The 142,460-nt window shown below is 51.8% G+C and overlaps 3 protein-coding genes, 1 long non-coding RNA gene and 1 pseudogene across 6 annotated transcripts in view; 3 read left to right on the forward strand and 2 right to left on the reverse strand.

Moving 5' to 3' along the window:
* ZMIZ1 (zinc finger MIZ-type containing 1) overlaps positions 1 to 626 on the forward strand; it is a gene marked incomplete at its 3' end in the record, with an annotated part of 103,763 nt that extends 103,137 nt beyond the window's left edge. The window contains exon 21 of the mRNA XM_079710791.1: positions 519 to 626. Coding sequence (XP_079566917.1) covers positions 519 to 626 — 108 coding nt within the window. The remainder of the gene's footprint in view (positions 1 to 518) is intronic.
* A 28,489-nt stretch (positions 627 to 29,115) lies between these two features.
* On the reverse strand, positions 29,116 to 31,460 carry LOC307060046. Its single transcript, XR_013811143.1, has 3 exons — positions 31,266 to 31,460; positions 30,553 to 30,819; positions 29,116 to 29,241 (listed from the first exon to the last, which is right to left on the reverse strand). It is a non-coding gene; the product is annotated as an uncharacterized lncRNA (long non-coding RNA).
* PPIF (peptidylprolyl isomerase F) lies at positions 30,412 to 37,280 on the forward strand (the record flags this gene model as incomplete). 2 transcript variants are annotated; one of them, XM_079714188.1, is made up of 6 exons in its annotated part: positions 30,412 to 30,600; positions 31,808 to 31,838; positions 32,367 to 32,474; positions 34,196 to 34,312; positions 34,852 to 34,927; positions 36,262 to 37,280. In XM_079714188.1, the coding sequence occupies 6 exons, from the start codon at positions 30,412 to 30,414 to the stop codon at positions 36,395 to 36,397; spliced, it is 657 nt and encodes a 218-aa protein (XP_079570314.1). In that variant the 3' UTR covers positions 36,398 to 37,280. The 2 variants fall into 2 exon arrangements, with proteins under 2 accessions (XP_079570314.1, XP_079570315.1); XM_079714189.1 differs by having other exon boundaries at positions 32,367 to 32,455; positions 34,216 to 34,312.
* A 15,387-nt stretch (positions 37,281 to 52,667) lies between these two features.
* On the reverse strand, positions 52,668 to 111,443 carry ZCCHC24 (zinc finger CCHC-type containing 24; the record flags this gene model as incomplete). The annotated part of the gene is made up of 4 exons (XM_079705889.1): positions 111,067 to 111,443; positions 98,310 to 98,510; positions 60,849 to 61,013; positions 52,668 to 52,781 (listed from the first exon to the last, which is right to left on the reverse strand). The coding sequence occupies exons 1-4, from the start codon at positions 111,310 to 111,312 to the stop codon at positions 52,668 to 52,670; spliced, it is 726 nt and encodes a 241-aa protein (XP_079562015.1). The 5' UTR covers positions 111,313 to 111,443.
* A 24,460-nt stretch (positions 111,444 to 135,903) lies between these two features.
* LOC307048189 (RNA-binding protein 3-like) lies at positions 135,904 to 136,369 on the forward strand (annotated as a pseudogene). Its single transcript has one exon. The product of its transcript is annotated as an RNA-binding protein 3-like (transcript).
* Positions 136,370 to 142,460: the final 6,091 nt, after the last annotated feature.

Here is a 142,460-nt window from a genome sequence, read left to right on the forward strand (position 1 = left end):
TCCCCTGTGTGACCGAAAGAGTCCAAGGACCTCACAGGAGAGGGTAGGGATGGTCTGTAGCCTCTTCCCGGAGTCTACAGGGAAGAGCAGTGCTGCCAGCTAGCCGCGGGCTCAGCAAGGAGCCGGGAGCTCTTGGGGGAGGTGTGGGGTGCTGGGAGCCACAGAGACCTGCCAGCCTTACATGCAAAGCCACATGGCTTCTCCTGGGAGGCATGAGTGACCCCCAGCCCCTTGTGGCAGGGTCTAAGGAACACTGTGCATGGAGGAGCCTCCCCAGTTGGTGGGCTGAGGGCTCCACCCTTCCAGACTTGAAATAAGCACGGGTGTGCCCCAGACTAGCACGGTGGCCTGGATGCATCTGGGGACCACCGGCACTGTTAGTTTCCCCTGTTTGGACCAGGACCCCAGGAGGCACGTAGAGGGCAAGCGAACAGGCCCGAGGGTGCCCTGCTTCCTCGCCCTGGGCTGGCCTGGCCTTCGGCCGACACCTCATCTGAGCTTCTGTACTTCTTTTCCAGCTCCTTCCAGAACTCACAAACCCTGATGAGCTCCTCTCGTACCTGGATCCCCCCGACCTGCCGAGCAATAGTAATGATGACCTCCTGTCTCTCTTTGAGAACAACTGAAGCCCACCCCTCTGTCGGGGCCACCCCTCCCCACGCGGCCTCCTTCCCCATCTGCCCCACACACTTTCCCGCCGGGAGCCAGTGCCCTCGGACCGCCCCTGCTGCGGCCTTCAGAGCCTAGGGGCGGGAGGGCGCACTGTGAAGGCGGTGCAGGTCTGGAGCCCACGCCCAGAGCAGGCCCCAAAGATGACCCTCGAGACAGGGCGCTGGCCCGGGGAGGGGGCACACACTGACGGCGGCTTCCAGATGACCCTCCAGTGCCCCCCAGGTTCTTCCAGTTTCTAAACTGTAACCCGGCCTCCCTGCTTCCTGGCCCAGAGCCGCCTCCACGTGACTGTGAACCTGAGGGAGGGGCCCCCGTATCCCAGCGGCCCCGAGCCTTGGAGGAGCAGCAGCGGTTGGTGGCAGTGAGAACGGCCTGCCCACCACCACTACCACCCACCACAGAAAAGCACAAACCTCTGGGAAAGAGAACTCTCAGGGGCCAAGGCTATCGCTTTGACCCCAGACCTCTAAGCCAGGATACCCTGTAAACACGCTCAGAGAGCAGAGAAAGAAAAGACAAGAGTCTGTGTTTGGGAGAGGGTGAGCCATTCCTACTTGGGGACCGGTGGAAAAGGGAGTCAAGGCCTCCTCAGAGCCAGGATGGCTCCACAACCTCTGACTCAGGCCAGGGCCCAGCCTTAGGGGGGCCAGAGAGAGAAAGAATCCAGCTGAAATTATTGTGCCCTTAATTGGGGAAGGGGGGAGCGCTGCCAGCCGGATTTGGAGTCCAACGGAAATGGCCAACTTACAACTTTGCTCCAAGCCACCCCCTGTTCTTAAATGACAGCCTCTTAAAGCTGTGAAGTCATCTGGGGGAAAGGAACACTGGCCTTGGACAGCAAGCGACCCATTTCTCTCCATGCGTCCTGTTTCCTTCCTCTGCTCCCCCCTCGTCCACCTCTCCAAGACTGTTACATGGGACACCCACTTCCCTCTGTCCCAGTGCCCCTATGTCTACTCAGATGGCAAGGTGAGTGGTGGAAAGGCAGGGGATGCAGGGGCTCAGCAGCAGGAACCCCAGGCATCACTCTCTCTCCGGCTCTGTCTGGTCTGGCCTGTCCCTGCGCTCGAGGCTGCCCCCGGCTCCAGCCCAGTCTGTCGCCGCCTGTGCCAGGATGTGCCCTCGAGCGTCGCGTGGTATTTCTGTGGCTGTCTCAGACCCCGCGCTTGGCTGCCAGCCTCTCCTTCCCTCCATGTCCCTCTGGCCTCGAAAGCTCACCCCACACTCCTGCTCCAGCAGAAGCAGCCTCTGGTTTTCCCTCCACGCTTCGCTCCATCCAGCTAACTGCTCGCTCTCGGAGTCTCCCAGGTAGCTTCTTGTGAGTCCGTTTTGTTCCAGGCTCCCTTGTGCTCCCCGAGCCGCATGGCCGGTGATGCTGGGCCGTTGGGTCACTTGCGTCCCCTCTGTAAACTCATCGCGCCCCTCCCCTGCTGCTGCCCGAGGCCCTCACCTGCTCCCCCGTCCACTGTCTGTGTTCTCAGTCTCCGTCTCCCTCTCTGTTGGGGGTTGGGGGAACACCCCCAGCACTCCTCTGGATGTGACCGGCACGTTGGCCCCAGCTGTTGACTTCCAGTCGCTGTACCAGACGGCCCAGCACAAGGTTTTCTGTAGGAAAGCTGCCATCGTCCCGTCCCCACCCCTTTTCCTTTGTCCCGTTGTCAGAGGTTTTTTCAAACAGCGTGGTGTTCCGTATACAAATCAATTATTTTAAGAATTGCTTTTGTAAATATCTTTGTGAATATTTTAGTATTGTCTTTGATAATATTCAACATTTTCATGACCTGGTTATAGCCTTTGCTGGTGTTTTTAAAATACTTTGACTCAACGACAAAGACCGAGTCCCTTTTTTAAGAAAAACAACAAACAAAAACAAAAAATCAACCAGGGCCATTTGTACAGAAGAAGGGACTAAGCATGGGTGGCTGTACAGTGAGTTAGAAGACCAGGCCACCCGCCGTTTGGAGCCATCCCCAGTTGGCTGGTGGGGACAAGACGACGCCAGGTAGCATGTGGCCGTCTCTGCCCAGTGGCCAGTAGCCCCAGCTGTGTCAGGCCATCTGGGAATGTTCTGCCCCAGACAGATGTACAGATGCCTTCCTTAGAAGTTCCCACTTCCTGCCGTGCAACTTTTTCTCAGAAAGGCCTGGGGTCTGTTCTGGTTGTTACCGGGGTGTCCCCCCTCTGCTCACTGACCTATCCACAGCTTTCTAGCACAGAGGGTCGATCTGTTCCCCACAGCCCAGGCTCCAGGCACCTGCCTCAGCCATCTCTGAGGAAGCCATGGGCTCGGCACCTGAGGCAGGTTTCCTGGGTCCCCTCCCAAGCGAGCCTCCACCAGCAAGTTCAGCAAAGAGCTTTCCAGAACCGTGGTGCCTGCAGCCCGCGCTCTGAGCGTGTACTCTTCCAGAGCGGTTTTGGAGCCAGGTCGGGGGGGAGGCATCAAGGCGTCCGGGGCTGTAGCGAGCCCCAGTTGGTGACACATTCAGGTGATGACAGCCTCCCCAAGCAGGGGCGGTTCTGAACTCTGGGGAGATGCTTCCCTGATCCTTTCGGATGACTACTTGGAGCCATAAGTAACCTCAGCAAAAACAATGCCTCAGCAAAGCCACTTCTCCATGACAAGCATCCACCCAGCCCATAGGCATGTTTCTGTCTCCACTCCACAGAATGGACAGGGCGCTGGCGGGCAGGTGGGAAGGCCCAAGTACAAGCAATCACCCCCATCTTCTTGGTTTGAAGCTTTACCCATGTATCATGTTCCTGTAGCCATTTTTATTTTTTAAGAAACTTCTAATACTTTCTCCGTAACGGAAGCCCTGAACCCCCAGAGAGCTACACGTCTGCTCCCTCGGCCTGACCCATCCAGACAGGGCGACGTGGGCAGCAGCCACTCAAGGGACGTGTGTACATATGTAAATGAGAAATAGAGACATGTTAACAGATGCATTCATTTCCCTCGGAATGTGTATTGTTTTTATTTTCCGGAACAAAACAAACAGAAAAAGGCTTGGAACTCCATCTTCACGTGGAAAAACTAGATCCTGTCTGTTAGCGTCTGTGAGGTCTCTCTCCGCATCTGTCTCACTCATGTAATATACTCTGACTCTGTGTAGAAAGGAGTTTTTTTTGTTCCGTTTTGTTTTTATTCTACCTACATGTACTATTTAGCTTCAGTGTACTAGTCCTGCCACCTGTGTATTTTTAGGGTGCTATGGAAATAATGAAAAGAAACGGGGATTTCAGAAGAAAATTGTAACCAAATTCATACTTTGTATAATTTTTGATATCATGATCGCAGGTGATTTCACACGTACACACACATGAACACACCCACCGTGCAGCCTGAAGTAACTCCCACTGCGACCGTCATCGTCTCTGTACATCTCTGTACAATGCAATCATTTCATACTTTAAACTGGTCAGAAAACTAATTGTGATTTCTAGTCTTGCAAAGCTGTATGTAGTTAGATGATGTGACAACCTCTAATATTTATCTAATAAATATGTATTCAGATGAAACCTGTATATTAGGTGTTCATGTGGTTCTTTTGTATTTAAAGATCAAATTATTTGACTATTGCTAGACATTTCTATACTCTGTTGTAACACTGAGGTATCTCATTTGCCCATGTTAATTTTTTTCTAAATAAATGGACGAAAACGAAGGTTCGGCCAACTAGCGATTTTGTGAATGTTAAGGGGCGGTTTGGGTGTTTTCTGGTTTTGCTTTTCAGCACCACCCCCTGCCCGATCACCCTGCAAAACAAAACAAAACAAAAACCATGCAGTCAGGTGCTTCGGGTGCTAAGATGGAGGAGCCCCTGACACAGGGGTCCCGGAAGTGGCCCTGGAACCTGGCTCAGGTGAATGTTCAGAGCCCAGTGTCCTCACCTCCTGGTGGACCCCATCTCCAGCAGGCCCTGGTCCTGGGGAGGGGGCCCTGAACGGCGCCAGGCCCTATATGGGGTGCTGGAGACTCAGGCTCAGTGTGACTCGGGGCAGGTATACGATGCTGGCCGGGCTCAGATGGCGAGCCCTTGTGCATTCTCTGGGCTTAGGAACAGGTACCTTGTCAAGTTAATACAGACACTTTCCTGTTGGCCACCTCTCTCTGGCCACCCCACTTCTCAGCACCCCTGCCCCCCTCCCCTTGAAGGGGACCTTGGGTCTCCTCTTGCCCATGACTGCAATTTACATAGGTTACTTTGCTACAGCCCCTGCCCAGGCTCTGGTTCTAACAACTGTCCTTACAGCCTCAGGCACACAAACGACTGCCCTTCGTTGTCCCCTCCTGAACTTTGGGGAAGTGAATATGATTCTCAGGGCCCAGCGGCCAACCACCGTCCCCTCCTTTACTCAGCTCTGGCCTCGGGCCATAGGACAGAAGCAAATGTGGCTGTCGTAGCCTTCCCTCCACAGAGACTGGGTGAGGACAAGTCCAAAGAAAGAAGTGGGGTCTGGCAGGCACCCCAAAATATATCCCCTGGAATATGTGCATGTGGCGGGGAGAGCAGGGTGTCATCAGCCACGGGACAGCCCATGGAGAATAGGGGGCCTTCTCTGGGGTGGCCAGTTTCTCTTCTTGGGGGGAGATGGAAGGGGAGGGGAGAAGGAGAATTTACATTAAAAATGGAATCTCGTGCTTCCCTGGTGGCGCAGTGGTTGAGAGTCCGCCTGCCGATGCAGGGGACACGGGTTCGTGCCCCGGTCCGGGAAGATCCCACGTGCCGCGGAGCGGCTGGGCCCGTGAGCCATGGCTGCTGAGCCTGCGCATCCGGAGCCTGTGCTCCGCAGCGAGAGAGGCCACAGCAGTGAGAGGCCCGCGTACTGGGAAAAAAAAAAAAGGAATCTCACGGCCACTGCCTTCTGCCGGCAAGAGGTGTTTTCTCTGAGAACAGACACTCCCAGAAGAGGGGTGAGTAGCGTCAATGACAGCTTCCCAAAGGGGCCCCCAGGTCCCCACTGCCTTGGATCAATGCTTCCCTGTGGCCTCACTGAGTGGCCCATGAAATCAGTTTGGTGGGTTGTGACCAGCACTTTTTAAAGAAACAGATGAGAATAAAGTAGAAAACATCAAGAGCACCCTACAAAGTAAGGATGAGGATTGTATCGTGAAACTTTTGTTGCAGTTGTGTGTGTGTGTCTGCTGAATCATGATGTAAAATTAATTCCTACTTGTGGGTTGTGGTTAAAAACAAAAAGCTTGAATGCCATTGCCTTAAAGGCAGGAAGTGAGCAGGGCGTGGGGTGGGAGAGTCAGGGCCGTATCTCCCCTAAATTCACAATAAAACGCAAACCTTCCTGCTATTCTAGCTTCAGAACCTGAAACCAGGGATACAGCAGAATAAAGGCTGCCTAGCAAGGCTGCGTGGAGACCCGCCCACCCCATCCCACTAACTCCTCCTGAGACCAGCTACTTCCTTCTGTGGGCCTAGAATGAGAAAAGCCCGTGGGAAAAGCCCAGCAAGGGCCTAGCTCAAGGCGGCTTGGAGCTCAGCCTCCTGCCACTGCCCCCTCCGCCCTCCGCTGCCCGCCCTCCCTCCCTCCCTCCCTCCCCTCACTCGGACCACGCAGCACATGCTCCAGCCCATGGGTCATGGGTTTCCATTCTTCCCAACCCACCCTGCAAAGCCCTCACCCTGATTCCAATGACTGTCCCGCCACAAAAGGCCATAGGATGCTGGCAGGGAAAGTTATTCAGCCTGCAGGTGGCTGCCAGGGCACATTAAGGTCTCCAGCCTCACTGAGACCTCAGGGCAGGGTGTCTCCGCCTGTCCACCTATTTCCCTCTTCCTCTGTTCCAGCGCCCTGCTCCACCACGCCCACCTTGCTCTAAGCAGGCTACCCCCCATCACACAGACCCCCACTAACTTTCCCCCACCCACAAACCTACCTCCATCCTGCCCCAGCCTTATCTTCTTCCGCCCAGGCCCAGAGGATGTGGTGTCCCTTCCCCAGTCAGGGACAGCCCCTTCCCAGTCCCTGACACCATCACCTCCTTCTCTTCTGGGAGGGATTTCAGCCCCTTCCCTCTACCCTCCCCCACCCCCTTCCGCAGGCCTGGAGCTTTGGGCCTCGGGTCTAAGAGCCGCATCCACACCCTTTGCTGTCCAACCTCTCTCTGCTCCTTCTCATGGAGACTGCTCCGTCTTTCCTTGATCGCCCATCATCCTTGACACCCTGCAGCCCACGTCTCTGAGGTTCTCTGAAACTTCTCTTGCAAGCTCACCTACGACCCCTTGGTTTTTCAAGTCCGTGCCGCTTTTGGAGACTGGACCTCACAGCTGCCTTTGACCGTTGCCAGTTCTGCCTTGAAACCTCCTTCTCTTGGGTTCCATGACAAGCCCCTCTTCTGGGTGGTCAGTGCTCCTGAAGTCCCCCTGACCGTGCCTTCTTAATCGTCTTCATGGGTTCCACAGTCACTAGGTACAGTGGAGGTCCGTCAGGCTCTCCTTCTCTGGCTGGCGCCCATCCCTCCGCTGCTGAGGGTGTTGGCTGCCAGCAGCTCACTTCTCTTCACCAGACAATTGTCCTCAGCAGACAGGGACCTCCTTGCCTGGGATGTCACCCACTCCTGCCCCCACACATGTACCCCTGTCGAGGGTTCCGCAGCCAAAGACTGATTGTTAAAAGCCACCAGATGACAGCCTCTTTGCTGCAGTGTGGGTAGCGTTCCCTGTGGATCAGGTCAGGGCTGGACTTCACCTGAGGCCACATGCTTACCCTACCCTTTCCCCTTCTCTTCACCCTCACTGACTCCTTTGAAGGTTTCTCCTGAGAGCACTCCCTCAGTAAATCACAGGAATCTGAAGGTCCATCTCAAACTCTGCTCCTAGGGAACCAGACTAAGATAGTGGGTGCCAGTGGGGGCGCCTGGGAGGCAGCCTCTGAGAATAAGCTGCTGGAGGCGGGTCACTGACCAGATGTGAATGAGGTGCCATCACCGGTGACAGTCGCGGGCATGGGGTAGCCGTGCATCTGCTATGATCTTCACCTGCAGTGACCTGGGATGGCACACGGGTCAGGGGGCTGTGCCAGCTGATGCCATGTCTCTGGCATTTGAGAGGTGGGAGGAAAGAATAACTGTTAGGACTGTGCAACTGAGTGACAATTGCCAAGTGTCACTGATTCATTGAAAAAAGGAAATGACAGTCCCAGATCTCTTCATCAGCCACTCAAAACAAAGTGTGAGTGGGAATTCCCTGATGGTACAGTGGTCAGGACTCTGGACTTCCACTGCAGGGGGCACAGGTTCGATCCCTGGTTGGGGAACTAAGATCCCACAAGTCACGTGGCAAGGGGAAAAAAAAAAAAAAAAAAAACGAAGTGTGGGCTTCCCTGGTGGCGCAGTGGTTGAGAATCCACCTGCTGATGCAGGGGACAGGGGTTCGTGCCCTGATCCGGGAAGATCCCACATGCCGTGGAGCAGCTGGGCCTGTGAGCCATGGCCACTGAGCCTGCGCGTCCGGAGCCTGTGCTCCGCAACGGGAGAGGCCACAACAGTGAGAGGCCCGCGTACCGCAAAAAAAAAAAGTTTACTACATAGGACCCTTTCTGTCATGGGGAGGGCAGTGATTCGCCTTGACCCGAATTGATACATCTTCTGGGTATGGGTTTGCCTCTCCATCCTATGGAACCTGAGGCCAGCACCCTGACCTGAGGGCTCACAGAGTGTCTGATTCACTGGCATGGGCTCTCATGCAATATCGTTGCAGAACAGAGGTCCAAATTGCAGAAAAGGTTGTGTGGCCATGGGTCCATAATCCTAGGTTCCACACCACGCAAAGGCTGCAGACCTGAGAGATGGTAGAATGGCCTCGTAAAGATGCAGCTGAGGTACCAGCTTGGAGGTGACACCCTGTGAGGATTGGATGCTATCCTTCGGGTTGCACTATATATCCCAAACCAATGACAACTCTTGTTTGTCAATAGGCAGGTGAGATCAACTTAACCTGAGAGGCAGGTGGGTCTGAGCAGTGCAGGGACTGTAGGAAACACTGTGGTGTTCTGCCCACATCCCTCTTCAGGGTCGAGGCGCCCACCCCCAGCTGCCATGAATGTGGGCTCTCAGCCTACATCCCCCCTTTCCCTAGAAAAGAGGTGGTCCTGAGGTGACAAGAACTGCCTCATCTAGGAACTTACACCCCTTAGGGACAGCCTACAAACAATGGCTAGTACACAGTATAAAATGCTGGCCCTCTGCCTTAAGGGAAGACGTCACTGTGGCATAGTTTATGCTCCAAAGCCCTTGATCTGTGACCAGGCCAACGCTAGCCTCTCCCTGCTTCACCCCTCCCTGTCTTGCAGGTTGTTCTGAATAGCAGTCCCTCAATAAATCAACTTCACAAGGATCCCAATCTCAGGCTCCGCTTCTGGAGAACCCCACCTAGCACAGCAACACTTGGTTCTCTGGATGTTGCTCTTGTGCCCTTTCTCCATCTGCAATTTCTTCATCCCACCCATGACCTTAACAACCGAGTCTTGATGACTTGACTTCCTAAATATCTCTTTAATCTGACATCTTCTCTCCATCCCTGATGCTTTACGGTAATTCAAGACCAGAATATAAGTACCCACATCATAGCCTCAGTTTTGCCTCTTGGCCCATAAAACATAAAGAATGTATTATCTGGCCCTTTAAGAAAAAGTTTGCAGGGACTTCCCCAACGGTCCAGTGGTTAAGACTTCGCCTTCCAAGGCAGGGGCGGCAGGTTCGATCCCTGTCAGGGAGCTAAGATCCCACATGCCTCGCAGCCAAAAAAACCAAAACATAAAACAGAAGCAATATTGTAACAAATTCAATAAAGAGTTTAAAAATGGTCCACATCAAAAAAAATCTTAAAAAAGGAAAAAAAGTTTTGCAGACCCCTGGCTTACACGGTAGGGCTCAGGCACCTAGATACATTGATTTACAAACTCAGAAGCTGTAGTAGGAGAAAGATTTCCTCCAAAGGCAGTCAGAGTGTTGTTAGGAAGGGGAAGAATTGTGGGAGGCCAGACATGACAACAGTGTGTATGTGTGTGTGTGTGTGCCTGTCTTCAAACTGAGATGTCTCCCCATCAGTTCTGTGGTCTAGGAAGAAACTGAGGAAGTAAAGTGAAGTGTTTTGGACAGGATGCCCTTCATTGTCTTTGTCAAGTTAACAGAAGACATGTGTTGCAATGCAATTCATAGTAGGAAGGAGTGGGAGCTCTCTAAACATCAAAGAACATCAAGGTTACTGTCAGGAACAAGGTCAAGTTATATAAGATGGAGAAACATGATGTTTCTTATGGATCTGGGAGCCCTCAGCCACCATGAGGAAGTGTAGCTATCTGAAGCCACAATGTGGAAAGACCACAGGAAGGTACCACATAGAGAGTGAGGGATGCCTGCAGAGCTGTCTCCAACCCCACCTGTCTGAGTCTTTTCAGCCTGAGCACCAGACATGGGAGTGAGGATGGCTCCCATGCCCAGCCACCATCTGGCCGCAGAACACCCTGTGGGAGGACTGTCAGCTGATGGCTGGGTCCAGTCGGCCCCCAGGTCTGAGAGTCGAATCAGTGATTGTTATGGATTGAAGCTGCTGTTCCAGGCTAATTTGTCATGCAGCCATAGGTCACCAAACCATCAGCATGAAGCAAATTCATGTTTGCCATGCAAGATGCGCCAGATGTGTAATTATTTTAGGAGAGTGCCAGCTCCGGGAATGGAAGGTCGGAGGTAAACGCTTGCCATCTTCCCCATGCATCACTCCCAGGACCAGTCCAAAGAGGACCCCCGGGCTTCACTGTATTGTGAGGACTAGGGCCCAGGTTTTGTCATGGCTTTGGGGAAAGATGGGGTGTCTCAGGAGAAGGGGGAAAAGAGAGAGAAGATATGGAGAAAGTGGCAGAGGGTGCCTGTGGGCAGCTCTTCAGAGGCCTGGGATGATCACCCTTCCTGTCCATGAGAACACCACTAGTGCTACGTAAGGCACAGAACCTGATTCTTACCCCCAAGGTCCTGAGACTTTGAGGCAATCACTCAACTGCCTTTAGCACCTTCACAACAGCTCCACACTTAGGGGACAGGTGAGAGGCTGCAGGTATGGCCGAGGAGTGCCATCCTCTGGGTCCAGAGAGGCGGCAGCTTCTCCCTCACTATGGCCTCCGAGCTGCACCGGGCACCTGCCCCCAGCGGTGTGCAGTGGAGAAACAGGAGCATGTCCTGCGAGCCTCTTTCCTCCAAGAGCAGGAGGAGGTTAGAAGGAGATCCCTGGTCCCAGGGTTCAATCGGAGGGCGCAGAGCTTGGTGCCCACCAGAGGAGGGAAGAGCCCCAGGAAGCACTGGGTAATTGGTGTAACGGGAGCTCCCTCCCTTCCTGGTGCAGCAGGAGAAACGGACAGGGACACAAGCCCAGGCAGTGGATCTCACTAGTCATCGGGGCCCAGACCCCACCAATCAATGAGCTGAAAAGGCCCGAGGATGCAGGTTCCAAGGAGGCCTCCGATACCCCAAACTGCCTGTTGAAGACCCAGCTCCGCCCCTGCTGCTGCCAGAGCAGACCAGAAGGAACAAGTACAAGAGGAGCCAAGTGTCTGTGGGGCCTCGGAGGCGATGTCACCATGTAGGGGGCACCTGAGCATTAACCTCACCATGAATGAGGGATGCTTGCAGCCCCTCTCCTGTGGTTTTCCTTGTAAACTGCACACCTCCTGGGAGAGGATGTCTAGAGGATGACTTCATGCTCAGGTGTTTGTGACTCACCTGAGCCAGGCTGAGGGTGAAGAAGGAGACTCAGGAGACACAGAGCTGCTCTGTGACAATCCTGCCACGTGAAGCCCCAGCCTGAGAGATGCCCACAAACAGTGACCTACTGCACCAGCCCCTGGGCTGTAGTACTGGCTGAGCCTGGAATCACTTTCTGGTGTCGGGGACACCCATCCTCAGCCTTCACAGCTGGCAGGGCCACAAGGAACCTGCCCAGGGAAGAGAGAGAGAGAGAAGCCGGCTTCCTGTCAAAGTCCCACAGCTGTGTGACCTCAAACATTCATCCATTCTCCTCTCAGGGCCTCAGTGACCCCATCCAGGCAGTGGGCACCCTGCCTTCTTATCCCCTCATCACAGCTTCCTCCCTGATGAACAGGGGAGGTGAGCAGGCAGATGGGACCAGAGCTGTGCGAGGGCTCTATAAGGTGTGGGGGGAGGTACCCGTGGAGGAAGCATCATTCTTAGTCTGATGTCAGTCCTGGGTCTCAACCCCACAGAGTCCCCAACTTTGTGGGGATGGCAGTCCCACCGTCGACTTCTGAAACTCCAGAGGGGTTAGTGTTGAAACAGAATGTAGAGGAAGCTGGCAGGGCAGTGGCTGGGGTACGAGGCTTCATGTTTACTAAGTGCTCAATTGATATTGTTCACGAGACGGTCACACAACCTCCATGAGGGATGTAGTCTGTTCTGTTTGCTGCTGTGTACACAGTGTCTAGACTAGAGCCTGGTATACAGCAGGTGCCTAATAATTACTTGATGAATAAATGAATGGGTGAATGAGCAAATGAATGAGCAATCAGAAGAGGGGTGAGAGAAGGCTGTCAGGTGAGCTGGACCATAAAGAATGAGCCAGAATGAGGAGGAACAAGGATTAAGAAGAAGACACAGTCTGTGCACAGGCTCAGAGGTGTGACTGTATATAGCACATCTGGAAATGGCAGAATTTCCACTGCGCCTGTAGAAGAGGAAGAGGATGTTGATGAATCTGGGTCTGAGAATCTGGGTCTTTACCTTGAGGACACTGGGGCACTGCAGGGGGTAGCTGGCTAGTTAAATGTGGTGGGTTTTGTAAACAGCTTTATGGAGATACAATTCACAGACCATACAATTCACCCATTTAAAGTGTGCGATTCAATGGTTTTTAGTATATTCACAGAGTTGTGAATCATCACAATCGACTTTAGAACATTTTCATTACCCCGGAAAGAAATCCTATGCCCATTAGCTACCATCCCTCAGCCCTCCCATCCCCTCAGCCCTAGGTAAGCAGTCCACTTTTTGTCTCTATAGATTTGCCAGTTCTGGACATTTCATGTAATTGGACTCATACAATATGTGGTCATTTGTGACTGGCTTCTTTTTTTGTTTTCTTTTAAATTTATTTATTTTATTTATTTATTTTTGGCTGTGTTGAGTCTTCATTGCTGCGCGCGGGCTTTCTCTAGTTGCGTCAAGAGGGAGCTACTCTTCTTTGCGGTGCATGGGCTTCTCATTGCGGTGGCCTCTCTTGTTGCAGAGCACGGGCTCTAGGCACGTGGGCTTCAGCAGTTGTGGCACGTGGGCTCACTAGTTGTGGCTCATGGGCTCTAGAGCACAGGCTCAGTAGTTGTGGTGCACGGGCTTAGTTGCTCTGCGGCATGTGGAACCTTCCTGGGCCAGGGACTGAACCCATGTCCCCTGCACTGGCAGGCGGATTCTCAACCACTGCACCACCAGGGAAGCCCCCGTGACTGGCTTCTTTCAGTTAGTATAATGTTTTTAAGGTTCATCTGTGTTGTAGCATGTATTGGTGCTTGATTTCTTTTTGTTGACAAATAATATTCCATTGTATGGATTTACCACATTTTTTTATCCATTCATCAGTTGACGTTGTTGAGATGAGGTTTTAAAAAAGATCCTCTGATGGCTAAAATTAACAAGACTGACATCAAATGTGGTGTGAATATGGAGTGAGCCGAACACTCATCCATTACAGGTGGGAGTTTATAATGGTACAACCACTTCAGAAAAGTTTGGCAATGTCTTACAAAGATAAATATATGTCTACTATATATCCCAGCAATTCAACTTGTAGACATTTCCTCAAGAGAAATGAGTATATATGTCCACACAAAAACTTATAGAATTTTTCATAATAGTGAAAAAATTGCAAGCAGCCTAGCTGTCCATCAACAGGAGAATGGATAAACAGGTGGAGTTATGTTCATAAAATGGAACCTTATCCAACTAGTCCAAAAGACGGATGAGGGTAAAACATTACGCTGGATAAAAGAAGCCTGACATATAGGAATAAGTTGTGCATAATTACTATGAAATTCCATTGTATGTGGAATTCAAGAACTCACAAAACTCATCAGAACAGAGATTGTTTTGGGTGTGGGATGGCTGGTTGAAAGGGAGTACAAGGGAACTTTCCAGGTGGATGGAAATGTTCTATACCTTGATTGGGGCTTTGGTTGCATAGGGATATACATTTGTCAAAGTTCTTCAAACTCTACTCTTCAGATCCGTGCATCTCACTGAATGTAAATCATACTTGAATAAAGTTGGGGGTGGGATGGGGAGCACCTCCTGGAAGCACTGAGGAGGTTTGACTGAGGCGCTCAGGCTGGAGCACGAAGAGAGGCCTCCTCCAGTCTCTAAGGTGAGGGGCTGTGGCCTGGACCTGGGGCAGGGGTCGTAGAATGAGGAGGGAGGGTGGGCAAGAGGGATGCTAAGGAGGTGGATAGAGCAGGATGGATAGGACACTCCTGACTGACAGGAGGGGGGCAGTGGGGAGAGGAAGGAGACGAGTGTGACTCTTGGGTTCCTTTCTCTGTACCTGTGATGCTTTAGCTATCAGCCTATTCCCGCTCCATCCCTAGGGCTTCTAGCTGCCACCTGTGTCACCATGCTCCCTGACTCATGGGAGAAGAAGCACAGATGACTTCAGCTCTGTGAGGTCAACAGAGGGGGGCCCTTGGGGCTTTCCAGATGTGCTTGCTGCACCGTGGAGAGGAGGGTGCAGGCTTGGCAGGCCACCTCAGCTCATGAGTGGTTTGGGGCTCCCAGGGAACCATCAGAACTTCCAGTGTAAACCACCTGGGAGGTGTAGCCCAACCTCCCCATGTAACCAAGGAGACAACCAAGGTCCCAGAGGGCAGAGGAGTAGCTCAAGGCCTGCCTTTCTCCCACCTCCTCCTGAAATGAAGCAGGACCCTATTGTCCATGCCCCCCATGTCCTCAGGCTGCCTTTTGTCTGTGGAAAAGCTTTAGCCAAAGAATAAGTTTAATCCGAGAAGTGAGAAAATGCAGAAACAAAGGAAAACACTCAAAAGAGACCAAATAATAACAGTTTAGTCAGTAAGCACAGTCAAGGACCTTTAGTTCCTGCTCAAGGGCTATGGATAATATTCTGAGCCGTATCCTGTGAGCTGTCTTATAGATACTGAAACCCCCGCCAGGTGGAAGAAGTTAACTATGTGATGAACAGACTGTAGCCACGACATAAGCTGCCACAATTCTGAGAACGGGCCTCAAAGAAATGGGAAAAAAACGACCCTGGAACTGAAGACTAAATATACTTAAAGCAATCAAGATGATGCTGGTCAGACCACCGATGACCAATTTCAAGATGACTGTCAGAGCTGACTGTGCTATTTCTGCATGTAACCCCTTCCCTCCACCTATAAAAGCTCTTGCCCACTGATTGTCAGTGGGGGGGAATTGGCCTTTAGATAGGCGTCTGCCTCCCCCGCCAACCCCCCCGGGTTGCCAGCATCCAAAATAAAGCAAACTTTCCTTTCCACTAACCTTGCCTCTTTACTGGCTTTCGAGTGGTGAGCAGCCGGACCCCACTTTCGGTTACACTCTCATGCACCTCTGATTTCAGCTGGGTAGGAAGCTGCTGGTGCAGTAGCCAACACAGACCCTTCCCTCCCAGAGACCGTGGATGGGAAGCTGGTGAGGAGTTGCCCTACCCCTCAGAATACAGTACAGGAGGGTGGGGAGGCACAGAAACCCAGCCCACTCCCTCTGTGGGCCTCAGCAGGTGAGGTGTGTGATGGCATGGGGCAGAGCTGGCAGGAAAGTCCCAGTTGTGTGTCACTCTGTCATCATCTACCCCACCCCTTGGACTTCCCTTAAGAGTATCCTCTCCTTATCATCTGATCCAGCCCCTGCATCACCAAGGACTCAGTCTCTTCTCAAAAAATTCCTCTGAGATGATTTACTGAGTCCCAAGAACTGTGCATATTTGAAGGGCCATGAAAGGGTTCCCTCTGGGTTTCTCCCTTTACCCCACATCCAGGCAGGTGCACTGAATTCTTCCAGAACCAAGGAAATTTGGATGTTTTAAAATGTTTTATTGAGGTGTACCATAATAATATAATGACTATAATATAAACACACATCATCAGGGTAGAGTTCGATGAATTTTACACACACATCCACCACCCAGATCAAGATATAGAGCATTTCCAGAATACCAGAAGGCTCCTTACACCCCTTTCCTGCTAACCTGACCCCAAAAGTAACCGCTATCTGATTTCTCTCACTTTAGTTTTATCTACTCTTGCACTTCCTATGGATGGAATCATACAGTAGACACTGGCTTTTTTTTACTCAATATAATGTCTGTGAGATTCACCCATGTAGTTGTATGTATCAGTAGTTGGCTCTTTTTTGTTGCTGGGTGGTACTCCATTGTATGGATGTATTCCAACATGTGTATCTATTTTACTGTTAATGGACATTTGGGTTGTTTCTGGTTCGGGGCTCTTATGAACGTTCAAATATAGTATTTGTGCAGATGTACATACTCATTTCTCTTAGATATATGCCCAGGAGTGGAATTTCTCCTAGGTCATAGGGAAGCATGTTTTTATCTTTAGTAGATATGTACCAAACAGTTTTCTGAAGTGATAGTACCAATTATACACTCCCACTAACAATGTATGAAATTTCCAGCTATGGCACATCCTCACCAACCTTCTAATTCTAGCCATCCAAGTGGCTGTGTAATGCTATCTCACTGGGGCTTTAATTTGCTTTCCCTTAATGACTAATGATACTGTGTGTCTTTTCATATGCTTATGGGTTATTTGGATACCTTTTTTTTTGTGAAATGCCCATTCAAGTCTTTGGACCACTGTATACCAGGCTGTTTGCCTTTTTGTGTTGATTTATAAGAGTTCTTTATATTACTGGATATGAACTTTTGTCAGTTGTATGCATTGTGAATATCTTCTCCCAGTCTGTGGCTTCACTTCTTTAGTTTATTTAGTTTTGAATTTTGTGTTTTTTTTCTTCCAGTTTTATTGAGATATAAGTGACATACACTGTATAGGTTTAAGGTGTACAGAGTAATGACTTGACTTATGTACATCATGAAATGATTATCACAATAATTCTAGTGCACATCCATCATCACATATAGATATGGCTTCACTTCCTTATTGCATTTTCTCATTGATGTCTTTTGCTGAACAGAAGTTATTAATGCTAATGAAGGCTAAGTTATCCATCTCTTATGTTTTAGTGCCTTTTGCATCCTCTGTAAGAAATCGCTGAGAAGCCTAGGTTTTGTGCTGATAAGGGTTATGCAGCTTCTGTTCTGGCCTCCTCCCAGGGCAGGATTCAGTTATTACTCAACCAGCCCTGTCTGTGAAGTTGGCTCTTTATCAGTTCACCCACCCACCTATCCATCCACCCACCCACTCATCCCCCATCCATCTATCCACCAACTGGTCTATCCTGTGTTTCTTGCCATCACCGTGAGCTGAGTGATGACAGGGAGTGAGAGACTGAGGTGGTGGTGGAATTACTGAGATGAACAAGACCCCCGAGGAGCTTATAATCTGGTGGGAAAAACCCAACCTACATGAAATCCTTGACAGATTTCTATTTATCCTCACGCTGTCCTAAAATGTGTAGCTTTCATTCATTACTCTCTGAAACGTCCATTTATTTGTCTTTGTTCTGTGACACTTCTAATATCTGTAAATAGTCCTGTTCCCACAAGTGTGAGCTGCAAATAGCAAAGGTGATTCTCACCTCCCTCATTTTAGGTACTTGGCCTTTATTGATATGGCCTGAGATAGTCAGCAGCCCTGGCACACCATTGGCTTAAATCCTGTTTGTGACCAGCCTATACACAGAGAACCGCCCCCCTGTCGGTGGATGGGGACCCCTTCCTCAGGGCTGACTGGCCAGCTATGGATATTTGAAATCTGGCCCTGTGGGACCAGCAGGTGGCCCAACCTAGCAGCAGAGAAGTGGGCAGCAGGCCCAAGCAGGAGTTTCAATTGTCTGCTGTGCAGACGGGTGGTCTCCTTCCTGGCTGAAGGGAGTGGACTCCAGCTCTCTGCTGCTGGTCTCGGGTTGAGCTGGGGCCTGGGGCCAATAGTGGGGAGGGTAGAGAATTTGCACCCGTCGTGGGAGGCCCTCATCTAACCTGTAGCCACCGACTTGGCAAATATACCTCATCTCCCCAGCCCAAGCCTATGCCTGCCTCCCTCCCCGAACTCTTTCTGGGGCAGTGGCTCAAAACCAACAAAAACAATGAAGAGCCTGCCAGCCCTGGCTCCGACTAGCCAGACCCTGGTCAAACTCCTCTGTGATCTGACTGCCCAGAATCCTGCAGGCCTGGCTGCCATCCTGCCTGCATAGCACCTGCCCTCCCGACGACACTGGCCCTTTGTTGGAGGAGATGGCTTGTGGGGAAAGCCCTGGGGAGGGGCACAGCTGAGAGGGCCATGCTGGCGCCAGGCGGGACTCGGGGGGCCTCAGCAAACAAGGCCTCCTAGAGAGTGGCCTGCGGGCCGGGGGCGGAACTGGGCAGTAAGCAGCAGTCCAACCGCAGCGCCTGATGGGGCTGGAACAGGGATTGAGGATGGGAGTGCGAGCAGCCCCCGAGCCCCAGCCACACGACCCTCCCCAGACACACACCCGCAGACACACAGACCCCCTCCCTCCACCTCTCTGCCAGCGCTCAGCCCTCAAGGTGACTCTGCCAAGTCTGGCTCAGGGTACCATGTCCACTCCTGCCAGGGGTGACTGGACCCGCCTCTCTGATCCCTCAACAGGCAGGGAGAGCCTGAGGGTGGCCCTTCTGTTCATTCTTCACTCAGAGCTTAGGGGTGACACAGACCCCCTGACCTGAAGTCAGTCCTTCATGGGCTCTGTGGCCGTGCTGACTGAGAGGCAGATCTGAGCTGAAAAGATCATTTCCACCCTCTCTCTGTGCCAGGCAGGGCGCTAAGTGCTTGACCTGCAGCATCTCATCAGACCCCACAACAACCTGCAGAGGATGTACAGATCGTCCTCAACTTACGATGGGGTTATGTTCCCATAAACACATCTTAAGTTGAAAATATCGTTAAGTCGAAAAGGTATTTAAAAACACCTAACCTACCAAGCATCGTGGCTTAGCCTAGCCAGCCTTAAATGTGCTCAGAAGGCTTACATTAGCTTACAGTTGGGGAAAATCATCTAACACAAAGCCTATTTCATAATAAAGTGTTGAATCTCATGTACTTTATTGAATACCGTACTGACAGTGAAAAGCAGAGTTGGTTGTATGGATACAGCATGGCTGTCAATGTATTGATTGTTTACCCTTGTGATCGCGTGGATGACTGGGATCTGTGGCTGCCCAGCATCACAAGAGAGGATCACAACACATATAAATAGCTAGATTAAAATTCAAATTAGAAGTATGGTCTCTCCCAAATGTGTATCAATTTCACACCGTTGTAAAGTCGAAAAATCATAAGCGGAACCATCGTTAACCTCCTGTTCTAATAAGAACCATGCCAATTGAGCCCCCTGAGACCACCCAGATAGTCAGCAGGGAGCCCTGGTGTGAGCTCAGGCTGCCTGATTCCCGAGCCCATGTCCCTAAATAGTGGGTGCAGCCGTGGATGGTGTCAAGTGGGAGGGCAGAGACCTTGACGATCAACTCAGAAATCTGCTCATTATCCTGGAGGAGATGGAAACTATCAGTGGATTTCACAAGGGAGAGAAGTGTGTTTTAGAACGATTGCCCCAGACACAGTTTGGGCAGAGGGACCAGAAAGCAGTGTGTCTTAATGATCCAGCAGCCATGGAGGGTGGCTCTGGGCTCTCCCTTCAGGAAAGAGTTCTCGGTTCAGTGACAAGGAATGGGGTGAGCTGGGAGGCCACACTCCTCTAGGCAGCCGCAGCAACAACTGTGCACAGTGGGATACGCCGGCCTGGCCACTTGAGCCCGATGGGGCTCCTGCTGGGGGGGCCCAGGCTTGGGCAGAACTACATGGGTTGTTGGAGACATCAACAGGAAACCAGGAGACACGGCCCAAGGACAGCCTACCGTCAGAGAGAGCAGCCTTCCAGGAGGCTGTGTCAAAGGGTGCCCGTGGCTGCAAGGATGGCCAGGGGAGCAGCCACCGTGGGGAGCCCGCAGCAGGGAAGAGTATGGAGCTCCGTGGTGGAGCGGTATTTTGTTAGAGTATCTATGGCAGCTCAGGTAAACTAATATGAGACCCCAAAGGAGTGAATGGGAGGTCTGCCCAGACACTTACATGGGGTTCTGGTGCATTGCTGGGGGCACTAGGCAGAGCAGAGACAGCCCTCAGCAGGAGCACACCGGCTCGGGGGTACACGTGATACCTCCCAGCTGGCAAGGGGCAGGGGAGCTTGAGGGGAACATGGCTGCCGAAGGTCGCAGGACTTGATCAGCAGGTAGAGCGGAATCTGAGATATCATTGCTACTGTAATCCCCTTTGGCCGTCCTGGTGAGGTCGACATTCTACTGTAAGAACACAGCAACACTGTCACTGTTCAGGGAGGGAAGAGGCTACATCTGCGGCTGTGGACCCACGAGGTAAGAGCCCAGTCTGTGTAGGGGGTGTTAGTCAGGGGCCTCTAAGAAGCAGATGCCAAGCCAGGATTAGATGGGAAGGAAATGTATTAAGGGAAATACCTGTGAAAGGCAATGGGACAGGAGAAGGGGGAGGATGGGAAAGCTGTCAGACTGTCAGTCAAGTCTGATCTTGAGTGAAGGACAGAGGGAGGGAGGGAAGCAGGCAGGGGGGAGGGAGGAGGGTTGGTGGGATGGAATCCTCTAGCCAAAATCGGCCATCAGAGGGGTCCGCGTCTCACAGGAGAGGGGCTGCCGTAGCACCCCTTCCACACTTAATCAGTCTTTCGCAGGGATTGTGGCTCAGGGGTGGATGTGAGAATGGATTCAGAGGTCAGCAGCCTGGGCCAACCCCACGCCTTGCAGACAGAGATCTGAGCAACGCCTTCTCGTGGCTGCCACATGAGGCAGTCAGGAAGGGAGGCTGGGCCACAGTGGAGAACCACAAAAAAGCACAAGGCATTAGGGGTAAATGATGGACCGATGCACAAGACTGATGGTGCTAAAATGATATCCCATAGCTCTCGTGGACATTTCTTCCACAACTTCCAGTGAGTTCAAACATCCTTTTTCTTATGATTACTGGCCATTTCTATTTTGCAGCTTGTGACCAGCCTAATCATTTCCTCTATGTGTTTTCTGTTGAGATGCTAACGTATTTCTCGTTAATTTTCATGAGCAATTTTTCTCTTAAAGTTACACATACCACATTGATATTTTCCCTGGTTGTTTGAAAGCTCTTTAATCATGTCATGGATAGGAATTCTGGTCCACAAGCCCACGTATGCAAGATACACAACTAAATTTACTTGTCTATAAGTTAATTTCTTTTTTCAAGCTCCTATTTTGGCCCAAATGTTGGAAGCAATCAGGAATTTGGGGAAGACCCTTCCCCCATCCTTTCTCTCAGCATTGCCTCTAAGTTCCTGGAGGTTACAGAGTGTCAAAATAGGGGTCAGGGCATCTGTCAGAGCTGTCTTTGCTGATCCCTTGGTGTCTACTGACACCCTTATTTCCATCTGACTCTTGTCCATGCCCTACCACGATCTCCTCATTCAACTACAAGACCTCCAGGTCTTCAGGCTTACTGCATCACTCTGTGCTCTCTTGGGTCTCCCCAGGAAATATCTTCATTGCTCCTCATGCCACACCACGGCTGGAGGAGGGCTGGGGGACTCACTTGCTTGGACACACCCAGTCCTAGACCCACCAGGGAAAGGGGAGCCTGGGTTCTCATTCCTTTCTTGGACTCAAGAAACATGGCTCAAAATATCCCTGCTTCCGGATTCTCCAAGCTCATCTGCAGGTTCTCATGTCCCTCCACGGGTCTAACTTACTTGCTTCCCCTCCATAGCCTTCCTCCTCCAGCCCCTAGAGTCCCTTGTTGGTTGGGGGTGGATCAAAGTCTTGTGGAAAGACTGGATGAGCAATCATGCACATTTTCTAAAACAACAGGCTGTGTCCTGAGGGTTTTTGGAAACCTCAAAGCCAAGTATTGATTTTTTTTGTCATTATTTCTGAAGACTGTCTGCCCCAAAGCATGGAGGGAAAGGACAGCTAGAGATACCTGGGAAAGAAATAGAAGTCACTTTGCCCCAGCTGTGCCCATGGTGCCTTTGGCAGGGCAGATGTTTAAAGTATGCATGCCTCAAAAGAGTTCTGTATCTTTCTTTATGGTTCCTCCCATCTGCTTCTTTGCTTCAAAACTTTTGACCATTTTGAAACCAGTAACCATACGCCAGGATTCTCTTCTGCTTGTTATGGTTTCATGTTACATGTTACTCACCAACATGCCAATCAATGAATTGGAGGTTGCGCCCTGCTCTTTCTGCTCCCCCTAGCTGCTCCACTTTTGGGGTCTAAATCGCAGAGTCTCAGAATGGAACAGAGCCTCATGGGTTATACCTGGTCCACCAACCACCCTGAGTAGGACTGCTCTCTGTGGCATCTCTCCAGTCACGGGGAGTTTACTACTTCAAAGGATCATTATGTGATATCACTGATTGATAGAAAGCTTTCTTGTCCCCAGTCTGGCTCCCGCTGGTCCAGCTTCAGGCCAAGGGAGCCCCACTGTGTTCTCTGTCTGTGACAGTCCTCATCACTCTGGAGATGGCATCGGACCCACCCCATCCTCTAGTGAACAGCCTTGCCAGGGCTGTCCCCTTGATTCCCCAGGTCCCCTGCTCTACTTCCTGGCTGCGTCTTCTGCTGAATTTGTGGGGCCTGTCCACGTGCAACTGAGGCCGACACTGTGATCTCCTGATGTGCTCGGGCCAGCCCAGTACCAGGGCATGTGATACTGACACACTGTCTTAGGAACACAGCCTGCCAGTTTATCAATTTTCCAAGCCCCTGCTCATCTAATATCTGAGATCTTTGTTACATAAATTGAGGCCTCTCCCAACCTGACCTGCACCTGCTGACCTTTTGTACTAAAATTCAGTGACGATGGAGATTAGTTCTGGAATTAGGCTGAGTTGGGCCAAATACAGGCTGCTCAGCCACTTAATGCAAGAGAAGGTCCTGTAACCTTGGACAGCTTTCATAACCTCTGCCAGCTTTGGAGACCTGATTTTTTTTTTTTTTTTTTTTTTTTTGCGGTACGTGGGCCTCTCACTGTTGTGGCCTCTCCGTTGCGGAGCACAGGCTCCGGACGCACAGGCTCAGCGGCCATGGCTCACGGGCCCATCCGCTCTGCGGCATGTGGGATCTTCCCAGACGAGGGCACGAACCCGTGTTCCCTGCATCGGCAGTCAGACTCTCAACCACTGTGCCACCAGGGAAGCCCTGGAGACCTGATTTTTAAAAAGCAGTTACACTAGTACCTGTTCTTAAGGGCCATGGGAGGATTAAGAAATAATGTAGAGAATTCCCTGGCATTCCAGTGGTTAGGACTCTGAGCTCTCACTGCCAAGGGCCCGGGTTCAATCCCTGGTCAGGGACCTAAGATCCCACAACTGAAAAAAAAAGAAAAGAAGAAAGAAAGAAAAAAGAAATAATGTAAATTCTTACCATGTGCAGTTTATTGAGTGTGCAGTAAATGATGGCTATTCTTACTGTTATCAAGCATCTAAGACTATAGTGCTCATCTTAATTGGAAGAAAAAACCAACACTTGGCATCAATGGTGGGCAATCTTGATTGCACAGAGGGTAAGAGATGTTGATTCAAAGGGATTCATTGAAATGGAGGAGGAAGAGGTATCAATGTTAGTAAGTAGAGACTGAGGGTCAAGCCAATAGATTCAAGAAAATTAAACAGGTCAACAGGAGAAACAAACAGACCAGAAAAAGGAAAAGGGACTACAGAATTGCAGGCCTCTTTGTCTCCTTGCAGCCATAGAGCAGAGATCAGAGCTCAGACAAGGTCTGCCCAAGCAGCATCATAGTCCTGGCAAGGGCTCAAGTCCCATCTTTGGGGAACCTGGCAGTGAGGGCCCCTCCTTAGGATAATGATGCCAACCTGGGCTGGTCAACACAGGTGGGGGTGGGTTGTGCATGATGGCTAACCTGGACTTCCTTGGCAAGCTCTTGAGTCCTGCCGATGGCTCCTTTTCCTGCTGACTCTGGGCAGGGACTGCGTGAATAAACTCTGTGCCCGTGTTTATACATTGCTCACCTGTGCTAGTGGACGCCAGCCCTGCAGGACTGAAAGCCAATGGTAGATACTCTAGGGCAAGAAGGCCCAGCCAGTGGGGGGACAGCATAAGCTTTGAAGTCGGCGAGACCTGGGGTCAGATCCTGCTCAGCCACCTGTTATCCGTGTGGCCTTGAGTAAGTCATTGGCTCCCGCTCAGGCTTGGAGCTGTCACCACCACATGGGGACAGAAGCCTCTCCCTTGCGGAGTTATCACAAGGTCTAGATGAGATTTCAGGTCTAAATCACCAAGCACAGTGTCAGGCTAGCTAGAAGAAAGGCTGCATGGAAGGGATGGTATCTGGCATAATTCACCTAAGAGGTGCCACTTGCAGCCCACCAACTCCTGAAGGAAGACACACAGCCAAGAGGAACTGGGAAGAATTCCAGTCTCCACTTCACACTAGTGTGACCTTGGAGAAATCGTTTACCCTCTCTGGACGCCTATTCCTTCATTTGTAAGACAGGGATAATCCCGGATTTGCAGGTTCCTCCTGAGGATTGGGGCGGTGTCTAGGAAGTGCTTAGTTCAGAGCCCAGCACGGAGTCATCAAGTGAGGTACCGTTCCTTCCCCGAGGCCACCGGGATGCCCTGGCCAAACCGCAGCTCACGCCCTCTCACCGAGGGCTTCCTCCCAGCTCCCTCTCTCTCTCTCAGGCTTCAGGCATTCTCCTTCAGAGGAATGAGACAGAAACAGCAGCCCAGGGAATTCCCTGGTGGTCCAGTGTTAGGACTCCATGCTCTCACTGCCAAGGGCCCAGGTTCGATCCCTGGTTGGGGAATGAAGACCCTACAAGCCGTGCAGTGTGGCCCCCAAATTTTTTTAATTAAAAAAAACCCACGGCTTCCCTGGTGGCGCAGTGGTTGAGAGTCCGCCTGCCGATGCAGGGGACACGGGTTTGTGCCCCTGTCCGGGAAGATCCCACATGCCGCGGAGCGGCTGGGCCTGTGAGCCATGGCCACTGAGCCTGCGCGTCCGGAGCCTGTGCTCCGCAACGGGAGAGGCCACAACAGTGAGAGGCCCACGTACCACAAAATAAACAAACAAACAAATAAACAAACCCCAAAAAACAAAACAGCAGCCTGGTCCACATCCTCACCAAGACCTGTCAGGCCTGTCTCTCAGGGCCGATTGTCCCTAACTGTGCCCGTTAGGTCTTTGCCAAGAGCTGCTGGTGACACAAGCCTGCTGAGATGGCAGGTCAGTGCCGGGCTCTGTGTGGAGCAATGGGGTCGGAGCTGGGCTTTAAAGGGCCCTGGCTGGGTGCAAGGTGCTACAGGTATTATCTGTCTATTAGTTATCTGTGCTGCACAGCACATGACCCAACACCGAGGGGCTTAAAGCAACAAGCATCTATTATGTCAGGCTTTCTGTGGGTCAGGTGTTTGGGCGTGGTTTAGCTGGGTCACCTGGCTCAAGGTCTCTCGGGAGGTTGTAGTCAAGGCGCCAGCTGGGCGGCAGTCACCCCAGGGCTGCCCAGATCACAATGGACAGTAGGTACACTCAGAAGTGTGTTTCCTCAGCTCCACTCTGTGACCAGGTGGCTGGGGGGTGAGCCCTGTCTTGCCCTACTGGTTGCTCCCCAGGGGCCCACAGCAGCCTGGATTGCACAGGTGAACTTTATTATTATTTTTTAAATTAATTAATTAATTAATTAATTTAGTTTTGGCTGCGTTGGGTCTTCGTTGCTGCGCGCGGGCTTCTCACTGCGGTGGCTTCTCCTGTTGCAGAGCGTGGGCTCTAGGCGCGTGGGCTACAGCAGTTGTGGCGTGTGGGCTTCAGCAGTTTTGGCACGTGGGCTCACTAGTTGTGGCTTAGTTGCTCCGCGGCACATGGGAATCTTCCTGGACCAGGGCTTGAACCTGTGTCCCCTACATCGGCAGGTGGATTCTTAACCACTGCGCCCACCAGGGAAGCCCTGCACAGGTGACCTATAACGCCCAGCTCGACTCTGAAGAGGAGTTTCTCCAGACCTCCCTCTTGAGGCCTCTCTCTGCTCACTGTGCCCACCACCACCCTGGGCGTTGAGAGAAACCTCCCCTGCCCACCTCTTCCTGACTCCCACAATGCTCTGCTTCAGACCATGCTCGGGACCAGACACACCCATATTTCCTGGAAGCAGCAGAGGGAGGCTGATGCATTGAGAATGACTTCGAGAAGCCTGGGAATGCCTCGGGGGAATTCTCCCAGAGAGTGACGTGATCACGGTGGCCTGTTAGCAGGCTCTGGTTCACTTTTTGGGTTCTCACCCAAGAACCTCTCTTCTGGGCTCCCTGTTAGCTCCCCATGACAAATGCTCTCCTGGACCCCAGTTCCCCAGATGGAACCAAGAGAAATGAAGTCCAAGGCCTCCTACCTAAGGCACATTGTCCCAGGGACAGACACTGGCATTGATCGTTCATGAAAACCCCACCCCATGACCACAGCAGGGCCTCCTTCACTCCCAGCCCCTCCTGGAAGCCTCTTCAGGACCCCTGTAACTTCATACCCTATGACAACCACCACATTCACCCCTGCCCAGCACACGGGCAGCCTGGGAGAGGCAGGAGGTATTCTGTATCTGAGGGCAAAGCTCAGGCCCGGCATTTAGCAGGTGCTCTGAAAACATGTCTGCTGAGTGAATCTTGTAGAAAGGGCCCTGGCAAGTGTGAAGAGAGGGGTTTGACCACAGTTCCAGTACTTTGAGGCTGTGTGACCATGGGCAAGCTCCTGTCCCTCTCTGAGCTTCAGTTCTCTCATTTACACAGTGGAGATCAGAGCTTATAAACTATTGGCTCAGAGGCCCTAGCTAGGTTGTAAATATGTTGTTTAGGGCTCATTCAGGGTTTCATTTTATTTTAAAATGAGTTCCCAACATTTAAATGTTGGGAGATTTCCACTAAACATAATGTTTTTAGTTTTTATTGAAAAATGAAAAGATTTGGCTACACTGGACCCATTGTCCACATACAAAAATTGACTGGCCTGGGCAGGAGCTGCCCCTTTAATTGTGGTGTTTGGACACAGTACCACGTCCACTTATTCCCTACAGTCTTGCCCAGCATGCTTCACCCCAGTGTATCTCTGCCTGGCCCCGACAGGTATCTGAGTTTGCAACCCTGGATGTCAGCATGACCTGACTGTTCTTTGGCTCTGTGAGGCCTAAAGATGGCATTACAGGGTCCCTGAGTGATGAAATCCATTAACACCCTGGATGAGAAGCCACTTGGGCTGAGTGGAGAGAAACTGCTGTTTCTGAGGATGACAAAGAGTCTATAAATAGCCATAGAGGCTGAGTGGTGACACTTACCCCATCTCACCTGGGGATGGGCATGTTTCAGTTCATGGCTCAGCCCAGAGACAGTCCTTGCTCCTGATGCCACTGAGGTCAGCACAGGTAGAAATGATTTCACAGCTGAGCCTGTGGGGGAGGTGGAATTTTCTCTGGCTCAGGCAAGAGGGAGTGATGATGTTTGATTTTTCAAAGAGGGTAGAAGGTGTAACATGGTGGTGATGAAGGATTGTACCATCCATGGCTCCCCAGTACTATCCAACAATGTTAGACCTCAGCCTGGCCTTCAGGATTCTCTGTGATTGCCATGCCCCTTCCCCTGCCAAGCTGTCAGCTCATGGTCAATACTGTAGCCTTTCTTTGAAGATGGCCTGACCTCTCCTAGCTCTGGGCTGGCTTTGGCTTATTCCCCCTCTGGAATCTCCTCTCTGCATCTTTTTGTCTCTGCCCCTCAAATGCAGTTGTCTCCAGGCTGACCCCCTAGGCAGAAACAATTTCCCCTGTCCCCTGAGTTCCACAGTCCCCCAGCTAACTCAGTTTCTATCTTGTGTCATCTGTCCAAAGGTTTGTCTCTCTTGCCCTCCCCACCCTGTCCCAATTACCAGCTCCTCAACGATATGACATATGCAAACCCTGATGCTGGAGTCAGACAGATTCCTCCCAGCTCCAACGCTCTGCCCTTGGGCAACTCACTCTCCAGCTCTTGGGGCCTTGCTTCCCTATCTGTACAATGGAACTGCTTCTCAGGCTGCAGTGGAGAACAGCCAAGCTAAGGGCTAGGCAAGGGCTTTGGGAACTAAAGTGGTTACATGAATGAAAGCAGCTCTTCCCTGGGTTAGGGCTGCTCATACTCCACTGGGTGGGAGATAAACTGAGGCCCTCCAGGAGCCAGCTTGAGAGACAATAGGGGACCACTCATATATTTGGCATAGCTAAGGGCTATGTGAGCCGAGGGCCTGGAACTGATATGTGGGGTGATTCCTCTCTTCCTCTTTTGAATCTGCAGTAGGCACTGATACAGGGGAGTATCTGCGAGATGTGCTGAGGGCCCAGATGGGGCAGGGAGCAAGCCAGCTTCCAACTCAGGCCTGTTCTACTTCAGGGCACAATCACGAAAAAGGAGAAGTCATTCCCCATAACAGAGTGAGGCCCTGTCCTGGGTTGGGACCTGGGGAGCATCTGGGCTCCAGGATGCAGCTGGAGTATCAATGAGTGCAGGCCCCTCCTGGGCCAGGAATAGAGAAGGGGACTGCGGAATTCCAGAAAAGGGTCAAGCCAGCATTCTCATGAGGTTAAGAGACTTTGACCCCTTGAATTGGCTTGGGTCAGCGTTTTGCTTCCTGACCCCTTCCCAGGAGTCAATTCAGAGTCTGGGGCACATCAGTTTAGAGCTGGTCCCAGCTGAAGCCCACCTGATTCCAAGGCCCAGACCCTACCCTCTTCTCTGGCCCCTCAGAACTCTGAGCCCCTGCAGCTGAGGCCCATTACTGTCTGAGCTCCAAACCCTGAGCAAAGACCATCTAGACGGGACTTCCCCGGTGGCACAGTGGTTAAGAATCCGCCTGCCAATGAAGGGGACACGGGTTCGAGCCTTGGTCTGGGAAGATCCCACATGCCATGGAGCAACTAAGCTCGTGGGCCACAACTACTGAGCCTGTGCTCTAGAGCCCGTAAGCCACAATTACTGAGCCCACGAGCCACAATTACCGAGCCCACGTGCCACAACTACCGAAGCCCTCGTGCCTAGAGCCCATGCTCCACAACAAGAGAAGCCACCGCAATGAGAAGCCCACGCACCACGACAGAGTAGCTCCCGCTCACTGCAACTAGAGAAAGCCAGCATGCATCAACAAAGACCTAATGCAGCCAAAAATTAAAAAAAAACGACACATACACACACAAAAAATGACACACACACACACACATAAAAGAATCAGAGGTTTAAAAAAAAAAAAAGACCATCTAGACTCTGTCCATCACTGATGCTCATGGCACAGTACTTAACAGCTGACAAAGTCCTCTCTCTTGTTCATTTTATCCTTGGAACAGACCTGGAAAACAAGCAAGGTAGGGATTCGCATCACCCCCTATTCTGCAGAGGGGAAACTGAGGTCCAGAATGTCTGGAGGACTGGCAGAGGCTGGCTGCGGAGACTCCAGGGTTCCCCTACCTCTAGGCAGTGCCTTCCTCTCTCTGGGCCTCGTTTGCACATATGGAGAGTGCAGGCGTTGGCTCGGATGCTCTCTCAAGTCCCCTGCCTGTCATTCATTTCCTGTGGGCCTCCCATGCCCCCAGGCCTCTGGGAAGCCCGCCTCAGCATGTAGGGTAAATCCCCCTCACTGTGGTTTCTCCCGCTCAGTTCTCCTTCTCTTCCTGTCTTGCCTTCTTGCTTTTCCTTGGACTGGTCCCTGTGCTATGTTATCTGCAGGTGCAGTTTTGGGGTGAGTGGGGGTGGGAGGGGAGCTAGCAGCTATCTGTCCTGGTTGCTGGGGATCAGGGCTGTCAGTCTATGGGGTCGGGGAGGAAGAGCCAGACCCAGTCCTGGTGGAGGACTGGAGGCCTGGTAAGAGCACGACAGGCCCAGGCTGAGTCTGGAAGAGGGACTGGTTTCTAGAAGCATCTGGAGACAAGCCCAGGATAGGACAAGGAGGCCTGTGGTCACCATGGGAGGTGCCTGCCTGCCACCTCTCGTTCTAATCCCGCTTCTCATCTCCACCTTTCTTTGACTGACTCTCAGTGCCACAGTCTCTCCTTGTCCGCCTGTCTGTCTACAGGGCCTATGGGGCGAGGAGCAGTTGTACAAAAGTCTCAAATGTAGACTTTTGTTATATTCAATGAAAACATATGGATGCTCGTATTTTGGAGTTAACCACGTTTTAGCATTTTCCCTTTTTTCATCTATTGGGACCCTCGTAAAATGAAGCCGGCCTCCTTTTGCGAAGTCTTGTCTGCCCCTCAGGTCTCTGGCCCTGGTTGGGGGGTGTTCAGAAGACTTCACGCCCCACCACCCCACCGGCCGGGCTGAGCTGCCCGCTGGGGCCAGCAGGGGGAGCCCGCGGTCAGGCCGGAGGGGGCGGGATGGAGGCGGGGCCACGAGGCCGGCTGGGCCAATAAAGGAGGCGGCACGCCGCCGCGGTTAACTCGGCCCTTTGGGCGCCCGTGACCCTCGCTCCTGGAATCTCTGCTGGCCCGTGGCTCTCCCGCCCGGACCCGCACCCACGATGCTGGCGCTTCGCTGCGGCCCCCGTCTGCTCGGCCCCCTCTCCGGCCCGCGCTCCGCGCACCTGCGCCTACCCGCGGCCCGCGCTTGCAGCAGCGGCTCCCGAGACCCGTCCTCTTCCTCCCGGAACCCGCTCGTGTACCTGGACGTGGGCGCCGACGGGCAGCCGCTCGGGCGCGTGGTGCTGGAGGTGAGACCACCGGACAGGACCGTGCTGGACTGGGCGTGGGGGACGGTCGCGGAAGAGCTCTGGACCCCGGGCCGGCGGTGTGCCTGCCTCGCTGAGTGACCTTGCTTCCTGCTCCTGGGCTCTGGGCCTCAGTTTCCCCATCTCTAAGGAGGGGCATCAGATTGGTCTCTCCAGGCCTCCCCTCAGAACTTTGGACTAGTGGAGGCGGGAGGGAGGCCCCTGTGGAGGAGAAAGCTCAAGGTCAGATCGTAGGCTAGGAGGGCCCGTCCCGCTGGCCGGGGTCCTGGAGGGGCTCTGAGACTTAACGGGGCGGGATCCTAGGCCTGGAGCTTCGAGGTGGGTTTCGGGGGCCTCCGGGGTCCGGGCGGCGGGCCCGGCTGGGCGCTCACACTGTGACCCTTGCAGAAGGCGGAGCGGGCCCCAGCCCCGCCCTCGCCATCAGGCTCTCGGTGTAGCAAAGGTGGTTTCAGGCCGCCTCCTCTCCCAGCAGGGCGGCTGGCCCAGCCTTGGGCTCCAGCCACCAGAACCGGCCTAGAGCTCCTGGAGTCGGGCAGTGTGCTCGGAGCTCATCGCCGCAACTCCATCCCCAGCCACCCTTCCGAGGTGACACTCTGCGTCTGCCCTGGCTCTTTGGGCCTTTTTGAAAAACAAAGCAAGAAACATACCTAGTAGTCCGGAAGGTAACAGAAGAGAAGCTTCGGTGTAGCCTTCAAGCCCATTTTGAACAAACGGGCCTCAGTTAAGCCTCAGTTCACTCTTTATTTTAAAGGTTCGGTGCCAGTGTGGCTCTTGCAGCTGGGAGTCGAGGCAGGCTTAGATGGGACTGCAGCCTCCCCTTTCCCCCACCCCTCCTGCCTCTCTCTGAGCCTCGGTTTCCCATCTGCCCATTGAGGAGCTTGGACTGGCTCCTCCGCAGGGCCCTCTCTCCAGGCCTTGAGCCTCTGATGCTTTGGGCCCAGCTGAAGTGGCTCTGCCAGTTCTGCCAGTGTTGTCATCTCTTCTGACAAATTAGGAAATCGAGGCTGCCTCCTCCCAGCCTGGAGTTCAGGAAGCAGCTGGCAGAAATGATAGCTGCTTAGATGGCCTCCCACGGAGGGCTGGGAGTGACAGGAATGTGCTTTCCCCATCTCTTGGGCCACCGTGCGGGTTGGGTCCCTCTTTCACCTGCCTCTGGACTGACCGTCTTGTCCCTCTTCTCTCTCCACAGTTGAAGGCAGATGTCGTCCCAAAGACAGCAGGTAAGACAGGGCCCAGGGCCTTCTGAGTCCAGTCTGGATGGAAGAGAGAGGGGCAAGGCAAGGTGGGTGGGTGGTGAGAGGAGTCGGGGCATGAGAACCGTGTCCAGATGGGAGTTCCACGTGTGGCCCAGCTGCTGAGTACCCTGGGGCAGCCGCTGGTCCTCTCTGAGCCTTAGGGTTGGCCCCGCCCACGTGTCCAGTAGCAGCCTCAGAATCAGGAGAAGATACACATACATTTCCTCTGGGACAACTTCCTCCCTCCTGGTGCCCGACGGGGCAGGCTGGTGGGTTCGCAGCCCTTGCTTGGACTCCCTGCCCTGCTGACCCGGTGCTGGAACAGGCAGGAGCATGTGTTCTTGCCACAGTGCTCGGACACTGAAGTCAGGGCACCAGATGACTTGTCCCAGGTCACACAGCCAGCGCAGACCCAGGGGCGGGGGGTCGGTAGAGAGGGCACTACCTGGAACAAGTTGTGGCCCCTGGGTTGAGGCCTGGCCCTGCTGACCTGCCTCTTCCTTCAACCCTCAGAGAACTTCAGAGCCCTGTGCACCGGGGAGAAGGGCTTCGGCTACAAAGGCTCCACCTTTCACAGAGTGATTCCATCCTTCATGTGCCAGGTAGCGGGGGCCTCTCCCTGTCTTGGGTTTCTCTTCTCTAAGTGGGGATAGTGACGGGAACGCCTCGAAGGATTCTCATGAGGGTTAACCAGTGTGCATGTGCCTGGAAAGTACTGAATGGAGGGCAACTGCGGTCACTCGCTCGGCCTGTCCTCTTACTCCGAGAGGCTGGAGCTTTTCCTGGCTGCCACAGAGCCTTCCCTGCCCCAGGAGTTAAGCAACAGGGCAATCGTTAGGACGGCCCTGCCTGGCGGGGTTGGGAGAGTGAAGCAGTGGAAGGAGAACGGGCATCGGAGTGTGGATGTGCTCAGGGTTAGATCTGAAGGCTTTGGAGGACCAGCATATTCAGACAGTCTCTGCCCATGCCCCACAGTGTGTCCCACTGAGCACTTGGCATGGGAGATAAGGATAGAGAGGAGGAGGAGGGAGGAGACTGGGCATAGGCAAGAACACACAGGTCTGGACTTGGAGCCTCTTTCCAGCGAAGGGCATCTTTCTCGGTTAAATGAGGCTGTTCTTTAGTCACGTGTTCTGCCTCTTTTCAAAAGCATTAGTTTTGCTGTGTCAGATGTTTTGCAGGTAGATGTTGAAAGCAAGAACTTCCCCCGGGGCCAGGACCCGATCTATGCTGGGGGTTGTCCTGTGTGAGGTCAGACCCTGCTAAGACAGGGGCTAGTGTCTGAGGCCAGCAGACCTAGAGGCAGGGGCATAGATGTCATGACCTCTTTGAAGTCCTTTCAGCCTGGAATTCTCCTCCCCCCTTCCCTCCACCCCGATCTGGTGGCTGTCATCACATTGTGGTGAGTGGCAGTGGGTTGAATGTGACAAATTCAGGGAGGGGTGAGGGCTGTGGCTGTGACAGGCCTGGCCCCGCCCCGTGGCTCTCAGCTGCAGCAGCTCCCGGTTCTGCCCGAGGCTGTGGGTGAAGCAGGAGCTGAAGTGGATGTCCCAGCCGGGCTAGGGTCTTCCTGGGAACCGCAGCAGGCAAGGGCAGAGACTCCAAAGCTGGAGGGCTCTCGGAGGCATGGGATGGTAGCACCGGGACGCCCAGGCCAGGGATTTGAATCATCCCTCTCTGGGGACACATTGGCATTTGGGGATGCTTCAGCCGGGCAGGTCAGGTCACCCGTGTCGCCTGAGGATCCCATCTCAGGAAATCAGCAACATGACCATAGCAGGGGGCCGGGGCTCTGCTGCAGCTGGCAGCCCCTGGGCTCTTCTGGCCGTGGCTCCCATGGAAGCCTCAGACGAGCTGTGAGGAATGACGCCAGCCCTGGGTGGGCTCTGTCCTGGGCCTGGTGAAGGGGAGATGCTGGGGCGAGGAGGGGGACTCAGTGTAGGGAACTGGCTCTGCTGGCTGCTGCCGCTCCCCACAGACCACATTTGGGAAGGAGGGTTCCTGGTTTTCTCCCTATTTACCCTCCAAGAGTTGTGGGTAGAAAATTCTAGGTCACTAAGAAGCATCTCGGAATGGCCGAGATTTTTTTAAGGATCATTTAAAAACTCGCTCAGACAAAAATGAATCATTCGGAAACCAGGGTAGTTATTGTGGCAGAAAATATCTAAGCTTTGTCTTATTGTTGCTTATTTTCCTTAGTATTGTATTAGTCCTTCTATCATTGGATGTTTTTTGACCTCTTTGCCTGAAGGCTTCCGGCTGGGTGGGCCGTGGGTGGGCTAGGGGCTGCATCCTAGCGCTGGAGTAACACCCCTCTGCCAGCTCTGATGGCGACGTCTCAGCCAATGCTCTGTGCTCGCAGGCCGGCGACTTCACCAACCACAACGGCACAGGGGGGAGGTCCATCTACGGGAGCCGCTTTCCTGATGAGAACTTCAAACTGAAGCACAAGGGGCCAGGTGAGTGCAGGTCGCCAGTCCCGGGGCCATGTGCCCTGAGCTATGACCCTGCCTCTGCCATCCCAGCAGGCCTGGAGGCTGCAACCTGATTGCCCCATATGATTGCTCCATATCTGATGTTGCTCCTTCCTTCAATGCTCTGGGTGGGCTTGTTGGGTTTTCCTAGAGCTTTTTCATTCTGAGCTCTCCGTTTCAAAACCAAACCTTCCTTTGAGAACCTGGGGGAGAGAGCCTTTAAGCAAAACCCCAGCATTGTGTCAGACCCAAGGCGCAATGTGGGAAAGTCTAGAGTTCAGGGCTGGGGGTCCCGCTCCAGCTCTACTGCTGAGAGCTTCCACGAGGCCCTTTTCTCCTGTGGCGGCAGAGGCGGACAGGCCCTGGGTGGGGAGCTGCGTCCTCTGGGCCCTGGTTCCCTCTTCTGAGCCCCAGGATCTTCTGGCTCAAGCATCCTTGATGTGGTTTTCCCCATCTGCTCATCTGAGTGACTCCCGTGTGAGATGCCTCCTGGGGCAGCCTGGTCATCCTGATTGTGTTTGCAGGTGTCCTGTCCATGGCAAATGCAGGCCCCAACACTAACGGCTCCCAGTTCTTCATTTGCACCATAAAGACAGACTGGTGAGTTGCTTGCTCCTGGCTCCAGGCCCTCTGGGAAGATGGGGTGGCCTTGCAGCTGGAGGGGGAAGCTAGTTTGAGGCTGGACTCTGCTGTGGGACAGTAGCCCTCACCCAGGCTGTGTGTCTGTATGAGAGAAGGAGAAAGTTTGTGAAAGGACTGAGGGAGAATTTGGGTTATTCTTGTAACTCTCTTTATTAAGCTTCCCATTGTTGCTGTCAGCTGGAGTTTTCTCAGCGTGTTTTGTGCGCATGTGCGCGCACACACACACACACACACACACACACACACACACGAAAGGATTCTTTTACCAAATATATTTGTGAAATGCTGCGGAACATACTAGGCCTCAAGATGGCCTGTGGCAGAAACCTGTTTTCTTGCTTTAACCTGCTATTTCCCTGGCTTACTTGACCTTGGAATGCACCTTGGAAAATGCTGCAGGAGACGTTTGGATATCACACCGGATTTCTCATCAGGCATTAGCATGGGCCTGCAAATAGCTACCAGCCCCTTAGAGCCCTCTTTCCCAATGCCCTTGTATTTTAGGGATGTTTCCCAGGTAAATTTTCCACTACCTAGTAAGTTTCTCTGCCCAAAGTCCCCTGTGTCCTAGCCCTGAGACATCTCAGGGAGATGAGGGGACAGCAGCTGGCCTGGAGCTAAGACTAAATAAAGCACATTTCCAAGGACTTCAGGGAGACCTGGGTAGTGGGGGATGCTAGTGGTCTCTACCCTCCAAGCCAGAGGGACATGGATGTCAGGGTGGGCAGGTTGTTGCTGGCTCTGCCTGCCCTCCTTCCGTGGAACCCCTGGTGGATCCTGAGGTATAACCAGTTTTGGCCTTGCTGGCCCTAAACTAAGCTGCCTTTTAGATTCTTGGGACTGTCTCAGATAGAGCTGCTTGGGACTCGCATAGGTTCACCACACGTATTATCTTGGCTCTCACCTCAGAACTTATGACTGTTAAGATAGTTCCATTTACACAGACCTCTTATTTCTTCAAAGTAGTTCAATATCCCTTTATCTCCCTGTGCAGAAAGAGAATAATTCACTTTTTGTAGGTGAGGTTCCCAGGATTCAGGTTAAGTGGCCTGGGGTGAGGTCACACAGCAGGTGAGGCAGAACATAGCCTGGGAGGGAGCCGTCATCTGATGTGTTCTGGGGGGCTCAGCAAGGCTCGATACCTGAGCTGTGAGAGGTGGGGCCAGCTTTTCAGTGTGGGCTCCTTTCAGAACTGCTGTTTTTGGTAAATAGTCCCATGACCAAAGGGCTGTGACCCTGGGTGACACTGCACCACCCTCGTTTCTGCGTACCTGGCTCACCTCTCCTCGCAGGCTGGATGGCAAACATGTTGTGTTTGGCCATGTCAAAGAGGGCATGGATGTCGTGAAGAAAATAGAATCTCTCGGCTCCAAGAGTGGGAAGACATCCAAGAAGATTGTCATCACGGACTGTGGCCAGGTGAGATAACCTGCCATGGCCAGGGCTCTAGGCCAGTGGCAGCTGCTGGCAACAGTGAGTTGACTCACCCAGGCGGCCGCCTCGGGCTCCCAGCGCAGGGGCCCCTTGGAGTTGCCTGTGCTCGCTCCACCTTCTCTGTGCTTCCGGAAGGCCTCTCAGGAATGTCAGACCTCACAGGACCCACCAGGCTGCTTCCCCAGTGCCTGATCTTCCCCAGCGCCCTGTTTCTGGACACCCATCATGGACACTGTGTCACTGCTCCTCGTCTGGCATCTCCTGTGATCGCCTGGCCCAAGTTCACCTGTGCCTTGGACGTTGAGGGTGGTGATGGGTTAGCTTTGAAGGCAGTTTCTGCCTTTTCCTTGACCAAGGGGGAAAGCCGGTTGCTGTAAAGGGCTGTAATAGCTGTTTAATGTCGTCTTCCTAATCGGAATAATTTAGCAAGACTCCCTGGAGCTGGAGCTGTGGCACTAACTACTCCAGGCTGTGGTGTGACCTGAAATTGGTGGCACAGGCCACGAGCTTGGCCTTTGGAGCACAGTCTGAGCGTTTGTGAAGGTCCCACGGCTGAGGCCTTTTATCCCAGTCACTGTGAATCCCATTGGTTTGCTGTTCTTGTGTTTGGGGAGAGTCCATGGGGGTAGAATCAGCTGAACCCGGGGACAGACCCACTGCGAGCTGTGCCTAGTCAATGTGAATTCCCACATTGAAAACAGAAATGACTTGTAAGTGCCTTGTGCTCTGGAAGGAAGTCAGTGGGTATTCCCTGGTGGGCTTTGATTTCTTCTGTGTGTCTTTTAAATTATATCTACTGATTATATACACAATATACTTCTGGAACATTTCTTTGTGTTCACCTTGAATGTGAAAATAAATCCTGTTTTCTATAAAAGACTGGGGTCCGTGCTTTAGGAAGCAGTGTCTGTAACAAGTATTTGGAGCTGACGTTTATTGTTACCACTGTCACTCAGTGCTCCACGGAGGGCCTTTCCGTGGACTCTCAATCCCCCCAACAACCTATGAGGGTATTCTCATCATCCTGTGTAACAGACAAGGAAATGGACTCAGACAAACTCTCTTAGCGTTCACAGCCCATCAGAGCCCTGGTGCCGTCTCTGGGTGACAGAGCCTCAGTTTTGCTCAGCTGTATAATGGGGTAACAGTGCCCATCTCACAGGGTGATAAGGGTCAGACGTGATCTGTGTAAAGTGCACAGCACGGGCCCTGGCACATGGTCTTAATAAGCCTCTGGAGTGACGAGGACAATATTTCCTGTGTGTCTGGGTCTTAGAGGAGGATGAGCTGTGATTATCTCGGGCTAGATGTGGACTTTACTACCTCGATGTGCCGTTTAAATTTGGAGTTAAGTTACAGGTGTTTCTGAATTCACAGGGAGAGCAGATTTGGGGGTGGGAGGAGGGCTAAAAATTTCCTTAAACAGCCAAGGGAGGCACAGTCCAAATACCAGAAGAACCACAGTGTAATTAGCATTGCCTCACATTGGAGTTCCCTGAGTCTGATGATATGTGGTCACAGGTCCTTGAAGGCATTCTGAGGTCACAGTGGCTGGACTTGGGTCATCTGGAATATGGGGTTCCCTGAGTTAGGTGAGGTCACAGGTAGATGTAGTCACTCTGGGGTCATGGCTGGAGTTGGGTCATTGGAGTCATGGAGAGTTTCCATGAAGTCAGATCAGCTACATGGGTTGGGAACTCAGCTGGCCTAACAGTTTTCAAACAGTTCTCAAGAGCCTTGGAGGTCCTCAGGCACGGGCCCCTGAATCCCCTTTGAATCATCAATACCCTCTGTTTTCTAAAAGGGATTTTATTTGAAGAATGGGATCCTAAGCCAAATAATAATGGGTTGTTGCTCGACCCTTCCAACCAACATTTTACAGACGGGTAAACTGAGGCCTCGAGAAGGGACATGGTTGCCCAAGGTGACCCCGTGAGTCAGTTGGCAGAGCAGGGGCTAGAACCCCGGACCTGCCAGTCCAGAGGGTTTTCTGTTGGAGGCCTTTTGGGATGCACAGACCCCTTTGTCCTCAGATCACATGTAGTCAGAGCTCTTCTGAAATCTGAGGTCAAAGCCATGATTTTGGTCCCTGTGGAGTTTCCTCTTGACCTCTGGGGACTCTAGGGAGCCAGTGGTGCTGTTGACAAGTGTGAGGGTCAGCTCCTTGAGGTGTGACCCACTGGCCCCCTGGTGACTTCTGAGGGGTCTCAGGGTCACAGAACATGTGGGGCATGTGTTTAGTTCACAGAGCATTTCCTTTCCAATGAGGAGGAAGCATGTGTGTGTGCGTGTGTGTGTATGTGTGCGTGTGTGTGTGTGCACACGCATGCGTGTGTGTGTGTGTGTGTGTGTGTCCGTCCGTGCAGAGGAGTCTAGTGTGGGCTAGCGGAAGAAAGAATACAGGAATTTCCTAAAAACAGTTTCCTGAAGGTGGGGTTGTTCTCTGCAGTTCTCTTCCAGAACTCTTGCACAAGGGCCTGAGCCTGGTCTTACTACATAAAGCTCCTGCCTGTGTAATATACAGATAGGATATTGACTTGTTGCTGGTACACGGTGCCTAATGCATGAAGGAAGCAGTGAGTCATACACGTGCTCTCACGGAATCATGTGTGACACCATGTAAATTCACAATGTGTTTAAATATCTGAAATAACATTTTTATGAGACAACATGATAGCTTTTCAAAATGACTTCACTGAGGTATAATTTACATACAATAAAATTCACACATTTTAAGTGTGCAGATCAATCACTTGACAAATTCATACATTGAGTAACCACCACCAAATTAAGTTATAGAACATTTCCATCTCTCCAGAAAGATACCTCTGTGCCTGTTCCCAGGAAGCCACTGATTCTATCACTGTAGATTAATTTTGCCTGTTCTAGAACTTTGTATAAATGGAATCCTATAAGATTTACTTTTTGTGTCTGACTTCTTTCGTGTAGCATGTACGAAGACGTGGGAGAATTTAACACACTTCTGGGCTTTATAGAATGTTGCTCCATGAAGAGGAATGTCAGTAAATGTTTCCAAGGTCTGCTAAGGCCTAAGGCAATGCTTCTCCTAGGAATCATGCGGTGCTGGGAAAGCATGCAGATTCCTAGGCCGTGGCTGAGACCTGTTGAATACCAGTCTCTGAGCGTGGGATCTAGGAATCTGAATTTCCAAATAATAATAATTCAACTAAAGTTTAAGAATTTGAGTGTAGGCCAGAAGGGGCAAGATTGAAAAGGGAGACCACCAGACCACTCGAGTCATTGTTAACTTGCTGAAACATTTTTTGCTGGATGCTCCGCCACTTGTAAAAGATGCTTCACTTGAGGAGTCTGGCTGATAACTCTTGGGTGGTGGGTAGGGCACCCTGTGCAGCCCAAGCTTCGTGGGGGCTGGTGGGAAGCTGTGCTCTTCCATAGCTGCTTCCCAAAGCCTCAGCCTATGGAGAGGCCTTTCAGGGGTGGAGTTCCCATGGTGTAGCCCTCGGTTCTTCATTTCTCATCAGGAGGAGGGTCTGGCTTTTGTGGGCCCAGACTGGAGAACATTTCTCAATGAATAGCTCTGGAGGCCACGAGTCAGATCCATGTCCAAGGTCCACTGGAACAGGGTGGATAGAGAAAGTCTTGGTTCCATGCTGAGTGTTCTGATGGTTGCATATACCTGTGAATATACTAAAAAAACATTGAATTATATACTTTAAGTGGGTGAGTTGTATGACACGTGAACAATATCAATAAATCTGCTTAAAAACATGTGTTAGTAAATTCTCAGAATTCTTTGGGTGTGTAAGCTGTTTTTCTGGAGTCCTGTCCCTCTGGAAAATGCTGAGATTTGACCTCGTTGTTGAAGTGGTTTGGTGGGTCTTGGGCATTGCCTTTCAAAGCACCTGTCCCAGGTGAAGTTATCACGGTGTTTTTAGACAAAGAAGTCTGTTCTTCTCAGACACAGAAGGGAAAGCTACTTGAACAGGCAAGGGAGGAATGGAGTGACTGGAGGATTCAAGTTGTTAGTTTCATTTGGACCCAAACAGATGTCTCCATTATGAATTTCAGGATCCCATTCTTTCCCACTGATGCCCTTTCACACGAAAAACTTAGTGAGACTGTGAATTCAAATGATGTTGTAATTCGGCAAGCTACACAATTAAATTTTTGTATGATTTTAAGTGATTATCAGTCTACGGTCTACAAGAAGTGAGAGATGTTTTAGAGGTGTCATGGAAGCTTTCTGGTTCTCAGACCTTAACGTAAGCTGAGAATGAAAAGACATGAGTTTGTTATCTTCTTTTGGTAAACAATCAAGCATGCTCAAAATAATTCACCCCACACTATAGTCCTTATGGTCATTGATACTGCCGTAACTGTCAAGTGTACAGACACCTGGCCTCCCAAGGCACATGCTTCTCTTATCACCTAACCACAGGTGACAGCATGATTAATTGTGATGTCACTGCATGCCAAAAATTACCATCATCCCACTTCCAATTGGCAGGTAGTTCAGCCCTGCCTTCAAGCCCAAGGGCACAGCCAAACAAATCTCGAAATCCCATCTTTGTGGAGTTATCTCCTAGGACCACTGCCTGTGTCAATTCTTTGTTGATCAGGGTCCCGACAGGATACGGAAACAACAGAGTAATTCTAACAGGGAAAGTTTATTATCAAAAATTATTAACTGGGGCTTCCCTGGTGGTGCAGTGGTTGAGAGTCCGCCTGCCGATGCAGGGGACACAGGTTCGTGCCCCGGTCCGGGAAGATCCCACATGCGGCATAGCAGCTGGGCCCGTGAGCCATGGCCGCTGAGCCTGCGCGTCCGGAGCCTGTGCTCCACAACGGGAGAGGCCACAACAGTGAGGAGCCCGCATACTGCAAAAAAAAAAAAAAAAAAAAAAGAAAGAAAGATGTTAAAAAATTATTAACCCGCTTCCCCGGTGGCGCAGTGGTTGGGAATACACCTGCCAATGCAGGGGACGTGGGTTCGAGCCCTGGTCCGGGAGGATCCCACATGGCGTGGAGCAACTGGGTCCGTGTGCCGCAACTACTGAGCCCGTGTGCCACAGCTGCTGAGGCCCGCACACCTGGAGCCGGTGCTCCGCAACAGGAGAGGCCACCATGGTGAGAGGCCCACGCACTGCAGTGAGGAGTGGCCCCTGCTTGCCGCAAATGGAGAAAGCCCACGCACAACAAAGACCCAACGCAGCCAAAAATAAATAAATTAAAAAAAAATTATTAACCATAACATGGGTTAACCTACTAAAGGGAAACAAGAACTCTGAACAAAGTGTCTCTCCAGTGCCCTCTATTGATAAAGCTTAATATAATTCCAGGTGGTAAGAGAACTGCTACAGTATCACAAACAGGGCAATGAAGGGATTACAGTATCACAAACAGGGCAACAAAGGGAGGATTTAGAGCTAAAAGACGGACTCATAAGTGGTGGCATTGCTTTCTTAAACAATCTGACAAACTCTGCCATTCAATTAAATGTTTAGGCCACGTATATTTAACTTAATTATCAATATAGTTAGATTTAAATTGATCACCTTGCTATTTATTTTCTCTTTATCCCATATGGTTTTTGTTCCCTTCTTACCTTCTTTTGGATTGAGTGTTTTCCTCCCAAATGATTTCGTTCTACCTCCAGTAGTGACTTATTAGATTTAATTCTTCATTTTATATTTGTAGTGGTTTCTCTAAGATTTACAATATATAGTTTAACTTATCACAGATTACCTGAAAATAATATTGTACCACTTTACATATAGTGTAAGAATTGCTGGGTTAAATGCCAACTTCATGTTTACCGTTTTGAGGAACATCAAACTGTTTTCCAAAGTGGCTACAAAATTTTACCTTCTCACCAGCAATGTATAATCATTACAATTTCTCCATGGCCTCACCAGCACTTGTTATTATCTATCCTTTTCTTTTTTTTGGCCATGCCATGTAGCATGTGAGATCTTAGTTCACCGACCAGGGATTGAACCTGTGCCCCCTGCAATGGAAGGGTGAGGTCTTAACCACCAGACTGCCAGGAAGTCGCTATCTATCTTTTTGATTCTTGACATCAAAGCAGTATCTCATTTAGGTTTTGATTTGCAAACCCTCAATGACTAATGATGTTGAGCATCTTCTCGTGTGTTTATGGACACATGAGAAGATGCTCTTCTTTGAAGAAATGTCTATTCAGATTTTTGCCTGTTTCTAAGTGGAGTTATTGGTATTTTTATTGTTGAGTTGTAAGAGCTCTTTATTTATTTTAGATAAAAGTCCTTTATCAGATATAGGACTTGCAAATATTTTCTCTCATTGTGTGAGTTGTCTTTTTACTTTCTTAAGGGTGTCCTTTGAAGCACTGTTTTAAATTTTGATTCAGTCCAATTTATTTATTGTTTTCAAGATGACCATAGGCTTGAACTCTATTTCAAAAAATAAAATATAATGTAAAATCGGTTCCTTTATGGAGAGTTCTGGAGCTTTCTTCAACTGTTCCTCCCCACAATTGTCAAAGTGCTCACCAGGCCCCAGGCCTAAAAGAGGTTTTGGGGCTCTCAGGTCCCCTCCCTGCACCAGCCCCCAAACTTCATGAATGACATCACAGCAGCTCATAGGCTCTGTCAACCCAGTGTGGAATCACAGATCCGAGGAACTGTTGGAGTGAAGGATTCTAGGTGGAGCCCATTGCCCCAGTGGGTAGGTGGAGAAACTGAGGGCTGGGGAGGGGGTGTGAACAGGGATGTGATCAAAGGTAGTGGCTTGAGACTTGTCAAGTCAGACCCTAGCTCTCCTGACCCCAGATCTTCCTACTGCACCAAACAGAAAGGTGATTAAGAAAAAAAAAAAAAAAGAATTGATTTTTAAAAACAAGAATGCCCATACTCTTCAATAGGGAATCGATAAATACATTACCTAACAAAAGAGTACAATCAGCTGTTAGTCCAATGAAACAGATTTCTGTGCTAACAGGGAAAGATGATGATGAGAACAAAGCAGGTTACAGAACGGCATGTCAAGTATAATCCTGTTAGGTTAGTGTGTGTGTGTGTGTGTGTGTGTGTGTGTGTGTGTGTGTATACATTAAACACAAATATATTTGTACAAACAAAGACTAGGGAAGGATATGGCCAAACTCTGGACAGTGGTGTCTCTGGGGGAGGTTCGGCTACGGAGAATTTTCACATCCTACTTCCTATTTTTGTGTTGTTTCCATTTCACATTGTGCATGTGTTATTTTTATAATCAAGAAAGGAGAACCCAGATATTACCACTTGACAGTTTTACTCAAGTAAAGGTGCATGAGGCCTGGATAGCACTGTGCTGGGGAGATCAGGACTCATTTCAGGTTTGGGAGCAAAAAAAAAATTCCCCTTTTGTACCCTATGTAGGCTTGCCGCTAGCAGGAAGTCGCAGTTCTCAGATTTAGCCACCAGAGGGCAGCAGGGGACCAGCCGATTCCTGGGAGAGGAAAGCTGTGGGATTTTGAGCTGGCAAGGATGTCGGTCGGAGGAGAGAGATCTGGGCCAAACTGTTTGAAGAAGTCTCCACCGTGGGGCGGGGCTGGGTCAGGTTCCCAGGGAGAGGAGGACCAGTTATATGCTAGGCAAAGGTCCCTTGCTGCAGCACAAGAGGGAAACAGGCAGAAACCTAGTCAGAGCTGAACTAACATGATGTGGGTGCCCGGAGAGGGAGGGGAAAGGCCTACAGGCCAAGGACCAGACAGATCAAAGGCCCTTCCTGGGGGCAAGGCGCAGGCTCCTCATCTCCTGCCACCTGGTTGGGATGAAGTTTCCAGAATGCATGGCTCAAGGGCCTGATAAGTAGGAGGCAGAGGCAGAGAGAGAATCATGGGGGGTTGCGGGGAGAGGGAGGCCGCAGGAGCTGGGGGGCAGCATTTCAGAGGCAGCACAGGCCCAGGGGACTGGCACCCCTCCATGAACAGTGCAGTAGCTAAAAGCTCTTAAGCGTGTCCCAGGTGTTTAATCGTGACAGTGACCCTCAGGGGGTGGGCAGGCAATACCATTCCCATTGTACAAGGGAGGAACTCGGGGCTCAGGGTGGGAGGCGACTTTCTCAGCTCAGGATGACAGCTGATAAGTAGTGAAGCTGCAGTTCAGTGTCCAGTCCATCTGACCCCAGAGCCCTTGCCAGGATGGGAACGGGAAGGCCGAGATGGAGGTCACGGCAGGTGCCATGATCCTGGATGAACAAGGCAGGACTTGGACCCAAATTGCCCCACAGGCTACAGAAGCTGGGTGTGGAGGGGCGGTGGAGGCTGAGCCCTGACCTCCAGGAGTGACCAGAGAGGGAGGGGGGATGTTGAGCAGGTGATAGAGGAGGGTGCTGTTCAGCTCCCAGGGTGGAGGGCTCGGGTGGGAGAAAGACCCCCTTCCTTTCCTGGACCAAGAGGGAGGATGTGGAAGGGGGACAGGCCTGAAGACAGGGCTCCAGCGGGGGAGGGCCGAGCGCCAGGGAGAGAAGGCACAGGTGTCCGGCCTGGCTCGCCCTGGAGGCAGTGGAGGTAGGAGCTGGGCTCCCCCTGCAGCTGGGAAAGGGACCCCCTGGGACGTTTTCAAGGATAGAGGTGGAAGGGGGTTGGGGGCTGTGTTGGGGGGCTCGGCTTGAGTTCTAGCTTCTGCACAAGCCCACAGTAACCACCATGGAGCCTGCACTAGGTGGTTATTGGCTCTGGGCTACCATAGGAAAGCTGGCGGGCTCGGCTGGGCAGGTGTGAGGGGCCCAGGGAATTGGGGGCTGAGGGCAGGCGAGCCCCGCTGGGTGGCTGTCTTGGGCGGGTGGCACAGCTGCCAGAGGCAGGGACTAGGCCCTGGGCCTGACACTGGGGGGTGAGGGGTGGGAAGTGACGCTGGGAGGGGGCACAGGAAGGGGCTCTGCTTCTCTAGCCGCGTGATCGTGGACAAGTCACTCAACCTCTCTGAACCTCGGCTTCCCTCTCTGTGAAATGGTACTCATCCCAGCACCCAGCTCACAGGGTCGTGGTGAAGATCAAGAACGATCATGCATGTAGGTCACAGAGCACAGCAGCTGGCACGCTGGGCGTTGGCCAGATCTCACCCATTTATTCCACATTTAACCCTGCGGTGCACCAGGCCACATTGGCACTGCAGACGCATGGACGGTGGGGTGCTGGGAGTGTGCGGGGACGGGTCTGGAGGCCCCCTCCGTTACCTTGCCCCCGCGCACCTCCCTGGCCTGGCTCCCTTGAGCTCGTCTCCCGCCCGGAAGTGGAACACACACACGTAGAAAGTGTCTCCTCTCTCAACACCATGCGGGAGGCGGGCCAGGGAGCCTATGGGGTGGCGTTTGGATGCCTGACCTTGGGGAGCTTGTGGGGAGCCAGGGTCCAGCTGTTTGAGGGCAGGCAGGGGCCTGACTCCCCACCCAGGCCCCTAGGAGACGCCCCTAGTGCTTTGCTGAAGGCCTGAGAGCGCTGGTGGGAATCCACTTGGAGTCTCTGGTGGGGATCAGAAAAAGCACAGAGCGTGGAGATGGGAGGGTGCAGTGGAGGACCTGTCTGCCAGTCTGGGGCGTTAGGGCCTTCCCTGGACCTCAGTTTCCCCACCCGCCATATCGGTCTCTGCCCTGGCTCCTGCCGGGATTGTTAGGAGCACACACACAAGGCCAGAGGGACAGGAGAGACTTGGGCCTATGGCTAGGGCCCAGGGCAGAAGCCCGATGACAGCGGGAGATGGGGAAAGGAGAAGCAGCCAGCACAGAGCCTTCGCTGCAGCCCGGCATCCGCTGCAGCCTGCAGTGTGTCCCGATTGCTCCAGCTCACAGGTAAGGACACGTTCCAAGAAGGTGGTGGTGCTAGGAGCCTTGTCTGGGCTCCACGAGGGGCCCTTGAGTCCCCAGGGGTTTTGGTGCTGAGGTGGGAGAGGGCGTGGTGGTTGAGCCCACATGCCTCCCCCTCCACCCACCCCAGATCTGAGGGACTGGCCAGTCTCCCCTCCCCGTGCCTGGTTCCTTACACCAAGGCCTTCATGGGCTGGAGCTGCCTGTCCCCCCAGACCACCCCCACCCCTGGGGCCCTCACTCCTTGCCCCACCTTTGCAACTGTGGGCATAGCGTGCTGCCTGGGGCCGAGCCCCAGCTCTGCCTCTGAACCACACACGGCACTGGGAGGTAAGAACTCAGGGTTCAAATCCTGTTCCTCCCACTGGGTGACAAGGGAGCGCCCCCCCTCTGGAGGCCTCAAATGTGGGGTTAGGACTGTGGAGGACACCAGCTTTGAGGAGGGCAGGCAGGGGTGGGCCCAGAGCTGGGTCCTCCCCTCTGGGTCCCCCGACACCCCTTTCTGCAGTGGACTCCACTCTCTCTGCTCTCAGCCGCTGCCGGCTGCCCCTGGACATGGACATTAGGTCCAACCGGAAATCCTTCCTGTCCAGGGGAATTACTGGTCTCCACGGCTGCAGATGTCGAAATGCAGGCTGTGTTTGCCTTGGGTTTGTTTTCTTTCCACGGAAAACAAAACAAAACAAATACGGGTGCATGCACACGACACACAAGGGCAGAAAATCGAATATTAACCTTGACACCTCAGCCCCAGCACAGGGGGTACTCAGCCAGTGAGCAAGTGAACAAGGTCCCTGGGTTGGCGGCCTGGCACCCCCTAGGATGCCCTGGGTGACCTCTGGCCAGAGCCACAGACAGTGGGAGCAAGAGATCCACAGCCCCTGGCCGGCCACCCGCCAGCCAGGTGCCAAGCTGTGTGCTGGGCCTTGTGTTCACTGGGCCGGCTTATCCGCACAGTATCCCGGCGGAAGCCGGCGCTCAGAGAGGCCAGGGACTCTGCCCAGGGTCGCCCAGCCAGGGGAGGCAGGGCTGATCTGGAAGCCGGCACCGTGGGGCACAGGCCACTGAGACAGATGGGCTCCGTGTCCTCAGACCTGTACCAGGAGCGCAGCCCTCCCTGGGCTGTGGATGGAGAGGCCCTCATGGGAGTGATTTTTCTCTCCCCCGCCCACTCTGCTGGGGTGGGTCCCCTCTCTGCTCACTGCTTGGCTGCACTGACACCCACTTGCGCTCAGGCCACCTCTGGCCCTGCCTGCCGTTTCATGCAGCCTGAGGCCAGGCACCCGGAGGTGAATCCTTCCTTTGTGCCAATAAGCAGGAAAGGGCTTGATGGCTTCCAGGATTCGCTGTGCACCCCAAATAAGACAAGGGGTCCTGCTGCTGGAGTTGGCAGCCTCTGTTCCTGCCTGTTCACCACCCTTCCCCCATCCATGATCCCTGAGGCCAAGGACTTACCTTGTTTTCTCTGCTCCATCTCAGGGGCTACATGGAGACATGGGCTGGTCCACAGACATGTAGTTTGGCTATTTAATAAACTAGTTGCCAAAGTTTAAAAACTGGAGAGTTTCACATAACAGCCTAGTCCCCCCACCACTCCCCACCCCACCCCAGGTGGTGTATTCTTAGATGGTAGCAATTGGCTGAAGCCGAGGATGGGATGCCCTCCAGTGAGCTGGACGCCCCCTGCCCACGGCCTCCTCACGGCCATCACCATCCACCCCACAGGACCCTGAGGACCATTTCAAAGCCTGGTGTTTCTCAGCCGTGCACGTTGGACTGATCAGGGACTTTAAGAACCTGAGGACACCCAGGCCGGTTTCTCAAGCATCTCTGGGATGGACCAAGGCTGCCGTAGGCGATTCTGGTGAGCAGCCAGGTTGAGAACCACAAACGCGCTAATCCTGGGCTGCAGGGCTCCGTATGCAGGTGGATCCTTCAGGCCTGCTTCACCGTGGCTCCAGGCCCTGTGAGCCGTGACTTCCCGTCTACGGCCCCGGTCAAGAGCCCCACCTTGAGACAGCCCAGACAGGTCCTTGCTCAGAAGAAGGGCCCTCTGTTCCCTCTCCTGGGGACTTTCCAGGAGGCCCTGGACACTTGAGTTTGCTCACTGTGGGATGCCCAGCGTCTGAGGCCCAAATCAAATCCCTGTCTTGGCGAGAGGGCCAAGTGGGAGCTGCAGCTGCGAGGCCTCGGGCTGCCGTCTCCGAGGAAGATGCACTCCTATATATGGTCACCAGCAGTCCCATGGCGGAGCTAGCTGTGACTTAATGTGTCGACAATCTTGCCCAGTCTGGGGCCCCGCTTGGGGGGGGCTCTCGCCCCGGAGAGAGTGTCCGTTTGGGGACAGGGGGGCTGGGTGGAGGCAGGGCAAGGACAAGACGTTGCAGACGTGGGAGAGCGGGAGGGCAGCCCCAAGCCGCCCCTACCCAGCTCAGCACCCCCGAATCTGTGAAAACGTTCAGCTCCCTACCGATGCTCCGTGGAAACAAGGACACCCAGGAGCCTCTCTTGCTTTTAAAAGGTCTTTTAATACAGCATGAAAAGGCTATATTTCTATAGGTAGGCCGTATACAGGTTCTCCAGGAATAAGGCACACAACGGAATGCCATCCCGAGGGCGGCCCTCGGGAGAGGCCGGGAGGCTTCTCCACGCACCCTCCGAGCTGGCCCACGGGTTCTGTTTGTCTTTTTAGCTGGACACACACGTATTAACAGATACAGACACGGACAGGGTCACCACACAGGAGTGGGGGAGGTCGAACGGTGAGGTTGGCAACAGAGAGCGATGAGCTCCCCCAAAGGCCGGACGCCTCCCAAACTCCAGGGTTAGTTGTCACACTGGGCTACGATGTAGTGATGCTGGATTAAATATTCATTTAGAGTAGATTCAAGTCCATTAGATGTTGGAGGGCAGGTGTAAGGGCTCTGGGTGACAAATCCAAGTTCAAAGAGCATAGGGCACCGAGGCATGGCTCAGATGGCAAAGCTCCAAAGGGGGCGGCTGGAGAAGTCCGCCTCCTGCTTCCTCTTCCATCCTTGGGCCCTGCTGACTGGGAGCCCTGGACCAGGCCAAGGAGACCATCGTTGGAGCTGGCCGACCATGGTGGGGCTAGTTAGTCACACGCCCTCTCCTCCCCAGGCACACTCCTGCCCCCCACAAGTTTAATAACCATAATAACAAAATAATAATAAGAAGGTGCAAGAGAATGGATTATAATGCTGTGTTATCCTCAGCTGAAGAGGCTCGAAGGGCTCACCATTCCCTTTTTCACTAAGTATCTAATAATAGCTTCCCTTAAAAAAAGGCAGTACTTTCCCAAATACACATATGTATAAATACAGGACAAGAACATATTAATAATAAGTCTAAGCACTTGAATAATATGCTGGCTACTTAATACTGATATTTTTATCCAGGGAAAACAACAGAGAATAACAATAATATGGCTTAAAGAATTGCAAAGTTTTTTTTCCTCATCAGAATTATGTACCAACTTCATATAATAATCTATGTAGACAATATTTCCTTCTTAATGTAATTCAGTTGCAGACTTTTTACAGACCAAAGCATAGTAAAAAATCAACCCCCCCCCAAAAAAAACCAACAGGAAAAAGAGAAAAGTTCTCACCATAAATATTTTCTTGCAGCTCAACCAGAAGGTTTGCAAAAAATACTTCCAGAAATCTTCATTTGATATTTTATTGCCCTCCTGAAAGCTCTGAAGTTTTGAAAATGCCTCTCTTTTTGTTTACTTTAATCTCAAAAATCAGGCAATCATATTTTTCTTTTCTTTTTCTTTTTTTTAAAAAAGCCCTCAAATATATACAGACAAAAATCACTGTGAAGATTTTTCGGGAGAAGGTAACAAATTCAGTGTTGTGAGAAAAATTGGAAACCATGCAGAAATTTTAACATCCATGAATTTTCGTTTCAAAATACACACATAGTATTTTTTCTTTAAAAAAAAAAGGAATTCTGTGTCAAGTATAACTCAAAATAAATACAAATTCACAAGTAGAACTATTGAATACTTCATATGGGGTAAACACCGTTCTCTCCCAACTGGATCGCTAGATCTACTAACTGCAAGCGATTGTCCCTTTGAACGTACTAAAACCACACAATTTCTTGTCTCCTGGGTGCCCAGGCCCTCTGAGCACTTGATTCTCACAGCACCAGCCCGGACAGCAGTGGCTTTCGCTGAGCACACAGAGCTCCCAAATTCAGCCAAACAGTGCAGGAGGGGGCGGTGTGGAAGGGCTGCCTCATAGGGAGGGCCCAGCCCCTGCGGTGGCCAGCTCTGCACAGATGGCAAGGGCAATGGCTGCCAGCTGGACAAGCTCACTGCAAAGGTCACTTTGGGGTGATATTCCTTCTCCGCTTGGCCTGTGGAAGGCCCTGGCCTCCAGGGGTCTGGAGCCTGGGTTCTTTCTAGGGTGTGGGCTTCCCCCACGACTGCAGCCCAGGTACCTGAGGCCAAGGTCCCCCTGTGGAGCCAGGTCCCTGGAAGTGTTGGGACCTGGTCCTCGCAGCAGAGACCAGCACACTGCCCACCACTGCGAATGTTCTCGTTAGCAGGGCACTAGGATGACTGACAGTAACAGCTTCTCCTTGGGGACAGAGAGCCCTGGAACAGGCTGACTCTGGCTCACCTTGACACCGTGGAGCAGGCAGGGAGCAGCTGGGAGGGATTCCTCAGGGGGCGGTGAGCGTGTTCACAGTCAGGGCAGGCCGGAGGGAGGCCGCTACGGGGCTCAGGCTGGAGCAAATACACCCTTCTTAAATGCTCAGAGGGCATGCCCCCCACCCCGCCCAAATCTACCCTGCAGCCCTCTGGCTGCAAATGCACTAACTCCATCTCTTCGACTCACTCCCTGGACCCCTGATTAACACTTTGCTGTAACTCCTCAGTTGTACAAAGCATTTTCATTTGAAAACAAAAGGCAACTGGACACGGGTTGGGTGTCCTTGAGCCGTGGTAAACACTGAATTTCAGGCCCATTTCGTGGTCTGATTTTTTTTTTCCACAGAGGCATAATGTTAGGGCAAAATCAAGTGACCCAGCTCTGACAGCCGGATCCCCTGGGAGAAAGGAAGGGTGATGCGACAATAAAAATAGGACTTCTCACTGGGGAGCGAGCGAAGAGGAAGGCGATCCCCCCGCTAGCCAGGACAACGTCGCCCTGACCAGTGCGAGCGCCAAGAGGCCTCCCCCCGCCTTGGGAGGTAGGAATCATTGTCCCCACTTTGCAAACGAGAGGTTCTGTAGCTTGTCTTGGGGTGGGGGAAACCCTCTCCTTCACGTTTGCAGGGTAGGGGACAAGAGGCAGGGCTGGGCCTGCAGGGGCGACAGGGGAGGACTTCTTAAGTGACCGACTGACGGGTGATACTGGGGGTACGGGACCTGGGGATACTGTCCAAATAAAGCTTTCTGCTCCAGGAGACGGCACACAGCCAGGCTGAATCCCAGAACATCAGAACAGAAACGGGCCTCTCGTCTCTCTGCTGTCACTCTCTCACTTAACGAGTAGCGAAGCAGAGAGATGAGAATCCTTCCCAGGCTCCACAGTGTGTCGGTGGTGAGGCCAGCATTAACACCGGGGTCCTTGATCTGCCAGGCCTGTGTCCTTCCTGCCAGAGTGGCTTCCCTGCTGGGTCCTGTAGCCTCCATCAGGGGGTGGCCCCCTAGCGTGGGTGGGAGGGGAGGGAGAAGGGAAGGGAATGGGGCTGACAAAATCCAAGCAAGTGTGGGTAGTATGTGCTGGGAGAGGAGGAGGCATTGCCTGATGTGCCCCAGGTCACACCTTGGAACACTGTCCAACATTCAGTGCCTCCCCATGCCTGACCTCTGGGTCTATGCGGGGGGGGCAGGGTGTGGCGCCCAGGTGCAATGCCAGTGACGGCAGAGGCGGTCAGGTTTGGGGCTCAAAGTGGCAGGGGGCAGAGATGCCCGCTCCCCAGCAGCTGCGAGAACAGGTGTCAGCTTGCCATGAGTGCTGACTTAGACAGAAAATTAGGGCTTTCTAAGAGTGGCTTTTCACACAGGGCAAACTGGAAGGTTCTGGGTGGGAAAAGGTGGCCTGGCCGGTCTTGGGGAGACAGTCCCCTGCAGGCTCTGGGATTCACAGTAAATTTAGTGCACTCGTGGCCAATATAAGGCTGCTCACCCCAAAGGGAGTCTCAGAGGAGAGCCTGCGGGGACACCAAGGGCTCTGTGTGGTCCTGTGCGCTGACCTCTGCTTGCCCTATTCCCTCCACACAGACCCAGGGCCCCCCGTAGAGAGTCGCAGAGACCTGGCCTTCTGGGGGCGCAGCTACGTCAGTAACACTGTTTGTCAACATACATGAGCCAAGAGCCCACCCCCTAGACCTGTAAGCCTGCGAGGACGCCCCCGCGTGCACACAGGGGACACGCAGGGGGGTGGCGTCTTTTCTGGCTGGCAGGAGGGCGGCCGGGTCATTGCACGCGCCGGCAGTAGTAGCCCAGCACCTTGCACTTCTCGCACAGGTGCTGGGGGTGCTCCTTGCTCTGGTCGGACACATCCAGGCCATCGGGCTTCTCCAGGGGTCTCTGTAGAGAGGAAGGAGGAAGCGGGCCCAAGGGTGGGGAGGAGGGGGCGGAAAGAAAGAAATACCAGAGGAGCAGGGAGAGTGAGGCAGGTGCGGAGAGAGGCAGAGAGTGCTCGAGACAGACAGACAGACAGACAGGAGGAGGGAGACAGACAGGGAGGGCCCAGAGAGAGAGCGCAGGCGTCTGTAATCAGAGGTTGTTTCCCAAAGCGCCCAGGACCCTTCCTGCTTCTCGCCTGCTGCAGGCAACCCAAGTGTCCTGCGTCCTGCATCCTGGGAGGCATAGGCTGAGGCCTTGGGCTGGGGCCAGTGCTTTGGGAGGAGGTCTTGCACACAGAGCACCAGGTCTAGATGCCACTTTGCCCCCCAACTCCACCCCCGCCAGTACTCTCTGAGCAGCCACCACCTGAAGCTCACGAATGCCCGAGACAGAGGCAGCACAGCGGGGCACAGACATTATCCAGATGAAGAAACTGAGGCCCAGCGCAAGGGAGACCCAAGCCGCATCTCCTGATTCCCAGCATCCACTGCTTCTTCCCAGGCCACTTGTCACCACCACACCTGCTCCTGTGGCCTCAAGACTCAAGGGAAGTTTAACCTGGATGGGGTCACAGTGTTTCAGGCTTCGGGTTAGCGAGCCCTCAGCTCTGTGATGTCAGCAGCCAGTGTTCTGATTCATCCCACATCCCAGGGCCTGGCACAGTGCCTGCCCGTTAGTGGAGTGGCTAGGTGTTTCTGAACAGGGAAACTGAGGTCCAGAGAAGGGAGGTGACTTGCCAGACCTCTGAGGCTACTCACTCACGGTGTGGCCTCAGAGAGCCTCGGTTTCCACATCTGTAAAGTGGGCCATTGTTGCAGCTTGTTTACAGGGTGGAGTCAGATGTCTAGATGCTTGTAAACTGAGTGGCGTTTGGCACGTACAAGCACATTTCTGTTACGCAGGGGGCTTCCCTGCTCCCTCTGTACCTCGCATCCTGGCTCTCAAAAGCGAGCTTGTTTCTCTGGAAAATGTACGGAGATTATTAGGCACACCTCCCGAGGCAGACGGTTTCTTGGCTGGCAGCCGTAGCCCCAGCCCAGACCCCCTACCTGTAGCAGGGTCCTCTGCATGGACTCGGGGGGACTCAAAGGAAGCTGATCAGGGCCAGCTGGGAGCCACTTGCCGAGGACAGGGGGCAGGAACTGCAGGCTGGTGTGGGCCAAGGGAGCCTTAGTGCCAGTGACTAGGACCCAGAATGGTCCTGGAGGGAAGCTGAGCATGAGCGCTACCCCCTGGACAGGCTGCAAACTGCTCAAAAGTAGCGCACCAACTTTTCTGCCTGATTATGCAGTGCCTGGCCTGAAGCTGACACTCAGAGCAGAGAATGGATGAGTCAGAGGGCTCTAGAAAGTGAGTGTATGGACTGTGGGTGGGCAGGTTCTGATCCAGGGTCATAAAGCCCATCCCTGTGCTTCCAGGCCTAAAGCCACACTGGGAAGACATGGAAATAGGGCAGGAGCCTTGGCTTCATCTCAGTAAGCTTTCAATGACTGGCTTTCCTGGCCAGGGGAAAAGAGAAAGAGTTTGGCTTCATGTCAGACCTGGGCTCAAACTACCTACGAGCTGTGTGACCTTGGGCAAGCCACCTGACCTCTCTGATCCTCCCCTTCATCATCTGTAAAAGGAGATGTCAGTAACACTTTTCTCACGAGACTGTTGTTACAACTCAAGAAAGATCACAAATAGAAAGTGCTTAGCACATAAAAGTTATTAATGCTGTTTATTATTATTACTAATAGGAGGGGAATACCAGCTGGTAGAGGGCCACTGAAAGTTGAAGCCATAATTCCAAGCTGAAAGACCTGGGAAGGTCACATCCCCTGCCCTCCAAACATCTTGATGCACACCTACAGTATCCCAGGGCATGGCTTGCACACCCCGGTGCTGGAGAGCTACCTGGCGGCTGAGCTCACCGGCTCAGCCCATTGCCTGCACTGTAAGAAGCACTTCACGATCTTGGGCTGAAGTCTGGGTCCCTGTACGCCCATCCCAGTGATCCCAGCCACACAGGGGCCATGCAGACTCTCTGCTGGCCCCCATAGGTCTGATGTGAGCAGCTCTGAAGTCTTCCCTCCCCCAGACCAAATCCAGCCTGATGTCCTGCTCCCCTCCCGGACTCTTCATGCTGGCCGGAGCCCCTCCCTGAACCCGTCTTCCAAGTGGGGCCGGAGAGACCAGAGCAAGCAGGCCTGACACCACCCTTGCTCCCTGTGGTTTACACTTTGCAAAGCACGGCCACATAAATCATACAACCTAACGTCCTGTGAGGGGCATATTAACATCCTCATATATTACAGATGAGGAAACCGAGGCTCCAAGACATTAAAGGCTTTGCCAGAGGCCTGCAGCTTTACCTACCTGCCAAGGGCTGTTGGGAGAGAACTTTCTCCTTTAGAACCTTAGCTTGCCCTTCTGTAACTTGGGTTGGGGGGGGTTTAATAACATTTGCTGTACGTGTGATAGGGAGAGAAGTAAATGAGATGACTGTCTTAAGGTAGTTTCTAACCATAAAGAGCTCTGTAAGACTCTGTAATTGCTGTGTGACCTCTTGCAAGTCACTTAACCTCTCTGTGCCTCAATTTTTCTCCTCTACACAATGGGCTAATAAGCGTACCTCCTTGATAGGGTTGTTGTGAAGAGTAAATAAGTTAATATATGCAAAGTTTTTAGAACAGTGCCTGGTACATAAAGAGCAGTGCTGATCAGTATTAATATCATGTATTATTGCTATTATTATCCTGTAGATGGAGCAGGCTGGGAACAGGAGAACCAGCTGAGTCCCTGTGGAAATGCACTTGCAACATCCGGGCCATCCCCGCTCCTTGGCCGTGACCCTGTCAGCGCCCCTTCCCTCCACGGGTCCTGGCTCAGCCCTGCCCAGGCACTGGGTGGAGGAGGTTGGGGAAGCTGTCAAGGCGACTCCCCTCTGCTGCGGAGGGAAAAACAGTCAGCAGCTGGGATTGATCACCCCAGGGCCATCCCCACCCCCCGCAGTGAGGCAAAGCCCATTAGTGTTTTCTTCTCATGGGGGGCAGGGCTGGCAGGGGGGAACCGCAGCTGGAGACTGACGGGAAACAGATGTGGTAGGGGAGGGAGGGGAGGGGAAGTGGAGGGTTCTCAGGAGATGGATACCACACAGGTCAGAGCTCAGGGGGCAGGAGAAATAAAGCAACCCCTCTCCACCATGGGGGGCAGGGAGAGTATGGGGGGACAGAGGTTCTGAGCCCCTCCTCTCAGCTCTTCAAAGGCTCCTGACTGCTGGGGAGCCCAGCAGGGCCACCACCCCCTCTGCCCTCAGCCCAGCTTGCCACTTCCCTGAGGGAGAAGAGCCCTGTGACAGGAGATTGGGGGGTGAGGCAAGGGGAGACCCGGTCCCAGGCCCCCCTGACTGGCTGAGTGACCTTGCTCAAATCCCATCTCCTCTCTGGGCCTCAGTCTCCCCGCTGCACACAGTAGGTGCTCAACAAACAAGGGCTGAATGACGAGGAGAAGGAAAAGCCAAGCCACACGCACTTGGAAGATTCTTCCTCACTGGGCCTGGGAGACTCTAATCCTGAGTATGGAGACGGGGAGGTGATGGTCGGGGAAGCTGCACTTGGACTGAGCTTCGCAGGATGGAGACGAAGCAGGAGAGGCCACTTCCAGCCTGGGGGATGGGGGTACGGCCCCGGCATCATGGAAGGGGTGCTAGGGCAATACAGGGGTGCGGCCAAGGAGGCTGGAGCCACAGTGGGGAGTTGGGTCCTGGTGGACTTGGGTGCATGGCCTGGGTCCTGCCTCTCTGATTAGGTCACAGAGGTGTGAGAGTCATAAGGACTGAGCCTCCCAGACTCCCAGCACAGCCCCAAGCACCATACGTCTGAGCCCCTGCAGGAACTGGCCCATTCCCAGCTCCCCTCCCCAGCCAGCCACCCTGACCTGCCCTTGCTGTTCCCCCTGCCCCCACTTCCCCCGGGCCACTCATCTGTCCCCTCCAGGCTCCATGTTGTCCTCCAGCCCCAAACTTGCTCCCTCTTCATGAGTTCCAGCTTCTCTACTGACCTTGGGTAAGTCACTTATGCCCTTTGCCTTAGTTTCCTCCTCTGTAAAATGGGGAGACAATAGAACTGACCTCATGGGGTGGCTGAGAGGATGAAGGCATAAAATACGCAGAGGAGTGCCTGGCCACCGCACACTGCTGTCACAATTTTCCCAATTCCTGCCAGAGTCTCCAGAGACTGAGACGCACCTACAGCACCCCTCCTCTCTCCTGTGCTCGGAGCCCAGCCCAGCGCTTTGCTCCAGCCCACGCAGTTCGGGGGGCGTGAGCTGGGACACCAACGGAGGCCTGCCTGGCCTCAGGGCCAGGCTCCAGACACAGGTGCAAGTTCAACGCCAAGGCACCACTTCCACGTGGGGGCCCTGGAAAGGCCACGTGGCTTCTCAGGACAGCACGTTCCCTCCCAGTGAACAGGACAGCCGGTCTGAGGGCAGAGCACACATGAAGGGTGTGCAGGGGCTCAGCAAACGGCACCCGGAGGGTGACCACACCTGCGACTCAGAGCAGGAGTTCTCTGAACGCCAGTTGCTAACCCTGTCTGATGGAATCCTGTCCCTTGGGTTGGAGAGGAAGCTCCTGGAAAGCCAGGCAGCCCCCTGACCTTCGTCTTCCTTCAGAGCCTGCACAGACCTGGCGAGCAGCCGTCAACAAAGTGTGTCCAGTGAGAGAAAGTAGGAACCCCTCTGACAGCATGGGCCACGCACAAGGGCCCCGGGAGAGCAGAGTTCAACGAGGGCGAGTGAGCTGACAGTCAGACATGTGGGGAGGTGCTTCTGAACTGGGGTTCCAGACCTGCTCAGGAATTGCCAGGAAGACTTCAGGATCCAGGATGCTGTGGCTCCTTTACACCGCCCGCCTTCAGCCCCAGCCCCGACGTGCTCCTACAACACTATGTGCATATCATGTGCTCTGTGCCCAGCCACTGGGTCATCAAGCCTGTCTTGGCGCTCTAGGGCCTTGGTGTCTCCCTTGGTGCCATTAGGTTGTGGGCCAGGCCCGCTGCACTAAGGAGCCCCTTGTCCACTGGGCTGCATGGCCAGCTTCCCATCTATTTGCCTGTGTGCCACAGTGTGGGTGATGGGAACCATGGAAACCCTTGGGGGCAGGAGGATGGAGAGTCTGCAAACAGAGGCAAAGGAGGCCTGCACGAGGGTCATAAAATCACAAAATGTTTCAACAAGAGTCCTCTTGGACAACTCCCAGATGCTCCTAGTAGGATAAAGACCAAATTCCGTGCCATGGCCTCTGAGCCAGCCCAAGGCAGCCCGGCCCCTCCTTCCGCACTCTGCTTCACCCCTCAGCTCCTCCAGTGCTCGGCTTGGCCCTGTCCTCTCCACTCTGCACGTGCTGTTCCCTCACCAGAAGCGCACCCTCCCCTCTCTGCCACTCCCACCCCAGCCCCCTTCCTCTGCTGACCCTCCACTGCCTCTCGGAGTTCAGCCTGACGTCACTGCCTCTGGGGATCCTCCCCCACCCTCCTGCCTCCCTTTCCCTGTGGCCTCCTCTGCCCCCCTGCTCCTGCCATCCCTCTTGGTGACTCAGCTTACACAGGGAAGGCTCGCCCCACCCCCGCTCCCCATACCCCAACTACCTCACCAGAGTGACCGTATCTCCCACCATCCCCTCAGCCACAGCCTGGACTTGGCCTTCAGAAACCTGCTCTCTGTCGGGCTCTCAGCTCCTGCACTCCCCCCAGTCCTGGCCCCGCCTCTCCATCAGGGCCCCTCTGGCTTCCCTTCCCACCCGTCTAGCTCACAGCCCAGGACCACACTCTTCCAACATCACACCTGACTCTTTGACCTCTTCCCTCTGAAACACTCATCTGGCACACCTCTGTCCCCGAGCCCCTGTAACACCATCTCTGGCCCACACCTGTGCAGTGAACAGTACTGGCCAAGTCACAGAACTGGGCTGACGGCTTGGGTGACAGTTATGATCTCGAAGCTCCCCCTGGGCTGGCATGCTGCTTGCCAGTCTGGCTATGTTTCTCTAGTAGGTTCGCTTCCTCCCTTGTCCTTCCCCAAGCCCACCACACCCCTCCTCACTCTGACTTTTAGCTGAAAACCTCGTGTCCCATTTCACTGAGAAAACAGAAGCCCTGGAAGTGAGGTCCCCCTTCTCTGCACCATCAAACCCACGACCCTCCCCAATCATCCCCCACCTCCCTCCCTCCTGGGCTGGTGATAAGGCATCGCCCTCTTGTCCCCTTATCATCAGCCTTTTGTTTTCTTCTGGGTCTTCCTCATTTGCCTATAATGGGCTCCAGCCTCTCTCATCTTCAGAACACCCATCTCAATGCCACCATCCCTACTCTAGCTACTGTCCCATTTCTCTGCTTCTCTCCACAATCAATGCCCTTTGCAAAAGTGGACAGTGAAGGTATTTCCTCTGCGGCCTGGCCCAGGGAATCTCCGCCACCACGAACACTGCCCTGGCCGACAGATCCGCTGTGAATTAACATCTCCCCTCTGCCTCATGTCCGACCTAAAGGGCATCGGCTTCAGTGGCTCTCAGAGCTTGGTGGCAGCTCAAAAAGTCCTCCAGGTAAAAGTGATGCCCCCAAAGTTTCGGGATCACCTCCTATTACCAAACCTCAAGGGCCCTTCTCCATGGTCATTACACCTGACATCTCAGCACCAGCCACCACCTGTGCCACCCTCCCACCTCCAGGACTCCACGCTCCTTGGTCCTCCTCCTCTCTGGATGCTTCTCCTCCATCTGACCTCTGAACGCTGGGATTCCACAACACACGGTCTGGGGAATCCCTTCGCTACTTTGCCCACATTCTGCAGGAAATCTCATCATTCCCTAAATACCTTTAGGCCAATGGTACCCAATTACCGGTGAACCACCTTGACTTCTCATACGAGCTTCAGAATAACAAACCCAACTGCCCTCTTGACATCTTGACCTGGATTTTCAGGAACAGCTCAAATGTAGCATGTATTAGAGATCTCTTGCCTTTATCTAGAACACCTATGTCCCATCCCCCCAGCCCAGGCTGCCCACCTTGGTAACGACCACCTCCATCCACTCAGGCGCTCAAGCCAGAGTGTGATTGTTCTCCTGGACTCCTGGCCCCCCCTCACCTTTCACATCCCATCCCGTGATGCTCTGTGTTGGACCCAGATCCAGAGCCACCACCTTAGTTCAGACCTCCTTCGGTTCGCCCGGGACTATGGCCATGGCTTTCCTGCTGGTCTCCCCAGTCTCCCAGCCCCTCTAGGCCAGTCTCTACACACAACCAAAGCAATCATCTCAAAATGAAGCCGAAAGCCCTGTTGCTGGGGGCTTTCTTGTAGGGCCCCCCCAAATTCCTCTGGTGACTGCTCCATTTAGCTCTCCCATATCTCCCACTCCACTCTCCTGTTCCTTCACTGAGCTTTCAGCCTTGAGCATCTCCAGTCCAACAGCCTCAGGGCATTAGCAGTTGCTGTACCCTCTTCCTAGGATGGCCATCCTCCCTCTTGTGACAGGTCTAGCTTCCTCCCCTGCTTCAGGCCCCAGAGTAAATGCCGCCTCCTCTCTGCAGCCTGCAGTAAGTGAGTGCTGCCTGGGACGAGCTGCCTCAACCCCCTCCCAGCAGGGCAGGCCGGCCCTTGGCCACCAGCCCCGTTGCACAGTATCTGGCACCCAGTAGCCACCTTGTAAACATGCGCCAACTGGGCGAAGAACCAACAAAATGCACTTTTCTACAGCATCCCGCTGCCTGTGCATCCCTCTTTGTGTCACGGTTGCAGTTCGTTACTTTCAAAATTCACTGGGGTCTGTGGTCTCAGGTTCTTCATACAGTTGCCCCTTTATCTTCCTTCCCTTCCTGGAGAAACAGGCCCTCTCCTCCCCACTTCCTATGAGACAAGGAAAGAAAGGGCTAACTTGGATAGATCTGGTCTCGTCCCCATCTTATGAAGGAGCAAACTGAGGCTCAGTGAGGGAAAAGGTCACCCTCCCCTGCTGCTCCCCGTTCCCCCACCCCTCGCCCGGCTCACCTGCTTGTGTGGGTACACGTTGATGTGGCACTTGATGCACTCCTGCCCCATATTGGCCCAGGAGTTCCCGCTCATCCATTTTCTCTTGCACTTGGGACACTTGTACTCGCCGAAGCAGCGCTTTTTGCCCTGGTACGGGGTCAGACCCTCGCCTTTGGGGCGTGCCTAGAGGACAGGAAGCAAACACAGGGATTTGGGTCCAACAGGCCAAAATGATGCCCCACAGGGGTCCTCATGGTTTCCCTCTTTAGCCTTCATGCCCTGTGTCCCCATGTGCCGGACACCTTTTGTCCCCAGTCCAGAGAACACCAGAGTCACCCTCAGAGCACACGTGGGAATCCCAAGGCTGGGAGACGCATATGGGGACAGAGAACAGAGGAGGTGGTGAGTGGTGCACATCTCTTTTAGATTTAAGGGAGCAAAGTCCTCCACAGTGGCCAGGAACTACTCCTTTAACTCTGCTGTCATGAAGGGGGCAGCTGGTGGTCACATGACCTCACACAGGTGCTCTCTGGCCCTGGGTGGTGTGGTTTAAATGGCTACTGAAGAGACAATGCAGGCAGAATACAACCTTGTAGGCAGCAAAAGTGTGTCTCCTCTCACCCCTGCTCCCAGCCACCTGCTGCCTTACCTGGCGGCTATCTGAATTTCCTTTAGACCACCCCAAAGATGGGCTCTCCATTTACAAACGTATACACCATATACATACGTATGTGCATCCTTTCTTTTCCCTCACTCGTATGGAGACAGATTATATACTTGGTTCTACATCTTCCATTTTCACTTAATAATATATCTCAGACATATATATATAATATTTTCCACCAGATCAGTATAAACAGAGCTGCTATATTGTGTTTGAGGGTTGCACAGTATTCAAATCTATGCAAGGTTCATAGTTCTTTCCCATCACTACTGCAAATGTCTAGATTGTTTCCACTCTTCTATTACGAGCAATGCTACTATGAATAACTGCGTATATGTGTGTATGTACAAATATAATTTTGCACATGTGGCAGTACATTTGTTGAATAAATTCCTAGAAGTGAAATTGCTGGGTCGATGGGTATGTACAATTTTCATTTTTAAAGGTGACAATTGCCACTACCCGCCTCCACCCCTCCAGCTGCAGGTGTACCAACTTAATGTCCCATCTCCTCCCTAACAGAGTTTTCATGATTGCCAACCTAAGAGGTAGAAAATCTTCTCAGAGTAGCTTTGACTTGTACGACAGGTATTATGAGCAAGAGAGAATTTTTGCATTTAAGAACCACTTGTGTTTCCTTTGTGAACTGTTAGTTCATATACTTTGTGATTTTTTTTCTGCTGGGATTTGGTATTTTTCTTGTTGATCTGTAACTGCACTTTATATATTAAAGAAACTAGCTCTCTCCTATATGGTATTTTTTTTTAAAGCAGCTTTATTGAGATATGGTTCACATACCCAACATTTCACCTATTTAAGGTGTACAGTTCAATGGGTTTTGGTATATTCACAGAGTTATACAACCATCACTACAGTCTAATTTTAGAACATTTTTCATTACTCCCCCAAAGAAACTCTGTATTCATTAACAGTCACTCACCATCCAACCCCCCACTTCCTCACCATACCCAGCCCCAGGCAACCACTAATTTACTTTCCCTTTCTATAGATTTCCCTATTCTTGACATCTCATACAATAATTGCCCTTTTGTGTCTGGCTTCTTTCACTCACTGTAGTGTTTTTAATGTTCCTCCGCATTGCAGCATGTATCAGTATGTCATTCCTTTTTGGTGCCGAATAATATCCCATTATATGGTCATGCCATATTTTATTTACTCATTCATCAGAGGAAAGACACTGGGTTGTTTCTAATTTTTGGCTATTATGAATAATGCTGCTATGCACATTCATGTACAAGCTGCCTAGTGTTTTAGAAAGTTGAATTTGTTGCCCCATTATTTGAAAGTGCGAGATTTCACATAGAAATATGACCACATTGGTCCAGAATTCTTGCTGGTGATTATCAGCTGAGGTTAAGGAGTGGTCGCCCCATCAGACCGACTGCAATGCATTCTCTGTGTCACCTCTGTTCCAACCAACTGCGCCCTGCATTATGTCACCTACTTAGCACTCACAGGATCTGAGTTTGAGGCCGGCTTAAACGCAGGCACTACACTGTGACTATCAGTCATTCCTAGACTGGCACCCTCAGCATTGCCTGGGAGCTCATTAGAAATACAGAATCTCAGGCCCCATCTTAGATCCACTGAATCAGAATCTACATTTTCACAGGAGCCTCAGAGAATTCATACGCTATTAAGTTTAAGAAGTACTGGTCTATGAGATGGTCTGTTTCCATAGTAATGTTTCCCTGGGTATTTGCCTGTTTCTGAAGTAGTGCATAAAGGTTAAGAACACCAGACTCTGGATCCAAATCCTAGCTCTGTGATCCTGGGTGAGTCACTTCACAAGACTAATGATAGGAACTACCACGAAAGACTGTTCTGAGGATTAAGTGAGGTAGAACACTTAGAACAATGCCTGGCAAATCAAACAGGAGTATTAGTTATTATTATTTAATAATGTAGAACAACAGTGGTATATAAAATAATAATTTCTTCCTTCAGTAATCATGTCTTTTTTGCCCAGCCGCCATTACCACCACTTGGTGACAGCCCCCTAGAATTACAGACAAAACCCTAAAAATGGACGTACATGCTGGTTGTGTAAATCTAAACTTAGAAAGTGACAACAATGCCGCCCTGGTCTTTTGGGCCCACTGCCTAACGTCTTCTGGATCCTTATTGGCCTTCCTGGCAGCCATGATATCCTAGGGAGAAGACTGAGCTCCAAGGCAGGGCTGGCTCTCGGCACTGGTCAGGTCCATGAGAGAGGCTAGTTATGCCAAGGGGAGCACTCGGTGTGCAGCCAGGGCCCAGGGTCCAGTCAATTTGCAGTGGACAGGCCACCTATGACTCTGAAGGCACTTCAAGTTGTGTTGGTCTCAAGATAGGGGATGTGCAGTGACCCAACCACTTCTGGTGGCACGTTTTTCTACCTGGTGCCTGGTACCCACAACGTACACAGCCTCCGTTTTGCAGTAATCCTGAAATAAAGTACTAGATGAACTCAGTTTCCTGGTCCCTGCTCTTAAAGGCACTTACATTTTAAAGGGGGACAAGGGATAGGCATGTGGTGCCTCACTAATGGTAGGATTTGAGACTTCTTTGTTGAAGTGGGAAATGTGGGGGCCATCACCAGCCAGACCCACTCTGGGATCTGGTTCTGCAGGCCTCTTGGTTCAGAGACTGATGGGACCTGGCACCTGGCCTCACACAGCTGGGGCCAAGGGCAGGGGTCAAGGCATCTCGGGACACTCAGCAGAGTAAAGGGTGAGGATTGGGGCAAGATTGACAATTCAGTTCCCAAAAAGTCTCTGCTTCAGAAATGAACAGGAAGGAAAGGTACACAAATAAAGAAGATACAGCATGTGCACCAAAGGGAGAAGCAGGAAGATGAGAGAAGAGCAAGGGGGTGAGTCGGAAAGCATCACCGCACTATGTAATTAGAAAACTGGCCATTCTGGAGCCTTCCATCAAGGACTGGGAGCTTCTGGGCAGGGACAGGGGCTCCAGGCTCCTGCAGTATCAAACACCTTCAGCACACCATTCCCACACTGCTGTCAGGCCAGGCGCTGGGAGGGCCCAGCTCTGACATCCCACCACATGAGATGTGGCTCAGATCTTAGACTTCAGGGCCAGATGCCAGTGATGGCATTCTGCCTCTGCCTGTGACTATCTGGGGGACCTTCAGCAAGCTATGCAATCTTTTTGTGACTTGGTTTCCACAGGAACCCAGGATGATGATAATGGGCCAGCTTTCCCAGTGCCGTTGGAGGGATTTGATGCATTCACGCAGATGAAGGTCTTAGGTGGACATTGGTGGACATTGCAAGTGCTCAGTGACCATTAGTGATTTCAGTAGCATTCGCTTCTGGGGCCTGTGCAGGGAGAGGGAGCAGATGTGTTCCAGGTGATACAGAGGCTGGGGCTGAGACCAATGGGCATAAACTGTAAGGGGAAAGTCCCAAAGATGGGAGGGAAGCCTGAGTAGAGGGTGGGCTTGCCACCCCTGTGTGGCCGGGGGCGTGGGGGGTGGCAAGCAAACTAAGAACAACATTAGGTGTCTTCACCTTCTGGAATCCTCAGGGGGAGCCAAGAAAGGTAGAGGAAGGCTGTGGAAGCTCTGTGGATGCTGCTGGCAGAGGACAAAGGGAAGAGTGAAGAGAACAGACTTTTACGAAGGACCACCTGTGCGCTAGGCTTTGTGCTACAGCTCCATGGCCTGTCAGTCTCCCATTCAACTCTCCCCATAACCCTGTGGGGCAGGGAGTATCATCACCCACTTAACAGATGGTGAAACTGAGGCACGGGGAAGGGGAGGCACTTGCCAAAGAGTTTCTAGTATGTGAGGGGCAGAGGCCAGGCCCAGCAGGCTTTTCCACAAGGCTACACCCTTTCTGTCTGTCACCCCCAAGTGTGTCTCCACCATGAAGCTGAGGCCTGTGCTCAGGAGAAGAAATCCCCCAGGCCCCAGGGCCTCCAGCTCAGCCTAGCCCAGTGGCTTTGCCCTCTTACAGGTCTCTGCCCCTGTGGGGCAGGGGCAGAGAGGCAGTGGATGGAGGGAAGGCAGGCCAGCAGGCAGCTCTGGGCAGCGAGCAGCAGCTTCCCGGAAGGGCTCAGTCCCATCATTGTTACGCTTACAGACAAGGGCAGGGCCAAAGGGAGTAGGAATTTTTGACAGAAAGAAGGCTTCTTTGCCCCCCACACTTTCCCCCTGCCTCTCCTCCCAGAAAGGCATGGCCTCTTCTCATAAACGTCAGCATGAAGTGGAGAGTGACTACCAACGGCCCTGCAGGGACCACTGCCCATCCCGGCTGGGAAGCAGGCCAGGCCTGACCAGGCTCTCCTGACCCGGGTCCCTGCCACACACCCCTCTGGGAAATCATACCTGCCAGGAGCTCAGGCAAAGCTCAGTGGGGCTCAGAAACCAGCCCTCTTAGTACAGACAGGCCCTAAGGGGACCAAAGAGGCCAGGGAACTTGCTCAAGGACACATAGCAAATCAGGGACTGAGCTGAGACGAGGGATCAGGTCCTCTGACCTCCAGATCAGGCTAGAACCACCATGGAGGGGAGCCTGGGAAGTGAGAGATGGTGGCTGGCATGGTGGTGGGAAGGAGGACTTGTGCCGGGGAGTAACCAGGGCAAAGCTGGGCGGGGAGTGGAAGGAGACATCCGGGCAAAGCCAGCAGCTTGGGGAGAGATGTAGAGGATGCTGACACTACCTGGGCACTTTTTCAGGATGGCTCAGTGTTTTCTTCCCAAAGGCTCATGAGATTTCTGGTGGCTGGATGCTAGGTAGTGAGCTCCCCTTCACTAGGGGTATGCAAGCAGAGACTGGGTGAACAACTATCAGGGACATTGCCAAGGGGACTTTTGCCCTGGTCAGATAATTGGACCAGGTAACTCTGAGGGCACTTCAGCTCTGTAATCCTCCCAACTCTTGTTGCTGCTAAAGGCCAACCAGGCAGGTGTGGAGAGGGAACACTCTCAGACACTGCTGGGGGTGGGCTTGAACAAGTACATCTCCTACTACATTTCTATAGTGCAACTTGGTGGTAAGGTTTCAAAATTTAGAAGTTCCATTCCTTCCCTCTCAGCAAATCTATATCTGGGCGACCATCCTAAGGAAATAAAAGATCAGAGGTGCAGACCACAAGGATGTTCAAGGATATCCATCACAGCGTTGTTTATGACAGCGACAGGCTGGAAAAAAACTAATGCCTTGGTTCCCTAAATGACGTTACACCCATTGGACAAATGACAACAAAGCCATTAAAATATTTATGAGGTTTTTTAAAAAGGGTTTGGGAAAACATTTTAAAAAGAAAGCAGGATAAGCGATTGAATATAGACTGCTCCCAGAGTAAAACTGTAAAAAGGAAAAATGTGCAAGGAAAGGGCCGGCAGGAGATCAGTCAGAAGTGTTCAGAGGTTGCCTCCAGGAGACAGGATGTTCTGCTCTAATTAATGAATTGTCTTGAATGAGTAGGTATGACTTTGATGGAGAAAATTATGATGGTCCATCAGCTGACTCCCTGGCCTGCAGGCCCCTCCTGCCCACAAGGGGGAGCCCTGTGCTTTTCCAAGGTGGTGGGAACCAGACAGAGATGGCAGCTCTGTCCATACTTGTCCCCTGGGGCCTGGGTGCCAGGCAGTGGCCAACCTCTGGCTGCTGGTTCTGTTGGACCACGTTCATGTCCGTAGAGCTGCCCTCCCCCCCACACCATGGAGTGGACTTCCCACCCCCTGGATCCCATTTGCTCCCTCAATTTTGAGGACAGCTGGAAGTATCCACACCTATCACATGACATAAGAGTCTGGCTGGTCACTGTGTCCATCCATTTCCCTGCCCTTGCTTCCTGAAGTCCCACCAGGAGTGAGTCAGGCTTCAGAGTGAAGTTTGTTTTCCTCTTGGCCCCTTTAAGACTTTTTTTTTTTTTTTTTTTTTTTTTGGTTGCGTTGGGTCTTCGTTGCTGCCCGTGGGCTTTCTCTAGTTGCATCGAGTGGGGGCTACTCTTCATTGCGGTGTGCGGGCTTCTCATTGCAGTGGCTTCTCTTGTTGCGGAGCTTGGGCTTTAGGTGTGTGGGCTTCAGTAGTTGTGGCACATGGGCTCAGTAGCTGTGGCTTGTGGGCTCTAGAGCACAGGCTCAGTAGTTGTGGCGTACGGACTTAGTTGCTCCACGGCATGTGGGATTCGGATCTTCCTGGTCCAGGGATTGAACCCTTGTCCCCTGCATCGGCAGGCAGATTCTTAACCACGGCACCACCAGGGAAGTCCCTAGACTGAGTCTTTTTTGCAGGGAGATGACATTGTCATCTTTGGTAGCTTGAAGGAGAGCATCCCAGGGACCCTGGCCCAGGAGGGGGCAGTGAGGTGGGGTGCTGAGGACCTGAGGCCATGCCCTGTGCATCATGACTCCACACTGGCTTCTGTCCCAGGACGCACGGCCTCTGCTCTCTGGATCATGGTTTCGGCTATGGGCCCCAGCTGCAGGCCTCAGCCCCAGCCCTGGCCACACCACCTCTGCCTGCCTGTGCCCGGCCAAGCTCTGGGACACAGTAATAGCCATACTCATTGGGTGTCTTGTCAGAGCCAGACCCCCTTTGTACAATCACCTTATGAGTCAAGTATGCTTAGTCTCAGGTTTCAGATGAGAACACCGAGGCATGAAGAGGTTAAGTAACTCACCCAAGGCTATACTACCAGCAGGTGGTAGAGTCTGGACTTGAACCCAGGCCGCTGACTCAAGCCCATCCTCTCAATTGCCCCGCAGTGTGCGAAGGTGATGTTAAGATGAGGAACCCCCCCAGCCAGGATGGTGAGAAACAGGCAAGTGTTGCTACTGTCACAGGCCCTGGCATGCTGGGTGGCCCTGGGGGCATCCCTTCCCCTCTCTGGGCCTCAGTTTCCCCATCTCTTGAATGAATGTGGCACTGACAACTGGGCAGGCTCACTTTCCTCCCTGAGGCCCATAGGACAGCCTGGCAGCCGCCCTCCCGCTCCCGCTCTCTGCCAGGGAACACTAGGCTGACCCCACAGTGCGTCCTGCTGAGAGGCACCAGCCGAGCCAAGAGAAGCAAGGGAGGAAACAAGGAACAGATGGGCTCCTTGCTGGGTCCCTTTGCCCCCTGTCTGCATGCTCTCCTGTGGCCAGGTGGCTGAGGTGATCCTGGCCTAGAGTCGAGAGGGAAAGAGCCCCGGGTTTGAGATGCCCTTTCCATAGATGAAGACACAGAGAATGAAGGGCCCAGGACTCTTTGTGCGTCCTTGCTGGCCCTTCCTGGAAGGCCCAAGAGGGCTCTGGGGACCCTTTCTAAGGGCTGGGGGCTCTCCCTGGAGGAGGCAGTGCCTCTCTCCCAGAGCCTCTTCTCTTGAGCCCTCCTTCCTCAGGCCCACAGGTACTCCCTTGCCCTCTGTGCTGTCTCTCCCCTCAAGCCTGGACCCATGGGGAGTAAACAGGGGCTGCGGTCAGAGGCCGGGGCTCAGGCAGGGCCCCACAGCCGTGGAGCCAAGACTTGAACGCGGTCCGCTGACACCACAGCAACACCTCCCACCTCATGCACAACCGCTCCTGAAATGGTTGTGGGAAAATGAGAGAACAAGCCTGCTCCTAGGACCACAACTCCACCTCTGAGCTCCGACCCTTGGTTACCACTGCAATTATTCATTCATTCAACTAACATTTATTGAGCACCCGCTCTGCACCGGGCTCTGTGGAACATTCCAGGAATATGGAAATAAGCAAGACAGATGAGGAATGCTCTCACAGTCTAGGGCCTTCCAAAGGGATCAGCCCTGTGTGACCCTTTCACCAAGCGTGGTCCACACCTGTCACAGACACCCTCGGACACACATTTTCAGGCTCTGGCCCAAGTCAGACTCACACCTGCAGAAACACTCTTGGACCCATGTCCTCAGGCAGAGGCTGCTCTTCACCCAGTCCTCCTAGGTGACAGGCATGGGGCCAATGCAGGACACGTGAAATGATCTCTAATCAATGCAACAGCCCTATGAAATCAGCACTCTGAACCCTACTGACAGATGAGGAAACTGAGGCTGGGGACAGGGGCAGCACTTGCCCAAAGTCACAGAATTAGCAAGAGGTGGGGCCCACATTGGAGCCAGGATCCGAGCTTAAGCCTGTTCAGTGCCCAGACCCATGCTTCTCTTTCCCCTGCGCCCTGTGACACTGCTTTAGCCACCCTCCAAAGACCTCCACACTCACGTGTCCACACACATGGCCCGGGGAGGTGGTCAGGAGGGCTGCTTCAGCCTCTGCAGCCTGGTCCCGGCAGCTGCGGGCTCGGCGGAGGCCCCAGAGGAAGCAGGCGATCAGAGGGACAGGTGGGCCGGACCCTGTGGCCTGCAGGCTGCTGGGAGGGAGGAAGGACGCAGCAAGAGGTCCCCCTGGGTTTCCTCCGGAGCCTCAAGGGCCCCCTTGTCTGAGCACAGGCGTCCCGGCCCCCTCCCCCAGGCCCCCTCCCCTTTTCTGGGTTCCTGCCGCAGCCCAGCGTGAGCCCAGAAGGCCCGGCCTCCTTGTCGCCCCTCCCGGCCCGTTCCCAGCCCAAAGCCACCACAAAAATGCCATCCTGATTCCACAACACTAGGGTTTGTCCAAGTGCAGGGGAACAATGACGCTTTCACAGTGCCAGGAAAAGGTCTCAGGAAAACCCTGGGGAGGGGGCATGGAGTGGAAGTGTGGAGACAGGGAAAGGGCTGAGATGGAGAGGAGAAGACAGGGGGAGGCTGGCAGGCAGGGGCAGAGCCGTCAGGAGTCAGGGGTAGGGAGCCAGGAGACTGAGAAGACGGGAGGGCGGGGGGAGGGTGAGGAGTGACAGACGAGGGGAGAGAGGAAGGGGGGAAACGAACCAAAAGGGAAGGAGAAAACAGATACAGGAGGGACGCCCCGACACAGGCCAAGAAGCCCCTCCAGGACCCAGAGCGGTGTGGAGGCCCCTGGCACCCCACAGGCCTCTGGGCACTGTGCCCCTAGGAGCCCCTCCCCGCCACAGGAACCCCTCTCTCCGAATCCCACCCCAAGGCCAGGCAATTGGAATTGCTCTCAGGCAAAACTTTTTGGAAAGCAGAGACTTTGTAATCACATGAACAGCCACTCCCTAAGCTATCTGTTTCCTGCTTCTGGCTTTCCTCCACTAGCAAACCGCACGGATCAGAGCTCAGGGGCGGGAGGGGAAGGGGGGGCCGTCCAAAGGGGTGGAAAACATCCGAATCAGAGCGATTGCAAAAGGCCTGGGTTTTCCTCCCCTCCTGTGACTGCGGAGGGAGACAGCTATCTCTCGTCCTGCCACCGCCGTAGGGAGTGGATGCGGTGGACGGAAGATCTGCAACCACCATGCGGTTGGCCGAGAGCTGGACGTAGCCCTGAAAACCATTTGTTCTCCTGAGCGGGTTCCCAGGTCCCTGCGCATCCCTGTTTGGGTGGCCTGTTCACCCAGCAAACACTTTCTTCTGACTGTGCTTCCTCCCCAGCCGTGGCCACAACCCGGGTCCAGCCAGGCCGAGTCAGCCCCAGGTTCTTTAATGGCCAGGCTCCCCAGACTTAGGTAAAACACTCAAGGCTTTCGGACCCTTCCCCAGCTGACCTCACCCTCATCGTTGCTGCTCCCTCCTACAAAATTCATGCTCCAACAAAGGCAACAAAACCATTTCCTGCGAAGGACATGCCCCGCTCTGCCCCCATGCCTGGGCTCTTGCTGTCACCTCCGCCCCAAACATTTCTCCACCTGGTGAACGCTCACGTATCCAGGGCCAAGCTCCAAGGCCACCCCCTCTGGCCTCCCCCATCCCAGACAGGGTTAACTGCCCTCCTCAGGGTGCTCACGCCACTCTGAGTCCCAGGCTCGAGCGCTAGCTGAGAGCCCTCCCACTGCCTCCCCCAGAGAAGGCCCTGGCTCCCCAAACTCCCAGGGGACTTTGTGGTCTACACCACCCGCTTGGCTGTGGGTCATGTCCCGCCCTGACCCGGCCTCCAGCATGCCAGGGATGATCCAGCATACCAGAGAATTCATCCTGAATGTAAAGAACTTTTGAAAACTGCTGTTTCTTTGGTCTTGTTTCCCAGTAGTCTCTGAGTGTGCTGGGGCCACGCAGGGCCCTCTCGGATCATCTCCTCGGAGCACCCGGGGTGGGGCTCAGAGCACATCGACAGCTGGAGGGGACAGTGGTATGGGCAGTGCCGGTGATGGGTGAGGTGTGTGGGCCGGAGTCGGGGTCACGCAAGCAGGAGGTAGCAATGCCGGCGCTGGCTCACTCTCAGGACGCCCCTCCTGGGCTGCGCTGAGCACTCTGGAGGGCCGCCTCAGGCCACCAGCGCCATTTCCACAGACTGTCTGGTCCCTGGCTCTGTGTCTGAGGCCATCCCTGGTGAGGCCTGGCCAGACATGACCCGGCTGAATGTGGCTGTAACCAGCCCAGCTCCATCTGGCTGGAGGGAGGCTCTGTACCAGTCCTGGGGGCAGGGCTCGGGGCAGGAAGGCGGTGGGTAGGCCTACAGTGATGCTTTGGGTGTGAGGGTCACAGCCCTGGGAGGAGAGGACAGGGGAACTCAGCTCAAAAATAGCGATGGGGGAAGGGTGTGGAGGGTGGCCAAGTGCCAGAACAGAAATCTGATCTGCCCTGGCTGATGAAACGCTGAAGTCAGCAGTTTGGGGCCACTCTGGCCGGAGCTGGGGCTGAGGCTCCCACGGCTGCCTGGTGAGAAGCTGCAGGCCCAACTTCCAGCCTCGGCTCTGTCCTCACATCAATTGCTCCCCTCCCTGGGCCTCCATCTCCTCATCTGGTCACAGGGGGTAGAAAGAGAAGCAAGCTGCCCACCTCTGAGAACTTTCATCAGGTGAGTGTTGGAGTTTGAGACACTTGGGAGATGGTGACAGCCACAGGCGGGAACTGCCCGTGGGGAGTGTCCACTGAGTGCCGCGCCGGCCACGTGCCTGACTTGTAGGTGGCTTCATTGTGACCCTGTTTCCAGAAAAGGAAACAGAGGCCCAGAGAGGTTAAGTCACCTGTCCAAGGTCACAAAGCAAGTAAGTGGCAGGCCTTCGATCCCAGTCTACCTGGCTGTTATCCAATTCCCTCACTGCCGAGGGCCAGAAGGCTGTGGACTGGTTTCAAGGTCATCTGTGGCAACTGCAATTGGGCAGAGCAGGGGTTAAGAGGCTCCTGGAGGCCAGCCCAGGCGTCTGCCAGCTTCTACCGTGGTTCCACGGTGTTGGCTGGTACTGAAACTCAGAGAATGGGCCTTGGGGAGGAGGGTGCACATGGCTGTAAATGCATGTGTGTTTGTGTGCGTACAGGCATACGTGTACCTCTCACGGTCACTGCAGGGCAGCAGACCATGGCACAAATCTACCCGTGTTCTCCCCTTCAGGGTTGGGGCCTGGCAGAGGAAGAGCTGCCCTTCTGTGACTTTTCTAGGGGGTCACGGCCAGGAAGCCAGGCACTTCCCACCCACACAGCCCACGCTGCAGTTGACCTTGCTTTTTCACCCAGGGGCAGGAGAAGTGTGCAAAACCATCCCTTCCCCACTGTCTCCAAGAGCAGGGGTGCTCAGCACGGCAGGCTCTGTAGCAGTCAGGAGGACGGAGCCGTACTGTACAGCCCCAGATGGTCCACTGCCCTCCCTGGGCGCAGCTGTAAAACCCTTACAGCTCCTGCCACGTGCACTGTTACCTTCACCAGCCATTCCATCCTCCCTACGACCCCTACAGATGAGGAATCCAAGGCACAGAGAGGTTGGGAGATTTGCCTGAGGTCACACAGCTGGGAAGCAGCAGAGCTGGGATACAAACCCAGGCCTGGCTCACTCCCACAGCACCACAGCACCTCTGCTATGGTCCCCAGCTCCGACCTTCCGGGGTGTCCTCGCCCTTGTCTGTGGGCAGCCCCACGTAACAATAAACCTGCTCGTGTGCCGAGAAGGGAGGGGAGGGGAATGTGCCCATTACAGGAGGGGGGCCGGCTGGTGGTACTCGTTCTCACACCACCTCTGCATGCCAGTCCCACTAACTGGCACACCTCATCTCCCAACAAAATCCCGTGGAAGCTGCACATCCCCCTGGAAGCCTTCCTTGACTGCTCCTGCTTGTAGGGACCACTCTGTCCTCGGCCCCCTCTGTGGCTCATCTCGTGCACTCTGTGCCCAGACCCAGGCAGCACTAGGGCCCACTACACTCCTGTGAGGGGAAGCAGTGCACACATGCCCCTTTGTCAGGGTTCTGAGGCAGCTCCTTTAAAGTGCTGACGGTGGCAGGAGCCAGGCAGGCACAGGACCTGCCCTCACGGAGCGTTTGTCCCAGAAGAGCTCTGGTGTGGGAGCTGGGCTGACCAAGCTGTGTGCTATCTGTCTCATTTAATCAGCACAGTAAACCCACCACACACAGTATAGCAATATCCATCCATTTTCCTTACCAGGAAACCAAGGCTCACTTCCAAAGCCACAGAGCTGAGAAGTCCACATTCCATCTTTCTGACTCCAGATGCCCAAGTTCTTAATTCTGGAGCACAGGTTATTACTCACACTTGAGCGTGCATCAGAACCATCTGCGGGGATCGTTATCACACAGGCTGCTGGCCCCATCCCTAGAGTTCTGGAATCAATAGGTCTGGGGTGGGCATAAGAATCTGCATTTCTACAAGTTCCTGAGCGATGCTGAGGCTGCTGGCCCAGGGACCCACTTTGGGAACCACTGCTTTAGGTGATACTGATAACAGTCTGTTAAAGTAGGAGTGTCAATCACATACTGTCTTTTCCACACTGCCCCCTTCCCTCATGCCCATTCTACAGCCCAGGAAACAGAGGCACAGAGAAGGCAAGTAACTAGCCCAAGCCATACAGGAAGTTAGGGTCAGAGCTGGGAATGGAGCCCAGGGCTCCTCACCCCAGCAATTGGTCTGGATGCAGGACAGTGAGGCTGCTAGGCTTAGCAGGACAACGGCCCAAGGTGAGCAGAAGGGCCATCCCTTTAAAAGTGGAACTGGTGGTGGAGGTGGTGGTGGGGTGCTGGGGGAGAGCTGGCCTGGTTCTCCTGGCCCAGCCCCAAGCCTGTGACTCCTCGGCATCTGGAAAGCATCACAAGGAACAATGGAGGGAGCAGGGGGCCTGGCTGCTCGGGGGCTCTGGCCCCCAACTGTTCAGGAAAGCAAAGGAACTGGGGCCCTGCAGTCCTCTCCCGCCCCCCGCCCCCCACCACCGCTGTTTGCTTTGGCCCCGGCACACATAGCTCCCAAGGGGCCCAGCTGTCAGGAAAAGTCAGCCCCGGAACTATAGACCTGGGAGCCGGTGGCCAGGGTGAGTGCCCAGGAGCCAGGCTAGAAGTCAGGAGGCACCGGCCAGCCCAGCTCCCGCTCAGTGGGCAAGATTCCTGTATTACCGTGGCTCCCCGGGCCTCAGTTTCCCCACAGGAAGCTCAGGTACCACCCTGCCTGGGCTGGCTGCTTACCATGTACTGGCACGGATCTGACCAGCTTGGTGCCTTGGCCCACGTTGTCCCCAGGGGCCCGCTTGTCCTGTGCAGGCCAGTGGGGGCCAAGCCGTGGAGTGGGGAAGAGATGGGGACAGTTACTGGGTGCATTTATCCCACCTGCCATCAGCTCTTCCACTCACGCCCTCAGCACATATGCACTGAGCACCCACTATCTATGAGGCACCAGAGCAGAGCGGTTAACAAGACAGATGTAACGCTGGACCCCATGAACCTACAGTCAGGTGGGAAAGGAAAAACGCCAAGTATCTCATTCAAATGATTATAGCTGTGATGAAAGCTATGAAGGAATGGGATGCTACTACAGAGACGACTGACAGGGATCCTGCCTTCAGAGAGGGAAACACTACTGTGGGGTCTGTCCCAGCCTCTGAGGTTTCACAATTTAAACTGTAAGGTGGGTGTTTCTTTTTTTTTTTTTTTTTACTTTTTAATTTTTATACAAATTTTAAAGGTTACTTTCCATTTACAATTATTACAAAATATTGGCTCTATTCCCCAAGTTGTACAATACATCCTTGAGCCTATCTTACACCTAATAGTTTGTACCTTCCACCCCACAACCCCTATTTTGCCCCTCCCCCCCCACTGATAACCACCAGTTTGTTCTATCTGAAAGTCTGCTTCTTTCTTGTTATATTACTAGTGTGTTGTATGAGTGTCTTTATCCACTCATCTGTTGATGGACACTTTAGTTGCTTCCATACCTTGGCAATTGTAAATAATGCTGCTATGAACATTGGATTGCATGTATCTTTTCGAATTAGTGTTTTTGTTTTTTTTCAGGTATATACCCAGGAGAGAAATTGCTCGGTCATATATCAGTAATAGCTCTAGTTTTAGTTTTTTGAGAAAACCCCATACTGTTTTCCACAGTGGCTGCACCAATTTACATTCTAAGGTGAGTGTTTCTTAACACACACCACCCCTACCCCAGCCCCAGCATGCTGCCACCAACGTGCTCTGTGACCTGGGACAAGCCCCTTCACTGCCTGGGTCTCAGTTTCCCCATCTGTCAATGAGAACATGACAGGAAAGGCAAATACTTCATCTTGCGTGTCCAATAACTTGCTATCGGAGCACTTTGTTAAGAAAGATGCTGTAGCAGCATCCTAGCTTGATAGGCAAGAATAATGTAATTATGGTGCTATCTGCCTTGCCATGGCCGTGGGCTGGGGGTGACGGACACACATGACTTGTGCTGGCATTCCAGGCCTAGGCGATCCCCAAAGGTCCTTCCAGTGCAAATGTTCCACAAGCAGACAGCACACAGGCTGAAGAAGCAGACGGTGGTTGAGTCTGGCGTGGCATGAGCCTTGGCTTGCCCTGAGGCAGAAATCACTGCTTCCTTCCACCTCTGGGCCTGTAACAGATGCTAGTCTTGCCCCGCCGGTGCCACGTGGTTTCAGAGACACTCCTCTTCCAGCCAGCCTTCCTGGCAGACATCCCCCTGGGACCCAGTTTGCCCCCTGTACTTTGTGCATCTCTGTAGGAAGCACTGAGGTACCCCGCTCGGTCTGTGTGCCTGTTGCCTTCTCCCAGCCCCCTCCCCAGGGACAGAGACCATGTAGGATTTCTCTCTCATCCTCAGGCCCTGCATGGGTCTGGCGCGGAGCAGGGAGCCTCTGGGGAGGAGGTAAAGGACAACGTGATCATTTTGGACATGACCATCATCCTGAAATAAGTAGCTAGAGGAGAAAGTCAGGAGGGCTGGGGAGGCATGGGGAGGGGGGCAGGCAGCAGGCTGGTGACTTCCTGAACAAGCATGCCGGCGATGTTCCTGGTTCTCAGTGTGGCTATTGTCCCTGCCGGTCCAGGGAGCGGGCTCAATAGGGCCTCTGTCCCTCCTCGGGCAGGCTGGCCGGCTCAGTGGCGTCCCACCCGGGCAGCTGGGAGGCAAGGGCCGACACTTCCTGTCCCTGCTGCCGAGTGTTCTGAGGGACAGTGCGAGGGGAAGGGGACCCTCAAGACAAGCACCCATCTATGTCCCCCAGGGGAGGGCTGCCCAGCTGGGGGAGGAGGCGGGAGAAGGGAGAGCGGCGCTGGGGATGTGCTCACCCCTGTGCCTCAACCCCTCTCCTCCCAACCAGCGCTCCCTCTGAGCCGGAGCTGTCAGGGGAGCCACTCTGGCGCTCCTGCTCTTCCTCAGACAGGCCAAGCACATCCTTGCCTCATCTCAGGGCCTTTGCTCTTGCTGTCCCCTCGGCCAGGAGTGCCCTTCCCCCAGATCTCCGCATTGTTTGTTCCCTGCTTCATCTACCTCTATTCAAGTTGCTGCTGCCTCAGGGAGGCTGTCCCAAACAAGCCTTCTGAACACAACCTAACACCACAGCGCATCCATCTGCATCTATGTCTTTACTGTAGGTCGTCCCACACCGCGTGAGCTGTATTCTTCCCTTGTCTTTCCTGTTCACTGTGGACTGTCCCCAGTGCCTGGGGCAGTGCCTGGCACACCGTGCGTGCTCTATAAATACATGCTAAATGAACAGATAAAAGTAACACACTTGAACATCCATCTACACACCGAGAGGTGTGCTCTGGGAGGGCAGAGCCCTGTGTGTCGGGGGCATGTGGCCAGGGTGGCTGGGGAGGAGGCCCCGGGAAGTACAGGAAGAGCCAGGTGAAGTTAAAGTGGAGAGGGATCCACGTGGACCGGGCAGCTTGCGCAAAGGGCTGGGATGGCAGGAAGCGTGGAGGGCTTAAGGATTAGAGGCCAGCGGAGGCCAGCCCACACCGGCCCTGGGACCATGCTGCCGAGCTGGATTTTAGCGTGGGAGTCACAGGAAGTCAGGGAAAGATTTAAAATCAGCGGTGGCAAGGTTAGCCTGGCGTTTCAAGAAGTCTCTGGCTGGGTTTAGAGAATGGATTGAATGGGGGGAGGGGCACATGGAACATGAGGACACCTGGGGGGCTGCAGCCACATGGCTAGTGAGAGGCGATGGTGTGGTCTGGGGAGGGGTGGCAGAGAGGACAAAGGTGCAGGGACTCCAGAGACAGACAGGAGGTACCGTCCACAGGACTTGGGGTGGCCCTGGGGGAGGGCGAGCCAGGGGTCAAGCCTCAGCCATCCTGCCTGGCTGTGAGGGCTGGGCCAGGGTCCCTCCCCTCTGCTGGTGACAGCCCTGGCTCTAACTGGGGGAGGGCAGGGCAGGGGGAGGTGACGGACGGAAGGAGGACTGGGCGGCAGGCAGCAGTGATGGATGGAAAAGCCTCGTCATAACTACCTGCCCAGCTCCTTCCCAGGGGCCTGCCCTCAGAAGTCAGGAGTTGCCCATAAACCTGTCACCTGAGCCTGTACAAGCTGCCCCCAGGGGGAGGGGCCACCACAGGGCTGATGTGGAGGGGGAGCCAGATACCCTGGTGTGGTGCTGCAATTACACACACACACACACACACACACACACACACACACACACACTCCCCTGCAGGTGAGCAAAAGGCTCTCATTACAGGAAGGGGCAAGCTAGAAACGCCGGGCCATGAGCGCTCAGGTTCAAGGCTTGCCCACAGTCTCGAGTTGCCTGCTAGGCCCTGGAACGATTCTTCAGAGCCCAACAGGAAGAGTCAATGGAAGAAGTGTTGAGTCTTAAGGAGGGATAAAACTCAGGAGGAAGGGGAAGGAGCTGGAGTCGGAGGGAAAGGTGCCCTGGGCTCTCCGTGGTCCAGCCTCTCAGTGTGCTCAGCAGGTGATTAGCAGGGTCTCCGGGGCAGGCGAGGGGACCTCCAGCATCACACAGCCCATGAGGGGCAGGACAGAGCTCAGATGTCCCCAATCCAAGTCCAGTGCTAGGGGAAAGCCTGAGGCCGATGCAGAGAGGGAGGAGTGGAGGGCACTTCCAGAAGCTCTCCCAGCACCTTCTCAGCCCTGGGACCCGGCCATGCTCCCTGAGAGGGCCTCTCAACCCCAGAGGAGCACCATGCCACCTGACACCAGCCACATTCCCAAGAGGGCACATCTCCTCCCCAGGGGTGGCACCAGGGCAGTACTCAGTTCAGGGACCCAAGGCAAGCCCCCCGGAAGCCCAGCGTCTCCAGTCCCTGAAGCCCACCCACATGTGCTCCTATGGGTCCTGGCCCATCTCTCCCACCCCTGCCTCACTCCCAGCAGCCCATAAGGTCAGAATCGCGGGAGGAGAAGGAACGGTGTGGGAGACTGGCATGTGGAAGCCATGGAGCAAAGCCTTCTTATTCTGCCCACAAAAGGGCAGTGAGCTTGGGCCCTGAACTGAGCCTGGGCGGGCACGTGTCTGCCGACTGCAGGTGCTCACGTAGCGCCCAAAGAAACGACAAAGGAATGACATGCACAGGTGTTTCTCCGGGGCACACACCTTAAGATGAGCTGCCACCTCCATTTTAAGTCAACTGACAGGGAAGCAGGTGGTCAAGAGGGTAGCAGAGGCTCCTTAAACCTGTCTGGGACCCAAGGGAGGTATGTTCACTGAGCTTCCCATCAACCTGGCAGCTCCCTGGGGCCCAGCAGTGGCAGAGCCTCTGTGTGGGCATGTGCACCACATACTGGAGAGGGGTGTGTGTGCAGTGCGCACACTTGGAGCTCCGGGTATGTGCGCCATGTGTGTGGCTGCACAGAGCCCCTCGCTCTGCACCCAACTCCACAAGCTGCAGTGGGCCAGGGAGAGGTCGGGGGAGGTCCAGGGCTGGGCAACCACAGGCAGCTCTGGATTTCTCAAATCCATCAAAATAAGTGCATGCAAAACTGGGAGAATCATGCTGAAGGAAGAGAAAAATGCAACCACTCATGTCGCCTGGAAAATGTCTTTCTAGTCCCTGGCCACTGTCTATCCCATGACCCCACATCCTCTCAGCCAGCCAAGTGCAAAGTGAAAGAGCTCTGGCTGTGCAGCTCTGAGACCTGGGTTCGAATCCTGGCTCTGCCATTACTGGCAGCAAGAGCTTGCAGAGGTTTCTAAACCTCCGTGAGCCTCGGTTTCCCATCGCTCAAGTGGGAATCATAGTATCTGTCGGGTGGGGAGTTGAGAAGAGTTCATGAGCTCATGAATGCAAAGTGCCTGGCACATAGTTGGAACTCAGTAAATGGTAGACCTCATCGCCTTCCTCAGCATTATATGGACACTTGTCTAAAATTTCACATGCCCAAGGCCTTTATACTCTTTCCCCTCTATCTTGCCAACTTTCTGAAAATCCAGGAAAGTCTCTGGAATCCCAAATTTCATCCTCTTCAGCGAATATAAATAAACCCATTCAGTCTCCCTCAACAAACACAAGTTGCTGTTCGGAGCCTGGCTCTTTGCTGAGCATGAGGAACTGGCAGTGGGTGAGGTTGGCCGCTGCCCCTTCCTAGCACATCAGGTTTTCCCATACAGGGTCTCGTGTAATCCTTACAGTAACTGGGAGTTGCAACGCATGGGCCCAGAGAGGAGGAGGGACTTCCTCAAGGTCACACAGTGAGCGAGTGGCGGCCCCAACCTACACCTGCCTGTTCCTAGCTCCCCCTCTTCTTCCTGGTCTCTGAGGCTGCCGTGTGCTGGCGCGTGTGGCACCAGTCCCGGGGCAATGAAACAGAAGACGGTGTGGTCTGGCCGGCAGGAAACAGCCAGGGAAGGTCACGTGGGGCAGGGAGAGCCGCTCCTGGGCCTGGTGAAATCCACCAGGCTACAGGTTGTGAATGTGGGATCTTGCGTCGTGAGACTGGTCCCTGTCACTTCAGGGGGACCCAAAAGTTGACTGGCTGCTATAGCAGGTTGATGATTCTGTGCAAAAAGCAAGGCCTTAGAAGGACGGGATGGAAGACACGTGCAGTAGCTGGACGCTTAGCGAGGAGGTCTGGGTTTGGGTACCAGCTCTACCAGGCGAGTCACCTCCTATTTCTGGGCCTCAGTTTTCCCATCTGGAGTCAGGGTGTGTGTGTGGGTTTAGAGGAGATGCTTTGGATGCAATAACCTCTAATGTCTGAGTCACAGCTGACCTTCTGGGAACTGACTGCTCTGCTGTGAGATAGGGCCAATGCACTGAGCCAACAAGAGATGCTGCAACGTACCTAACCCGTAGCCCTTCCCGCTGTGCGGTCAAACACGCCCCTCATCCTTGCTCTACCTTCCACTCCTCTACTGATAGTGACAGAGCAAGAGCTAGAGCAGAGAGAGCTCTGTGGGGTCTCTGCTCTCCCCATCCCTGCTCTTCCCCCCAGAGAGGCCATCCAGGCCAAGCAGGGGAGGGGGCACGCATCCAAGCTTACACAATCACCACCTTGTCTGGGGGAGACAAAGGCCAGGCTCTGGGTCTTGGCGGCCAAGAGCCCGGGTGGAATGATGGATCACAGAGTTGCTGAATTTAGAATTTTAAAAAATGGTAGTACCATAATAGCTTAGATTCTTTTTTTTTTTTTTTAGCTTAGATTCTTAATCTCTAAAATTCAGAATAGTAATGTGTTAGAATCATAGACATGGAGAATCTTCATTTCAAAGAACAAGAATAACAGCACGTTGAAACAGAAAACGTGGGAGAGTTCAGAATCCCACCATTTAGATAAGGAATGATTACAGGAACCTCAGACTCTTGACAAACTCAGAGCAACCAAGTGTCAGTATCATCCCATGTGGGAAGCCTTGTTTCCCAGAATAATAAAATTTGGTAATCACAGGATCTAAGAAATCTGGGATTGAACTTCGTACAGTGTTGGAAGCAGGAACTCCTGGAATGTTCATTTCCATCTCATGGAAACTTCTAATCTTGCATCCCCAGGACCTCAGAAGGACAAAGATGGTTTTTCTCACCTGCAGGGGCCCTCCCCCATACCTGCCTGAGCTCCACTTAAGACTTGGGCAAAGGTGTATCAGAATCACCTGGAGAGCTGAAAACATGCCCATGGCGAGGCCAACCCTGGATCTACTGAATCAGAATGTCCGACACCAAACTAAAAAAAAAAATCCCCTGGTGATTCTACTGTGAAGTCCCAGTTGAGAAGCACTGATCTGGTAGACGTCACCACCTTATCACAGACAGGGAAACAGAGAATGCAAGTAGCTGGCCCCAGAACATACAGCAGTGGTCTCTAGCCTCTACACCAAGGTCAGGCCCCTCAGGCCGTGCTCTACCTCCACCTGGACCTTTTGGGCTCCAGGGACCCTGTGCCCAACTCTCTGTGTCTGCCTTAGAGTCCCCCTGCTCCAGGGGCATCCCCAGTGGTCTTGGGGACCAAGCAGGCCAGGACAGAAACTGCTAGGCTCACAAAGCCAGCCCCTCCCTTCCCCCTACCCTCATGCTTGAAGTCCTCCAGGTGGTTTCCAGGGGGGCTGGAGGAGTACTGTGGAGGTCATCAAGGTCAATCCCCAGCCTCCAGGGAGGCCTGTAATGAAGGAAGGTCCCAGGAATGGGGAGTCAGAGGCCAGGAGTCCCTGCTGCATTAGCGTGCTGAGTGGCCGTAGATAAGTTCCTTGACCTCTCTAAGTGAAAATGGTCTCAAGGCAGAGGCTGGACAGAGGACCTCTGGGAATCCTTTCTGCCTCTGCCTCTGCCTCTTGACCTCACCCAACATGGCCACACATTTAAGGGGATGCGAGCCCTCAGCAGCCTTAGCCAGATTGTTCTCAATCAATTAGGAAGTTCTTTCTTTTGTCTAACCTGAAACATTCCAGCTGCAGTGTTAGCCCTTTGCCCTCCTGCATGAAGATGGAGCCTATCTGGGTACAAATGCCCTTTACTTGCTCAGAGGAAATCCCCAGTCCTCCTGCACCTCAGCTGAGGGTGCCCCTCTCCCCGGTCCCTGTAGCAGGTCTGGCTGGCCTTGCGGATCCCTGTGGGAGCCGAACTCCCAAACAAATGATGGGGGTGGCACTCCTCAGAGCCCGCCAGAGCAGCAGAGGCTCACAGCCTCTGCCTGATTGCAGTTTTAATCAGATATGCTCACAGCTCCTAAGCAGTCTAGCAGGGCAGGGGTCCTGCTGGGCCAGGGTGTTTCCTCCAACGAGGTGGGGGATTTCCAGCCAAGAACCCCTACCGGACTATGCAAAGAAAACCCAAAAGGCAGTCTCAAAGAATGGGGAAGTGGGAACCCAGATGGTCCTTAGACCAGTGTTTCCCAAATTTTAACATGCCCACGAATCACCTGGGAGCTTGTGAAAATGCCAATTCTGATTCAGCAGGTCTGGAATGGGGCCCAAGGTCCTGCATTTCTGATAAGCTCTGGATGCTGCTGCTGGTCCATGGACCACACTTTGAGAAGCAAGCCTTTAGATGTTCATAAATAAAAATGTTTTATTCCTAAGAACCCTTTACTTTTGTCTGGCTTGGTTTGCAATTCATTTCCAGCTCTGTTAGCTCATGAGATCCACAAAGCAGCCCTGAGGGGCAGACAGGATGCATGTCGCTGGGTTCATGGCACAGAAGGGGAAACTGAGGTGTAGCAAGGGCAGGGGGCTTGTTCAAGGTCACCCACCTGGCTACAGTGCCTCCTCTAAACTCTTCCTCCGTGGCTGGTCAGAACCACACACACCTTGGCAATGAGTGGCCTGACACAGCAACTCCCTATCCTGCCTTCCACTCAACTGTGTGGGCCTGGAGGCAGAGGCCAGACAGCTCCTGTGCTCTGAGGCTTCCTGGGGGTCCCCGGGGGGCCCTCACTGAACTGTGCTGGCTACTGATCTGGCTCTCAGTGGCCTCGGTTGGTGGACCAGAGGGTTAGGAATCAGCCAGGCTCTACAGCCAGGCTTGCTGGGCTTAAATCCTCGCCCTGCCCTTGGCTCCTGTGTGACACTGGGAGAACTGACATCTCTGAGGACATGGATGATGTGCCAGGACTCAGCATGGTCTCTGGTACACGGAGGTTGCTCAGCCAACATTCACTCCCTGCCTTCCTTTCCTTTCCCACCTCCCAGCTGAGTCTTGTTTATTTCTCCGTTCCTCCCTCACAGACTCTGGAGCAAGAATGCTTGGGATTGGATCTGAGCTGTGTGACCCTGAGCAAGTCACATACTCTCTCTGTGCCTCAGTTTCCTCCTCTGTACAATGGGGATAATAAGAGCCTACAGAAGGCTGGTGTGAGGATTAAACGAGTCAATATGTATAAAGTGCCTAGAGCAGGGCCTGGGACATAGAGAACTCTCCTTGTAAGTGTCAGCTACCGTACTGTTAATACCATCTCCATATGATGGCCCAGCTCTGCGGCAGGTGCCATGGCAGATGTTGGGGGCACAGTATCGAAGCAGCACTTTCATGTGCCAGGCACTGTGCTAGTGATTTCATGGACTTCCTGCCCACTCCCCCCACCCTGACCCTGCCCCAGATCATAGTCAAAAGAGAAGACAAAGACACTAAGCTGGTTGTGCGAGGGTCCTTTGGGAACACACAGGAGGGAGGGACCGGCGAATGGGAGGGTTCAGAAGGCCTGTGGTGGGAGGAGACCACGGCCCTGTTTAAGCTTCACACTCCCCACCAAGGAGCAGGGGCAGCAGGCGGGGGTGGAGGGGAGTTTGGGCTTGTGTTTGCTTTTACCCCTTGTTATCCTGCTTGAGGACACGCCTCTCTTTAACCTGTGGGATGAGAGACACTCACCTCCCGCACAAAGTGCAGATGCAAGGCAGAGAGGAAGCCAGGAGGCTCGCTCCCTCCCGCAGCCTGATTTCTGCCTGGGCCAGAGCACAGCAGATGCACAGCGTGTCCTGGTGGATGGGGCTGTTCTCAAGGATAGAGAAGACAGTGGAAAAGCCTGGGTCCTGGGGTCAGACAGACTTGGCCTGATCCTAATCAACTGTGGAACCAAGGGCAAGTTGCTTAACCTCTCCATGACACTTCATTACAAAATAAAAGAAGGAAGGGAGGGAAAGATGAAGTGGGAGAAGAAGGTGGACAGATGGACCGCGGACACGCCCAGGCTAGAGTGAGTGAGCCTTCTATGAGATAATGAGATGGAGGCGCTTTGCAGGCCAGGCATGAGGGGGGGCGCATTTCTCCAGGCTCCCCATCCCGCTCCATGGGCGTAACTTCCCTGTATCTGCTGCCTGATTTCTCTGTAGCCCAAACCTTAGATGTGGGGCAGGAGTGAGAGGAAGGAAGCCCAGATCTTAAAGGCAGGCCAGGTTGATGGTACCAAGTCGTGGAACCCAGAGACTGAGCCACCTCTCACCCCAGACAAGCCATGGGGTACAGGCTCCATCCTGAGGGGCCACCCAGATGTGGTGGGAAGGGAAACTGCTGCCATCAAGGTGTGCTCCAAGACCCCCCAGCAGATGAGGGCAGGAGCTACTGCAACCTCCGGGCTCACACCCACCCTAGAAGCCCACTTGCTCACCTCTAATCAATTCAGCACACATTTGGGGAGCGCCTGCTGTATTCAGGGCCTGTGCTTGGCTGCTCACTGGGCAGTGGGGCAAACAGTACAACTTTATAGTTTTCAAAATGGGTTTGCCTGTCCCATTATTTCTGGATCTCACAGAAGCCCTGATTGATGGCTGACCCTATTCCATGCACTCAGCGGGTGTGAAGGCTCAGGGGCAGGGTCAACTTGGCCAAAGTTGAACAACTACTGAGCCATAGGCTTGGGATAAGAGCTCAAGGCTTTTGACCCCAAAGCCCATGACCTCTTGCCAGCCAAGCAGACACAGACCCTACCTGGGGTAGGCACCCGGGAAGTGGAGAGATGGTTGTGTGAGGATCGGCCCCAGGCTAGGCAGGGCTCAGCAAAGCAGGGTAGGAGCAAGGCGGGGGGCACAGGAGGCTGCTCCACGGGAGAGGGCACATTTGGGCTGAGCTTGGAGGAGAAGATGGAGAAATGAGAGTGAAATACCAGCTGAGGGCACAGCACAGGCAAAGCCCTGGGGTGTGAGAGTCTCAGCAGAACTCAAACGGCAAATAGCCAAGACCACCTCCCGGGGCCCAGGCTGAGGCCACACTCCAGGACCAGGGCAGGGCACAGAGCCACACAATGAGGGGGTATCACCTGTCGTCCGGGGACGAGGTGGGGAGGCAGGACAGGTGAGAAGCCATCAAAGGCCTTAGAATCAGGTCCTGGGATAGGGGTGCAGATCATGGAAAGTGGATCTCCGGAGGAGAGCTGGTGGGCCTGGGATGGCTGCGGAAGGCATCTCCAGGGAGATGAGTTCAAGCTGGGCTCTGAAAGGGGGGTGGGAAAAAGAGGTTAGTGAAAGGCACTGCAGGCTGGGGGGATGTCATGAGCTGAGGCACAGAAGCTGGAGGGTCCCGGGTGTGCGGTGCACCTGAGTGTGTGGTTAAGTGGCCTGGCCGGGGTGGGGCAGGGAAAAGAAAAAAGAGGCTTCAGGGCCCGTGGCATCCCAGGCTGCCTCTCACCCACCTCACGTCAAACCCATAAAGCCAGGCTCATGAGCCTCCCTTTATAAATGAGGGCAGATAAGGCTCGCGGAGGCCCAGCAACCTAGCGAGTAATACTAACAAGAGCTGCCATTGACGGAGTGCTTGTGGGATGCCAAGTACAGTATCAGCTGCTTTGCCCACACGTTTCCCACAAATACCCAAGAAGTTGGTGAGCCCATTTCACAGATGCCTGGGTGAGGTTGTACAACATACACAAAGATACAGCTGGGGAAGGGCAGAAGTGAGCTCTGAGCCCAGCTCACTGAGGCTCGGGAGGATGGTCCCTTTGAGCTTGGAGGAAAGGGGAAATCAGAGAAGGCTGCCTGGAGGAGGTGACACCTTAGAGCTATTCAGCCCAAGGATGCAATTGCTCTGCTCCAGCCCTCCATCCACTAGGCCTTGCAGGTGGCTAAAGGACCAGGGACAGGTTCTGGCTCTCAGGCTCTGCCAACATCCCTGTCCCTCAGAGACCAGAGACAGAGGATTCAGAAGGTGAAGCCAACTGACATGGCGAGATTCCTGGGGGCCCTGAGTCACCACCTGTGGTCCATTTAAAAGAAGAACTGGCAGCTGAGGATGTGAAACTGGCCCTCTCAGACTCTTTCTTGCCAGGCTTGGGGCAGAAGGAAGGATGTAAAAGTGACTGCCACACGAGCCCCCACGCCCTGTCCCTCCATCCTCCCAACAGCTGCTCCCACTGTCTCTGCCAGGGCAAGCACTTGGCGGGTCCATCCCTCTGCCTGGCCAGAGGGGAGCTGACAGCCCACAGGTGGCACTTGACACTTTCCAGCCATGGCCCATCGTCCCTCCTCCCAAAGCACCCACCCTGATTAGAGTGGAGCCTCCAGGACCCAGTTCCTAACTTCTCATCCCTCAAGCCAACCTACATGACCCAAAGTCATCAGAGCCTGTCCCAGTCCCTATCCCAAGGCTCCTGAGAAAGCCCAGCCTCATCACATGGCCTTCCTGCAGCCCATCCCAGAGGCAGCCCATCCTGTGGGATGAGGGTGGGATGGGAGGATCAGAGCCCTCTCTGATGACCCCACAATCCTGAAACGCTTTCTTAGACCTCTAGAACTTCTCAAATCAGTTTGGAACAGCTGAGCTGAGGCATAACAATAATGATGGTCATTAACACAGCTAGTCCAAGGCAGTGCTGGGGGTTGAACGCAGGCGGGTTGGCTTAAGGGCTCTGCTTGGAACCACCATGCCACAAAGTGAGGGCCTCGGAAGGGGAGGGAGGAAAGACCGAGGTCACAACATAGGGTTTGCGGGGACCACCCCAAAACCAGCACCGACACCAACTAGCAGGCACTACACCATCCCCATCAACATCCGTCACAGCTAATATCCTCCAAGCGCTCACGACATCCCAGGTTCTGTGCTGAGCACTGGAATATCAGAGCCCAGACCCCAAGATTCGGAGCAAGCCCCTGCAATGATACTTGTTACATACAATGCAGGCCACCTGCCCTGGGCCCAGTCCTTCCTCACTGGAATCATAAAATGACACTGTTTGCCCTCCCCTCCTTCCTTCTCTCCCCCTCCCACCCTTCCTTTCTTCCTTTCTTTTCCCTCTCTCCTTCCCTTCCTCCTACTATTAATCTTTCATAACTTGTAGTCCTGACCAGAGCCGTGAGAAAACCTCAGTTTCCCCATCAGTATATGGATGTCTCTGAACTAGTCAATGGTCCCTGCCCAGAGGATCTGCACAGGAAATCCTGCATACCCTCAGTCCCTCTCTGCCCGTCCCCTCCCCAGGCTCAGCCACTGTGGCCCCATAGGAAACCCAGGCCTGCAGGGAGGTCAGGGCCACAACAAGGGGTTGGAAACCCCAGGCAGAGGCCAGACATGGGCTGAGGGCCATGGCCCTCCCTGCCTCCTTTGGACACCCCACAGGGACCAGCCTGCTCTGGCCTGGGTAGAGGTGCAAGAGCTGGGGTCCAGGGGCTGCAGAGACTGGGTTGGGGACGGGGGGGACCTGGGCCAGCCTTCACTTTCCCCCTGCCTCCTGCCCCTCCCCCAGCAAGACCCTGAAACTATTCACATCCCACCTCTAAGGTTTCAGCTGTTCTAGGATTGGATTCTCTCACTGCTCTATTTTTCTTCTTCTTTTGCAATCTCCAAGAAACCCGAGCTGCCAGATGGGTGGGGGCGATGATTGTTTTCCGTCTGACATCTGGATTTCATTAGCAGCCCTGGGCATGCTGACTCAGGAATGGCAGCTCCCCTGGGCTCAGACCTTCCCCAGACCCCTCACAGTGCCCGGTCCTTAGCTGGACACAGGAGACACAGGTGATGACACCCCTCAGACCTCCCTCAAAGGGGCAACCAGCCCCCCATGAATATCTTGGGAGTGGTGGAGGCTGAGGGCTTAGAGAATTCCTGCTCCCAGCTCAGCGCCTGATGGATGGCTGCCAGCTGGGTGTGGCTGGGCCTGAGCACCATGAAGGGTGACAAAGGGCTTAGGGAAAGTGTCCCCCATCCGTACCCCAGTCTCCATCCCTAAAGAGGTGCTGAGTGGGCCATAAAGGCAGGGAGCCCTGCACTGGCCCAAAATAGCAGACATGTTTTGGAGATGAGGAAAGGTGGCCCAGAGAGGTTAAGTGACTTATCCAAGGTTGCACAGCTGGTAAATAGTAGAGCTGGAACTTGAACTCTGCTTTTGGGGTTATAAATTTGAAGCTGTTTCCTTTGACCTTAACAAGATGTCCCTTCACTAACATCAGGGTCCTTACTGTTGTCATATGGACCCTCAACCCTGTCTGAGCTTCAGAGAAAGGTAGTATGTGGGGTTTTCACATTCTATCATCCATCAGAGAGGCCTGCAATGGTCACCTGACCCAAAGCAGGCCCAGACACTCTTCAAGGCCACATTAAGACACTTGTGGGCCCCCTCCTCCATAAAAATTGATTAAAAATTCTATTTTATGACTGTGTTGGTATAAAGATAAATATTACCCAGGCTGGATTCATTATTATATACTCATTATTATTACTTCCATTTTTTTCTCCTGGTTTTAAAATAAATGAAAATTACAGCATTCCTGTGGGCCCCTGAAAGAACAGTGGGCCCTCAGCGTGCCTGCTGTTTCTCCCAGAGAAGTCGGCCTGGCACTCTAGGTCAAGGCACTCATATTCTTCAGAGCACTCCTCGCCATGTCAGAGCTCCTTCTTTTCTTACTGATTTGTGCTTATTGTCTGACTTCGCCCACTGGAACCTAAGCTCCAAGAGAGTGGGAAGCTTTCCTGGTCTGTTCACAGTGGCATCCTCAAATGCCTACAACGTGCTTGGCACATAGTAGTGTTCAATAAATGTTTGCTGAATGATTAGATGAAGAGGAGTCTATCTTCTCAGGCAGGTGTATTTGTATACCAGGTAGTGGCACCCCACTGGCCCAGGTGGCCACTTCAGCGATCTGGTAGCCCTCCCTGACACGTTACCCCTCTCCCCCTCACCTGCCTGGTCACCATGCCCAGTCACCATGCCCCACAGATGCTACTTTCTCATCATGTCTGGAATTTGTCCCCTCACCTCCAACCTTTGCTTGCCCTTGCCTTATATCTGGTCTTATCATCTATCCACGTTCCTAGACTGGTTTCGTCTGCAGTCTTGCCTCTTCCAGCCGGGCCTCCCAACTGCCACCAGTATGATCTTTCAAAATGCCAATCCGAGCATGTCACCTAAAAGCCTTGGATGGCTTCTTCTTGCCCTCCAGATAAAGTCCAAGTTTGTGCAGCCTGGCACACAGGTCTTTCACCACCTGCTGCAGCCACATCTCCCACCCCTCCCCTCAGGCACCCAGAGTGCTTGCCTTCGCCAAGGGCTCGGGGTTCCCGGAAGGAATATTCCCACTATTTACACGCTTGCTTGGAAACCTTCCCTGCTCCACACTCAGACTCCTCCTCTCTGAGGTCTCCCATGAACCTCCAGGCAGAGCTGGTATCTCACTGCAAACCTTAGCCGTAGCCCTGGTCACCCTAAATGGTCAAGAGCGTTTCTGTTGTCCACTCTGTTCCACTGAGGACGAAGGTAGAGCTTTATCTAGCACAGGCCTGACACACAGTAGGAGCTCAGGAAAGGCTGGGCAATTGTCCTGAGTGCTGGGCCCAGCTCCGTCCTGGCAGATTGTGTGTCCTGGGCACGGATGTGGCAGTGAGCCAAGGTCCCACCACAAACACACATACCCACGCAGGCAAGCGCGGCTGACGCAGAACAGGTCCTGCCACATCAGTGTGCAGAAGCCAACATGAGACACACAGGTGACCCTGCAGGCAGGCCTAACAGAGAGCACCCATGACGTCCCTACAGCCACCTGGGATTTCTGCAGTCACCAGAGCTGGCAGCCTCAGCCACCCGTGGCCTCCTTGACTGCACTGGGGCAACAGAAACCCTGGGGCTGGACCAGCGGTCGACTCTAACAAGACACAATGACTTGGCCGGACCAGACCTGATATGGCTTTTGCCCACATTGTCTTTGTCCCTCTTTATTGGTGGAGATCAAAGTCTGGACGCTAAAGCTGATGGTAGAATCTAATTTAAAAAGCATGGGCTCTGGAATCAGGAAGGCCTGAGTCCCAATTCCAGCTTTGCTGTTCATTAGCTGTGTGACCTTAGGCAAGCCACCCAATTTCTCTGGGCCTTGGTTTTATCATCTGGCAATTGACCTGATAGAGTTTTTGAGACAATTAAATGAGCTAATGCATATTAAACACTAAGCTCAGTGGTAAACTCAATGCTGAGAGACTATTATTATTGTTGTTCATATTATTATTACCCTTGAATTGACACCTGGCACACTGTGTGGGGACAGCAACGGGGACAGATTTGTCAAGAGCTGAATGGTAGACATTCTTGAGTCCCAGTCTTCTTGGGCCAGTGTTGACATTGGTTGGAGAAAGACCCTGGCCCAGGCACAGCCTCACCCCACAAAGAGGGGCTGCCTTTCACCAACACTGGGAACTTGTCTCGAGCACTTTCTGCCTCTGCTTTTGGGGCTACCCCTCTTCCTGTAGTGCCCAATCCCCTTGCACTGCACCTGGTACCTATGAGAAGGCTCATCAGTCTGATGAGCTGAACTCTGGACACCTCTCTCCACCCTTAAGGTTGGAAAAGAATCAATTAACAGGTTACCAACTTCTGGTTCCTGTATCCCACTATCCAGGCTGTTGGCAGTGAATGCTTTAACCACATTTTCACTGCTACCTTCTTCAGAGCCTGGGGCTCCATGGGCAGCTTCAGGACCCAGGCAGGGCTGGCCTAGTGTTCTGCACATTCCACCCCCAGTTAGACCATTTAAGATTTTAAAAGCATTAGACCATTTAAAAGTCATTCCACAAAAGGAGAGGAGAGAAAGGAGTAGAAAAGTTATTCAAAGAAATAATGGCTGAAAACTTCCCAAATCTGATTTAAAATTTTAATCAACGCATCCAAGCAGCTCAACAGACGCCAAGAATGATAAAGATGAAGAGATCCAAAAATGGACACAGCATAGTAAAACTGCTGAAAGCTAAAACAAGGAGAAAATCTTGAAAGCAGCAAGAGAAAAATGGCATGTCATTTATGATGGATTTCCAATAATATTAACTGGCTTCTCATCAGAAACAATGGAGGCCAGAGGGCAGTGGGATAACATATTTAATGTGCTCAAATTTAAAAATATCTGTCAGCCAAGAATTTTATACCCAACAAAGAGATCTTTAAAAAATGAAAGTGAGATAAAGACATTCTCAGGTAAACAAAAACAGAGAATTCATCGCTAGCACACCAATCTTTCAAGAAATACTAAAGGAATTTCTTCAGGCTGAAAGTAAGGGACCTCAGAGAGTAATGTAAATACACATGAAAAAGACAAGGAACACTGATAAGGTGATTATGTAATTGTAAAAGACAGTATAAGTGCATATTTCTTTTCTTCTCTTAGCTGATTCAAAAAGCAATTTATAAAACAATATGTACATAATTGTATTATTTGTCCTGTAACATAGAAATGTAGTACATTTGCCAATAATAGCACAAAGGAGGTGGGTAGGAGAAAATCTGTCTTGGGCTAAGGAAAGAACACCAAGTGGTAACTTGAATCCGCAGGAACAAATGATAAGAATTGGAAATGGGAAATAAGAAGGGTAATATGACATAAGCTATGGATATATGATTGCTCTCATTTCTCTTCCCAGCTTCTCTAAAACACATAAAGCTAACTAAAGTAATAATTATAACAAGTATTGTTGAATTTGTAACATACATAGATGTAATATGTAAACAATAATACCACAAGAACGAGGAAAAAAGTATAGAGCTACAAAGGAGTTACATTTCTGTATTGTAGTTAAGTAACATTTCTCACTGGAGTTAAGTTAGTATAAATCTGAAGCACATTCTGATGAGTTAAGAGGTATAAGATAAGCCCTGGAGCAACCATTAAGGAAATAGCTTTTTAAAATGGAGATGGCTTCCCTGGTGGCGCAGTGGTTGAAAGTCCGCCTGCCGAGGCAGGGGACACGGGTTCGTGCCCCGGTCTGGGAAGATCCCACATACCATGGAGTGGCTGGGCCTGTGAGCCATGGCCGCTGGGCCTGCGCATCCGGAGCCTGTGCTGTGCAATGGGAGAGGCCGCACCAGTGAGAGGCCCGCATACCGCAAAAAAAAAAAAAAAAAAAAAAAAAAAATGGAGAAAAAATAATTAAAGAAATTAAAATGTTACGTTAGAAAATTAGCACTTAATGCAAAAGGAAGCAGTGAAGGAGGAACAGAGGGACAAAAAAGACACAAGCAATTTCAAAATCAAAAAGTTAAATGGCAGACCTAAATCCAACTATATTAATAATATCATATATGAAAAGAGCATTAACAATAGCATTATTAATAATGTGAATGAATTAAGCAACCCACACAAAAAGCAGGGATTGTCAGACTGGATAAAAAGTAAAACAAGATCTAACTATATGCTGTCTACAGGAGACACAGTTTAGATCCAAAGCTATGAATGAATTGAAAGTAAAAGGATGGAAAGAGCTATATCAGGTAAACAGCAGCCATAAGAAAGCAGGCTACACTAATATCAGACAAAATAGACTTTAAAACAAAAAATGTTGGTAGAGATAAAGAGGGACATGTTATAATGGTAAAAGGATCACTCCATCAGGAAAATACAACAGTTATAAACATATATGTACCTAGTAACAGAGCATCAAAATACATGTAGCAAAACCTGACAGAACTGAAGAAAAAATCATCATTTCAACAATAATACAGATTTCAATAACCCTATTTACAATAATTTACAGTAGAACTAGGCAGAACATCAACAAGAAGTCAGAAGACATGAACAACACTATAAACCAACTAGACCTAACAGACATCTACAGAATTCTCCACCCAACAATAGCAGAATACTTTCTTCTCAAGTGCACATGAACCATTCTCCAGGACAGCCCAAATTCTAGGCTATGAAACAAACCACAATTAATTTAGAAGCACTGAAATAATACAAAGTATGTTTTCCAACCACAATGGAATAAAACTAGAAATCATTTTAAAAAAGGTATCTGAGGAACTCACAAATATGTGGAATTAAACAACATACTCCTAAATAAGCAGTGGGTCCAAGAAGAAATCACAAGGGAACTCAGAAAATATCCTGTGATAAATGAAAATGAAAATACAACATACCAAACTTATGGGATGCAGCTCAGAGGAAAATTTATAGCTATAAGCACCTACATTTAATTAAAAAAAAAAGATGTACAATCAGTATCCTAACCTTCCACCTTAAGAAACTAGAAAAAGAAGAGCAAACTAAACATAAAGCAAGCTAAAGAAAGGAAATAATAAAGATTAGAGTGAAGAATTGAAAGCAGGGCTCAAAGAGATATTTGAACACCCATGGTCATAGCAGCATTATTCACAATAGCCAAAAGGTAGAAACAATCCAGTTGTCCATTGATGAATAAATGGATAAACAAAATGAGGCATACACACAGACACACAGATACACACACACAATGGAATATTATTTAGCCTTCAAAAAGGAAGGAAATTCTGACACATGCTATAACATGAGTGAACCTTGAGGACATTATGCTAAGTGAAATAACCCAGTCACAAAAGGATAAATACTGTATGATTCCATTTATATGAGGTACTTAGAGTAGTGAAATTCTTAGAGACAGAAAGTATAATAATAGTTGCCAGGGGTTGGGGGAGGGAAGGGGAGGGAATTATTGCTTAATGGGTACAGAGTTTCAGTTTTGCAATATAAAAAGAGTTCTGGGGATGGACGATGGTGATGGTTGCACAACAATGTGAATGTACTTAATGCCACTGAACTGTGTACATTGAAACAAGGTTAAAATAGTAAATTTTATGTTATATGTATATTGCCACAATTTTTAAAAAGAATAGAGTAGAAAGTAAGGAAATAAGAATAGAAAAACAATAGAGGAAATCCACTAAACCAAAAGTTGGTTCTTTAAAAAGTTCAACAAAGTTGACAAACCTTTAGCTAGAATGACCAATAAAGAAAAGAGAGAAGACTCAAATTATAAGAATCAGAAGTGAAAGAGGGGGACATTATAAAACAAAATGAAAAGGATTATATGAGAATATGATGAACAACTGTATGCCAATAAATTAGATAATTTAGATGAAATTGACAAATTCTAGAAATACACAAACTACAGAAACTGACTCAAGAAGAAATAGAAAATCAGAATAGACCCATAACAAATAAAGAGATTCAATTAGTAATAAAAAAACATCTACTCACAAAAGAAAGCCCAAGCTCAGATGGCTTCACAGGTGAATTCCACCAACCATTTAAAGAAGAATTTATATTAATTCTCCACAAACTCTTCCAGAAAATAAAACAGGATGGAATACTTCCCGAATCATGGAACTGATAAATGTTATTACATGGATGAACCTTGAAAACAATATGCTAAGTGAAAGAATCTGGTGACAAAAGACCACATATTATATGAATCTATTTATATGAAATGTCCAGAATAGGGAAATCTACAGAGACTGAAAGTTGATTAGTGGTTGTTAGGAGATGGGGATTCAGAGGGTGATAGCTAAAGAGTATGAGGTGTGTTTTTTTGGGTTTTTTTTTTTGCGGTACGCGGGCCTCTCCCTGTTGTGGCCTCTCCCGTTGTGGAGCACAGGCTCCGTTCGTGCAGGCTCAGTGGCCATGGCTCACAGGCCCAGCCGCTCCGTGGCATGTGGGATCTTCCCGGACCGGGGCACAAGCCTGTGTTCCCTGCATCGGCAGGCGGACTCTCAACCACTGTGCCACCAGGGAAGCCCTGAGGTTTCTTTTTGAGGTGACAAAAATATTCTTTAATTGATTGTGGTGACGGTTGCACAGCTGTGTGAATATACTAAGAATCATCAACTTGTATACTGTAAATGGTTGAATTATAACTCATTAAAGCTGTTACCAAAAATAAGCATTTCACTTTTAAATATTATAAATGCTGGGCTCTTATATAATAGTTCATTTGAAACAAAGATTTCCACCTGTTCCTTCATTCAGGAAGACTTGTACTAAGCACCTGCTGTACCGTATGGTACCTGGGCTGGCAGAGATGAATCTAGCCCAGCGCATGTCCCTGGAGCATCCAATCATATTCCAGCCTGATAAAATACTTATCTAAGTATGTGCACTCTGCATTGTGATGCAAGGGAGACAAAAATAATGCTGGCCAACAGTTATTGAGTGCTTACTGTGTGCCAGACATTGTGCTAAGCACTTTTCATGCATTACTTCATTGGGTCCTCACAGTAGTCTTCTGTGTTAGTGTTCTCACTAGCCTCGTTTTACGGATGGTGACCCTCATGAAGAGTGAAGGGAGATCCTTGGGTCTGCAGGAATCCCGGATAGAATCAAGTTTGAGATGGGGCCAGAAGAGGGGCTCTACCAGCTCAAGGGAGAAACAAGCTCCACAGGCCATGGAAGTCTCAGCCTGGAGCGGTGTGGATGCTCAAGGAAACAAAGAGCACAGAGGCCCCAAGACCAGGGTTCTGCCCTCTCCTCAGCACGTCACCTTTCTGAGACTCTGTTTCTCCAACTGTAAAATGGGGCTATTACTCCTACTTCGGCCACAGAGTTAAGAGCCCTGCACAAGATAAGCGAACACACTGTGTAACCCATATAAAGGAAGGCCCATGGTTAGCACAGTGCTAGAAAGTGAGAGGCACCTAGGAGAGGGACCCTCCTACCCCTCACGTTGGGAAGAGCTCTGGCCCCGTCTGGGAGAGCGCAGCATGTGCGCAAATACACACACACCTTCGCCATCCCTCCACCTCGGACTCATCATCTGTTGCCTTTGGATACTGGTCACCCTTGTCCCATCAACCTGCCAGCCCCACTCAAGCCCCTCTCCTCCTGGAAGCTTTCCCAGGCTGTCTGCCCAGCACGAGCACACCTCCTCAGAGCCCCTGAGAGCCCCTGCTTATGTCTGAGCGTCACCGGGTTGAAATCTCCACTCCTCCACTGACTGGCTTGATGGTCCAGTGTGAGACCTTCACTCACACAAAGCATCCCGTAACAGGAGGCTATTAAAAGCACTTAGCACACCAGGCAGAAGTGAGCGTTGAATGAAATGCTTGGAGAGCACTTAGCACGCTGCCTGTCTCCTCCTTAAACCTGGTGGAGTTCTGCTCTGCCCTGTAGGCAGAGTGCCTGAGAGCTGACAACCCCTGTGCTGGCGGCTCATCTGGGGAAGGCTCACTGGGTGGGCCATGGGCACATCTCTGAGCGTCAACCAGATCCTCACCCTCTGCCAGGATCTCCTCATGCAAAGGGCCCCTTGCTTACTGTGTATACTGAGTATACTGTATACTTACTGTGTATACAGGGCACAGGGGAGTGTGGATCTGGAGGGCAGCCCATCAGTGGGTCCTGGGTTGGTGGGCCTCTCTTGGCCAGGGCTGGGGGAGGGCTGAGGTCACCGGCTGAATCACCGGGGATCTTACTAGAACACAGTTCTGGGCTGGGCCTGAGATTCTGCATTTCTAACAAGCTCTGGGGCGACACTGATGCAGCTGTGGCCGGCCGTACTTGAAGTAGCCAGGACCTGAGGCATGGCACGGTCATTTCTGAGAAGAGCGGTGATTGGCAATTGCACCTCGACCTCCCGCCGGTCCTGGAGGGACCCAGCCCTGCCCAGCCACACCCTCGGCTGCCAACATCTGGAGGGCAAGACTACACGGATTTTCTGAGTTTCCAGGATTCCATTTCCATTACACGTACAAAATAAAAGTAGTACCACGTTCTAAAAACAGTGGAAAGTATGAAAAAACAATAGGGGAAAAGAATCACTGATAATCTCGTGTGGTGTTTAACACAACTCTTAACCTCTCTCTCCCCAGGATTCCAAGGCCATGTCGGTCAGAGAGTCAGGGTCGCCTGGTGAGTGGGGTCTGCCCCCCCGGACCCCGACCCTGTCGTGGCAAAGCACCGCGTGAGAGACGGGGCTGCTCCTGAAGCCTCGGTCTCCCGACCCCCTTCCCACCCCAAGGGAGCGACACCCAGCCCACGGTGCCCGAGGCCTTCACCTAGACCTATCCCGGGGGCACAGGGCGCGGGCAGGGCGCCCCCTCCCCCTCACGGGAGCAGGCTGCAGAGGAGGCAGAGGCGGGGCCTGGGGGAGGGGGGCGCACATCTGGACCCCTGGCCCAGAGCCCACATTCCTTCCCTGTGAGCGGGAGGCGGCGGGCTCTCGGGAGAGCTGTGAAGACACTGCTGGCCCCCTCCTGCCCCACGGTAACAGGACCCACTTCGGCAGGACGACTGGGGGGACTCGAAGGCCCAGAACCTCATTCTGGGGTCCCCCACCCAGATTGCTGACCGGCCAGTGCAGCACCAAGCTGGGGGCTCTGTCCCGTCCATACCAGCCAGGCTGCCTCAGAAAAACCAGAGGGGACAAAAAGGTGGCGACCAGCAGCCACGGGGCCAGGCGCTTGCCGAAGGGGCCCTGGGGGGACTCAGGGCCCACAGGTCAGCAGGGGCCCTGAGCCCCATCGGGGCCGGGCTGCCTTACCTGGGGGCAGTCTTTGATGTAGTGTCCTTTGTTGAAGCACAGGTGGCACAGGTAGTTGGGCGGAGGCCGCTTGCTGGGCTTGCGGGTCTCAGAGGTGAGGGTCAGCTCGGAGAAGTGCTCGGTGAGGGAGCTGAGGCCGTCGGCGATGTTGTTGAGGGAGCCGTAGGGCGAGGCGTTCTTGTACACGCTGCTGCTCAGCGCCTGCAGGGGACAGAGGCTGTGAGGGCTCTGAGGCCTGGCCCCTTACGCCGCTGTGGCCTCCTGGGAACCTCCACAGGCCAGTACACACACACGCACACTCACACACACACACACGAATTCATAGTGACCCTTCAGCCACCTGCAGGCTCCAGCTTCCTGGAGGCTGCATTCAAGTCCTACCTCTAGTTGTGCATCTAAGGACAAGCCAGTTAACCACGCGGGGCCTCAGTGGTCCCATCCGGTAAATGGGAATAACGATAGCTACCTCCAAGGGTTTCTATGAGGCTAACATGAGGCCAAGAATGTAAAGCCTTTTATTTCCTGCCGGGCACTGAGGAAGCACTCAGTATATGGTGATGGTGAAGACGATGATCATTAGTTCTCTACACACCGCCAGGGGTAAGACGTACGGCAGAAAGCAACCTGTTAGAGCCGGGGCTCTGCCACGTCCTAGTGGGTGACTTGAGACATCAGCTCGCAGCATTGTTTCCATCGTACAGAAGAGGAGACTGAAGTCCAGCACTTTGCCTGCTCTCCTGCAGCCCCAGGCCTGTGCACACTGTGTTCCGGGGAGCCCTCATCCCAGCCCAGGCCAGCTCTCTGGAAGCCTGGGGAGGAAGTGGCCCACCTCTCTCACCTCTCCCACCTCCAGTTGACAGGAACCAGATGTCTTGCCTGGCTTCAAAGTAGACGCAGCCCAGGCCCCCTCCTGGTGTATACAGCTTCTATTTATAGGAGTCACGGGCTCTGGGCAGCCGGGCACACTGGAATTTAGCAAAGGTGGGGCCTGCGGTGAGGCTGGCAGGGAATGGCCATGGGCCCCTCTCCTGGGGCCAGGCCAAGGCTGGGAAGAGGCAGCTTCCCCAGGAGGCTGATGACATACCTGGACACGGGGCTTGGGCACACCTGGCCCCAGCTAAGATGCCCAAGAACCCCAGCAGTGAACTACAGACCTTGGGGAGCCATGTTGGAGAGACAACACAGCCTTGTTATTGGGGGTCCCCAGGCTCACAGGGGAGGATAGGCACCGAGAGGAAGTTGCCTCAGGCTCCCTTAAAAAGATGGGACAGAAGGAGCCCAGGGTAGGGACAGTGCTTTCTGTGTCCCCTCAGTGTGGGAAGGGAGGGAGGTGAGCTGAGAGCTGGTCCCAGAGGATCAGCCACCCCTCGTCCAACCAGGACAGATCCCACCCCTCACACATGTATGCCTCTGGGGGTCTGGCACTCCTCCCTAGAGGACACAGCCTTCACTCTTCTTGGCTGCCTGCACACCCTGCTATGTGACCCTGGGCCAGCCCTTTCCCTCTCTGGGCCTCTGTTCTCTCCCATGTAGGTTTAGACCACAGCCTGGGATCTGGAAGGAAAGTCAGAGACACCACATCCAGGGCAGCCAGGCCCAACACACAGTCAGTTTGCAGTGACTGGGCATTGAACTCAAAGGGTCCTAATGACCATCTCTGCTCTACCACTGCCCAGGGCTACTGTGAAAGATCCCACACAAACCTGCATCAAGTCTGAGGGCAACTCTCCGGCTCTTAGATAGCCCCAGATGGTCCATCCTGAAAGGCAGAGGGTCCCCCATTCCTGGAGGTATGCGAGCCAAGACTGGACAACCTTAAAGGATGTGGGGAAGGTCCCAAAGGAAGTGGGATTAGATGATAATAGTAACATATACTGAGCACTTTAATGTCCCTGGTGCTGGAAACTTTACACATGTTAAGATAGCTGATGCTCACCACAGCCCTATGAGTCACTGTCCCCATTTTACAGATTAGATGAGTGTGTCCAACCTTGTACTGAATGGCCTGGGATCCTTTTAACAAATACAGTTTTCTGGGCCCCACCTCAGACCTACCAAAGCAGCCACCTAGGAATGAGGGCCCCAAATCTACTATATTGTTTCATTGCAGTAAAATATACATTACGTAAAACCTACCCTTTTAACAATTTTTTTTTTTTTTTTTTTTTTGCAGTATGCGGGCCTCTCACTGTTGTGGCCTCTCCCGTTGTGGAGCACAGGCTCCGGACGCGCAGGCTCAGCGGCCATGGCTCACAGGCCCAGCCGCTTCGCGGCACGTGGGATCCTCCTGGACCGGGGCACGAACCCGCGTCCCCTGCATCAGCAGGTGGACTCTCAACCACTGCGCCACCAGGGAAGCCCCCTTTTAACAATTTTTAAGTGTGCAGTTCAGTGGCATTAAGTACATTCAATCCTTTATCGTACAACCCTCACCAGAATCCATCTCCAGAAATTTTTCATTATTCCAAACTGAAACTCTGTCCCTGTTAAACACTAACTCCCCGAAGCCCACGTCTGCATTTTAAAGCTCCCCTGGGGCAGCTCAGGTACAACCTGTCCAGCCCTACCTGGCCTTGGGAGCACCTGGACTTTCCAACTATCAAGGTCTCTCCTTAGCTTGTCTCTAGACCTCTCCCCACCAGAACTGGTCTGGGGGAGGGCAGTACCGCCCCAGCCTCCCAGAGAAAAGTTCATCCAAACAAGAAACTTGAAGCTCCAAATGGTGTGACTCACCCTCATGGCTGGGAAATGCAATTTCACAAATAACAACCCTCTTATTTTTTTTCTCTTTTCTTTTCTTTTCTTTTTTTTTTTTTTTTCTGGATAAGATTTAAGCAAGTCCACAGGAATCAGGGCTGTTTTGGCAGCAACTTGTCAAGAGGAAGGGGAAGTTTGGTGGGTGCCAGAAGAGCACTAATTACACCCTGAGAAAACCTCTCCCCCATCTTGTGGCCACACACCCCTGCCCACGGGTGGCCCCGTGGGTATCCCTGGGCAGCCAGAGACCTCCGAGCAGGCTGTCCTCTCCCCGGCAGCTTGACATCCCCCCCATAGCCTCAGATGGGCCACAGCTTTGCCCCTCAGGAGGGTCACACAAGCAGCTGCGGGTCAGAGAAGCGAGGCCAGAGCTCCCTTCATCGCCGACCAGTGTGCTGTGGCCTGGCCCTCACGGGCGCTCCAGCTCCCTTCCTCCAGCCACCATTCAAGACGACACCACGAAAGGACAAAAGGCGGAACAGTCAACTGACCCAACCTCACTCTCAAGTTACAATGGAGAAACTGAGGCCCGGCGAGGCCCGGGGGCACAGACCAGAGCACACAGCCAGGCCTAAGGGCCAGGAATCCTGCTTGCCAGCCGGCTGGACGGGCAGGTAGGGCAGCAAGCTGTTTCCTCTCCGAAGCTCCGAGGAGCTCGGGCCATGGAGGTGAAAGGCAAGTTGGTCTCTCGGACATTTCCACGGCCTGTGGGGACTGGCCAGAGCAGAGGCCAGGACACACAGAGCTCCCTCCCTCTGTCTGTGGAGGCGGGGCCCTGGCCTTTTGAGTTTCCCACGTGTAAAATGTAACATGGACCAGGGAAGGAGGGCAAACTTGATGATCTCTGCCAGCCTGCTTCTTCCAGGTCCAGATTCCAGGTACTGAAAGATGCCCCCAGAGCCTGGTCCACAGAGGGCACTTCATCCACGAGGGCACCACCTCTCCCAAGTCCTGCCGTCTGTAGCTGGAGGCCAAGGCTGGGCAGGGCTCCCCTTCATCAGTCAGCCCCTAACTCTGCAACAACGAGGCTGCTCCCCTTACTGTTCCACCAGCAACCGCTCTTTTCCTTCCAGGCCTGCACTTGCTGTCCACCCCTGGGAGGCCCACTCTGGGTCCAAACCCCTCCAGGACCGGGCTCTTGGCCATGGCTCTAACTCTAGTGGTGTGGCCTTGAACCCACCTCTTCTTCTTGCTCAGGCCTGGGCGCCAAGGGACGGTGTGAAAAGCACAGGTTCAGGTGCTACTGAGGCCCCACTGGCCACAGAGTCCCCAGGCCCCTCCAGGGGCCTCCCGACCTCCCGGCCGTAGCCCTGTGCTGTAGGCTGGGGTGGGGACCACCCTGTGACTCCCCTGGCCTTGCCTGAAGGGGCTCTGATGTCTCTCTCTAATCTCTTTACACGGTGATACCTCCTCATCTCTCCACAAGGCTGGACATCCCCGAAGGCAAAGATTCTGCAACCCTCCGTTGCCCCAGAGACCAGACTGTTTCTGCTGTTCCCTACGCCCATGACTGTCCTGTGTGCAATAATCACAGGCGGGAAGGGAACTCCACTTGACAGATGAGGGTATGGGTGCCCCAACACCTTGAAGGATTTAGGCCAGGGTCTCTGAGTTCCCATGGACTAAGTCGGAGGGTGATTTCACCTCAGATTTAGCTGCTCTGGGCAGTGGTTGTGGGCGGCCCCACTAGTGTGTGGCTCTGGGTTATCTGGGCCCAAATCACCAGCCTGGGGGAAGAAACCACCCCTCCTTCCTCCCTGGGTCAGTGACCCCAGCAGCTAGTAGGAAGCGTGGGATCCTTATGCCACATGTGGGGAACAAAGCGTCAGATTCCTGTCCATTGCTGGAACTCTTCCAAGGTTCTGGCTTAGCTGTTGGAGAAAGTTAGATGGGAAGATACTACAGTTTATTCTCATCCTACTTGTGTTAGATACTTGACTGGATCCTTTTCCTTTCTTAGTCTCATCCCTGGCAAGAACACTTTGGATGGGCCTTATTGGCCCTATTTTATAGAACTGGAAACTGAGGCTCAGCGAGGCTGTGTAACTTGCCCAAGGAAACACAGCCAGCACGTGGCTGAGAGGAGAGTCACACCCAGATGGGTTGGCCTGTTGTATTTCAGCCCCCAAATGGCCTCCAAGGCTTGGCTTCCCCTACAGGGAGGGGACCCAGAGTAAAACACCTGGCGTGGACCATCCTCCTTGGCACAGAGGCCCTGTGACATCACATTGCCAAGCCCCTCAGCCCTGGCAAGATGAGGCACCAGCTTCTCTGGGCTGTTTGAGGGGCTTGGGCCCGGGGGTTGGTGGTTCTGTTGAGGGGTTGGGATACACAAGTGGAGATTTCCAGGGCTGGCTCAACCTGACAAGATGTGCTCCCCCTTGGCTGACCCCCCCAAGGACAGAAACAGGGCACAGTGGGAGGGGGGAGGCAGGAGTTAGGGCAGGTGGGCAGAAGCTTCCGAGGGCAGCCCAGAGGGAGCAGCGATGGGTGCAGGAAGAGAAGAGGGACAGCAGGCACAGGCGGGAGCAGCACGGCAGGGAAGGTCACGGCAGTGGCAGTGGGCAGCGTCCAAGGAGGTCTGTCCAAAGCAAATGCTGAGTCCTGCTGCCCCCGGGCCTGAGACGGCCCTGGGGGAGGAATTCTCTGGTCCTAGTCCTCAGCTCTGTGGGGGCTCTTTCATCAGCTGAACAACTGCTTTCTTATCCCCAAAAGCCACCCCCATACACACACACACAGACACGCGCACGCGCGCACACACATGCACACACATACACACCCACACTCCTCTCTTTGGGACAAGAAACCATTCATCTCACAAATGAGTCCACCCCTTCTCCAAAGAGGTCTGCACTTCTTCTACCCGCTGGGGTCTATCTGGGGCTCCGGCCCGCAGGGTCAAACACAAACACATCCTATACACACAAGCAGGGGCGGATGTGGGCTGGGCTCAGGGACAGAGGGAGACAGCCATTGTCAAGGCTGGAGCTGGCCGATGGGAGAGTGAAGCCACACCTGGACCGAGAGTTTCCCTAGCCACAGTCAGACCCCAGCTCTGCTCCTGTTTCCAAGGTCCAAAGCTGACCTGTGGGCCAAGAAGGTGGCAGGGTCGACCGTGACAGAGGTGGCAATCCCCCCACTCGGGACCCCCAAGGGCACCATTGCCTCCTAGAGGCCCATTCACCCGGGGCATGCAAAACACAATTCCCTGGACACAACCAGAGCTTGATGGGAGATTCAAATTTAAATAAGCAGGCTGTGTTCTTCTTGGTAGGGGGAGTTGGGAGAGAGAAATGGGGAGAGAAAGGACCAGGGGATGGAGGAGCACAGTGGCAGCAGGACAGAGCAGAACAGACACAGGGGAGGCTCCCCGTCCCCACTCTGTCCCTCCTGCTCTCCCCCAGGTCACCACTCACTCGGTAGGTGTTCACGTTTCACAACCATGTGCCTGCTGCCCAGCTAGAGCATAAGCACTGGGGACCAGGCTGCCTCTCGCTTCTAGAATATAGTCACTACATCAAAGCAGAAAGCATGGATCCAAGAACTCGAGGACTAGAGGTCCCTAAGATTTAGCCAGTCTGGGGTGCCACTGAGGCTTGCAGCTTCTACAGTAGGGGGCCTGGATTTGGGATCCATTGTTGACATGATCCCCTTGAAATTACATGCAAATGAGAGTTCTGTGTGTGCACATACTTGTGTGCTATGTGCATGGCACTGAGGAGAGGAATTCGAGCTGCTTTCAGATTCTCAGAGAGGTCCATAGCCAAAGAAGGTCAAGAACTGTTAGCACACCTAAGCTTCCACTGGGACCCTATCTCTAGGGATAGGGTTTCATGACTCCCAAGTCAGCTCTTTAAAATTTATCAAGCAATCCATAAACACTTCTTCTGTGTGAAAAAACAAGAGGCTAAGAGACTAGGAAAGCATTCACAATAGTCACAAGTCTGGGGAAGGAAGAGGAGGAGAGAGTCCAAGTCATCCATCCACCCATCTAACTAGTGACTGTTAACTGAGCACCTAGTCTGTCCCAGGCACTGACTAAGCATCAGATGCTGTGATTACGAAGTGGAAAAAGACGGGATTCCTATTCTCAGGGTGTTGAAATGTAGCTATGGAGACAGACACATATGGTACAATTTCACAGAAATACCGATTGTTAAGACATGCTTTACCAGAAGGATGTACCACTCATCTGTCATGGGACACGGAAGCTGGAGGGAGGTGTGCTCCCCATGACAGCCAGGTAAAGCCTTCAGAGAAGAGACATCCACTGGTGCCATAAAGAAGTAAGTTGGGGGCTTCCCTGGTGGCACAGTGGTTGAGAGTCCACCTGCCGATGCAGGGGACACGGGTTTGTGCCCCGGTCCGGGAAGATCCCACATGCCGCAGAGCGGCTGGGCCCATGAGCCATGGCCGCTGAGCCTGCACGTCCGGAGCCTGTGCTCCACAACGGGAGAGGCCACAACAGTGAGAGGCCCACGTACCGCAAAAAAAAAAAAAAGAAGTAAGTTGGAATCTGTCAGTTATACAGGGACAGTCAATAGCATTAAAAGCAGTAGAAGCAACAGCAAGTGCAAAAGCTTAGAGGAATGGGAGTGCTTGGTGTTTTCAGAAACCTCAAGTGGACCAGTATGGCCAGAGAAGGACAGAATAAAGATTATACAACACCTGGGACTTCCCTGGTGGTCCGGTGGTTAAGAATCTGCCTTCCAATGTAGGGGACGCGGGTTCGATCCCTGGTCAGGGAACTAAGATCCCACATGCCAAGGGGCAACTAAGCCCGCACATGCCACAACTACTGAGCCCACGCACCACGACTAGAGAGAAGCCTGTGCACCACAACTAGAGAGAAGCCTGAGGGCCACAACGAAGAGCCCGCACACTGCAACAAAAGATCCCACGTGCCGCAACTAAGACCTGACACAGCCAAAAATAAACAAATTAAAAAAAAAATTATACATGACCACCATACACATACACATACACACATGTGCACACACACACATACCTGACAGACCAAGCATCCTGAGATGTCCCTAACTCTATCTCCCTCCTCTTGAAGAGTCTTAGTTTCCCCATCTGCACAATGGGTTTGCGGCACACAGTGGATGCTATGAGACAGGAGTGCTAGGAAGTGCTCAGTGTCCATCTCCTTTGCCTCTCCCAAGCCAGGCCACCATTGGACTCACATCCCACAGAGCCCCATCCTGGGGCAAGGACATGACAGGAAACCCAGAACCCATGACCAATGCCTATCACTCCTCAGAAGGTTTGAGATCAAGGACAAAACATCCAAGACACTGAGGCTTGACAGAACACCCTGGTTACTGCTTGCCCTGCACTGGCGTCCAGTGAATGATCCAGGCGAAAGCCAACTGCACCAGCTGGACGAGCCACAGAGGTGACTGTAGTTGGGATGGAGAAGACTGCTAGATCTAGCTCTGCCACTGTCTTGCTGGGTGACTTGCCAGGCCTGTTTTCTCTTCTGTAAAATGGGAGCCACGAAGAAAAAGAGGCCAAGAATAAAGCATCACCAAGAGTAGGAGATGCTACTCAAGGGCCGTCTTCTCCACAGGGCCCTTCTCTTGGTGCTGACAGTGCCTGGCTCCCTGCCGCTGCTAATTCCTTATTACTAATGCTGCCTGCTTTCCTCCCTCCCACCTGACTCAGATGGTCCACGAGGTGTGGTCTCCCCTCTGAGTCTAGGCCCGCCCAGTCAACTTAATTTGATGCAGGGAGGGTCAGACCACCTCAGCCAACAGGCCCTCGAACGATGGTCCCCCTTGCCTGACTCAGAGCTCAGTTTTCCAGGGCTGGCCAGAGGGAGCTGGGCATCCTCCCAAGCTCCCAGCTGGGTTGGAATGGCCATTCCTCCCAGGCCCTGGGGCTGCCCCCCACCACCCCACACAGACCACAAAGGCTGCTGGGAACAAATTTCAGTTCCTGAAGCCCACTCAGCCCCAGCGAGGCAAACTCCCACCCTCGAGCAGATATGTGGCTTTGTTCTACACTTCCAGGCAGCCTCTCAGCTCAGCCGCACCCGGGGAGAGCACAGTCCCCAATACCTGGGAACCTTTTAAAGCAGGACACTGTGGTCACCCCTCTGTGGGTTCTAACAGCCCTGTGTGTGCCGGAGCCTGAAGCCCTGTCTGGTAAGCCTCATGAGACCTTTGCTGATGTTCTCAAATCTCCAATGAGACCAGAGCTGCAAAGAGGAGGGTGTCCTCAGTGCTACAGAAGATAGTACTGGGACTCAGGAGGGCAACTGGTTTAACAGCTCCAGGAAGAGCCTCCTACGGTTTGAAGAAAGAGTTCTGCTTTGACAGAGCATTCTCTGAGCCTGGAGATGTTCAGAACACTGGCATGTGTTCTGTGCCAAAAATGTAATCCAGTCAAGTAGGTATGCAAAATGTTGGGTTGAAGAAGAAAGGTTAGCAGGTTTTGTACTGCAGGACTTCTCAGAGCCTTTACTGTGTTAGCATGGTGTGTTTCCAAGGGAAGGACAGTATGCTATGTTTCCCAAATGTATTTGACCCCAAAGCCCTTCCCCCAACCTCCACAAAGTATCACTTGACAGTAGGGCCACATCTTCAAGCCACATCTGGCCCTGAAGGAAGAGGGAAAGAAAACAGTTGCCTTAAGCATCTGACCTGGAGTGGGACAGCTACATCTCCTTTGAGGGGGTATAGGGACTACCCGGGAGGGGCTCTCAGCATCCCTCTGAGGTTCCTGAGAGCTAATGCTCAACATGGGGTAACTCTACTTTTCTGGAGGTGGAGTCCCACAGTCCCCACACTGCTGTGAATTTAAATTCCAAACAAAGCCTGGCAGGGAAGACCCCCGCCCATGCCACCCACCCCCCACTCCCTCTAAGATCTGGCTTCCTTGGATACTTGGAGAGAGACAGGAAGGGCTCAGCCAAGGGCCTCACAAGTTTCCCTCAAAAGACATATAGTTGTTGCCACAGATCAGGGGTTGAAACAGGGGTTCACAGGGCCCGGTTTCTAGACCCAGAGGCCTTTTAAAAAACTGCGCAGAGTACCTGTGTGTGCTTTGGCCTGGCAGCCTTACCACAGACTGAGAAGCCAAGGAGTCCCCACAAGCATCCAAGTCGCATCCTGGTGTCTGCTCCTGCACTTTGTCCATGAACTCTGCCATCTCCCTCTCCGCTCCCAGGGCCAGTGTTCCACTCAGAACCCTTGGCTTATCTTCAGCTTCCAGAGCTGAGGTTCCGGGGCACAATGGGCTTCTGTGCCCCCATGTCCTCACACCTCCCCCCGCCCAAAGCCCAGCTGCATTCATGGTGTTTTGCTATTGTGGTGGGAGCAGCCTGGGGTGGTGCAGAAGGGGGTGGGCCCTTGGCACAGGGACCGGTGCAGACAGGCCGTGGTCAGCGGTCAGCATGCAAGTCACATCCGCAGGCACTGCCACCAGGCCTGCCAGGCTTTGCACAGAATGGCGACGCTCCTGGGCCCCTGGGTCCCTTCGTAGAGTCCCCTCCAGCCCACACACGACTTGCTTCCTGTCCAACAAGCCCCTTGGTGGCACTCAGGTGGGGGGTATTTTTTCTTGTTCTCTCAACCAGTTGCTATTTTGGAGCCATATTAGGTCACCAGCTAAGCCCTGGACACAGGAAAGGCCTGTCCCCAGGAGCACAGCTGGGGCTTCAAGAGGGTTTAGGAGGCAAAGCGGGTGGGGGGTGAGAGCGAGTGAGTCTGAAGCCAAGAGAGTCTTCCGGAAGTCAACAGGCACAGCCCTCCAGCCCCTGCAAGGAAGCCACTGGCCCATAAGCATAGAAGAAGTCCCTCTTACCTCCCTAACCCAGCCTGTCTGTAGGCACATCCTCTCCTGTACAGTTCTCAAATCCCACACACATCACCCTGGGGGAGAGCAGAGACTACATTTTACAGATAGGTAAACTGAGGCCCAGACAAAGACGAGGGTTCCTCCAAAGTCAGATCATGAGAGACTTTCTTCCACCACTGCTCTAGATAACCTTTACCAGCTCCTTCTACAGTGGCCCCAGCAAAGGAATGTGCCTCTTCATGAGGACATCGAGGTAAACAGCAGTGAAGTGACAGAAGGCAGGTCTCACTGAGACTTGGGTGGGATCCTGGATGCCAGAAATTTCCAAGAGGAGGCACAACAGCCTACCCTCACAGGGGACTCCTGATGGCCCCAAACTCCCAGGCCATCTTAGCAGAGACCTACATGGTGGAACAAGGCCACCATAGGGTGGGAACAGAGGGAAGCCAGTAGAGGCTGATTAGCGGACTCTCACTTGACCTGGGAGTCATGGTCACCCTCCTGCCTTTGGGCTCCCACAGGACCCCCATAAAACCACCCACCCTTCACATGGGTCTGTCTTCTAATCTGGGGCTACCACGAGACTCTGGCAGAATCCCCAGGGGGCCACACGGAGCTCAACAAATGTTTGGTAAGAGAACAAACAACTGACAAGATCCAGGCACCGTCCTGCAAAGCCCCTGGTCACAGAAGCCATTCCCTGAAGAGGCGGCAAAGTCTCTTACAAGAAAGAAAGATTCCCAGCCAAGAACAATTCTTCACGTGGAGAGAGTGCTTTACAGTTTACAAAGAGCTCTGGCATACAAATGCTCTCGCCTGGCACCAAATAGTGCTTTCCAGACTCATCTCCCCCAGCTATGCCTGACTAGCCCAACACAGGTCAACCAGCCCTTCTCTCTGCTGGCCTGCCATTGGCCCATCTCTAGGCCTCAGGCCAGCGATTTACATGTCCATGTCTCCCCTAGTCAATAATAATGGCAGAGGGGAACACATTATGGGGCCAGAAAGGGCGACCCTCTGTCCTCCCCACCTCCATCCCCAGCACACTGGTGTATACACAGGCCTTCTCCCACAAACTGTCGAGTATTCTGACTCTCCCGAAACTAACTGGTGTGCCCAGGTCTAGAAGGAAAGTGCCCCTCGTGTGTGTCCTCTCCCCTGCCCCTTCCCCCTGCACTTTTTCAGAGAGAGCTGCCAGAAGGAGAGTGAGTGAAGGCCACAGAAGGGTGTCTGCAGTTCCCAAATGAGGCAGGAGTAAGTGGGAGTGGGGCCCGGGAGGAGTCCAGCTGAAGCCAGAGAGGGTGGTATTCGGGAAGGCTCTGAAGACCTCTCAAAGGGGCTGGGAGGTCCCGGCAATCTGTGTATTTATCTAGCTGGGGGAAGATGCACTGCCTCTCGGATTCTGTAACTGAATCCACCCAACAGGCAGACTTTGCAACGGCAGCCGGCCCAGGTTTCTGGAGAAGGCACTGGGCAGCTGGAACCTCTCCCCCTATCTAGCCCCCCTCCCAAGAGCTCAAGAGGATTTCCCTTTCATTTCCTTCCAGGCTGGAAGGGCGGGGGACAGCGCAGTCTGTGGGGTCAGGCCCTCAAAAACCACTTCCTATGTGGCTGGGGGAGGGTGAGCGGCTGGAGGATGTATCTGGGGGTCCCTGTGTGAGAAGAGCAGAAAAATTCTCCGGGCTAGTCACTGATCTCCAGGGTGCCCTTCAGATCGGGAACCGCCGAAGTCGGAGGAGAAAAGATTTTAGGCCCCTCCAGAGGAACTCGGGGCAGAATCCACACTCTCCGTCCCAGCCAGCGGTGGCCGAGAGGGGGATGGGGTTGGGCGTGGGAAGGACACTTGGAAGGGGCTCCCTGCACAGGCCGCGCCCCGGCTGTCTGGAGAGAATCCGGAACCCACCCTCCCAGCCGGGCCCCCCCAGCCCCCTTGGAGCAGGGCGCCCCGGGCTGGGAGAGAGGGCAGGAGGGCCCCGCCCGCGCCTGAGCAGCTCCGGGCCGGGCTCAGCTGGGAGGTGACGCGCTCCCGGCGCCCCGGGGACTTCGGGCGGCGAGTTTGGCAGAGCTGAGCGAAGCCAAGCCAAGCAGGGCTGGGCAATACGGAGCCGGGCCGGGGCCAGGCCAGGAAGAGCCGGGCAGATACGAAAAGGCCCGGCACGGTCGGCTGAGGGCGGGGGCGCGCAGGGGCACCCACCTCTCCGCGCTGCAGCTGGAAGAAGCTGTTGAGATAGCTGGAGTGCAGGGGCGAGCCCAGCTGCTCTGGGCGGCCCTTGCCGAAGGCCAGCTCTGGGGGCGCGGCGCCGGCGGGCGGCTCGGGCCGGAAGGCATCGAAGGCGCTCGCCTGGTGCGTGTCCTGCAGCGACAGGTAGACCCAGTTGAGCAGCTGGGCCGGCTGGTACACCGAGGCGGCGCTCGTGTCGATGGCCGACAGCAGGCTCATTTTGCGGCGGCGGTGCCGGCCCCCCCCCCCGGCCGCCCGCTCGCGCCCCCCCGGAGCGGAGGGGCGGGCACCGGGGAGCCTGCGCCCACTGCCGCCGCCCGAGCCCCGACGGCGATCGCCTGCACCCCGCGCTCAGCCCACAGCCGCCGCCGCCGCCTCCCCCAAACTGCAGCCGCAGAGCGCGCGGGCGGAGGAAGGAGGCAGCGAAAGTTGGGCAGGAAACTTTTGGGCCCGCCCCCTCCGATCCGCCCGCCCCGCCCCACGAACCGCTATCTGCCTCAATTCTGACCCCTTCAGCGGCCGCTCCCGGGGTGGGCTTCTCCGAGGCCCCGCCCCTCCTGGAGCATTTCTCGCTCCCCATTGGCTGTCTCATTGAATATAGAGTGATGGGGGCGGGGTGAGCAGGGAAAGAGAGCTCATCTACATATGTAGCACGGTGCGGGCCCGCCCATGGGCGGCCCCCTCGCAGGCCCCGCCCCCCCGTGCGGCCAACCCAGCTCCCCCACCCTACAGGAGCTCAGTGCTTCCCGGGCCTGATCAATCCCGTCTCGCTTTGCTCTCGGCTCTCTTCTGTCTCTCTCTCTTTACAAATCCTTTCCAATTATTTCATTTTCACTGTTTTTTTCCGTATTTTCCTACCTTCCACATACTCTATCCTTTCTCTCAGACTAACATCTCCTGTGTTCATCATCTGTCTGTCGGTCTCGTCGTCTTTCTCTATGGATCTGTCTCCGACTCTGTCTCTGCCTCTCATCTTTTCTACTTTCGTCTAGTCTGATGTGTGTCTCTCTCTCCTTCCCCTTCAGGCCCAGAGACACACGCGCGCGCGCGCGCACACACACACACACACATCTCCCTCCCTCTCCTCGCTATCATCGAAGGACCCTCCCCCTCCCACTTAATTCCTTCCATCTGCAGAATCGCTTTGCAGGTCGGCTCAGCCAAGGGGGGCCTGGGTTCCTGTCCCAGGAAGGACTCCCCGCCCCCTTCCCTCGTTCCCCCTCCCCCTCTCTCTTCTCCTATTTCTGCTCTGGGTCCGCCTCACTTCTCGCCCTTTTCCTCAGCCCGGACCCCCGGCCCCAGGCCGCCCCGGGTGCTTCTGCGGGTCGCCAGGACCCTAGTTGGGTGTGGGGGATCTGGGGAAGACGACTGCCACTCACCGCCCCAGGACGGCCCAGCTAGTCCAAGTATGCCTGAGGGGAGCCCCCGCCCCAGCCTCCGCCTGCCCCCAACACACCCCGAAGCTCCAGGGGGACTTCACCCTCTCAGACTGGGGTAGTCTTCGGGCACCTGCACTGCTCCAGCGCCAGGGACCTAGCGGCGAGGCGCCCGGAGGGGGCCGGAGTCGCCTCTCCAACCTCAAACCTGGCTCTGGAGCCATTCCCCCCGGCGTTCAAGTGCCAGCTCGGCCACCTTCCAGATGAGTGGCCTTGGCATGGCGCCTAACCTCTGCGAATAAACCTGTTTTCTCTTCTGTAAGATGGGGAGGGTCACTGTCCTACCTCTGGGGATGTTTGTGAGCTTACCAGTTTGAGTTTAGTAATCAGAAGATATTCCATAAGGGTCAGCTCTCTGCCATCCCTGCCATGAGGATTTCTCCCACGACTGGCATCGGCACACATCTGTGGATGCTTGGACCTGAAAGGACTTCAATGATGACCAAGTGCTACCCTTTCCAACCATGTCACCAAGCAAGTACCCCTTGGATTGTCTTCTGTCTCATTTGATCAGGTTTTCAAAGATTTTGTCTATCAAACAATTTGTGATTATTAGGACAAATGATAGCGCACACACCAATCATATCTTAATATTTTTATTCATCTGAGACACATTTCTACAGTACTCTTTATATTTTAAACCTATTTGTTTAAAGAGAAGGTACACACTTGTCAGGAATAAATGTTATAGCCATTTACTTTTGGAAACATTTGGGGTCATCTCTGGAACTCCGATACTATCTTTAAGGTTCTAAGGTGGGGGGCTGGATAGGATTTGGAACCACCGACCTAGACTTTCCCTAAATTTTACAGAGAAAATTGCTGGTCAGAGAGGGGACATCTTCCAATTGCACAGGAAGTTGGGGAGCCCAGAGGAGACCCCAAGGCTCCCAGCACCAGCCCAGAACTCTCTGTCTTTGGCCCCCACTCTCCTTTTGGACGGTGGTAGTCCTGTTATGTTGAAGTGCTGATATTTTTCCCTAGTATGGGTTGCAAATTCAAATTGCTTTAGGGGCCAAGCAGGTACCACTAGGTATAAGGCAATAGACAGGTAGTGATGGGGCATGTGGAGAACCAAAGTGCTAGCCACACAAAACCCTTCTGCCATGGTTCTCAGCCTGAGACTATGAGTCTGACACCTGGTCTGGGGTTCCCTGTCCTTAAGAGTGATTTGATGCTGTGAGGTTGCTTGTCCTACCTGGTGACCACTGGCCTTTTCACCCCAAACCCACCTTATCCCTGCCCCATAGTTCCTGCGCAGGGCCTGGTACATAGATAGCAGATGATCCAAAAATGTTTGCTAGGTCAATGGTTGGATGGAGAGATGGCCAAATTATGCTCCCCTTTGAAGCCTGAATGACTTCTTTGCTTTTGTACTTTTACCCCTCCCCTTGTCCACAGCACACCTGCTCGACACATGGGCTCTGTATCCAGTTAGTGATCAATAAATTTGAGCAACTGACAGGCAGTTTGCCTGGATAGCAGCTGATTGGGCCCCTCACCAGCCCCTCAGGTCCCTGAGACAGCACGTCCCGTGGGATGGGAGGTAATGGGTGAGGGTGACCAGATGGGTATCAGAGGCCTGGGTCCCAGGATAAGAAGACTGGTCCAGGCCCAAGCTCTGTGTCTCCCCACTCCCCATCAAGTACACATTAAGAAGCCTTGCTTTCAAGATGTCAGAGGTCCTATCTCAAGCCTTCACGTTACAGAGGACGACGCACCATGGCCCAGAGAAGGAAAGGGAGTGGCCCAGGGTCACCCAGGAAGCCTGATGTCTAAGCCACCTGCTCCTAATCCCATCTACATCTAGCTCTCCCTTCCTTCGCCCTGGTCTGGCAGTCTCCTGTATGGCCACTCTGGCCTATACACTATCCTCAGAACCACAGGTAGGAGGGAACTCTCAGGTGAGGTTTGGATCCCTGTCCCCTTCCCTTTCTGGGGACTCCATCTACCCTGTGGTCTCCAGAATGGGACAGTGGAGAGAAGACAGGACTTGGAGAAAAGAAACCTGGGCGGGTGGCTTTGGGCAAGTCTCGGCCCTCTCTGTAAACCTCAGTTTTCTCAGTTAGTGACTGATGGGGTCAAATGAGGATGCAAACAGGAAGGTTTGCTAGCTGGGAATAAGCCATCATGCGGGAAGGAAGTGTGGTATTAATAATTTCAGTAAGAGCAATATTCAACTTTCCTGGACTGGCGGTTGGAGGAGGAGGGAATATGTAGGGAAGTGTCTGCAGCTGAAGTTGCCCAGGCAACAGTTCTGATAGGTGTTTGGTGGAGTTTCAGACCAAGAGCTTTGAGCTCAGAGCAGGAGAAACTTTGGAAAGAAGAGCAAGCAGGGGTCTTCATGGGGTGGGGGGAATCAGCCTTCACTTTGGGCTTGAAAGGCCGGCAGAGATGAGCAGAAGAACAAGATGGGACTTCACAATCCTGTGCAAATTTTTGCTGCTTATTTCACTAAAAAACATCTCGTGGTGATTTGTAATGCAAAGGAACCCCTAACCCTCTTGAACCTGCCTGTGTGCCATGCGTCAGGAATTAAAACAGCACATACATACTGGGAAGGCTGACGTTTGCCTCTCCTCTGGGCCAGGGCTGAGCCCTGGGCTCCTTTGGGCTGTGTGTTGACACAGAAGGTGTCAGTTTACAGCAGTGATAGCAAAATGGCAAATACTCTCCCTGCACACGCCACTGCCCCATCCCCCAACCCGGGACAGAAATCACTGAGCGCAGAACTCCTTCCCAGACGGGATGCCAGACTCCACCTCCACACAGCACTCTGCGTTGCCACTAAGGGTGCAGTTGGCCCAGAAGATGAAAACGATTTGCCATCCCTTATATCCACCCTCCCAAAGAACTCTCTGACCTATATGAGGACTTTGTGCAGAATTAGAAAGAGGCTACCCTCAACCCCAGTGGGCTTGCGGTACCCCTTCTTCCCGTGGATGCAGCCCCCTTGTTGCCAGGGCATAGGACTTAGTAAATGCTAACTAGATTTTGGCACCTACCAACCCCAGATATCGTTGTGCAGTGCTCCAAAGGGAAAACCAGAGAGACAGCCTGACCACTCCAGGCCCCACTCACAGACTCTTGACCAGAAGAGAACCACACAAGGTGGGGAGAGCCATGAACCTTGAACTCAGCCGGCCACTGCATATAGGTTCAGAGCAGCGCACAGTGCCTAGGCCTTTGGAGTCTGCCCCCTTCCTCACTGTGTGACAGTGGCAAGTTGAATAGCCTCTGCTGCAGTTTCCTCGTGTGTAAAATCTTTCCATGGTTGCTTGAATCCCAAGATGCAGGAAAACATTGGGCACCTGACAGCCCTGGCCCCTAGAAGGCCTTCAGGGAGTGCTTGCTCAGTTTCAAGGCTAGATTCCTTGAAGTGGGCATGAGGAGTACCAGCTTGGATATCGGACACCTAGGGTTCTCAGCCTGGGGCAAGCTGGCAGAAGCCCCTGCACCTCCGATCCCTGGAAGTCATAGGGACAGGTCTAGCAGACCCACTGCTCCCCAAGGAACGGCATTCAGAAAATTGGTGGGGCAGAGATGGGGCCTTCCTCACATAGGGACCATAGTAGCAGTGACTTTCCTCCTCTCCTTCCAATTCCGCATCCACTTTTCTTTAAAAAACAAGCCGTGTACATTTTACCAATAGTCTGTTAGCCACCCCAACCCCGTGGAGAGACCCCAGGCCTTCAGGGCTAGAAGGAAGATGCCTGGTCACTCGGGACCAGTGATTGAAATGTGAGCGTGTCCCCTTGTGGGGCACAAGGGGGAGTGGCTCTTTGATTTGTATGTATTTAGGCTTGTGGGGCCTCTGTTTGGAAGATGGGGGTTAAGACACTCACCCAAAGTTGGGTGTGCAGAGCTCTGTACATTGTCTTGGGAAAAGTCTTGTCCACATCAAAGGATGAAAGGGAAACTGACTAATGGAGATTTTGGGAGGGGTTGAAATGGCCCCTCCAGTGACCTTTGGCCTTCCTTTTCTCCTTAGAATCTTTCCATGGTTGCCCAGTGGATAAGGTCCAAACACTCACTGGGCACGACATTCAAGGCCCTTTTGACCTCTGACTCCCGATCACCTTTCTACCTTAATTGTAGTTTCAACCTACCCTCCAACCCCTACATCACATGTGTGCCCTGCCCTCTGACCAAATGAAACCACTGGCCTTTCCCCACTCTTGCAAGGCCTTCCTCGCCTCCATGCCTTTGCACATGCTGTTCCCTTACCAGGAAGAGCCCCTCTTTCAGCCTTCCCAGCAGATTCCTCTTACTCTTCAAGACTCTGTCGAAAAAATGACTTTCTCCAAGAAGCCCTTTGTAACCAGACCCCCACCTCCACCCTCACACACACCCACTAGATGTTTTCTGTTTTATTCTCGACTATCAGTGTTTGCATGGTATTATGACATCATAATACCGTGAGAAGGTCGGTCCTCCCTTCTCACCCTTTTCCTCACAGCACCGCCACTGACTGGACTATGAGCTCCTTTGCCTGACCTAGTGCTAGATCAGAGCAGCCCCACTGTTTACTTAAGGAATGAACGAATAAACTCAGAAAGCCTTTGTGGTTTGTAGACTCAGGGACAGGAGACTGTCAAATCTGGCCTGGAACGGCTCAGAGGCTCAGAGGATTGCAGAAACTCAGGGGGCTCTGGCAGGGAAAGTCACTGTTCCCTGCGCATCCATGCCCTCCCTCCTTTTCCCAGCCTCCCTTGCAGTTGGGCTGGGATCATGGGACTTGTTCTCGGTGACAGGAAGGTGAGAAGAAACAGCGTGCCTCTGGTGAGGCAGCAAGTGTCGGTGAGGGTGCTCCATATTTTCTCTCTCCCATTCTGCTGGTGGGAAGTGAAAGATTCCAGGACAGAAGAGGCCAGATCCCTGTATCCACATCGCAGGACAGCTGACAAGGAGGACCTCTCAGACTGTGTTGGGGGCTAGAAACAAACCTTTTGGTGTTCAGCCTCTGAGAAGGAGGTGTGGGTGGGGGGTTATTTGTTACAGCAACAGAGCCTGCTCTAGCTCAGCTAAGAGAGGGGCTCAAAGATGATCCGGTCCCCAAACCTCATTTTACCGTTAGGAAAACTGCCACCTAGAAGAGGAAAATCACCTGGCTTCTGCGTCTGTGATTTTTGAGTTGTCTGCTTGAAAAGCTATGTGGTGGCAGCAGCCAAGTCTTCTGATTTCCAGCGCCAACCTTCCCCTTCTTCCTCAGCCTACGCACACAGAGGGTGTTAACCATAATCCCCACTCCGTAATATTATTTTTTATTTAATTGTTTGTTTATTAATATAATAAGTCCCTATGAACAAGCCGGTCAGAGCAAAACCTCGAACCTTGACAATATCTTCTATCTACCTATGAGGTCGACCCTTAGCCAATCCCCAAGGCTCCCCCAATCAGAGATAATCAGCGTGTAGAATCATTCCCTTGCTTTCCTATTTATAGAGTTTTGTCTCGTATATGTATATGTATTCTAAAAATAGATATATTCGATTTGTTGTTTAACTTTATTTAAAGAATGTCATACTGTTTGAAATCTTTGTGACTTGCTTATTTCACCTAATATAGTACTGCTAAATGGTAATCATATTGAGGAATGCCACTGTCACCCATTCATTCAGATGGCTGTACTCTATTCCATTGTGTGACTACAGTGCAGCTCACTCAACCATTCTCCTGTTGATGGCTCTTGCAACAGTGCAGGCGGGACTCTTCCTGACCTACCTTTGCAAGAGTATCTCTGGTGTATGTGCATTTGCTGCATTGCAGGATCCGTCAGTGTTCACCTTTACATGATATTGCCAAATGTTTTCCAGCAGAAGAGGTCCTATGGGTCCACACTCTCCCCAAGACTTGATTTCAGACTTTTTTATTTTGCCAAACGTGTGCGCCGTTAGTTCTCCTGACACTGTGGCAGGCTCCCTGACCTCCCTGACCTCCGTTTACAAGTCCGCTGAAGGGAGGTGATATTCTCAGTGCCTACACGGCTCCCAAAGTGAGGCCAACAGGGAGAATGGGTGGTGTTCATGCAGGACACGTGAAGCCAAGGAGCAGGAAGTCTGGCCTTGCTCTGCCATGGTCTGCACAGCGAGGGACAGGCAGCTACTCCTTCCCAAGTCTCCAGGACCTGGCAGTTCTCTCCATTTCAAAAAACAAGAGGCTGAGAGGAGTCAGCGTGTGTAATCAGCACACTGGGATATGGAAAGCAGAAGCAGGCAGACCCTGAGAACTCAGGGCTGGGAAAGGATTCCAGGCCCACCCAGATCAGCCAACTCATCTGACCCACGCTTGGGGGGTTTTCCTGTTGGCTCATGAAGTGATATTTAGTCAGGGGTATTGTTCTCCCTGGTCTCTGCCATTGATAAGACAGAGAAAAACAGCTCCCACAATAACACTGATGCCGCCAGCCTTTCCTGCCACTTGCCTGCCTGGTTGGAGTCCTTCTCTCCTGCACTCCTTCCTCTCTCTCCTTCCAGAGACTGTGATTCAGGCCAAGACGCCTCGTGGGGCTGAGGAGTCGGGGGTGGGCTCAGTGCCCACCTTCAGTGGCCTCAGCGGGCTCCTAGCTCCTTCTAACCTTGGACCTTCAGACTGTCAGAGCCCAGAAGGCTCCTAGGCGGCGGTGTGCAGAGACCAGCTTACACCGGCTTACCAGAGCCAACTGCTTGATGTTTAGGGATTCTGTCAGCCAGTTGTTAAACACAGTCATTACTAAAAATTAAATTGTTTAATATTACAATTAAATAACATAATAAAACACAGGTAATACATACTTAAAACTCATCACATCCTAAATATTTGATTACCTTTTGCTGTTATTGAAACCATTGCACAAAATATTGTTTTGTGATACTTTTGTTCCATTCATAAAAAACATACACTGGTATACATACCTGGTGTACCTGGTCATGATATAACCAGAAATACATGACACGTATTTCTTTCTTTTTCTTTTTTCTTTTTTTTTTTGTGATAAGAACACTTAGGGACTTCCCTGGTGGCACAGTGGTTAAGAATCTGCCTGCCAACCCCGGGGACACAGGTTCGAGCCCTGGTCCGAGAAGATCCCACATGCCGCAGAGCAACTAAGCCCGTGTGCCACAACTACTGAACTTGTGCTCTAGAGCCTGCAAGCCACAACTACTGAAGCCCACGCGCCTAGAGCCCGGGCTCCGCAACAAGAGAAGCCACCGCAGTGAGAAGCCCGCGCACCGCAACGATGAGTAGCTCCCGCTTGCCGCACTAAAGAAAGCCCATGTGCAGCAACGAAGAGCCAACGCAGCCATAAATAAATAAAATTAAATTAAAAAAAAAAACAGCCCTCTACCCTTTGCTAAGGTCTACCCTCTTAGCAAATTTTTGAGTGAACAATGCAATATGTTAACTATAGCCACTAAGCTGTGCAGTAGATCTCTAGGACATATCTTGTATACCTGAAATTTTGTACCCTTTAACCAATACCTCCTCCCAGCCCCTGGCAACCATCATTCTACTCTCTGCTTCGATGAGTCTATGTTAGCTGCCTCGTATAAGTGGCAGCATGTAGCATCTGTCCTCCCGAGCCTGGCTTATTTCACTTAGCACCATGTCCTCAACATTTCTTTCTTTCTTTTTTTTTTTAAACATCTTTATTGGAGTATAGTTGCTTTACAATGTTGTGTTAGTTTCTGCTGTATAAAAAAGTGAATCAGCCATATGTATACATATATCCCCATATGCCCTCCCTCTTGCGTCTCCCTCCCACCCTCCCTATCCCACCTCTCTAGGTGGTCACAAAGCACCGAGCTGATCTCCCTGTGCAATGCAGCTGCTTCCCACTAGCTATCTATTTTACGTTTGGCAGTGTATATATGTCCATGCCACTCTCTCACTTCGTCCCAGCTTACCCTTCCCCCTCCTCATGTAACATGTATTTCTTAAGCCACTATTTAAAACATCTATCAGCTGCTATTACACTGTTGTTCAAAATTCTCCAGTAGCTTCCACCACACTCGGAAAAAGCCCAGAGCCCTGATCCTGTCCACAAGCGCTGCAGAATCTGCCCTCTCTCTCATTTCTCCCACTCTCTTTCTGGCCACTGGCCTTCTTCTTACTCTTCTATGACCCTCAGCTTGTTTGCCCCTTGGGGTATTTGCACTAGCCATCTCCACTGCCTGGACCATTCAGCCCCAAATATTTACCTGGCTGCACAGATCATTCAGGCTTCAACTCAAACGTTGCCTCCCTACTCATTTATTTGTTCACTTATTTATTGTGGGTCTCCCCTGCCTCCAGCGCCGCACACACACACACACCAGGATGTAGACAGGGACTTTGCCCAGCACACGGCATACTGCCTGGCACACAGTAGGGCATCAATTCATGTTGGCGAATGAATGCACTGACCCCAGCATGTGGGAGCAGTACTCCATGTCTCCTAACAATTGGAAACTAGCTTGATGTTCTCCCTGAGCCCGTCAGCAGAAAGTGAGGCCCGAAGAGATAAGAGATGCCATAAGGTCACTGAGGGAGTGAGTAGAGTGAGGTGTGCAGCCCTGGCCACCTGACACCACTGTCCCCTGCTGCCCTGGGCTCCCCAGTCTGTAGCCAAAGGTTTTGTCCTTGAGCATACCTCATGCCTGGGCCTGTAGGAATTCCAGCTCTCTTGGACCTTTACCAGAGGGTTTGGCACCTTTATCCCTTTTAGTTTCATTATTTTATGTTGCTTTCTTGTATTTTATTTTTGCTGTCTTTTATTTCATTTCATTATTTTATAATAATGGTCCACAGTTTCTGTGTTCTGGTGAAGGCTAATCATTTACTAGTAGATCCTGAGCTTTGGTCATTTTTCTTCTCCCTGCCTCTCCCTTCCTCCCCAGTGATGGCCCTCTCAGGCCAATCCCCTTTCCACTGTGCCCCAGCTACCCCCTTACTGTGAGGAAAACACTGTGCTCCTCAGGGCCTGCTGGGTGGGTGTTAGGGCTTGCCCCACCCACCCCGTGTGAGCTAGTGCCTTTCCCTAAGGCCCCTTCCTTTGTGGGCCCTGACTCCAGAACCTGAACGAAAACTCCTTGAACCTCAGCTTCCTTGTCAGTGCTTTGGACATAGGGATCTGTGCTGTGCCTACTTCCCAGGGCTGAGAGGATCCAATTAAAACAAATAGTTGTGGGCATCCTTTATGGGCTCTGAGGTTCTATCTGATCTTGAGCATGTGTCCGTAGTTATGAGCAGAAAGGTCTTCTTACTTAGCCCATTGGTCCTTCTGTCCACAGGCTGCCTCGGCCAGTTTTGAGCTCCTTCCCCTCATTGTCCTCCCTCCTCTAGCGGACATGCTTCTCTCAGCCTTGCTCAGCCTTGCTCTCCCAGCCTCCTGAGCCAATAACAAGGCTCTCTGATGCACATAGCCACTCAGACCTGCTCCCCTTACTGCTGGATTGCCAGATTTAGCAAACTAAAACAAACAACAAACAAACAAGTTTGCCGAGAGAAATTTGAATTTCAAATAAACAATATAAATATACATTTTTTAGTGTAAGTATGTCCCATGCTATATTTGGGACATACTTATACTAAAAAAATATTCGTTGTTCATCTGAAATTCGAATTTAACTCAGTGTCCTCCTGTATCTTATCTGGCAACCCTACTTCAGGGCTTTCCTCAATTTGCCTTGGGTCAATCACCTAAATCACACTCTGCGTTGGTTTCACTTTCTGAAAACAGGAAGCACAAGAGATAACTCTCAAGAAAGTTATGAGGCTAAAAGAAAAAAATGCTTGGGAAAGTCCCCAAAAAGTGTGACTTGTGTACAAGGTTGAGCAAATCTCATCCTGGAGCTTAAAACCGCCCACCAGGCCTGGAGGTGGGGTCTGTGTTCTCCACCCTCCCCAGGAAAGCTTCCCACCCAGGCTTCCCCACCTCTTGTAAAGCCCCCACTCAGTGAGCTTCTTGGCATGGGCCATGCCATGTTCCCCCACTCTACCCTCAATGGCCTGCACGTCCCATCGGTCCCTAATGACATCATACCAGGGCACTGATTTTTCTTCTCCATCCCGAGGCCCGCCATCAGCCCAAGTGGCTAAGCACGAGGAGGACTCTACATTTCAGTCTGCTCACGAAAGTCCAATCCCCTGCCGGTCATTCCTGTGTGGATTGTAAATTAATAATGCCTCCTTTCACTTTCAAAAGCGGACAACAAATTATCTGTGACCCATCACCACCCTGCCTTCTTAGTTCCTTGTCTGCCTCATCTCCAGGGACCCTCACTTCCACTGCACTGCAGTCCTCATGCTTCCCCTGGCCATACTCTGGCCATGTCACTCGGAACCATCTTACTTCTGACATGGACAAAGCAAGCATCTCTCTTTGACCATAACTCCTCTCCTTCCACTTACTTCCATTTTTTCTCCTTTCCCCCACCCACCTCACATATCTTGATGAATCTTGTCAATCGCTCTTGTCAGCATCCCACTGGTCCCATGGGCCTGGGATCTCACTCGCCCAGAAATTTTCCAGTGTGGATTCATCCATCATCAGCCTTCTCTGGACTGGCCTGGACTGGCAAGAGATGCTGGCGAACCTCACACAATCACATGGTCCGAGGCCACTAAATTCTTGGTGGAGGAAATGGCATCATTGAGTGTGTGCTTCTGACAGGACGCCTTGGCTACAATGTAGGGCATAGACTGGGGTGAGGGTGGGGTGCCAGCAAGCTTGAGACCAGAGAGGAGTTATTCAGTCACCAAGATTTTACTAAGCATCTGCTCTGGGTAGGCACTATTCTAGGCACTGGGGATAAACAGTCAACAAAACAAACAAAAATCTTTCCTCTCAGCAAGCTAACAGTTTAGTGAAGGGATTTAGACAGTAGATGAGTGTATTAGTTTGTATTACGCTAATAACAGAACTATGGGAGATATCTATATCTATATCATCTATATGTGTATCATCTATATCTACATATAGAGAGAAGTTTATTGTAAGGAATTGGCTCCCACGGTTATGGAGACTGAAAAGTCCCAAATCTGTATGGCAAGCTGGAGACCCAGGAGAGTTGATGATCCAACTCCAGTCTAAATCCAAAGATCTAAGAACCAGGAGAACCTATGATGTAAGTTCTGGTCGCAGTCTGAGTCCGAAGGCAGGAGAAGACCAAAGTCCCAGCTAGAAAATGGTCAGACTGAGAGAGAGAATTCTTTCTAACTCAGCTTTTTATTCTATTCAGGACTTCAATGGATTGGATGAAGGAGGAGGGCAATCTGCTTAATTCAGCCTATGGAGGGTGCTTCTGGATGGTCATCTCATCCAGAAGCACCCTCAGAGACACACCCAGAATAATGTATGACCAGGTATCTGGGTGCCCAGTCAAACAGACACCCAAAATTAACCATCACCACATGTAAGCAATTAAAATAAATAGTACATTAAAAAGCGTAAGTGCTAAGGAGAAAAAAAAAAAAATAAAGGAGGAAAGGAGAATAAGAAAAGTTAGCTGTCGAAGTTTTCCACGGGGCAGTCAGGGTCAGCCCCTCTGAGGAGGTGACAAGTGAGGACCTGAATGAAATGAGGGGGTAAAACTTTGGGATATCAGAAGGAAATGCATTCCAGGGAGAGGAAACAGGAGGTTCAAAGGCTTCAAGGTGGAACTAGGCTGGCCATGTTCAAGGGACACAGAGTAGGACCCAGGAGAGCAAGAAGGAAGGTAGACAGGGATACGGTTTCGAGAGGAAACGGGGTCCCATGCAGAGCCTTGTGGGTCATTGTAAGGATCGTGGCTTTTATTGGGTGCGACATGCAGAGGCACTGGAGGGTTCTGAGTGGAGTGACAAGATCCGACTTTCACTAGAAGCAAGTGACCGTGGAAGCATAGACGCTGGTTGGAAACCACCATAGTGATCCAGGCAAGAGATGATGGTGGCTCTTCCCAGGGCCTCTGAGCTTAGCAGGGATATTGGACTTTCGACCCAAACACCCACACACAGTGTGCCAGGCCCGGTGCTGAGGTCCTGACACAGGCACACGGTAGGAGTCCTCTAGGTGACTCCAGATCACAATGTGCTAGTGAGTTCTGTCAAAGCCCACGGGTGTGGGCAGCCCAGAATCTGAGGTGGGTCAGCTGTGGTCCATATCCGCTGGCAGAGTGTGCCTTGTTCATGGTTGGCTTGCTGTGGCACGGCCTAGGAAGATCCCCAGGCACAAGCTTCCCACAGGGGCAGCTCCGAGTCGGCCGACCTAAAACAGCTAGAGCCCACAGAGATGCCCCTGCAGACCAGGGGCCAAGCAGCCACCCTCCTCAGGTCCCTGCGTCTGCCTTTCTCATCCGTGACTCCCCTTAGCCAGAGCTGACAGGGTTGGACACTTGATCTTGCCCAGGCGGCACAGTTTTCTCCCTTGGAGTGAGAGAGACCCAGCCAACTCCCAGCCCCCGCCATCATCCCAGAGCAAACCCTGCCCTTGGGCTTGGTGGAAAGCCAGGCTTAGTGGGAACTCTTGCTCCCAGTGGGCAGGCTCCAAGCAGGTCAGCCACTCCTGACCCCTTCACTGTGTCTGAGGGGCTCCCCTTTCTCTGGAGCCTTCACATCAGTCCTCCCCAGAAACTGTGAAGGGGAAATGGATTTGTTTTTTTGTTTTTTGTTTTTTTTTTTGCGGTATGCGGGCCTCTCACTGCTGTGGCCTCTCCCATTGTGGAGCACAGGCTCCGGACACGCAGGCCCAGTGGCCATGGCTCACGGACCCAGCCGCTCCGCGGCACGTGGGATCCTCCCAGACCAGGGCACGAACCCGTGTCACCTGCATCAGCAGGCGGACTCTCAACCACTGCGCCACCAGGGGAGCCCATGGATTTGTTCTTGAATAAGAGGTCAGACTCAAGGAAGGACTCACTGACCCCTGGGTCATTATCATGATCATCATGAAAGCTTTAATTAATTTCACAGTGTGGACTTGTTTTTCAGAGTTGGTCACTGCACCTGGGAATTTGTAATCTGAGACAGATAGACTTGTTTAAGATACGAGTAACAGAAAAGACATTTGCAAACCTCAGGCAGAATTCAGAACTCCACAGATGGAGAGAACCTGAACTTATGCTGAGTATATCTTAGATATGTCACCAAAAGTATAAGCAACAAAAGAAAAAAACAGATAAATTGGATTTCATCAAAATTAAATTTTTTTGTGCACAAAGTAAAATTTTAAAAATAAGTAAATAAAATAAAGTGAAAGGACAACCAACAGAATGGGAGAAAATATTTGCAAGTCATATTATCTAATAAGGAATTTGTATTCAGGATATATAAAGAACTATTACAACTAGTTAATAAAAAGACAACCTTTTTTTTTTTCCAAAATGGGCAAAGGATCTGAATACATATTTCTCCAAAGAAGATATACAAATGGCCATTAAGCACATGAGAAGATGCTCAATATCATTAGTCATTAGGGAAATGCAAATTAAAACCACAGTGAAATACCACTTCACAGACACTAAGATGGCTATTTCTTTTTTTTTTGCGGTATGCGAGCCTCTCACTGTTGTGGCCTCTCCCGTTGCGGAGCACAGGCTCTGGACGCGCAGGCTCAGTGGCCATGGCGCACGGGCCCAGCCGCTCTGCGGCATGTGGGATCCTCCCAGACAGGGGCACGAACCCATGTCCCCTGCAACGGCAGGCAGACTCTCAACCACTGCGCCACCAGGGAAGCCCAGATGGCTATTTCTTTTTTTTTAAAAATGAAAATAGCACGTGTTGGTGAGGATATGGAGAAGTTGGTGGTGAGAATGTAAAATGGTGCAGCTGCTGTAGAAAACAGTTCCTCAAAGGGTCAAACGTAGAATTACCACATGGACCGAGAAATCCCACTCCTAGATATATACCCCAAAGTGTTGAAAACAGGTACTCAAACAAATATTTGTACACACATGTTAATAGTAGCACTACTCACAAGAGGCAAAAGGTGGAAACAACCAAAATGTCCATCAACTGATGAATGAATTTTAAAAAAGTGAATATTATTCAGCCATAAAATGAAATGAAGTACTGATGCATGCTACAGCATAAACCTTGAAAACAATCTGCTAAGTGAAAAAAACCATACATACACAAAAGAATCCATTTTGTATGATCCCATTTTATATGAAATGTCCAGAACAGGGAATTCTAGATGTAGGGAGAAAGCAGTTTAGGGGTTGCCAGGGACTGGGGAGAGAGTGGGGAGAACTGGGAATGATTGCTAATGGGTATGGGGTTTCTTCTTGCGGTGATGAAAATGCTCTGGAATCAGATAGTGGTGATGGTTGCACAACTCTGTGAATACACTAAAAAACACTAAACTGTACACTTTAAAAGGATGAATTTTTGTACGTGAATTACACCTCAATTTAAAAGAAAGACCCAATGTAAATTTTCAAGTCCTGTAGGGACCCGTTCTCCAGCGCCCCCTAGGTGTGAACAGACTCTGGTGTGATGCCTCCATCTTGGGCTGTGTTGAAAGGACCGCTGGGGGCATGGAACAGGAGCCCTTTCAAAGCAGCTCTAGCAAAGGGGAAGATTTGCCCGGTAAATGCAGGAATAGCTCGTGATGCCTGAAGCCAGGCAGTGCAGGACTCACAAGGTGTGAAAACAGGAAGGGAAAGTTGTCTGGAACTAAAACAGCCACTCTCCCAGCCTCCCTCCTGTCTCTGCTCCAGGCTCCTCGGCCCCCGGGGGATGCTCTTCGTTTCTATTTATGTACGAATCCTCATGACTGCTCCTGAAGGCTCTACCCCTGAAGAGCTCAGCGCTGGCTAATATCTGACCCCGACACGGCATGCTCCAATTCTAGGAGACACAATCTGATAGGACTGAATCCAGCTTCTGGATTGATTTCCCCAGGTCAAAGATGTTCACTCACAGTCCAATCGGCTGTACCTCAGAAGAGGCTGGGGGAAATGGGTCGCTTCTCTTGTATCTTAAGGATGGTCTGCACCACTACGCAGTAGGACAGACAGGGCCGAAGATCACTTTTGTTCTGTTTCTCTCTGTGTCAGCTTTGCTTCCTTACTGCAAGCTGGTGTTTTCCATGTGGCTGCAAGCAGCTCCAGATCTACACACCTTGGAGAAGGAAGGATTCGTCTGCTTCCAACCGGAAGAATCTCAGAGAAGGGACTTCCCTGGTGGCACAGTAGCTAAGAATTCGCCTGCCAGTGCAGGGGACACAGGTTCGAGTCCCGGTCTGGGAAGATCCCACATGCCACGGAGCAACTAAGCCCATGTGCCACAACTACCGAAGCCTGTGCGCCTAGAGCCCGTGCTCCGCAACAAGAGAAGCCACCACAGTGAGAAGCCCGTGCACCGCAACGAAGAATAGCCCCCGCTTGCCGCAACTAGAGAAAGCCCGCACGCAGCAGCGAAGACCCAGAGCAGCCAAAAATAAATATATTAAAAAAAAAAAAAAAAAAAAAGAATCTCAGAGAAGAATTCTGTTTGGTCAAGTTTAGGTCATGGGAAGGTCCTGAGGTCAGTGGAAACCCAGAGGATGAGTAATAATCCAGCAAGGTGCTCCCTCTATAGACATGTGAATGGAGTGGGCATGGCTCCCAAGAAGAGGAAGGGATCCAGACTACAAGGTCCTCTATAGGATCCATAAGAGTTGGAGATTAGGAGAGGGTAAGACCACTAGCCTATCTGATCAATATGTGAGAGCATCTTGGAGGAAGGAAGGAGTTGAGGAGTATTTCCATGATAGAAGAGTTATCATCTGGTGCCTTCAAAGCTGCAAAGCCACTAGAACAAGGCATCGGGAACCATCTCAACAGATTCTGATAATCAGAGGAGCATCCAGGGAAGCCTTCACCAATAAAGCACCCTAATACACATGCCTGGTAAGAACCTAGCACATGCTCAGTACTTTCACATGCCAAGAGCACCTCCACAAATGAGTTCCTTTCCCTGCTTTTCAGATAAGGGGAACCGTGGTTCTGAAAGGCAAAGTCATCCATCCTGGTGGAGCAGGATTCCTTGCAGGGCTTCTGACTCCGGCTCAGACTCCTCCCGTTGTCGTGTACTGCCTCACCCTTTGCAGACCTCTGAGATGATGCGGGGGGTCAGGGCTGGGGCTGGGTGTGGAGCCTGGATGTGTGCGGCCAGATGGAAGAAGCCCAGACCTCAGGAACTGCAGACACAGAGCATGTGGCCATCACTAGGCACGTCGAAGTTCCTGTGGGAGCTGCAGGGGCGGAAGGCAGGCGGAGTATGTGTGTGTCTGGGAAGCCACATCCTCCAAATAAACACATCCGTGAGGGAACTGGGGCACCTCCCTGTGACTGAGGCCATTTGTTTCTGAGCAGTAAACTGTGGCTGACCGGGAGACTGGCTGATGCTTCCAGGAAAGAAGTTCATCTGATGCTCCACCAGCCCCAAGATGCCTGCCTCCAGGGCCCCCCCAGCCCCCGACTCCAGATGTTGGAGCCCTTCTGTGGTCACCATCTCTGAGCAGACAGACCTGGAAGTGGTCACTTTGTTCCAGGGAAGTCTTGAGGGAAATGCAATCACTGCCTACACGTCCCTGTAGGGCTCAGATTTAGGGCAGAAGCAGTAGATGTGTCCTGGGAACACCAGAGATGACAGAGAAAGGAAGATTTCCACCCGACTGGACGAGAGACTCTGTGAGTGAGCGGGCTCCTGTGGTTAGAGGTGTCCCAGCTGAGCTTGAATGTCACCACGGAGGAGAGACGAGGAGGGAATTGCAGCCACGCCGGTGGATTAGGCTATGTGACTTTCAAAGTCCTCTCCCAGCCCTGAACTCAAGTAGTACTCCTCCTCCTCCAAGCTTTATTTCCATTCCATTCCTTTTGTTCTAGGGAATACTTCTGTGATGAACATTGCCGTTTGCTTCCCAGCACCCTTCCCACTCTCCCAGCGTTCCAGAACAGCTGCCATGCAGTTCTGGTGGGACTGACCCTACCCCCAGCACTGGGAAGTGGCCTTGGTTTGCCTCAGCCAATCAGCATGACCCCATCTCTTGTCAGAGTGATGGGTTCCTGGGCAGGCAGGAACTGAAGTTGAAGGCAACCAGGGCGGAGTATTCCCCCAGACACAGGTTTTGGTTCGGGTGTGGACACGGGACCTCAGCAGGACAAACTGGAGGGCAGCCCAGGACTACCATGTGATGGCTGTGGGAAGGATCCCTCCCTGTCCCCGTGGGCATGACTGAAGAAGCACACACCCAGTGTAACAGGTGCACTCCATGCCCTCCCCACATCTCCTGTCCCATTTCCCATTGCCAGCTCTTGATTTCTGTTTTTTTCAGCCGGAAGCTTTTTCTGGCTGCTGGAGCCCACTCTGCCTCCTCCCAGGACAGGCCAGAGGAGCTGGTCCACTCGGTGGGATAACTCTGATACGTGGTTCCCCAAAATTCCTCGGTAGAATTGCACTCTAGTTTTCCAAAGATAATTTTCTTGATAACCTTTTATGGACTATTTCCCTTCTCTGTCTCCGTTTCACATTTTCCTACTAGTGTTTCCTGGGATATCTTCCCAAATAAACTACTTATTCTCACATTCTCATCTCAGGATCTGGGGTCGGGGGTGGGGCTGGGAGAAGGGATCTAGCTTAAGGCACCTGATTGTTGCTGACAGCCATCCTGAGGCTACATGGGAGCCAGTGTTAGGATGAGACCAAGATATGGAAGAAGGCAGGGCAGGACAATAGACAGTGGGTCCTTGGGAACACTGATGAGCTGTTGGATCCACCGTGCCTGAAGTCTGCCTTCCCTCTAGACATTTCATTTTTGTGAACAACACATTCCCTTTCTAGTTTAAGCCTCCTGGAGTTGGTTTTCTATTACTTGCAACTGAAAGCATGGTGAGCAGTGTGATTCCCAACACAGATAACCTCAAGCATGGCCTTGCAGATTGGGGTGATGGACAATGAATGTTTGATAATGAGGCAGGGAGAGACAACCTGCCATTGGAGACGGAGGAGATGGACGCAGTTAAACTCTCATCTCTGCCACTTAGCATTTAAGTGGATGAGGCACTTACTTTTCCTCTCTAAGGCTCAGTTTTCTTATCCATAAAATAGGAGCCTTTCAGGGTTATTGTGAGTTCTGAAAAAATAACACTTGAAAAGTAGCTAGCCTGTAGCAAATGGTCAATAAATCATAAGTATCATTGATAATAGAAGAAGGAAAAGAAGAAGGAGAAAGAGAGAAAAGAGAAGAAAGAGAATTTATTCTGTGCCCTTGAAGACACTAGTGAACAGAAGTTCAGAGTCGGGGAGGGGAACAGGGCGTTGTCCAGACTGATTGGAGAGGGTCTATCTTGGGCTGCAGGGAGGTAATAATAGTAGCTGACAGCTCTTTCTCAGCACCAGGCACTGTTCTGAGCCCTTTTCACTTGTAAATTCATTTGGTCTTCTCAAAAACTCTATGAGGCACATACTAGTATTACCATCACTCACCACTTTGCAGAGAAGGAAACTGAGGCACAGAGAGGTTGAGTAACTTTCCCAAGGTCACACAGTAAGTATGTGGCAGAGCCAGATGGGAACCCAGGCGGTCTGGATGCAGAGCCCGTCCTCTTAACCTCTACTGACTCTTTTCAGCCCCAAGATAAGGGAAATGCCACAAATGTTGAATGGTTTTCATTACAGGATGAGGCGTCTGGGCTCTGTCCGTAGGCAGTAAAGCTTTACTGACACCGGCCTGGGGGCAGTGAGAACATTGCATAAACCCCTGGTAATTGGTTAAATAGCTATAGAGTCATCCCAGGAACAAGATTTTCTTCCCACTCTTCCCATGGTAACAAAACCTCCAGTGCATTTTCCAAAAGGGAAACCAGAGAGCTGAGAAGCTGTTCTTAACCCCTCTGAAAGATAAGAGATGATGTAGGAGAAAAAATGAAAGATAAAATAAAGTAAGAAAAACTTCCGAGTGCTTGTAAGACCCTGAACTGTGCTCTCATAAGAGGTTGGGAAACATCTTTTTCCAAAGAAGGCAGACTTTCACCCATCTTAGGATAGTTTCGGGGCTGAAGGAATACCATGGGACCCTTCAAAAATGAACTCCAGCAAAGGAGGTAACTGCTCTTTCAAGTTTCATGTCACAGAGCCCTTCACCCAAAGACCTAAAAAACGATTGCAAAGATATTTAAAAGCTACGAAATAAACACATCACAGTTTTCAGAAATAAGAAGAAGATATAGAAGTGAACCAGAAACTTGGAGGAACTTTTAGGAAACCCAAAACAGATGATAGGCTCTAAAGGGAAGAGGGAAAGCGTGGCACAGGGTATACATGGCTATGATAGCCATGGTACGTCCAGGGCAAGGCATCTCGACTCAGCTGGAGCTCGGGAAGGGGACTGTGGCTGGAGCTATGACGTGGGGGAGGCCTTAGGATCCTGGCTGTGAGCGAGGGCTCTGAAGGGATGGAATCACCAAGGAAGAAGTCACTCTGGATAGAGTGAAAAGAGATCAGGGCGAAGGATATCAGAGGCTGGGCAGAGGGAGGTGACTGTTCAATGACCAAGTATGTAATTTCTTCACAGTAACCCTGACTTCCCTTCTTTGTTGGCTTCATCACCTCTGTCACGTCCCCCTGAAGGTTTGCTGCAAGACATTGTTTGTTAGGGAGGTGAGGGTGGACGTACCAAACAGGGACTAGAAAATGTTTGGGTTCCAGTCTGTTCATGGGGTCTCGCTCTCTTTGCCCTTTCCTCCTGCCCCACCCTTTGTGTCATCTTCCCAGGCTGAGCTGTATCCACACAAGACCTTTCTCTGAGGCCTCCAGCTCAGAATGTTGAGCCAATTCTCCTCCCTTCCCGACAGGTTTAGGCCTTCAAAGCCCTGAGGTCGGGATCGTTAAGGGCAGGGGGTTGGGACTGAGGCCCTGACTGGACGGGCGCTGGGAGAGAGTTTGGGAGCAGAGGGTCTTCTCACAGGACTGGAGTCACAGCAGCCCTGACTTTACATCCCCAGGGAGATCAAATCTCTGCCTCTGAGAAAAGAAGGGGGGATACTTCTGGCCGAAACTGGTGGGTTGAACATTGACATTAGCGTTCACTCCATCCCACTAAAATGACAATAAAAGGGTCAAGATATAAACCCACAAAAATAATAAGACAAGGAGAGGGGATTATGCAACATAATTTTCCAGGGTGGAAAGCTGACAGGAGAGTGTAAATGACTTAGCAGACCAGAGGGAGCGGAATCACAAACGGGCAGGTAGGAAGCCAAGAAGCAAGTCGATCTACATTGCAGAACCCCTCAAAGGCTTGGAAACAGAAGACATCCCTTTCCTCTGGAAGAGGGTGTGAAGGTGAAGCCAAAAAGAGGAATGATCGGTTAAAAGTCTGTTTAATTATCCAACTGATTTGAAAACTTACACCAACACAAAAACCCTCACACAAATGTTTATAGCAGCTTTATTCATAATTGCCCAAAACTGGAAGCAAATAAGATGCCCTTCTATGGGCGAATGGATAAGCAAACACACAAAATTGTATATACATACAATTGAATATTATTCAATGATAAAACGAAATGAGCTATGAAGCTGTGAAAAGACATAGATGAATTTTTTTTTTTTTTGGCCACACTGTGCAGCTTGTGGGATCTTAGTTCCCAGGCCAGGGACTGAACCCGGGCCCTCGGCAGTGAACGCATGAAGTCCTAACCACTGTACTGCCAGGGAATTTCCACACGGGTGAATCTTAAATGCATATCGCTAGGGGGAAGAAGCCAATTTGAAAAGGCTACATACTGTATGATTCCAAATATATGACATTCTAAAAAAGGCAAAGCTATAGAGAAAGTAATTGCCAGTGATTGCCAGGAAGCAGGGGAGGGGTGAATTGGTAAACCACTGGGGATTTTTTTAAGGACTTTGAAACTGTCTTGTATGTTACTGTAATGGTGCATTTGTCAAAACCCATAGAACTTTATAGCACAGTGAAACTTAACATATGCAAAATTTTTAAAAAATCTCTTAGGATGTCATCAGACCCCAGGATGGAATGTATAATGTGACAAAACAATCTAACTCTATTGCAAATGTATAAATGAGCCTGATTGAAAGGGGCCAGGGCGGGAGGGGTGTGGGGAGAAGTTGCTGACCTAAGTAACTTTGGAAATGAAACAAGACTAAAGGCAAAAGAAACTGTACATAATCATTATATTCTAGTTGCACTCTAATTCTTTCCCTTGAGTTTACAGGTTAACAGTTCTGATACTGCTATACATGTGCAGTGGAAGTGAATAATTAGGTAAATGCATGGAGACTGGTTTCTCACCGTTTGAGTGGGAGGTTACAAACAAGTAAGGAGAAGAGGCTAGGATGATCCATTTCTTAATGGATTAGAGTGGGAGGTAAGAGTATGAATTTATATTTAACTTAGTATAGATACCATACAGATGGTTACATATAGAACTATTTATAGATACCTATATATATATGGTTTAGTGTACACACATACAATTTTTGTTCTGTCAGCTGAGCAAGCCTAGAAGCTACAACATCGCAATATCAATGATCATACCCAGCACCCAGATCTTGGTTTCTAATACCTCTCTCCAATAAAAGGAACCAGGACTCCTTGGAAAAATGGCTGGTTCTAGAACTGGGGCAGGAAATACACAAACAAGCCTGGGATGGAAAAGTAAGAAAGTGCTCGCACATACATAATGCACACACAATGGTGAGGGCATGTCCAAGGACAAGGGCACCAACTGGAAAAGCTCCTAACAGCTAAAGTTGGAACAACTGGAGCAACTAAATAAAGTAGTATTGATTTATAACTCAAAGTATAAAATAAATGCCCATACTGATATAAATAATGCTTAAATAAATAAGCAGAGGAGACTAGTCAAATCTCCTGTACAGAAGAATTCCAAATAATTTATGTAGATACTCTGCCCTCAAGGAGGTAGAACATAACACCCCAGTCCTTAAATATGGGTTGTGCATAGTGACTTCCTTCTGAAGATTACAGTATTGGGAGCTGGTGAAAAGAGTCACTTTAGAAGGGAGAAACCTGACAATCAGTACCTCAGTCAGGTGATCAAAGTTAATATCATCAGTGATAAGCCATGTCGGTATCATGTCCTCTTGATATAATATGATGAGAATGGTGCTGTGCCTCTGTGGTCTTTCCCTCAAGAACACATAACCCAAGTCTAATCATTAGAGAAACATCAGAAAGATTCCAGTTGAAGGACATTCTACAAAGTACCTGAACAGTATTTCTCAAAATTGTAAAGATAATTTTAAAAAACATGAAAAGTTTGAGAAATTGTCATACCTAAGAGGAGCCTAAGGAGACATGAATACTAAATAGAAACTTTATTTTTTAAATCCATAGAAACAATAAATGCTAGATAATGCTAGCTAGAACCTAGAATGCCTTGAAGAATCTACTCAACTAAAATATATAGAGGGGGAAAGAAAGGAGGAGGGATAAACTGGGAGATTGGGATCGACATATACACACTACTATATATAAAATAGATAACTAATAAGAACCTACTGTATAGCACAGGGAACATTACTCAATACTCTGTAATGACCTATATGGGAATAGAATATAAAAAAGAGTGGATATATGTATATGTATAACCGATTCACTTTGCCGTATAGCAGAAACTAACACAACATTGTAAACAACTATACTCCAATAAAATTAATTTAAAAATGAAATATATAGAAATACTTTCAGATAGAAGTTTTTGTTCAAGTTCATTCATTATAGGTACAGACCGAGGGTAAAAAAGCTGGATCTTTGGATGAACAAGTGATAGAAAAGTATACATTTTAGTAAAATCTCATTTTAGGGTGACAAAATAATTCCATCAATTCTCATTAAAAGAAGATTATTAGAAATTAGTATAAATTACATCTTGTCTAGTATCACCACTTCTGATTTTAAAATTTAAGTCTAGAAATAACATGAAAAGACATTAGATATTATTCTTGTAGACTGTTAAAACACTTGGGGATAGTGAGCCACGGCTCATGGGCCCAGCCTCTCCGCGGCATGTGGGATCCTCCCGGACCGGGGCGTGAACCCGCGTCCCCTGCATCGGCAGGCGGACTCTCAACCACTGTACCACCAGGGAAACCTGGTACTGCCACTTTGGAAGACAGTCTGGAATTTCTTACAAAGCTAAGTGTAGGTTTGCCATATAATCCAGAGATGGTGCTCCTTGGTATTCACTTAAATGAGTTGAAAACTTATGTCCACACAAAAACCTACACACAAATGTTTATAGCAAACTTATTCATAGTTGCCAGAAACTAGAATCAATCAAGATGTCCTTCAGTAGGTGAATTCAAAAAGTACCAATAGCGCCCAGTCTCTCGGCTCCTTGGAGGTAACTGCCTCTTTGGCCTTTTTACTTCTTCATTTCCAGGACTCAAATTTACTGCCATGTCCTCTGAAGAAGAGAAGCTCTTTGTGGGAGCCCACAACTCCAACACTGATGAGCAGGCTCTGGAAGACCACCGCAGCAGCTTCAGACCTATTTCTGAGGTGGTTATTGTCAAGGACTGGGAAACTCAGCGATCCCGGGGTTTTGGCTACATCACTATCACCAATCCAGAGCATGCCTCAGACGCCATGAGAGCCATGAATAGAGAGTCTCTGGATGGTCGTCAGATCCGTGTAGACCACGTGGACAAGTCGGCCCTGGGGAACAAGAGGGGGTTCCTTTGGGGCCTACGGGTGTGGTCACAGTTACTCTGGAGGTCGTGGGGACCAGGGCTATGGAAATGGCAGATATGACAATCAACCTGGAGGATATGGATATAGAAGGTCTAGAGACTATGGCGGCAGAAGCCAGGGTGGTCATGACCGCTACTCAGGAAGAAATTACAGGGACAATTATGACAACTGAGATGAGGCATGCACACCTAATATAGATACACAAGGAATGAAACTTCTTCTGATTCAGGACCATCCTTCCAAACGGCTGTATTTATAAAGATTTTTGGAGCTGCACTGAAACATCTGTTTTAGTACATCAACCTCTGTTTTTGAATTGAGCTCCCAAGGTAGCTTGTTAAAGACCTTTCAGAAAGCTTCATGTGTTTTTAAAATTTTTTCTCCCATTTAAAGACAAATTCTGAGCCATTTGTAGAGTATGGGTATTTTTCCTTCTTTTTTTTTTTCACCAGTTTTTTAGTTCAGGCTCTCAGGATTATTGGTTCTGACAAAAAATGTTTGGCCAGACTGATTGTTTTTAAAAATGTGTATCTAGGAACACTTAAAAAACCTGTACACAATGTTTAATCATGGTTAGGAAGCAGTTTCCAACTGTTAGCTATAAGAAATCAAGAACATGATTACTTAGAGGTGTTTTATACTCCCGATCTCTGTCTAATTATATAGAAATTTCTTCACAATATTTGTGTTTTTTTTTGTTTTGTTTTTGCGTTATGCGGGCCTCTCACTGTTGTGGCCTCTCCCGTTGCGGAGCACAGGCTCTGGACGCGCAGGCTCAGCGGCCATGGCTCACGGGTCCAGCCGCTCCGCGGCATGTGGGATCTTCCCAGACCGGGGCACGAACCTGTGTCCCCTCCATCAGCAGGAGGACTCTCAACCACTGCACCACCAGGGAAGCCCTGTGTATGTTTTTTTGTTTTCGTTTTTTTTTTTGGCAGAGCTGCGTGGCTTGCAGGATCTCAGTTTCCCAACTAGGGATTGATCCCAGGCCACAACAGTGAAAATCCAGAATCCTAACCACTAGGCCACCAGGGAACTCCCCCATATTTTTTTTTTAATACGGGAAGAAAAAAATATTCTGTTGTGTTTCATGGAGCATTTAGGACATCCTTCACCGAGTTGATTAAAAAGATGAAACCTGAAAACAAAACAAACAAAATAAAACAAAACAAAAAGTACCAATACAAGCAAGTTATTTTGAAATATGCAAGTAAATACGGAAAGCATTGTTTAAAAGAGTTGAACGTGGTTGCCTCTGGGGAAAAATAAATAGTGAGGACGAGATAAGAAACTAGGTTTTGTTGTAACAAAAGAAGAATTTGCCTCTTAAACAGTGTTAGTGGATCACTGTGATAAAAGTAAAAACAAAAATAGAGAAAAAGAAAAAAAGAACTGGAGAGGAAGGAAGACTCACACATAGACTGAGCCCCCACTCTGAGCCAGTGCTGTTCCAGACACATCTTCATGATTTGTCTCTTGTAATCCCCACCAGCCTAGAGTATGTATCACTCTCCTGTGAGCCAGGTGATAAAACAGAGGCCCGGAGACACCGAGAGCATGCCTGGGGACACATATCTAACAAGAGCTGCCCAATCTGTTCATCTCCCTGCTCCCACCACTTTGGGCAGCTCCCACCAGCACATTATTTTTCTTCTGAGTTAGTTCCTCTAAGGAGAAAAGTTCTTCCCCAAAGCCTTCCTCCAGCCCCTGCTGACTTGGGGACAGACCTCTGTCAGTGATTTAATACAATCCAGATGGAAGGCTCCAATTGGCTCTTAAAGCATGCCTTTTGGGAGATTTGCAGATAAGCCCTGGGATGTGAGTGGAGAACAATAAAACAGGAGGGTGACAGAATACGAAGGCTGGGAGAGGGGCAGTCACTTAGGGATGAGTATGAACCTGACAAAGCAGCCTCCTCCACAGCTGTCAGGCCTGTGGCCAGGGTTTGGGGCTCGGCCACCAGCCCAGAATCTTAGAGTCAGAGACACATGTGCTCCACACATTCACAAATTCCAGAAACACTTTTGAAGACCCAGTGGCAGGCATTGGGGTGGGAGCTGGGGTACTGTGTTGAATCAGACACAGACCTCTGCCTTGAAGGGTTCACAGACTAGCAAATGAGACAGAAAGGTGGACGGATGGATAGCCAAATATTTATGATCCAGTGGGATCATAAACAAACATTACAGTAGAGGCAGGGACAGAGTATAAGAGGAGGACAAGAGAAGAGTCCTTGTTATGGAGGAAATGACGTAGGGCTGGGTCGTGAAAAATGAACAGACACATGCCAGCAAAAGAAGTTGGGAGGGGCACCCCAGGCAGAGAAAAGAGCAGGTGCAAAGGCATAGCAGCTTGAATGGATGGTGAATCATAGAAGCAGAGTGAAAGGAGCTCTCAGGGCTGTTTGAAGCAGCCCCGTAGAGCTCAGAGGAGCTGGTGTCGTGAGATATGACATCCATTCCTGGTCCCTCCTCTTCCTAGTGTTGTGACCTAAACAAAGTCACCTCACCTCTCTGAGCCTAAGTTTCTTCCTCTATTTTAATGGGTATGATAGATTTTAATTTTTTTAACAACATGGAAATAATATATTACGTTGCATTTTTTTAAAATCAAGAAGTATTGGGCTTCCCTGGTGACGCAGTGGTTAAGAATCCGCCTGCCAATGCAGGGGACAGGGGTTCGAGCCCTGGTCCTGGAAGATCCTACATGCCGCGGAGCGACTAAGCCCGTTCACCACAACTGCTGAGCCTGCGCTCTAGAGCCTGTGAGCCACAACTACTGAGCCTGCGTGCCACAACTACTGAAGCCCACGTGCCTAGAGCCCGTGCTCCACAACAAGAGAAGCCACCGCAATGAGAAGCTGGCGCACAGCAATGAAGACCCAACGCAGCCAAAAATAAAATAAATTAAATTAAAAGAAAAAGAAATGTTATACACGTGTGTCATGAAAAACAGGTTTCTTGGTCCAATCCTTTCTACCCCTGACTCACTTCCTCAAGGCAACCTCTTTTAAACATTTATATTTTTGTTTACTTAGGTGGTAAGCCTCTGAAATTATTCCATTTCTTGATTTACAGATTTTAGGTAATTTATTGACTCCACGGTATAAAAAATGAAAATTTAGTTCACATAAATGCCCTCCTTTTTCTCTTCCTCTCTGTTTTGCCTGCTTATCTATCTATCTATCTATCTATCTATCTAGTCTATCTATGTCTTCTTCTGTTTACATTTGAACATTTAAACAATGTACTTACACTTCTATCCCTTGTTTGTTTTATCAACTCTGGTCAATATCTCAGCAATCTTGTATGAGATAGGCTCTGGACGCGCAGGCTCAGCGGCCATGGCTCACGGGCCTAGCCACTCCGCGGCATGTGGGATCTTCCCAGACCGGGGCACGAATCTGTGTCCCCTGCATCGGCAGGCAGACTCTCAACCACTGCGTCACCAGGGAAGCCCCTTCTCCACTTTTTATTTCATTTCCCCACCTCTAATTCAAGTATTCCACTGACTATACATTTATTTTTATATTGTCAAAAATTTTAACATTGACATTCTATCTTCAATCATCCCTGAGTTTCTATGCTTTGTCTACAAATTGTTTCTAAAAATCGAAAATAGTGTTTATATTCTTATGACTACATATTGTTTACTATGTAACCAATAGGATGCTATAATTATATTACCTCGATTGGGGTTTTTTGCCTTTTTTTTTTAATATGTTGTCTTTTGCCTTTTTAAAAAAATTTATTTATTTATAGCTGTGTTGGGTCTTCGTTTCTCTGTGTGGGCTTTCTCTAGTTGTGACAAGCTGGGGCCACTCTTCATCACGGTGCGCGGGCCTCTCACTATCGCGGCCTCTGTCATTGTGGAGCACAGGCTCCAGGCACGCAGGCTCAGTAATTGTGGTGCACAGGCCCAGTTGCTCTGTGGCATGTGTGATCTTCCCAGACCAGTGCTCGAACCCGTGTCCCCTGCTTTGGCAGGCAGATTCTCAACCACTGTGCCAGCAGGGAAGCCCTTGTCTTTTTTTCTTGACATTTATAATCGCCTTTCTTTTTCCCCCTGCATTATCTTATTTTGCCCTATCCCTAAGTTCTTCCAGTGTCTCGAGGATAACATAAAATCTATGTAATTTCTAGATTGTAAGCTCCACAAGGGCAGACATTTTAATCTCTTTTGCTCACCATTGTGTGTCCTCAATCTGCCATCTTGAACCTGAAGTCAGAAGTTTTTTTATCTACCTCACAAGACTATTTTTTTGGCCGTGCCGCATGGCATGCGGGATCTCAGTTCCCTGACCAGGGATTGAACCCATGCCCCCTGCAGTGGAAGCATGGAGTCCTAACCACTGAACCGCCAGGGAATTCCCTGAAGACCATTTTAAGAGGCAATTGTGCCAAAACAACTTTTTAAATGTCAAGTAGGGCTTCCCTGGTGGTCCAGTGGTTAAGAATCCGCCTGCCAATTCAGGGGACACGGGTTCGAGCCCTGGTCCGGGAAGATCCCACATGTCGCGGAGCAGCTAAGCCCCTGCGTCACAACTACTGAGGCTGTGCTCTAGAGCCCATGAGCCACAGCTGCTGAGCCTGCGTGCCACAGCTACTGAAGTCCTCACGCCTAGAGCCCGTGCTCCGCAACAAGAGAAGCCACCGCAGTGAGAAGCCGGTGCGCAGCAACGAAGACCCAACGCAGCCAAAAATAAATAACTTTATAATAAATAAATAAATAAATGTCAAGTACTATAAACATAAAATTATTATTTCTATTAAATTTTATTATTTTTATTTAAATACAGTGGTCCTCTCCATCACCTCCCAGACTAATGACTGTTCAACCTCTGTATGCAGTAATGAGAAGCTCACTTTCTATATTTAGGCATCTCTGACTCCTAAAACATCTTTCCTCTATTAAGCTTAAATTTGCATCTCTGTAATTTCTTGCTATTAGGCCTAGCTCTTCTTTCTAGGGTCTTAGCATGTCAGACAGCTCATTGCCTCCTGGACCCTCCTTCAGAAACAGGACAGCCACATCATGACCTTCCTGGTGCTCATCTGTAGAGTTTACTCCCAGCCCCTCCCTTCATTCCCCCCACCATGCAAGTTCCCACCCTTCACTGTTCTGACCATGCTGCCCAAAGGGCAGCGCCTACAACTGCCCACAGACTCTAGGCCCATCTCAATCCTCACAGTAGACAGTAAGTATATGAATGGTATTATTTTCTTAAACTATCAATCCTTAAAACAGCATGAGGACCAAATATAGAAAACAACAATCTCTCTCTCATTTAAAATGTCAGGTCTTGTTAATACACAAAATATGTACTGAAAGGCCAGTATTGACACTCTGCCTTATTACTGCAATCACAACACAGCCTCCTAACATGGAGTTCTTCTCAAACCAGGTCCTCACATCAGCTTGCTCCAAAACCCCAGCCCAAGGACACAAACTGGTTTGTGGTAAGTTTTTCATTTGTTTGTGCAAAACAGAAAAATTGAGGGCAATAGAGTGAACATTCCATAAAGTTAAATTTATTAATTTAGAGGACTTTTCTTTATTCAGACACTCTGTTCCTCTTCCTTGTTTTGGTATTAAAATAAAAGTATCGATATTAAACTTTGTGTTAAAATTATTTTATAAAATGATGAGTGATTCCCATTCAAAGGTTCAAGGAACTGCATTTTGGGAAAACTGAAGTGCAGATCAGATAATATTTTAATGGACTTCTTGGAAAATAAAAAGTAAGGAACCTTATTTAGCCCTCCAAATTGCAGGCAGTGGACACGGGGGTGGGGGGTTGTTGCTTATACACCCTTAAAATCTAGAAGTCTGGGAACTGGGCTAGATGGGTAGAGAGTAGAAATCCAGACGGTCTCTGATGTTAGTGGCAAGGACTTTAGGTCTGTTCTGAGCACATGCACTTACCTTTGCTACCCTGAAGATCAGCCCAGGGCAGTGGTGGGTGAGTTAGGCAGGGTTGCTGGATGAGATGGTAAACTGGGACGGGACCAGGGTCGACTTGCTGCGGCTCAGGCTATGGCACGGGCTGGCTTGTGGGGCACTGGAATGAGTCTTCTCATCTTTACCTCTCTTGGAGATATTGGCCAGGAGGGCCTGTGCCTGTACTTGTTACAAATGAAGGGAGGGAAGAGGTTTTGTTATACTAAGATGGGTAGAGCTGAGCATCCAGTTAGTGACAAAAAATGAGATATCAGAGGACTTCCCTGTCAAATAACCTGGGGAATGCTACATTTAACAAAATC

Source organism: Hyperoodon ampullatus (assembly GCF_949752795.1).
Source record: "Hyperoodon ampullatus genome assembly, chromosome: 1".
NCBI lineage: Eukaryota > Metazoa > Chordata > Mammalia > Artiodactyla > Ziphiidae > Hyperoodon > Hyperoodon ampullatus.